The sequence below is a fragment of the Apus apus genome, chromosome 12 (genome assembly GCF_020740795.1).
Source record: "Apus apus isolate bApuApu2 chromosome 12, bApuApu2.pri.cur, whole genome shotgun sequence".
In the NCBI taxonomy this organism is placed as follows: Eukaryota; Metazoa; Chordata; class Aves; order Apodiformes; family Apodidae; genus Apus; species Apus apus.
In genome coordinates, this window is record NC_067293.1 from 12147223 (window position 1) to 12270468 (window position 123246).

At 41.6% G+C, this 123246-nt stretch overlaps 2 protein-coding genes across 3 annotated transcripts; one reads left to right on the plus strand and one right to left on the minus strand.

The window, feature by feature from the left end:
• Positions 1-12224: 12224 nt before the first annotated feature.
• On the minus strand, positions 12225-75447 carry DCX (doublecortin). 2 transcript variants are annotated; one of them, XM_051630485.1, is made up of 6 exons: positions 75062-75447; positions 66060-66400; positions 27977-28079; positions 23916-24038; positions 15080-15174; positions 12225-12397 (listed from the first exon to the last, which is right to left on the minus strand). In XM_051630485.1, exons 1-6 carry the CDS (start codon positions 75423-75425, stop codon positions 12341-12343), a joined length of 1083 nt encoding a protein of 360 aa, XP_051486445.1. In that variant the 5' UTR covers positions 75426-75447; the 3' UTR covers positions 12225-12340. The 2 variants fall into 2 exon arrangements, with proteins under 2 accessions (XP_051486445.1, XP_051486444.1); XM_051630484.1 differs by having other exon boundaries at positions 23901-24038.
• Positions 75448-110615: 35168 nt separating this feature from the next.
• Positions 110616-110894, plus strand: SERTM2 (serine rich and transmembrane domain containing 2). Its single transcript, XM_051630421.1, has one exon. The coding sequence runs from the start codon at positions 110616-110618 to the stop codon at positions 110892-110894; it is 279 nt and encodes a 92-aa protein (XP_051486381.1).
• Positions 110895-123246: the final 12352 nt, after the last annotated feature.

Consider the following 123246-nt stretch of genomic DNA (forward strand, 5'->3'; position numbering starts at 1 on the left):
GTTAAGAGACCAGCCAAAGGTTTTCCAGCCAGGCCAAACAACTGACATCTCATAGGGCCAACATGCTTGAACCAAAACCTTTGGGAAACACTGTTTTGCTGCTCTGATGAAACAACAAATTCAGAGATACCTGATACACATAGATCTGGGCTGACATAGCAGGAAGGTTGGACTTTGGAAACTTAATTTTGCTCTCATTTACACAACTGTAAATCTGCAGTAATTTCCTATGTGTTGGTGGGATTTATACAAAGATGGCAGTATCATTTCCACTGCTTTGCAGTGCTGGTTGTTGGTGCCACATTATCACTATCTAGGTTTCCTCTTATCACTCCAGAGTGTCCCTGGAGTAGCTGTGATAGATGCAACACAGTAGGTTAAGGGTTTTAAATCAAACATTTTGCACCATCTAAAACATAGCCCCTAGAAAAGACACCAATGTGCTTTGTTTGTTCTTGGGATGCATAAAGACACAAATAGAGTATTTTCTAAAGTACTTTTTCAGCTTTTCTGATAACATTTGCTTCTCTTTCACTTCATGCACATTCAGATAAAGGCTGTTCTTAGAGTGTTTTTCTTCTACTGCTTTTATTCTGGGAACTGCAATTTTTTTTAGTGTGGTTTTTCACTGCAAACAGAACCACACTGTATGTGCTGCTCCTGGCCTGTCCAAGCATGGCATGGTAATTACAAGTGGTTCCACTAATTGACCCATGGGGCAATGTGTTGGCTGTTTGTCAGTTGGCACAGCATCTCCTCTGGATCTAGAGGGCGAGGGCAAAGAGCACAGACCCTCTGGGTTGACCTGTGGTGACCACTGGGGAAAAAGGGATAAAGGGCTCCATCCGAGTATGAAACATTGGGAAGAATCTGAGCTCTTTCCCAGCAGCCTGGTCTTCAGCAGGGATGGCCAGATCTGACTCCTCACGCTCACTTTTAATTTTGCAAATGTGAAGCAGAAACAAAGACCAGAGTGGCTTGTACTGTATAATTAAATGAGGAGGTCTAAATCCCATTAACATTTTTCAGGGCTTACAAGGAGGAATGTTACTGTCTTCACTGTGGTTCTGACAGGGTAGCTGTAAAAGAAGAACTTGGGCCTTTTTCAGGCCTGTGTGGGAAGGCAGGACAAACACAGCATCTCTTCTCAAATCTCACTGAACTTCCCAAAGCTAATGTGAGACCATACAGGCCTTATCCAGGCCCTGGGTGCTAGGACAGGGTTCAGATGGGGGCCAGTTCTTGCAAGGTTTTGACTGAAGTGCTGCACATGGGGAAAGAGCTGCCCTTACCTGCACCATATCTCCTACAGTGGGACTACACCGAGCTCATCACTTTTGTAAAAAGTATGTCTTCCACAGGTTGGGCTGTTTGTCAGATGTGGATCTTAATTTGTTCAGGGCTTTCAGATTTCCTCCCCAGTCTTTTTTCTGCATTTGTACAAGTGGGACTGCTTTGGGAAGCCTGACAAATCAAAATGAGCCAGTACTGCTGTAATTCACAAGTCACAGTGAACACACACTTGCCAAATAAAAGCATCAGAAAGGTTCGTATCGGCCTAAATATTGAAACCAATTTTTATTTTTTGAAAATGACATTACACACATCTTGCAAATGTACATTTAGATGAGAAAACAATAAGTAACAAATATTGAGAGCAAAGCTATAAAGTGGACAGGTTCTCTGCTGCATGGCATTGCATTACAAGAATACTCAGACCTGGGATGGTTATTACAAGTAGTAAAAACAGTTCACAACACCTCACAAAAGTGGTTGGTTTTTTTTTTTTTCTAGAAAGTCAAATTTTCTAACCAAAGGAAATTCAGTTAAGGGAGAAGAGGCATGGAGGATAGATGCGTAGATCTAGGTACATTTTGTGGTTTTGTGGCTGGGCTTTGTGGGTTTTTTTAAGTCCATTTCTTACAAAATCCATCCCTGCGAGTGATGCCCTCTTGACCATTTTCTGTCCTCCATTGCCAACAGAACCACAGCTATTCAACAATAAGCCTGGTAGCACGGAGAAGGAGTTATCTACAGAACCCCTAACAACATAATTCCTATATACCATCCGCCACCCCCTTCTGCTGTGTGTCCAGGAAAATAAAAGCATGTGCAAACTCTGCAAATCAGGGGCCGCGGAACCAGAGCGACCAGGTGTGGAAGCCACGGCCAATACACCACATGCCACCTGCCTCAGCTGCAATGGATCAGCAAGATCTCATCTCTTACCTGTGATGCAAACTTCCAAATACATCAGTTGTTCCCCAGTTTAAGCAGAGGCAACAGGTGACAGATGTTCATCTGTTTTACCTTGAAAGTTAGAGTCTAACCAAAGTCCCGAGGCAAGGCGCTGTGAGAAATAAGTTCCCCGAGAGAACCTGTTGAGAACTGCTTTTCAAACCTCATTGTTTTTCATTTTATGCCCAAATCTGTACTTTACAACCATGAGAGAGACAAAGACAGAATAAGAGAGAGGGAGAGAGAGAGAATCTTTCCAGGAGGAAAGGAAGAGCTAATTAAGAGAGGTACAGGACCATGCATTTACTCTCAAAAGCTTGTTCACGAGCAAGCTAACATTTCTAACACTACAACCACTCATCTACATCTGTTTGCTAAGTAACTGAGTTCTACCTACAATTAGGGAGCAGAAGGGTTGGGGTTTTTTTTCTTTTCTTCCCCCTCCCTTTAAAATGTCAATAAAATGTTTTCTGTACAAGTTGAATGGCACAAAAGGTGGTTAAAATGCTAAATAACTCACCACAAATGGAGAATGCAAAATTAGTTCAAAACATGCATGGACTGTGTACAGGTAAGCAAGGAATCATTGGCATAAAGCTGCAATATATTACAAGATGATACAGTTGAGATCTTTTGGAATAACCTCTGCTTGTTCTGTCCCTTTAAAAGAACTTCACATAAAATTCAACATAAAGGGAATTCAAGGTATATATCCAAGCAGAAAGTTAACTCTGGGCAACATTATTTGTCTGAAGAGAAAAGCATTTCCCCTCCCCTTCCACACGCTCCCCCAAGGTACAAAAGTCAACATGATTAGCATTGCTGCAGGCTTGCCAAAAAGAAAGGGTAGACAGATCTGGTTTAGGAGAACAAAAGCACCATTTAAATTAATAGCTCTTTGTACAATGTTATTAATTAAATACCTTACTATTTAAACAACCCAAAATTTACCAATCCCAAGAAAATAACAACCAACCCCTTACCACCCACATGTCCTCCAAGGTTATGTACACAGAGTTTAAAGTATACCAGCTAAACTTTAAACCCAGCTGCCCTTCCTACCCCCACCCACCAAATGACAATAGAAAATACAACATGGCCTCTCAGTTATATTATATTGCAGCTTTGTTATTAATGATGAAATAATACAGACTCGATGAATGACACAATCCACAATCAGCTTCCAGCTCAGCTGCACATCTCCCTCCTCAACACAACTTCTCAGCAGACTCGCAGCAAGTGGCAGAGCCCAGGGCCATGAGCCACAGTAGTTCATGCTCTTCAAAGAGTGTCCTGAAGAACTTGGGCTGACATGGTGAGAGCCACTAACCCTGGGTTCTGGTTACCTTTGTGACTAAGAAGAGAGGCAAAGGCTGGTAACAGCAAAGTCAGCAAGCTGACACTCCTTGCCTGTGCTTCTAGACTAGACAGTGTCATAAAAGGAGTGTTATGGAGGGGAATGTGTTGTCATTTCAGAGAATAGAAGGAGATTTGGCTAGACAGGTTTCTTCTTTCTAAAAGACCCCAGGTGTCTTCTGAATTGATCATCGCAGCTGTGCTAGTACTACCACAGTGATAAAGCTGCTTGGATCACTTAAATAAGAAGCAAACTAACAACAATTTTACGTGTCAGAATTCAGCATTAATTATAACTCACAGGCTTTCTTGTTCTTACATTCAATTCTTCTGCTTCACCTTATCTATAAATACCAATTAGCAGTGCAATTAATTCCCTAGACATTCCTCTTTTTAAGGAGACTCATCATTAGACATCACAATCTGGAAAAAGCTATTCTGTTATAAAGAGGGGGGGGAAAATACAGGGAAGTCATTTAAACACCCATCTATATCTGCTGCTCAGTGGTTGGAAGCAGATGGAAAAAAGCAGCCATGCTGCAATTTAAAAATAAAAACAAAAAAAGCCCACCAAAAAAACAGAAACCCCAAAAACAAACAACAACAAAAAACCCCACTAACCCACTAAATGTTGCACAGGAATTCTCTGAAGGTAAACTTCTTCATTTGAAGAACTGGGCCTGGACCCCAGCTTGGAATCCTTTTGGTCCATTATTTGACTCTGCACATGGCTTTCTCAGAAGCTTGGGGGTTCAGACCCAGGGTTTGGTTCAGGTCCACCCTGATACTAACATGTTTCATTCTGACTGCTGGTGCCAGGTGAAGCACTTTGCTCTGCAACAACCCCACTGCTCAAATGTGACTCAAATTGATCTCCATTTCCTATATATAAACTATTGCAAATAGAGAGGGAAGAACAGCTTAGATAAAAATAAAAAGCAGCCTTGAGTTTGGATGAGTCACCTAAAATGAATGGAACATTCCTTTTTATGTTCAGAGACATCTGGTAATATTTTTCTGCAAAAACCAAGACAACCATACATCTCTATTCTGCTTGGTACTAGTTGGGACTAGAGTAGAAAAATACTGGAAGAAACAGAAATGCTATTTCTAGTTTCACAAACCTGCTGGGCTCAGGGCATGTCTATTGGTAGATTGAAATGAGAGTAAAGTGAGATAAAGCCAAAGCTCATTAAAACTAGATAATATAGAGGAGAGCTTGATGTGCTAAAGTTCCTTGTTTAGTCTTCATATTCTAAAAGTCTTAAGATATTTCAAAGAAAACTATTTCAGCTTTATCATTAACTATAATAAAACTATATAAAATAACTCTCATATATAACTTGCTATTACAAGTTCATGCATGAGATCACCTTATAGCTGGGGTCTTTGAGGTTTTCTCTGAAAAGTCTGCAGCTGCCACCCAGGAAACTGAATCTGCTCTTAAATAATCAATCACACAAGAATTATTGACAGTAATCAATCTTTGAAATAGGAGACCAACCTTGGATCAAATGGATGCAGCTCCCTTAATTACAGAGGAGCTTCTGCATGTTTAAAGCAGCAGAGAATTAGGTGTATTTATTTTCACTTGTGAAAGTGTCTGAGAATCTACAGAAACAAAGAAGGGCAATTTTTATTAAAAAAAAATAAATCTGAAACTAAACAGCAAAACTGTATTCAGATAAGTAAATGTTTTTGCCTTTTAGGATTAAATTCACAAGCACTGTAACAACTGAATTTTTTAAAATCTTCATTAAACACAGATCTCCTTGTTCAGAACAGACTTCCCATGGATTTACTGAATGCAGCAGCTCTCACAGATATGGCTGGGTATTTCATGGGCAAGATCATCATCAGCCCCTCTGCCTGCTCAGCAAATCAAGGTAACCTCCTCCACAAACCTGTGGTTTGGCTTTTCAACCTGATGCAAGTGGGTTACTGCTTTTTCCAGAGCTTGCTGAGCTCCATGGGAAGGGATGGGAGGTTCAGAGGTACCTTCATAATTGTCTTGCATGTCTTGCCCTTCCCCAGTGTCTCTGTCCTTCCCCAAGCCAGGGCATGCTGATGAATTTCTATTTCTGATCTGATTGGGAAGAACAAAAATAAAACCAAACCACAGGTTGGTGCTGTCATTCAGCAAAGGGCTGGATCCACCTTTCCGCCTTTAGGGATGACACAGGAGTAAATCAGAAGGGAAGGAACTTAATACCAAGTTCTCCTGCCTGTGGCCAAGTTTCTGCCATGAGGAGTGGGACACACACTGTTGTGGCAAATAGCCTGCATCCTGGCTTAGATACCTGCAGGGGCAATAGCTCTCTCAACACGCAGCCAGGAACCCCTGCTGCTTTTCTGTCCAGAACCAAGCTGTAGATCCTCAGCTAGCCCCTGCTTCCCCTTTTGTTTGTTCCGGGAATTTCTTGGCTTTTGTTATTCTCACACATCAATGGCACTGACATTTCCAGTGTTCTGCCTCATACTCTCTCTTCCATTTGATTTTCCGTGAAATTCAAGCTCATTTCATTACTCTGTAAGTATCTCCTAACAAATGCCCCCCACCATTCCTCTTAGAAACAAGTCTTTTTCCTTTGTTTCCCATGACACTGACCATCATGGCGTCTTTCTCTAATGATGCCAACTTTCTTTTTTTCACCTGACAGACTCTAATTACTGCAAAGATTTGTTAATTCCCTTCGGGCATCCTCCTTCTTCAGTTGTTTGAGAGATGAACTGTCAGACCTAGGAAAGCTTTAAACTGGCTGAGTGTCCCGAGTTGCAGTTCATTGAGATACAGAGGAAGAGCCAGACTAGGTTAGTTCAGCTAAGTCCATCAAACAATTAAACTGAAAGGCAACTCTTTCCCATGAAGCCATCTGGCCAAAAACACTTTCTAAACAAGAAAGCTTTCAACAACAGGCCCACTGTTTTCTTGGTAGAAGGCCACTGAAATAATTTGACTTATTCATCATTTACAAACACAAGGCCTGCATTTTAAATGGTGACATGAATTGCCCCTGACATGTAACAAAGGGAGGGGCAGCAGGGGTCTCTATTCAGACCAAAGGTAGCAACTCCAGATGAATGTGGCTGTACTCTCAGGTATTGCTGACTCCTCCATGGGGCTTGGGGGAACTGAAAATGATGTGTCTGTCTTACGCCATTAGTAAAATATTGAAGCCTTTATACAGCACAGTTTTGAGAAAGCCAGAGTTTCTGTAAAGTCCTGCTAAAGACATTGGACCATAGTTTACTAATTCTATAAGATTTTCATACTTTGCTAAGTAATGAATAAATCTTAAGAGCAAGCTCTTCTATAGCCCTTTGTATCAGCTTATCTCAAAGCACCTTACAGGTGGAGGTAGGTATTGTGATCAGCTCTTTATGCACTGGGACAACACGGCACAAGAACAGATCTGTCCAGTTATGCCAAAGACCAACAGCTCTGAGATCCCAATGGCTCAGAAATCCCACTGCCAAATTCACTAGGTTTGATTCTCATTTGCTCAGAAGCTCATCTGTCAGCTGAAAATTGGTGTCAGTGCTTTCAGCCTTCTTAAACAGTGTGTTCTGAGGGATGGATAGTGGTCTGTGACCCCAAAGCTCCCCAGCTTCACCTGCAGACGTACTCATACCCTACCCTGCAACTGGGATTCTGTCAGAGCAGCTGTGCAATGGCACTGCTGACAGAAAGCCTTTCCATCCACACACAGTCTCTGAGCATTTTCTCTCTCCCTGATAAAACATGGTTTGTCCTCTTGGCCCCAGACCTTCAGACAAGGTTGTGGATTGTCTTAGCTTGAGACAACACTTCCTGGACTAATTCTATACCTACTTTCTTGGGTATTTTTTCTTCGTTTCTTGAAAAATAATTCTGCCTCTATTTTAGTAAAAGACAACTCTCCAATTGCCTTGAATGGATGTGGGGTACCACTGAAATCAATGACAAAGTACACTCGTGTGCTTTCACTGCAATAAATATAGAAGTCTCATACTGTAAAGTCCATGCTGTGCCCCTGCAGAGAGGATGCAACTTCCAGGGATGGCTGTCGCTGGAACAGCATCTGTGTAGGGATTCAGCCTGGTGTTACACAGCAATTTCACAAGGTGAAGTAGCAAGACCAGCACTGACCTCAAAGGCACAAAAGCACAAACACAAGGCATCCTAGAAAATGTCATCAGTGTCCATATAGATAAGGAGAAACCAACACTTTTATGCCATTATTTCCCATTAAAAATGTCTGGGTGTAACATTGTTTTTCTGTTAGACAAAGTTTTTGGTCCTACTTTTTTCCCCCTCAAAAGTACTGTTTGAGCAAATAACAGCCAGACTGTGTGTGTGATTTTTTGCATGCATGTGGGTTTGCTAAATATGAGAGAGAGATGTGGAAGTTATTCTCTAAGCAGAATTATATTTCTGTTGCCTATGAAAATAACACATTTAGTGTTTTTGGCTCCTGAGAAGTAAATAATGTGCAGGGAACACAAGCAATGGTGGGCAAAAGCTATTTCCATCTCCTAGTGCAGAGTGGACCAAGATAAAACCCCATTACCAAACTCTTTCAAAATGACTTTAAGGTGTGGAGTCTTGGTTGGCTCTTTAGCTGGTGGAAGTGAACTAGCTTCAAATCTTAAAAAATGAGGCTTTAACCCAGAAACTTCAGGATCATAAATGCTTTACAAGTGACAGAACTCCTAAGGCAGAAGATTTTGCTGCAGTGCCCTGATCTTCTACAGTCAAGACCATCACTGGAATGTATGAATACTAAATACATCAGTCTATGCAGGGAGGGTTGCTCCAATTCCTTCCTAACGTTTGTGTGTCTGAAACAGATATTTTTACTGGATATGCGAATTTACTAAAACATACTGGCTACTGAATAAAGGCAGATTTCAAAGAAACAAAGCCCTGCTACTTTAAGAGTCTCTCCAATTTGTTTTTAAATACTGTATTGTTTTAAAACAATATAGTCTTGGTGATTCAATTAGTCTCTGAAAACACCATAGGCAGCCTCATGAGGGAAATTAGACAGGGTTTTTATAACAGAATTAATATAGCAAATCCTCATATCCTGTGGAGTTTTGTGTGTTTGTAAAGGTAGAAAAAAAAATATAAAAGGTAAACTCTGGAGTATATAGTGGAATTACTATCATCTGCTCCAGGATCTCATAGGGTCTGGAGTTATTATAGTATATTGAAAATAGTTACTAATCAATTCCAGTTCAGAAAAGCTTTCTGACCAAACCCAAGCTCATATCTCATGAAAAATCAACAGGACTAAAGCACATGCTAAAATTTAAGCACGTCTTTAAATTCTTTCCTGAATCAGGGCTGCCTCTCTATTTAAATGACTAAGGTACAATGCCTGTGCATTGTTTCTCTTTGCATTCAAATCTACGTTAGGGATCCTACAAAGCCAAAGATAACTAGTTTTGAATGTATGTCACATTCCACATGCATTTCTGTACACAAACTCATGCAATATTTGCATTAATACAGACTTAACTCTATGTTACAGCTGAAATGCTCACTGACTTCTCTTGCTGCCCAGGCATTTCTACCTAGAAAATTGCTTTTTAAAAATTGGGAGTTTGGCCTCATACCCTGTTTTCTTTGTGGCTTCTGCTGGTCTGAATGGCTATTTTTCCCACTGAACAATATATTTTTTTAGGCCTTTTCAAGGTTCCCCTAATTCCCTGAAGGAATTGTTGGGCTCAGCCCCACCCTGGGATGATCCTCGTGCAAACAAAACTCCACTTCTAAGGGAGCACTTGTAGGATCAGATTTTAGATGTGTCACTAGGTGCAGCTCAGGAAGAGGGCCTTGGTGATTCCTTGGCATGCTCCACCAGGAAAAGCATCTTCACATATCCAAACATTACTTGTGGCAAGAAGGAAAGGAACCACTTCTCCACAGCTGCCTCCACGACCATCCATCCAAAGGTTCCTTCACCCCTTGGGATCCTGCTTTATCTTATACAAACTGAACTCATGGATACTGGATGAAAGCACATGTCAGACTCCTTTCCTACCACCATCAGCACTAGCAGTTCAGTCTGCCAAAGGATATCAAAGATTGAGGTTTTTCCTGGTAGATCTGTGGTGAGTGCCCTGTACTAAACAGCAGGAGAACCTAGATGTGACATCATGGCTGGTCTTTTGGTTTAGTGGAGACTCAGGAAAGGTGGCAGGACATGCTAACCCTGACTGTGTCAGGAATGGCTGTCACTGAAGTGACCCCTTTGAAAGGAGCCCAAGTCCATAATCTCTAACAGGAAAGATCATGACTACTAATCAGGGTCCCTGGAAAGGCAGGGACTTGAGGAGGGACTCTGAGATTTCCACCAACAGAATAGAGGAGAGGGTAAAAGCATGTGAAATTATCTGTCCCACTTAAGCTTTCACTAAGACAGCAGCTCTGATGAATAATATTGTTAGCATAACCATGGCCTCTGACATCCTTATGCTTAAGAATCATACTTTGTCACAACCGGTGTCTACAGTAGCACCCACAGGATTAACAGCCAAAAATTAGCACCCATAACCAAATCTGCAATACTTCAGCACCTTCTATTAGAGGATCTGAAAGCACTTTGCAAACACTAACCAACATTTGGCCTCACAACCCCCAGTGAGGTAGAACAGTGCTGTCCCTGTAGGGACAGACAGAAAGATTGAGGCACAGGGTTACTAAGAGACCTGCTCCCATTCAGACACTAAACTTAGCAATGCCAAGGGCTAAATGAAGGTGGCCTGACTACTGCACCTCTGCTTTGTCCCCACTACTCTCCTTTCCCCCCACAAACCTTCAATGTGAGCCCTTAGCCTTTGAACTAAAGCCAGGACTCTATATACAATAGGCTAAACCATCACGTAGCAGTCATGTAGTCAGAGAGCTATTAAATGAAATGAAGCTATTTGTGGGAACAAATGGTTCCTTGTGCAAAACTCTGGGTGTAAATGATCATGCACTAAGACTACCAGGGGCAAATTTGGTGCAAGATAACTCTGACCACTTGATAATTCCCAATCCTGGCCTCTCTCAGATATCTTTCTTTAAAGTTGAATTATATGTATCATCATATGAACCCCTAAAGATGCAGCCTGCACAGATTGTTTCAAACCAGCAATGCAAGCAAACAAAACGTGGAGTGGCTTTGGGAACAACCCAACACTCGTGTAGCATCAAACATCACGTGATTACAATTCATTCTAATCACAAGGGGTTGCAAGGGAGTAGGTGCGTATGTTGAAACAAAGGCAAATGGAGCAACAAAGAAAGATTTGATTGTATGGATTTCATTTAGGTAAAGTTCTGTTGTAATCAGTTTCATTGAAAGCTTATTCCATGAGAAAGGGAGGCAATGCCAGCTAGCCTGTGACAAAGCTTCAGTGCAGTGAAAACCACCAGCCCTGCGTGAATAGATGAACTTTGCATTCTGTAGGAGTCATTACCCATTAATAATAGCAAAAGGTTTCTCTAAATACAGCAAGTTTGCTTTTGTCAGATAGAAGAGCTTCTTAAAATACGGGGTTTTGAATACCACAAAATTCCATTTGTTATATAAGTAGAGAATCTGGCCATAGTTAGGAATACTGAAGTGTAAAAAAAGAAATATGCAGTCTTAAACATTACAAAAACTATCAAAACATTCATTATTTTGAATTGACCTTCTTTTTCAACTACGTATGTCTATTTTAGCAGTGATGATAAGATTTCTAAACCAAGTTATTACCATTCTGCAGTTGTTGGTTGGCTTTTTTTGTACATTTTTCTGAATGTGTTTTTTAAACAAAAGAAAATTGCCAGCTTTTATAAAAAAGGAGCTTGAATCCTTACTCGCAAAACACAGATACAAGGTTTTCCTTTATAAAAAGTGTATTGAATTTTTGCTATAAAAAGTGACCTATAGGGTGTTGATCCTGAAAACAAATTTTCACAGTGTTTTCAGTGTTGGCTGTTCACAAGGCATTACTGTTACAAAGAGATAGAGAGATACCACAGGGTAGGTATAAAAAAAATGTTACCAGCAAGCAGTATCTTTGGATCATATGCAAAAGGTCTTTTCACTCCAGATAACTCAGCTGACTTTTGCTTAATCAATACAATTAAAAAAAAAAAAAAATCCCAATATTTTAATTACTATCGTACTAACCTTACTGAGCACCTTAGGCAATCATTCCTTGTCTCATCCAAGCTTCTGATGGCAGATTAAGCATCAAACTAGTCAGTCACACTCCTTCCTAACCTCCAACAATAAAACCAATACTAGTTAGTATGCAGGTGCTAAATTCAGGGCTGCAAATGAGAAGCAGTTGAGCTGGGAAGCACTGGAAGTTGGGACAGGTGGAAAATATAATTTGCTCTACCTGAGCTTACAGATTGGTCAGCAAGCAATCTGTTTGCACACTTTTGGGGGAGCTACTTTACTATTGCTAGGAATATAGTTGCAGAAGAAGAAATAATAGAAGAAAATGGGAAACATACAGTATTGGCATATTGGCCCCAAATTGCTCACAATGTCTGTTTGCATCCCTGTAACTTAGAAGAATGGTATCCCTCTATCTCTATAGACTGGTAGGTGTTGATTTGTGGCACAGAGGATTAATCACAGAAAAAAAATGACATATAACTGTGTGTCCTTTTTCTGATTTGAAAGCACCAGTCACCTATCTGCTTATTTTGGCAGAAGTACTCTACTGTATCTTGAACATAGCTTGCAATATGGACATTTAGTTTCATGTTGCTTTACATGGAATCTCCAAGGGAATCAGAGTCATCCAAAGACAGAGGCAGATACAAGTCCTGTAGGAAGAAAGAAGAAAATGTTAACTCACACAGTCAGTTTCCTCCTTTGGTCATGCATAAGGAAGCAGCCAAATGGTCCAGTTCCGTGCAGTTTATCAGCACAGGGTGGAAGGCTCATGCACTGGTTACTGGACAGGCTGACCAGTTTTCCAGGTAGTTCAAGGCTAAAATCAAGGCACGTTACTTGCACAGTGGAGGAAGAGAATCTTGGTACCAGAAGATGACTGTTTAGTGATAAATTGGAGAAGTATCTTTTAATCCCCCCTGGATCTATGTGTCCTGTACAGCACATGCATAAATGGGCAGGACTTTTCCTTAAACAGATTTCTCTGAGGCTAAATCCACAAAAAAAAAGTCTTATCTGCATGTGACAGTTACCCTTAGAACAAATCCCTAAGAAAATCACGTTCCATTATTTATTATTTATTTTAAGTAATTTCTGATTGATTAGAAGGGCTAAGAAAACAATCCCAAGTTTATTAATTGGATCAAATGCTGAATGTAATGATCTTCTAGGGTCTCATTCTGTGGTGGACATCTCATTCCAGTTCCTTAAAGTTCTGCATGGAACTAGGTACAGCAACAGGCTCAAGGGCTAAACCTGTCCTTGGACCTTTTTGAACTCTGACCCACAGACAGGTAGTAACTGTGAGCAGAATGAAGAAAAGTCAAAATACACAGAAAGGAAATTCACAACCGTCTTGATATAGGAAGAGGTAAAATAGGACTTTGTAGTGAACTCAACCCAAGCATGGATCATTTGAGCTTTAAGTGGGTGGGGGTGGGGGGAAGAAAATTATTTCATCATAAGGAGGAAATTGCTTCTGGGAGGAAGACAATGATGCATGAGTATTCTGGTAACCGAAAGTGCTGCATTTTTTGTTTGCTGATTAGCTGAAGTTAGTGGAGAAGCTTGTGGATAGACTGGCTTTGCCATCAGTGCTGGTCATCTATTACAAATGTTCTAGGGGCTTCACTGGAAAGGTCATAAATCAGCCAGCTGAAAACATACATGAAACATTAAAGAAGATGAATTTTACTTATCTTAACCAGGAAGCAAATCCTCATCTCCAACGTCCTAAATGAGATAGTGTTTGGAAAATGTTTTGACTCCCTTGATGGCTGAAGCAAAAGATGCAATTTACAGCATTTCTTTTGCTGAAATACACACAGGCAATTGTTGGATTCAGGCTGTTGGTCAGATCTTGTTCTCAATTATAAATTCATCATAAATCTGGGCCCACTGTATTAAAATTGGTACATTTCCTCAGACTTAAGACTGAGCAGCTGAGATAAGAGTAAAGTCCTAAGGAAAACTGAGATAGTGTTTGGATTCAGCTATGTGTTTAGAAGGAAAATCAAGTAAAGCTGAGTAACTACAGCCTCTCCATATGTTGGGAATATTTTAAAGATCTGATTTTTGAGAAGCCAGAAGTCCACCCCAGGCTCCCCCAGTACCATTCAACCCTATATCCAAAGGTCTGCAATCCAAAATCTTACATGTTAGAGGTGTAATCCAAAGCCCATTGGACATTTGGAGATTCTTCTCATTGACTTCTCTGTGCCTTGTTGCACTATCTCAACTGTAGTCCAGCTGCTGCTGCCACTCCTCACATTCAGAATAATGCATAATCCTCAAACAAAATGACTTCAACCTGTGCAGTCTAGACCACAGCGGATTACATGTGGCTGGAAGACTGCAAAACCTCACCACTATCCAAAATTTTTAATTACTCTTCCAGAATTTCAAGTCAATGCTTTCAAAATCATACTCGGGCTGAGTGCTACGTTCTGGTTGCTAAAGAGAAATCCCTCTGCCCTCCTCTCACACTTACATTTATGTCCAAGTTCCAATTTTTGCATCAAGTAAAGACTGTTGGAAGAAACACTGTGGCTCTTCCAAAAATAAGAAAGCCAGTGGAAATGAAAATTTGGACTCAGCACAGAATGGCAGTGAATACGAGGAATATAAAAAGCTGGGACAGCTGCTTTACCTTTTAAATAAAGCAATACATGAATTATCTATGAACTAGCACAGGTTTACTGATCTCTACTATGGTGCCGTGATACCTGGTAGACAACCTGTTTGTAGCAGGAAAAATAACTATTGTACCAGAACACAACTGCTACACTAGCTGTAAAAAATCACTTATTTCCTGTAAAACAGAGCGTGGCCTTAAATTATTTTTAAAAATCCTTGAGAAGCATAATTAAACTGATGTCTTAGAGCATTTTTATTTCTCCTGCTGTTTGATGAACCAGATTTGCCAACACTTTAGGCTTTTCAAGAGAGGAGGATTTTTATATATTATATATTATTTATTATTTATTTAACTTATATATTTATATCATTTATTTATATATTTAGATCATATCCATCAATAGCTTGTGAACTTTTTTCAAGTAGTAATACAAGCTCAGGGTTAAGTTATCTCTTCTGATCCATATGGATGATCTCCACAACACAATAACTCCAGTGAAAGAAACAGGCTAACTATTTGTTTTTCACCATCTTGCTAGAGCCCAAAGTGACAATCCTTTTTGGTAATGGGTCAAATTCTCAGCTGTTTCATTATAAGGAGCTGTGCTTTCAGAGAGTATGGCCATGACTTAAATATTGTACAGATCTGAGTAGACTAAAGAAGAAAGAGCTGTAGTAAGGTATAAGAAACATAATACCTTGTGCTTACGGAGGCTCCCTGGGCTGGTTGGTGTGGAGATCGGGGACTGCTTGGATTTGGGTGTAGACAGTTGACTGCTTGAGGTCCCATTTGCTGTCAGAAAACAAGACAGAAGCTAGCAGTCAGACAAGCAAGAGGAAGATCTTATTTCTCCCTTGGGGAGATGGAAGACAGAAATGCTGTAGTTTATTCATGTTGGGCAGGAGAAAAAAGCCAAGCCAACAGCATGGTTATTCACCCACCTTGAGGGTTCAGCTGTGCAGGATAATTGACTGTAAAATACAAAATACACTGAAGAAGCAATATTTCACATGACAAATATTCACCTAATATCCAAGAGATACATAATCAGAAAAACAGAAAACAATTTCTGTATTCTCAAACAGTTTAACACAATTGAAACCACATGGCACTTAAGGAGTGGAAACCAGAGGCCACAGATATCCTGGATCCTACACAAGAAATGTTGGATGTCAGACATACCCATTACAAATTAGACAAAGAGCTGCCTGGAATGCCCTAGATGTAGTTAGCTGTGGCTGGCATTAAATGACCAAAAGAGCCCTTGTGAAGCCCTGGTGTAAGCACAGGGTGGCATGTCCCTGTTCACTTCTTTGGGGAGAGGCCAGGGCTGGTTCTGCTGTTCCTCCACTGCCTGCACCAGAGCAGTGAACATGGTCCATCAGGGGGAGAAACAGGAAAATCACATCAAGCAACAATCCTCTTGCAAAGGTCAAAAGCTGAACTTTCGGGTTGCTTTCCTTGTTCATGTTGCTTTGAAGAAAACCTCGTTATTCTCCATTTAAAAAAAAAATAAATAAAAAAATATATATTAAAAAAAAAATTAATCTAAATACCTTTTAGAAGGTTGTTCATTGAGGCTTTCATGAAGATAGCCTTTAGTTAAAGTGAAGGGCCCTAGGTCTGTATCAGAGCAGGCTATGATGCATTTATTGAACTAAAAAGGAATAAAAGTAAATAGCACAATGCAGAAAAATTAAGGGAAACCAAATGGAATAAAGAAAATTTCTTCTTTCCTACCACAGATGTTCTCTGAAGTAAGCTAATGTCTCTGATAATTGCCAGGTGCCACAATATCTATTTCATAAAGTTATCTGCATAGTGAGCCTGGTCATTCATAGGTTGTGCATCGACTCCAGGGATACAGACACGCTTGTTACCAGAAGCTGTAAACACACAGCTCCATCAGCACAAGCAGCATTACTTGAGGGAAGGAAATTCAGATTCATGCTGGCTGCGTCCAAGTATATTATCTTTTCTGGCCTTTTATTTTTGTAATCCAAGCAGCAGCAAGCTTGAGGCCTTAGGAGCATTAAACAACATATCCCAATCAAGTCTACAGAAAGTGACATTTCCAAAACCTCCTCCAGATGTTAACATATTCAGCACAAGCCACAAAACTAAATCCCCAATATTTTGATTCTCATTTCCTTAAATGGGAAGAGTGTTGCCAGGCCTCCAGATAACTGCATTTTTCATTGTGTTGATGTTTCACACAGAGAAAGAAAAGCATAGCATGATCCAGGTTTGTTGTCCTGCTCTATAAGTGCCTAAAATCTTTTTATACCATTACTTTAACTGTAAAGGCATGCACACAGGAGGATGGATGATTTCAGCATATGGGACTGAAGACAGCCTCCTTCCTCCTCTCTATTATCTGCTAGTGAGAAAGCAGGGGGCAGTTAAGGTCCATAGCATCACTGGCCCAAATGCATACATGGTCATACCTGTGAATTCAAGTAAGTGTAAAGCAACACATACTCCAAGGCACAGAACAAAGGAGGAGCTACCAGCATGTTAAAGCAGGTCAGATCCAGGGTGATGGGGACCCTCTGTCTTCCCATTACAAATGCACCTCATTGAGGAAATAGATATTTCTTAAAAGGTGGTAGAAATAATGATTTATAGATAATTGGAGAACAGAGTGACCTTTCACCTCCCCATTGTATTTAAATCAGTCTTTATTGGCAGAGGGAAAAAGCCCTTCCTAGTTATGGAAACCCAGAAACTGTTCCACACCATTCCCTGCACTGCGACGTGCTGCTTTTCACTTTGCTCCCGTTCTACAAAGTGAGCTGCCCTCGAGGCTGGTGGGCAAAAAAGTAGAATTCACTAACTATAGGCCGCATAATGAAGACAATTCGGAATAAAAGAACTTGGAATTTTATTTTATTTTTTTTCTACCAAGTGACTTTGGTTTTTTTTATTAAAGAAAAAGTGGGGTACAATAGTACTAATGTGACCCATATTAGCTAGAATCCATCTCTAATTTCTAAAATGCCTCTTTCTTTCTTTATTTTCAAATGTCGCTGGTCCCGAGGCAGGAAATAATCCTTCCTAAGACAAATAATGCCATTTAACAACTTTACCAAGAAACCAAATTTCCACAAACAGAAGGGCTGGAAGAACAGCTAAGAGAGAGATGGAATTGCTGCAAGGAAGGACATAAATTCCCTAATACAATGAGACTTTTAAATGCTACAGCAGGGATGTTAATATTTTATGAGCACCAATGAAAAAACAGATGTGACACCCAAATCAGAAATCAAATGAGACAGAGGTATATCATTACAAATACAAAGAGTTTTGCAGCAGGAGCAACAATTAAGCAGCCCAGGTTAATTCTCCTTGTGTCTGATCATGAATAATAGAGTTCATAAACAAACTTGCATGTATTGCATTTGAACTCAAATGCAAGAAAATAACAAGAGGCAAAGAGCAGATCCCAGGTGGTGTATAATGCTGCTGCTCCTCTAAAACCTGCAGATGAGTTATGGTAGCTGAATGTCTCACATAAACTCGGCTGTTGGAAACCATTCTCTATAATCAGCTTTCAGTTTAATTAATTTGGGTCTTTTTCCACCATGTTATTGTTTGTGGTTTATGCCTTACTTGTGTTATTGTATTTGCTTTGCAACCTCAATTTACCTTAAAGCCCCTTTGTGCATATGACACATCCTTTAATTGCATGAACACATGCACAACTTGGTTTCACTGGATCCTTCCCTCCCTCAGTGCACAAGGCAATTTATATTTGGCAGATAAATCAGGCTTGCCCAGCAAATGAGAGGAAAGATGGAGAGTGTAGTATAATGTCATGCTTGAGATGGCTACAAGAGATCCAGATAAACTGAAATCTCTCCCTGCTTCTCCCAGAGATATTTTGCCAAATTCCTCCTTGAGTGTTGCTCAGGTTTGCTTAGATGACTGAGACTCTGGATCTGAATTTCTAGCAATGATAAGCACTGAGACCTGTAGATGAGGTGAATGAGGTCCATCTTTTAACTCATGTTTCTCTCAATGAACAGAACTGGAAAAAGCAGGGCCCAAGGATTACAGCAAGTGCTCAAACTGTGTGGAGATCTCTCTTTTTCTATTGATTTGTAAATTAAGGTGAATTGTCCTTGCTCCATTGGGGTTCTCAGGGTTCTGCAGATGAGTTCCTAGTCTGAGGAGCACATGCTCATACATGACAAGAATGAGAAAAAGAACCATGAAATACATGGATAGTTTTGTCTCCAGGCCAGGTTTTGAAGTGTCACCAAGGAAATAAAGAGGCAACAAACCAAACAAGAACAGCATAAAAAAAAGTAGAAATAGGAGCTCATTTAGTGTGCATGGGCCATCCTGCCCTCCAGGACAGGGGAGCCTGTAAGAAAAATGAAGACTCCATTGTTGTTTTTATTCTGGAGTGGAAGAATTCAGATTGCATAGGCACCCTTCACTTGGGCACCTCCTAGGTTCCAAGCACTCAGCTCTGCAGCGCTGGCACCCTTTTCTCATCACATCTCGTGAGAGTGATCTCTCTGCTGGATGTGAGCTGTGGATAGTCAGCTAGCAGAATGTAAGGAAGCCAAGTGGGATTACAAGCTGCTCTGTCGTGTGTGCAATCCAAAAGACATCTGCTGCCTTTTTAACACATTCATATATAATGACCCCAGGGAGCCAGATCTGCAGTCAGGACAGACTGACGCTCTGTATCTGTTTTGCTAATTGCTGCTGCCTTGTGAATATGCTTTTGTCCTTCTGTCCAAACCCTTCTATTAAAGGACTGAGAAATTAAAGTCCTGCAGCAGCGCCTCAGAGCCCTCTTTATGGGCTCCCCAAGCCAAATGAAGGCCAAGCTGGGGAAAGACACTGTCACATTTCAGCTGAGGTATCTGTACCTCTGTACTACAGAGGACTAAGGTCACACTGATTTTAAAAATCATAAACTTTCCTATCACAGCACATGTATTTATACAACTGAACCTTTGTTTGTTATGTGAGTTACTGTAAGATAAATTATATTTTTATAACAAAGAAGTTACATCAAATTACATCACTGTTTTATCCCCTGTATTTCTCCCCTGAGATTTAACTCTGTCTTTGGTTTGGTTTGATTTCTCATTGGAGTGTTCTGTTAAAGATATTTTGCCAAACGTCATGCTGACCCAATGCATTTAAAGCTCATGGACCAAAGCAGCACCACAAAGATTGATCTCTTTATGCCCAGTTTTCCAGCAGCCAGGGCCTTCTAGTCAAATTGAACCAAGAGGTGAAAACAGCCCATGATGGAATGATCAGCATAGTGTCTGGAGGAATAGCTGGATCAAACAGAAACACACTGGCATTGCTGAGAAGGTATATATATGGGTCTGGGGTTAATGAAAGAAGGAAGAAAGGATTCCCCTTGGGAATATAAGGACTGTGGTCTGTTACCATCTGCTTATAGAAAGACATTTCTTATTTCACTAATTTTGTTTTCATTCATTCATTTAAATGACTGTATGGTAAATAAAGAGATAAAAGTACCATGCCAAGAAAACTGTGTTCAACACATTTCTGTGGATTAGCTATGTCATTTTTTTAATATCCTTGCAGCTGAAGGGCTCTGGCTGCCTAGAGGAAATTGAGCTTTTCAGAGTGAGGCCACGACACATCTAGGCAGGAGGCAAATTACCTCCAGCAGAAGGTACCAGTTCAACCAGTGAACTCGAATGGCCGCAGCTGGAGCTGGCACTCTGTGTGGTTGCACTTCTGTGCACGGCCTTCTGTCCTGATGTTTTTTAACAAAATATTTTGTCTGTGTGTTCTTCATTGCTCCATGTTAAGCCTTGTTATTTTGGAATGGGAGCTGACCACTTACTTACATGGCTCACTACCAGGACTGCTGTAACAAAACAAGTCAAATAATACATTACAGTTCACATCTAGCTGGTGATAGGAGCAATTAAATGGCTTAGAAATTGCCTCTTGTTCAGTGCTAGATTTAAAGACTTGCTACATGTATTTTCCTCTGTATTCTGCTGTTGTTCTGGCTTAGAGGTGGCCACAGAGACCACAGCCAGGAACGAAGCTTTAGGTGCCATCAGGGGAAACTGGACTCTAGCCAGCTGTATGGTCTCCCTATGGCTCTCCCAGAAAGCTAGTTATACCTGGATCTACGTTTCTCATTGAGAAGCAGATCACTAAACCCATAGTCAAAACCAGAAGGAGTAAGGGGTATCAAAGAGATCAGCTGGCACAGAAGGCAGATCCCTACACAGAAAGTTTCCAGGCTGACAGATCCACTTAGGTGGGGATCTACACAGCCTATGGCAATGGCTAATGCAGCATCAGGCCACTCAGTTGTGTTCATTCACTTGCCTAACCTGACAGTGTAGTGCAGCAGGACTGAATGCATTGGAGAGTGTGTCAGTCTCTGATCCACTGGACCGTAGATGGTGGCCATGCTGGAGTGTGGCTTTTCTCTGTTGGAAGGGCTGGAGCACATGCTGCAGCCACTCTGCTGCTGAAGATGTCTCTTGTCTATGGCATTCTTTGAGAGAACAGCTTCGGTGCTAGCAATGTTATTCTCCAAATGCCCTCAGAATGCTCAAAAAACCCCAAATAAAGAGCCTCAAAGGTCTTTTCTGTACATGATTCCATGGGGAGATTGCAGAGCTCAGTATACAGATTGGTTATAGCTGTCTTGGACAATACATTGGGAAAGAGGGCATGAACAGCTTAAATGATGCACTCAAAGCCACAGAGTGAGTCAGTGGAAGAGACTGGAATAAACCACAAGCCCCCGAGTCCCCCAGCCTGTGTGGAGGACAGCTGCTGCTTGGGCAGAAAGCTTTTCCACTGCTTTGAATGAGGAGTGGTTTATTTATGCTGACACAGAAAGATCAGAAATGTTCCTACAGTGAATGGTAGGGAAAGCGGATGCAACATTTGAACACTCAACATTATATCCTCAGAACTAGCACTAACAAGCTCTACTGAAGCACTTTTTTTCTGTTCTTTCTGTGCTATAACAGTGACTTCCTACTTTTGTCCACTACCTGCTGGCAGCATCAAAGCTCTTGCCAAGCAGTGAGGCACAGCTCTGTGTGCACAATCTGCTTTGAGCCTGAGTCTGTGGGCACTGCATGCAGACCATGGTCCACATGGAAATCCACTGCATTCTCATTTTTGCTGCTGCTAAATAATGTACCATTTTCCCATCTGTTTTAACAGGGAATGGAATAATAAGGATGAGAAACAGAAGAAAATATTGTCCTTTTCTGTAACTGTGTGCTTGCAATGAGGAGGGTTCAGACTTCCTTCACTCAAAAGCATGAAGATTTACTTCAGAATATGCATTTACATCAAGGACCAGATATGTCACAATGACCTTAGAGACTATAGTGGGAAAAAAAGAAACAGAAATCTACCTGGAAAAGAACAAAAACTAATAGCATAGAATCAAGGATTCCAAATTCCAAGTTTTGATATGGCAACCGTAGCAGAGTAGAAGACAGCAAAGACAGAAAGTACATATAGGTAGGAGATCAAACACATAGCAAAAATATTTAATATACTTGAAATAAAACTGCTTTAAAATCCTTTCACAAATGAAATAGGTGAGAAAGCTGGAAAAAAAAAAGGGTCGGATCATCTTTTATTAATCAGGCTTCATTCAGCATTCCTTACCTTTTTAATGTGGTAACTTCAAAATCCAGCTAAGCCTGTGGAGTGTTTATATGTAAATGTTGACTCTGATCACTTACACAAGCCATGTGTAGACCCACTTTCTTTATTATGAATTCAAGGGACAAGAACACAAGATGATATTCTTTTTTTCTCTCTATCCTGAGAAAACAACTGTATTTTATTACTTTTCCAGTGCTGAGAGAGATCTGTTATTTTTTATTCTCATTAAGCAGGACAGGCTGCCATTTTTTCAGCACTGAAATCACAGGAAAGTACAAATGACCCTTGTCTAGATGGATTAAAGAAACCTGATTTGTCCTTCATTACTGGCCTTAAATCCAGAATCTGTCTATTGTTCAGCATTTCTGGTTATTTTAATCTCCTTCTCAAAGGCTCTGCTAACTGTGTTCATTAAACATCATCAGATGACTCACCATTTTCTTCCTGTGAGTCATTCAATCAGTTAAAATCAGGAACACAATAGTTGCCATTTCACATTAGACTGTATGTTCATGCAATGAAGTCTAGGTCTGACAGTAATTAGCACCTGATGCTCATGGAGAAGCTTTAAATGACGTTTCACAACTCATGCATGAGCTGATGCCCAGATCATTGAATGGGAGTTGTCTTTGTGCTTTTTTTATAAATCAACAGCATATTTTCCATCACGTCTTCAATGTACCTACACATCTTGACCATGCATTTGGGATTGTAAAAGGTTTATGGATGATAGCAAGCCTGAATTGAAGAACAGCCCACACTAGAATCTTGAAGGGAAACTCTATGAATGAACTCTGTATCTTAAAAATCAGAGTCATGGCATGTGCTAGCCAATATCACATTGTTTCTGAAAGTAGCTGCAGAACATCAAGAGACCTTAAGCAAATTAATGCCTTCCTGAGGAAAGTATTTTCAAATACTGTCATGAGAATTTATTATCCAGTAATGCAGTATCTATTGATAGTCAACTGTTGTGTGGTGTCACGTGCAGTATGCTACTGTGAAGGTGAAAAGCAATTTCTGTTTTCTATCACCTGTATTAATACTGTGGGTCACTTGATTTTAAGCAATGAAACTCTCATAAAATCTTGAAGTGCTTATTTGGTGATTTGGCCATTTGAGTGAAAGGTCATGTCTGGTTTTCTTTTAGAAAAAACCAGGCAGACAGATGACACGCCTGGAGATCCACCCTCTCTGTCATGACTCTAAAAACTATCAGTTACCAGAAGTGGAATATTCAGCCGAGTCTTTCATTTATAGGCTCTGAAGCTCTCTGATGTGCTACATCACTAATCCACTTGCTGCTGAAGAGGGAGGGAGGCATTTCCAATAGTGCCAGCTGCTGCACCACAACAGGATTCTCATTTTCCTTCTCTTCTATTAGAGAATGAATGTCTCAGTATCACATCAATAAAACCATCACCAGTTCTCCAATTGCAAGGTCACCGGTCTTTGTTAAATAATGATTAGAAGGGGACACTTCTGACCTGTACAATAATTAACGTTTGCGTTGCACAGGAGGTTATTCTAAATCAGTCTGTATCTGTAGGGAACACATGGGAGCACCAGGGCCTTGATTTCCTGCCTGGGAAATAGAAACTTCTTTTAAACTTTTATTGGTGCAGGAGGCTGTGAGACTGTGAGTGGTTTGACCTAAAGCCTCAACTGCACTTAACCGACCAGAGAATTCTTCTCCAATAATTATTAAATGCCCCCCTACACATCACCAGCTTCTTGTTTTTAAAAAATGAGTTTTCATATGCAACACCCAAGGCCAGTGTATCCAAAGACACAAAATAGATGGTTTTCTCTTAAGCACAATTAATATTCAGACACTAGAAAAAAAAAAAATCACTCACCATCTTGATGGTTACCTGAATCGGCTGGAGACTTGCTCCGGCGCATGGGGGCTGGGCTCTTTGCTGAGCTCTTCTGAGGGGTGGGAGAGGACTTACTGCCCGTGGCAGCTGCAGGGCTCCCTTTCATCACCCGGCACTCTGAGGAAAGAGACAGCAACCATGGTCATGTCCCTGCCTACACTTTCACTGCCTATGGAACACCCATGGGCAGCTTCTTGCTTTGTCTCCAAAGTGCTGGAGAAAACATCAGCGATAAGGGAAAAGCTGATATCTCTACATTTGATTCAGGGCAAAGACTTCTTAGGGGGAGAGCAAAAAGAACAGCTTTACTTCTCTGGAGAAGGTGCAGAGACTGTGTATGTTAAGGTCAGGCTGGCTCCCTAGCAGGGCCCATTTCCATACCTGTGTCCTACTAAAGGTTTTCTGCCCTTCCCCTTGCCTTCATTCTCACAACTAGGGAGCACAATGAAAATGGCCAACACTGACTGAGGGAAGAATCAGTTAATTTGCTGTAACCCTTGCATGAAGACCTAGTAGTAAGAATGATAAGTGCAATTCATCCAGGTGCAGAAAGGCAGCAAACAGCTCATGGCATGATGTAAAGGTCTCTAAGTGGCAGACAGGACATCTGCTCCAGGAGGCTTTCACCCAGCCTGAATCAACCTGTTCTGTGGTTTCAACAAGCTGCAACTTTTCAGATGCAGAAAGCAAAGAAGACAAAATGGTTTTACAAAACATGTCCTCTGTCCTGGCCACTCACTTCAGAAAGGTTTGTATAAACAAGTCTAGTTGATTTATGTACTTAAAAGACATGAGCAGATGAGAACCCCAACTGTGTTTTCTTAATAAACAAGCCAGGAAGAGTGGAAAATGTAAACAAGATATACAGTGTCCCGCAGAAGGGAACTGAAATGCTAACAAACCTCTGTTTGCTCCAGTATTTCAGGCATTCCAGATCTTTAAAATCAGGGTTTATTTACATTGAGAGCTAACAGAAAACTCACTTTCCACCCCTCAAGTTATGAACTTAACCCAGTTAAAAAGAAAGCAATAAAAAGGGGATTTCCTTTTTATCAAATGCTAACTGGTCTTAGCTCATTTCCTACAACAGATTGTCCTCACCGAGACATGAAAAGCAGGCCATTTTTACATATGTGAATTAGATGTTCCACATACAGTTTTATATGGAAAAGTTCAATTCAGCATGCATAGGCTGGACTGAGGACTCCATTGACTGGATTCCCTAATGGGGATCAACTAAGGCAGCACAGAGCAGCTAAATAATTGGTCAACCGAAAGCAAGTTGTCTGACCTAAATGTATGTGTTATTTATTTATATATTAGTATTTCTATGAAAATGTAATTGCCCTAAATTTTTCCCCAGGCTTTCCTCATTCTCAGACAGTCAAGAGTCAGTCTCTTCTTCCAGATGGTTTGGAAGAGAGTTGGGTCATGCAGTACAACAATATGAGAAAGGGATGACCTGTGCTCCAGGGGTACTGCACAGTAGTAAACACACTACAGTGAGTTTATTCTCTCTCCTGCTAAATGGATTTTGGAAACTGTAAATCAGGGATAGAAAAAGTTGTGTGATTTGTTTTTTCAAAGATACTTGATTTCTCATAGATGATGCCACAGAAAGGCTTGTATGGCTGCAGCACTGATAGAGCCTGAATTGTTTACACATTAAGACCAGTAATGACTGGGAGGGGGAGGTGTGGAAGGTAGACTATTCCTCCTTGATACTAAAGAATACGGTGTTTGATGAGGCACTGTGAAATAGCCACTAGGGAGAGTGGGCAAATGACTGCTCCTGGTGTTAACCAGCCAAGCCAAAACATGGGGGGAAATAATCTCCAGCCACTGTAGAAGCAGTGTTTTTCAAGGCTCTTTCATACAGCTGTTTAACAAAAACAGTGCAACCTTTCCATCTTAGAGCGTGATTTTTTGCACAGCCATGGGCACTGAAAGCTCTGAGAGACACACTGGAATACAGCCTCCCAGAGCAGACTGGGTCTCCTAGTGCCCCCGTGTGATATCTGTCAATCATATATCACATGGGTATCTCAGAAGCCAAGGGGGGTCTCAAAGGATGTCAGACATCTATGTTTAGTCACCTGAATTTCTCCCTAAAAAAATAAACCTAAAAAGTTAACATAATTTTAGTTGTGTCTTTTCAAGAGCTTTCAAACTTGTTTTCTTCCCAGGGGAGCAATTCCTTGAAAAGAAACTCAGCTTTGCATTTTCCAGCACAGAAAGGCTGACTAGGAAGATTTCCTCTAGCTCAGCCCTTGGCAAGTGACAGTACACTAGAGACAATCTCTGATCACATCCTGAAACAAGGCTCTAAAGGTGGAAACCCGACTATGCCAAAGTTATTGTCAACAGGCCTCTAAACATCACTGGGATGTGACATTTCCGTGAGCTGATGCTGAAACCAGTGGGTATGAGTGAGACAAACCAACATAATCTGGAAGGTGCTCAGCAGCAGGGATTACAGGGTGGAAGCTGTGGTGGGCAGTCAGGAGGAAAAAAAGATGACATAATTCTCTCTTGTGCTATTTCTCATTTTGTTTCCTGATGTCCTGCCAGAGTGAACATAATAACTGGCAATCCAAATGCATGTCATCCAAAGAGGCAAGAAAAAGTACCCCATGACAGAGGAGATTTTAATAAGTGACATTCATCTGCAAAATGCTCAGGACTCACAGTCTTCTTGCAGCATCTGACTCCTAACAAAGAAGGATGATGGGTGTATAATGGGAAAACACTGCTGGCTAAGAGCTCCTCGTCTGCCTCTTGAGAGGTGCAGGGCACCCCTAAGGTTCCCTGAAAATACCACTGGGAGCTGCAGTTTCTCAGTGCCTTCCCAACAACAGGCTTGGCTTATTTTTGTGAGACAAATCCAAGCTGGAAAATTCAGTAGTAACCAGGAGCATAGGCAGAGAGCTGGGCTTCCCATCAAGTTGTTCTGCTAGGATTGCATCCAAACTGTTTTACAGTGTGGAACTCCCCATGGAGCTGACTCAACTACCGAGTGTTAAAAAAAATATGAAGCTCAGGTTACAGATCACTTTCCCAGCCTGACACAGGCTTTATTCTCTGCCTGCAAAGTTTCAGCTGAACCTCAGAAACTTTATTTGAATTACCCAAGACCATCAAATGGGTTCATCTGGAGTACACAAGTCAGAAGTACCAGCATCAAATAAAACCAGGCTTGCAAAGCAGTAATAAAAATACAGTGTTTGAAGATTAGAAGCTGCTTGACTTCCTAGTAAACAGCAAAAGTCCTTTTTGGTCTTCAATGGTGAGTCAGTTTGTAGCATGTAAGACAGCACAGGGCTCCTGTTCCTTATACAGGATACCTAGAGCTTTAGGAAATGAGCCTGAGTGTTTGAGACCACATTTTCTTCTAGTTTAAATGGTCAAAGTTACATTAATTTACTCTTCCTGCACTCCCTGGCACCAGCAGACAGCCTGCACTGTTGGGGTCTGAAGTTGCCAGGTGGAGTAGGGGGTAACTCCTACAAACAAGCTCTGGGTATTCTGTGAAATCAAAGATTTCATGGCTTAATTGATCATACAGACTCACATCATCACAGATCTGTGCTTGCAGTTGTAACAAGGACAAATAAAGTGCTGCCCCCGTCCACTCCCTAAACAGGGAATTACTGCCCTGGTTTCTGAACCAACAGAATAAAGCACTGGAGCAGGTGATTTTTCTTCTAAATGTCCTTGTTCCCATTTTTTAATATTCACGTGTGTACCTGAGGGCAAGAGACCTTCTACTGTTTAGTTCTCAAGAAAAAATATACCTATCTGACTGCAAAATGGAAAGGATATCCACCACCAGATTGGGCAGTATGTGTCAAATGGTGTAGGAGTCCATTTATTCTGACTCAGGCTACCTCAGTCAGTATTTGCCCAATTACAGTATTTGCTGACCAGAATAGTATCACAAAAGGATGCTGAATTCCATTCACTAGGTCTTAAAAACAGAACAAAAGCAGCATTCTTATCTGATACAAGCAAATCAAATAAAAACAGACTGGAGAGCAGTGTGTGTTTGATGTTACCGCTTTCATCCAGCGAAAAGTCATCCTGTGCATAGCGGAATTTTTCTGGACCACAGGCGATAAACACATCATCATCCCCAAAGAAATCGTGGAGACAGGTCACCTACAGAGAGAGCAAAGTCATTCAGTTTATTTTTAATTGGCAACATTCTGATGTGGCTTAGTTTTAATTTAAACAGGAGGGAGCTGCCTTTCCACTGTTCCCCTGTCCCATGCTAATTCAGTCCTACTCCCTGCGAGCCTGGTGCACAACACTCAACTTCTCTGGGCAAGCCAAGCGTAAAGGTGTAATTAAAAAAAGAGAGAGAGAAAAATCCCAACTACCTTGCAAATATTGTGAGGTATGGCATGGAAGCATGCTATCAGGAGTAAAGTTTAAAATGCCATTGTACTGGGAGCTGATCCCTGTACTCAACTGGCAGACATCTGTACTACTCTAAAGATGATGGACTTGTTTTTTGAACAACATTTTAACAAAATCAATAGGTGTACAACCAATATTCATCACAAAAAAACAAGCAAAATACCTGATTAGGTAAAGGAACAAAGAAAAGTGAGGAAGCTCTAACAACTTTGAAAAGCATTTCCTATTGATAAATCTTATTCAAAGGGACACAAGGGCACATCAGGCTTGTGTCTTTGTCTTCCGTTCTCCTACTTCTCTGTAATTAGCTGGGAAATGAAGTATAGGATGAAATTACCATATGACACTGTCCTCCCTGCTGACTGAGCAATATAATCTCACTGACTGGTGGACAACTCAGCTCTCTAAGCAGCTAGAGGGTCCTATTTAATTTTTTTCCATACAATACTCATCTGCAAACACACCAGAGTGGAACAACATTTGCATCAGCCAGCCTGGTGCAGCCCTCCCACGACAGATCTGAGCACCTGGGTGAGCCCAGGGTAAATGTGGGTTTTTTAAAGTTATGTTTTTTCAGGAGATCATTCCCCAGCAACTGTTAAGATTAGCACTGACATTGAGAACAGAGGTGTCAGGCTGAGAGCTGATGCCCAGTGTTGCCATGTCTGAGCACTGGGGTCTTAACAGAGGGGAGATGCATTGCAAGGGACAGGAGAGAGCATGGGAGATCGCTGTGGGGAAACTTGTTTGTAGACAGAGCTGAATTTCCACATCTACTGATCCCTTTGAGCTGGATTGTGAAAAGTTAATTTCAAGCTCTAATAAATCAACTGTAAAGAAGGCTTTTGGCTATCTTAATAAGGCTCAGTATTTTACAGTGGTTAAGATAATGTATAATTAAAGCAGTGCCTAAGAGTGCACGCTCTGGTTAAGATGCCAAACTTCAGTGAAAACCTTGCTTTTCCATAGGCATGGCTTTCAAAATAGATGTAGAAAAAGGTAGAATTTTCTTTGCAAACCAGTGAATTCCAATTTTTCTTTGCTTAAAATTAGATGGAGAATAGTTAACACGTTACCTATAGAGAATTCTCCCACAGAAGTATGATATTTCAAACCAGCACTTGGTATTACAGTCCTCCCCCGGAGGATGCACTGATTCATTTGCAAATAATTGGGTTTGGCTCAATACACAAGTTGCCATTTGAATGCTAAGTACTATATTTATGCCACGAAAAGACTAATAGGTTGCTCAGCTCACCCTCCAGTGCAGAAACCACTGTATAGGTAAACACAGTGCAATGCTAGATCACAGCATAAGGGTTCAGAAATGTCCCAGCCTTTTAGATTAAATCAGAAAGAATCCACAGGTGTTTTCATTGTCTCCAGGTCATAAATAAAAGTGTATATTTTGTCCTTGAACTCCCCACAGCCACCACAAGCACAAAGGAAGTTCAGGCAACCAAGAAAGCCTCAAGTTTGGAATCAAGGGTCCAAATAAGATGGAAAACTACCAGCATGCACAAAGATAGAAACCTGGTTACATGTCCAGCAGAGACACTTGCAATTCACTTTGCCGCATTCTTGTCCCTTCAGGTAGTAGGTTATAATGTGTATTTTATAATTGTGAACATCTGGCTGGAGGAGTACTTGAGGCTGGTAAAGAAATTAGATCATCTACTTCTTGAGCTTCTAATTTTCAGGAAACAATAACTCTGTATTTGCTTTTTTTTCTTCCCTTTTTTTTCCTGCTGTAACTTCCACAATTAAGAACTCACCACAACATGTTAGAAAAGACAGAAAATCAACCCCACTCTCATTAAAGAGGGCAAAATGTATTATGTCGTTTTAGCTATGTTGTTTATGTTCACCATGTGTGTGGTATTTTCTATTTACCTTTTGTTTATTAAACTTAAATCCTTGATCATTCCAGAACATCCCCAAAAGATGCCCTGTTTGTATTGCCGTCTACATAAAGCAACTGGAAAGAAAGCCCATGATATGGTCATCCCTGAAGGACATGAAGCTGAAGAAGACACAAGCTGGGAAGCAGAATCATGGTGTGCTCTGCTGGGATAGCTGGTTCAAGACCTTATTAGCCAGTATGGAACATTTCAGAGTTGCTCTTGACAAGCAAATCTCTACCCTGCATTAATTGTTTTAGGGGTTTTCAGTCTGTCCAGAATAACCCAAGCAGCCTGGACTGTTTTGAAATTTTATGTTCTGCCTAAGCTTACTCTAATCTACTATTCTAATTATATCTGATAATTAGTCTGGAACACCAGGAAAACTCTGAAAGAAAGTTCACATCAACAAAAATTGACCGTGGCTGATAACCTGGAAATGACTGGTTTCCCATGCTGTATTTTGCTCTTAGCTGTAAGTTTATGAAAGCACAAGACAGAAAGCAATAGCAGCCTGCTTAGTGCAAGGACCTCTGCTGCTACATGAAAACAGTAATTTTGTTGGTGACTTATGCACCCTTAGCAATGACATCAGAAACTATTCAGTTAGTAAGTTTTTAGTCTTTTTTCATTTTTAAGCCTACAAACATTATTTATAACAAAAATTAAACTTGTGTATATAGTTACAGTAGACAGGATAAAGAGCATTGATTTTCAAGGTATATGTGCATGCACTTGCTTAAAGGAGGATAATATTTAATTTGAAAATCAGGATTAAGGACAATATTGACTTTAAAAGGATCATACAGCATGAAATGTTTTCTCTCCAATTTCTGTAGCTTAAGCAATTCCAAAGAAGGAAGTTAAATGCTCATACTCCAGTTGATGAGGCACAAATTTATTTCTTAGAACAAAATTATTTCTAAAAGATTTGATGGTAAAATTTTCTTTTGTGTCAAGGTTTGATTTTTTTTTTTAAGTTTCAGAATATATATTGCAAAAGAAATAGAAGTTGGTAAAGATTAGCAGATCTTAGGGAGTACAAAACTGTTTGCAATTCCTTAGGTTTTCATTAAGCTTGGTTTCTTTTCTCGTTAAATGAAATCCTTCTCTGCTTATATTAGAAAAACCTTCCCTGAGAGGACAATATAGCTAGGATTTCCAAGAGGGGATTTATGCAGTGACAGTCCATTAGTGCCTGCTGCAGCAAATTTAATAGCAGGAAGGGAAGATAGGTCCTTCTGAGAGATGCTGAGCCTTCTTGTTCATTTTAATACAGCAGTTGTAGAACTAAGCGTTTTTTAGGATTTTGACAAAATGGAGCTTGCCTCAGGCATCTCTCTGGATGTGAGCTCACAGCTTGCTGAAATACCTGTGATGTTACAGATGTTCTGAGTTGACCTGGAAAAGGAGCAGTCAATAGGCAGGATACATACCTGCACAGCTGTGAAAAACTGCCTATTTCTACCATCCTACAGGAGGCAGCAGCAGTATTTAAAAATTTTAATTCGTTAAGAAATGAATAATTGAAAATAATTAGAAATCAAAATCCTGAGGTCTTAAGCTTCAGTCTGAATCACCTACCAGTGCAGAACCTCCTGTTGCTTTAAAAGGGTGTTATGATTAATCAGCTTCTTTGGTTCCCTTTCATAATCTGCAGAATCTGTCTGCGTGGCCAATGGGTCACCCTCACTGTCACTCTCCACAAACATGAACATCCTCAGAGCAGTAACTCAGCTCCAGCCACATGGCTGCTGCTTTCACTGCTGGATCAAGCTCTTGCAGCTCTGGTGGCTGCCACTTTAGCAGGAGGCCTCTGGTAGCCTGGATTGGCCATCACTATTTGCCAAGAAGATGACAGAGCTCATCTCTGAAGAGGAATACATCACCAAGAGGGTTAACTGAACTGTCTTTTTCACCTTTCTCAGAAATGTCTTTATCAGAGGTGCCTATTTTTAGCTGATGGAGCCGGATGAGGCTGAATGATAAATTATCAGACACTGTAGCTAGTGATTATTCAGAACAGTGATTTATGTACACAGTCCTGTTCCAGGCTTTCCATCTCTTTCTTGTGTCATGGAAAGAGGAAAAACCTCTACTTTAGTGGCCAGCAGGCTGAACGTCTTCTGTCTCGGGGACTGTCATCTTTAACCAGCTGCTTGACTCTGCACAAGTCTGAGGATAAGTGCAAGGCTTCTTCCTCAGCTCCTCTCTGCCAGTCACAACGACTTTGTTAACTGTTCTCTCTGGAATGTCGCTCCCTCTTTAAGTACTTAGCAGAACAGAGAGCCATACGTGCTGATGTACATAGGTAGCTTCAAACTGTTCCCTAAGTTTCTGCAGATCTAATGGTTACACACAAAGAAACGTGCCTTTTATTTCTTTAAATCATGACACTTCATTAGCCTGTAGGCTTCCAGAGCTTAGAATGGGGGAAAAAAATGTCTTCAGAAACAGCTTGCTTTAAGGCCAAAAGGACCACAGAAGACAATCTGCATGCCACATACAGAAAAAGCCTATTAAGAACAGAACTGAATTAAGACACGCTCTTATTTTCTAAGTTGCTTTAATGTTCTAAAATTGAACACATCAGAGCATCTGTTAGCTAAAGACAATTAACGTATTTTAGATGCCGGCTCATATCCTTTCTCTTTCAGCACTAGATACTAGTTGGAGCTAAGGAAGTCAGACCAGCAGCTAGACAGGCACTGAGAGTTAACTGAGCTGAGAAAGTAACTAAAATCTGTTTAAATCTGTTTTAATTCAAACCAGAAATCTGATGGACTTATTTATACTCCAGAACTTGCACCCCAAGTCAAACTGGCAGTGGTATGTTTATTTCAGCTCTGAGAAGCCCAGGTCCTAAATCACAAAGGCAACTGTGCTTTACAATTAATCAGTTGGATGTTTGCAATCAATGAAGCACAGTACATAAACCAAACACATACGGACTTCTCCACAGGAAGACTCAGCAAGGTCATGTGCAAGAGTGAATGTCGAGAATTAATGAACAGAGCAGACTTTAAGTGAACTGCTTTCTCAGCTTGGACAAGCTCTTCACCACACATCCAGAAGGAAAAAGATTTCAGAAGACTTAAGGGGTTAAAGAGATATCATGGAAAAGAAAGATGTTGATATTGGAATGCACAACACTTACTGCATATATCTTTTTAACAGTATGAAGACTGCAAGCCCAAAGCAGAGACTGAACTGATTTACATTTTATTAGATTCTGGTTTCCTGTATTTAAAAATAAGAGATGTTTGGATTCAATTATTTCTTTTAAGTATGCACACACCCACTCAATGGATTCCACATTTGCATTCACAGAAAGAGAATTACTTCTCCACTTTTATGAAAAAATACTGCATAAAATGGATAAGTAATAGAAAGATGAGCAGAAATAGCACAGACATTTACATTAAAAGTGAATCAGGAGCATTCTTGCATGCCCAGCCCTTTGCCATGGAAGTATGTACAATTATACTTTCCAAAGCCCTTCTCTGAGCTACCCAGCAGTAAGGGAAGGGACCTCTGTCACCTGCTCTTCCATCTCTGCTCTCCCATGCCACCAAACATCCACGTGGAAACCTGGCAAGACCAGAGTCAAGCTATCCCCTTACTACTGTGTTTGCAATGAGCCATCAGAAAGGGCAGGAAAAACAATCTCCACCATTTAGCTTTTCAGCCCATAATTTGACTTCTCAAGAAAAACATGAGGTGAGATTTCCATTCCTTGAAACATTATTCAGAGATCCCAACTTTTTCTTGTATTCATGGAGAGACCCGCCTTGCATTTAAGCCTACACAGTTTGATTGAAACAATTAAATTCTGCTCTTCTGTAGAGATTTTTTTCTTTCTTTCTTACCTTCAGAAGAGAGCATTCTGGGCAAGTCAGTATGATCAAGTGTTTTATTTGGTGCAAGAGGGAATTTTTGCACCTTTTACAGATGAAAAATGCAGATACTCCTTATTAGGCTGCATAACTACAGTAGGCTGATTATGAGTGCTTCATGTCCACTTGGACTATTTTGTGATAAAGTGACTAAACCAGAGCAGGGACACCAGCTTCAGACCAATATACGTTATTTCTATAAGAAGCATTTGTGATGCTTATTTAAATAGAATAAGAAATATTCATGCACGTGTGTGCACAGCAGCTTGTGAGACTTCATGCATGAAGAAACACTGTTCTCAAAGGACTGCAGCACAAGGTGCCTGTTTATTTAATATTGGGAACGGATAATTTTGAAATAGAATACAATAAAGAGCAAGGGGGGAAAGGTCAATAGCCAAGCTACCCAGTAGGAATGTTAAAGCTGAATTACTATATCTGGTGAGTCAGTGTTGCTTCCTAAGGGTGTGAAATCCAATTAGCCTCTGGAAGAAAGGTTAGTTTGTTATCCACGTTCCTTATACATATTCAGGAACTATGAAACAGATATTCAGGCTGTTGATTCTTTTTACCTAGAAGAAAGGCTTGCTCTTGCACTCATGAGGGTATTGGGCTGAGGATAAATGTGCGGTGCAGTTTGGGGACACAAGGAGCACAGCCATCAACACCAATATATAAAAGACTATCCTTTCTCCAGTCAGAAAACTATAAACCAAAAAATTCTAGGTGGCAGATTAAGACTATGAAAGGAAACAATTCCAGCAGTAATTGCTCCCAAACAGAAGAATTCAGAGAAACGTCAAACTATTCTTCCTAATAGTTCTCCCATCATCACTCTTGAGAGGAAGCAGTAGTTTTGGACTACAAAAGAGCATCAGAGACTTGGGAAGTAGCATGACTACACAGCCAAGGTCAAGCAACACTACATATTTTGTACTGGTCCTCTTTTGTTTTGCTCAACATCTGCAAAACCAAAACCACTTTCTCATCAAAGGACATGTTGAAATGCTAAAGTTTTTAGTTCATACTATCAATGGCAAAGAGACACAAGCATGAAGTATTCAAACCTTCAAGTTATCCTTCCTAATATGCATCTCCAAACCTGACAATGAACAAACCATCCTGTCCTCTCCAACAATGTAACTTCATTTGCAGCCCATGGAGCCAAGTCAGCCTAATGCCTGAAGAAGAGGAGAAGATGCAACCAGTTCTCTAATTAACACTAGCTTTGCATTTCACTCCACTCACAGCATCAAAGCTGTTTATCAATTGCTGAAATATTCTGTAAAGGCTCCTAAAGACATTTTGGATAGTTAAATTTCAATGTTTGCAAGGATCTTTATTACATAGTTAATTCTGGAGATTAGTGGGAATTAAAAATTGTGTCCTTTAAAAATTAAATTGCTACATTAAATCTAAAGGGAAGCAAGAATTGCTATCAAGCTGTTCTTTCAGGGAGTTAGAATTTCTTCCTTAACTGTAATTCTGAACATTGTATTTTGGGAGTTTTCCTGCATTTACAGCAAATGCATATGCCCTCCCTATCGGAACAATTTTGTTTTCACCCTTATTTCTTTTAATCTCTGAAAAAAGCTATTATTTTTTTTTTCTACTTAACAAGTCTTTTCAATTCAGTTGACAGCTAAGAGAGCAATGGAAAATTCAGCATTATGTCCTGAGCTAAACCATATTAGGGTAGAAATTAACAATGCTAAGCAGGCTGTGAGATAAAAATACCTTGTACATAACATGCAGTGAGGCTGCTGAAATGAATATTCCCAAGCCTCTCCCATGGAATTGCCTCTTTTTTTTCTTTTTTTCTTTTTAGTTTTAATTATATTCCATCCTTCTCATGTCTGCAGGACCAATGACAAGTTCTAGCTTAGCATGCAGTGATGTTAATGGAATAATTGATGCAGGAATACTGAAATAGATGATGTGTAAAATGGCAGGCTGCATAATTGTCTGGAGTGAGTTCAAGTATTTCTGCAGTGAAAAATAGTCCTGTTTTATAATCCTATCACGTCTCCTTGCTGCTGTGTAGCAAGCAAATTTCGTTTGGAGATGATCCCACAATGCAGTTGATTTACTAGGGAGATTCCGAAAGGCAGAAGGCTAAAACCTTCTTGCCCCAACCAAATGGCACCTGGGAGAGGTATTAAAGGGCCCACACTAATTTTGGGAGTATCATTCAAATTACATCATTATAATAAATGTAATCGGGGTGAATCACCAGCATTAAACAACAGCAGAAGAGTATCTGATTAAAAAACAAAATCCATTTTAATATTTTACCTCTATTTCTGAAATATAAAGTGATAGAAGAAGGAGGAACATAAAGGAGTTTTTTTAAAATATGATGCAATAAATTCCTTCTTCTGTGAAAAATGCAAGAACCATTATATTTGGATGACATTTCTCATAAAAGGAGTTGTAGACTACTGAAGCAATTAGAAACTAATTGCTATGAGATTCCCCCAAGAGACAGATGATAAGAGGAACAGGAGACAGTCAGAGACAAGCAGAACTGTATCTATTCCTTTCCCAATCTCTAAGAAATAGTAAATTTCACTTCTACAGATGCAGAGGTGACTATATTAGCTCACAGATCAGCCAGTTGCAGATAGTTGTACACATTTACATTCCCTTTGTGCGCTGTCTCTGGGATAATTGGGTACTCCTTTTCTTATTTGAACCACAGAAATAACACATCTGGATTTTTTCCTTTCTCCAATCCTGCATGAATTTATGAGCCTTTCACCTATCCTTTGCTCCGCAGCTCTTCCCCAGCCTTCACTCCTCTACAATGACTCTGTCTGTTCCATGATAAATGGAACCTTTCTGCTGGTGTGAAACAGAGGAGCCTGGCATCTGCCCATGCAGAGCACCCTTCCTGCTGATCCTCACCTCTGCAGAAAAGAAAGTATTTCTTGTTTCTTGCAGATTTTGAGTCAGCTTCTGATCTCACTTAAGCACCCAACAACACTGGGTCAAAGCACCAATTCTGAGTCCTCATCATGACTCTGGAGATCAGTAACTTTGCACCTATAGTTAAAAGAAAAGGATGTTAAGTAACCCTTTGTTAGATTCAGCAAAGCTGGTATCTTCGTATGTGTTTTGGGTTGTCTTCTTTTTAAATTTTGTTGTGGATACCAAGAAAGAAGCAAGGCTTGCTGTCTGTTCATGGTGGAAAAGCTGCTCATACATAACCTCATTTGGAGACACTGCATAAAACCTGAACATACAGTTATGAAAAAAAATCTAAAGGTGCAAATCTGTATTGACACACAAGCCTCTTCGTACAAATCTACCAAAGTCAAATGAATTCTACAAAACATCAGTCAGACTTTACTCCCTGATTATACTGACAGCATTTCTAAAACTTTGCTTGATTTATTTCCCCTCAAATGTTTTATAGCTTCCCTTTGCTCCTTTTCCCTTTCATCTCAGATCATTTTTGACAGGTAATCCAGCACTATCAGTCTCTCCCGTGGAGATCAGCTCTGTCCCCACAGTGGGATGCTTTCCATTTGCTCCAGCACTCTCATAAACATCTAGTGCAAACAGTGCAGGCTGGGCTTTAAGAAATGTTGAATGTCTGCAATTCCACTTGTGTTCAAGAAGAACTACAGAAACAGAGCTTCCCTGAAGCAGGGGACAGCAGGAGTAAGTGGAAAGAGGTAACTGTAACAAGACGAGTGCTGTATTTTTATTGGTGCCTCTGAAGAAATACTGTCTAGTCCAGAATACATATTTCCATAGGGAATGTGGTGCTAGAGTTCACTAAAATGTCACTGTACTAAATCAACTACCCTTTTTCTTTCCCTTATTTTTTCCTCTGTACCAAGAGGCAGTAAAGCATCTGTAACCAAATAAGGCAACACATGTGCATCCTTTAAAAATAATTTAAAAAATCATATCCTGACAATTAGCTGGTACAGCCAATTCTTGGAACATCAAATCTACCAAGATACTGGCACACTAGAATGATTTAACAAGCATTTTGCTGTGCTGTCTTGAACTCCAACATGCTGATGTCAGTTTTAAAATTTGACTCTGTTTTTCCTTTGCAGTACAGGCTAAATATTTTGTTTCTTTCCTCAAGAGAATACACAATCCACACCATTGTATTGTTTTTGTTCCAAGGCAGTTTTCTCGGACAAAATAAAAAACTAGCTCTAGCTGCCTAGAAGAAAATTAGCCTTAGATAATGGTATATTTTTCTCTGCAACTGATTTCCACTTCTTTTTAATACTTGGACAAGTATTAAATCTGCTTAGCCAGGCTGACTTATATGTAAAAACTTTTACAGAGAAGTATGCTGACCATTTTCCTCAATTATCTGATCTGATCTGTAGATCCAGCCACTGCCTCTTTAGTGTGTTGCATTAAATCACAGTTTTTGTTGGTTGAGTTCTGACCATGGAAATCACTGCTTTGGTCCACACAAGGTGTTCTGTCCAGGGCTCTTCCCGAGCCCAGGACCACACTGCTCAGAAGCACGTTACTGGGCAGCTTTCCAGTGCAGAGATTTCTGGTAGCCACAGGCAAACCAGACTCTTCTGGTTACTACTAGTATAGTGAGATGCTATTTTGCATCCAGACTTCCTTCACTGGAAGCAAACACACACTGTATCAATAGGTAGTTATTTAAGGACTACCAGGTGGACGTATAACTAAGCTCTGTATCACAGTAAAACATTGACTTCTAATAAAAAGTGGATTTTTGCATTATTCTGGCTACTGGATGTAAAATATAGGCCAGCAGTCGGCAGATAAAGTTTCCAGTCTTCTCCTGAATAGATTTTTCATTCCTTCAGAGTGTAAATGGAAATCTGGGAAGTCCTATCTTATAACCTGACCCTTTGTTTTTGTAATCCTCCATAAGGTGCCTAGCTCACCTATATTGAATTAAAGCATCAATATTGTAAACAGTTCCACTGTGCTCCAGTGGCACACTCTGATTTTGCCTTACATGAACATTTCTGAGGAGACCCAAGGGGCCCTTCCCACCTCTAATACTGATGAGGGGTGTTTCATCCACTGGAATGACAGAGTTTGGTCTTTGAATCTGGTAAGTGCTACACCCTGTGAAACACATGGGCAGGTCTGAGCCCCAGATACACTATCAGTGCTTGATGGCTGCTCTGATAACTGTATATGGTGCTGAATTCAATGTGACGTGTTCTTTTAAATGAATAAGACAATGAGATACAAAAAGCAGCAGTATTGCATACTGGGGGTCTGGGGTACAGTAGCCAGCCATGTAAACAATAATACCATTCAATATAGAATTTCCTTGTACTAGATTTAATTTTGCATGTGCTGATGAGAACCTGGTACCTTTTTTAGCAGGTACCATCATACCAACACCCAAGAAAAGGCATCCTATTTAAATGATCTATGTATTCATTTTATTGTCATTTCCCACTCATGGTTATAGCCATTAATAAGATGACTATTACTCTTTTGTTTCCATATACAGACAAGCTTGCCATTTGGGGGTTAAGGAATGAAAGCAAGTGGAAGCATGGAAATAAAATTAGCAATGCCCAGAGCAACCCACTTTATCAAACTCACCAGTTTATAGGATTAGCATTGGATTCAGTGCAAATCTCTGCTATGGGTATTATAAGCAAGACTTATGCCAATTAGCAGTAACAGTGCAGATTATTTGGGAAGAGCATTGACAACAGTTTAAAGCTCCTCTACTTTTAAACTATGTTGCTAGGACATCCATCTCAAGCATTCACGTCCACTTAAGACTATTTTTACTCATCTCTCAAGTGCTATTTAATTTCTGAAGCGCTTTCATAGTGTTACTTCCTAAGACAGTGAAGTAGACTAAATAATTCCTTTTCCAAGCTAAGTCTTGCAGGAGCCACTCTCAACCTCTCTGGATTCAGGTCAGGTTGCTCTCAGCAGAACCCAACACATATTACATTCTTCATTCATCTACAGCAGATGTTATTCCAATCATACAGAGCTCAGTGGGAAAATTCCCCATGGACTTCAACATGCCTTGGATTGGGCCCTAAATCCCCATAGCAATCAAGAGACTCACAGGAAAGAATTACAGTGATCTATTGGTAGATGCCACTTGACCAGTGGAAGACTTTAACCTATCTCCACCAGAGGAACATTGCTGATAGCACACAGCTCCAGGCTTCTGCAATGTGCAGTTCTCCTGTGGGCAACAGGAGAGCCAAGTCCATATATACACTTCATTGATTAAAAATGGCAACTTCATAGAGGCAGGCTTTTCCCATATACTCTCATGCCTACAAGACAGGGACAAGGCTCAAGCCAGTGCTATTGTAGACTAAAATACCCCTTAAAAAATAATTTTTTATCCATTTTTGAGGGGGGAGACCATTTGCGCTGCTTCTCTACAACCAAGTTCTAATAAATTACTGAACTAATGAATTACTGTGACAATATTCTCCCATCTCTGCACAATGGCTTATGTGGAGCCATGAGGGATTTGTAAGCTGGTACCACTCTCTGCAGCACTTGCAGGGGCAAGGACAGTGAGTTTGGCCTAATTCCAAACACGCACGTGGTACAGATACACTAACAGCCACCCTCTGCTTTTGCTCTAAAACAGTTGATAATCACTTAACCAGTTTATCCTGAAGAAAAGCTGGTTAATATAACTAGTTATTTACAACTGTGACAATTACATTGAAGCAATTTGTGTGTGGACATAATTATGTTCCTAATGAAGATTAACTTAAATTAAATGCTTTTAATTACAAATTACACAGCCTTTGGCTATTGTGCAGGCAGTATTCTGACACTTATGCCTCACCAGAAATGAGATTTACACTTTGCTGTGTCAAAGCTGACTAATTATTTACTGGATATTTGGTGTCAGATGCTGCTGACATTGCAAAAGGTTTCAGTGCTGTAAGGATTAGAGATTCAACCTTTGTCAGTCACTTTCAAGAGCCATTTCTCAAGCTCCTCCCATAGCACTCCATCTGCCTTCATGACTGCAAGTTCTTCTACCTGTCTGCTCTGACTTTCTCTAAAAGCAGAGAGAATGTAGCTTTTTATTTCAGTAAGAGCCTGTAGAAGCCTGCATGTCTGGACAATTTGCCAAAGTCCCTTCTTCTTGATGTTCAATCAGGAAAAAACCAACCATGGGAGCTCAGCTTACATATTAGTTCCAAATTTGAAAAATTAATTCCAAAGGATCCTTAGAGGCAGCATCTTCATTATTCAGAAAATCTTGGCATGTAAACTCCACCTACAAGCATTCAAAAGGAATGAGGGATCAAAGCCAGATTATAAATTCATTAGTGATTAATCTGTCTGGAAAACTTCCCCTGATGCTTTGGATGGATACGATAGTAATATGATTAATAGTAATAGTTACCATAGGATTATGGCCAAAACCATACATGGCCACTAATAAACATGAGCACAAGAGCCTTGGAGTTTCATTTCCAAGGACATCTTGTTTAGTGGAGATGTATTCAGAGCCACGTGTCCTCTGAATCACTATGGCCACTGTGCTGGAGACCTTTACAAGCCTTAACATCACACTGGCCATAAGAGACCTTAGTGCTGGAGTTGCATTGCACTTCCAGAATTGTAGTGTCTTGCAGGATCCTAAGTTACTGCCTCTGTTATGTCCTGTGCAACTCTACGGCCTTTGGCAAACTGAAAATGACAGTCAAGGTAAAACTGGGCCCACAGCTTCTCCTTTCAGGGTCTGCCACATTCTTCCTACAGTGTGTCACAATGGTAATGAGCTCCAGAAAATATTTCATCTCTCCTCCCTTCTTTCTGTAACAGACTATCATAGAAAAGACTGTCACTGTTTGCACACATGCTACACACTTCAGTTCCAGCCTGGATATCTCTGTGGCTTGAAGCCAACATCAGCACTCTGTCCTTCCCTGGGAGACCATGACAGCTCCCTGCCCACCCTCTTTTTAAAAGGGGAAATCAAAGGGTGCCAAATTCCTCTTTAAAGCAGTCTCAACATAGATGTTTTGTGCAATAAGACACCGTGTGGAAGCACTCCAACATCTGCACTGAGCTAACATGCAATGGGGCTTCTCTGTAAGCCAAAGTCATAGCCTGACATATTTGTTTCCGTTGAGAATCACGCTTATCCCACTTAGTATTCATTCCAATACATATTTCATCATGTTAATACATATTTTATTGCACTTTTTGTACCAATTCCTCTAAGATTTTGCTTTTGCAACAGTGCCTAATAATAACCCATGGTTGCATATAGCCCTGTGTACATGTTTGTGATTTGTGTGATTCCCTCCCATCCCTAGGAGGGACTGATCTTTCCAGGCTCCTATTCTTGCTATGTAGTGCTTCCAGTTTAGTTCCTTCTTCCTCGATTTCTCATCCCACATGTTCTCCATCATGACGAAACTGACTCCATACCACATCTTCCCAGTTCCACTCAAGCCATTCCTACAAACTTAGACTGTTCAGGTTTTCTAGATACAACATAACAATGGACATTCCATTCATATAAACCAGGTCTTCCAACTCTTACTTTGAGTAAGTTTTAGTCATAGAAATGCCAATTATAATTTGGTAAAATATTAAGAAAAATACCTATTTGCATAAGAGATAAACCAAAGCTCACCATCAACCTTTTTCTGAGCTGCTATTTCTGACCTAAGAGACTGGCTGAGGGGCTGGCCACTGGTAGCAGCGTAACATGCTCTGAAAAATTAGGCAATGGAAACCACAAACATTTGTGAAGTACATTATTTCCAACATGTTATTTGACCCACTAAAGAAGTCTCCTAGATTGAGAGCTCTGCAAGGAGAATATATAGCACAATCTGATGGTTCAGCTGTCTCATTCTGCAGTCCAAGCTAATCCTATAAAGAGCTGTCTGAAAATACATAGAAGTGCATGTCTGCAGAGATGTGCAGGTGCATGTTTACACACTTATGTAGATGTACACAAAGTGAATTTTATACACTTATGTGTACACAAAGTTTATTTCACATCTTGAAAGAACATGCACTATAATATTATAAAATATCGCAGAGGAAACAAATGGCATCCCCATCAGATGTTCAAGGAGGAGAGGTTAAAGCAGCTATTTAAGTTGTTACACTGTTAAATTAGCTCCTGTGAGGAAGTGTTTCACTGTCTACAGAAATCACTAGTGGCTGTAATGGCTCATGTTAGGATTTAAAGCATTTGAAAAAAGCTCCATGAATGCACCAAAATAATTAAAGACAGTATAGTTGCAGAGTTACGGTTTTTTAAAATAAAATTCCATTATTTTTGCACTCAAATCTAACACATGAATTTTAGCCTGTTTCCCTAAGAGAAATCTAATATACAAATTTCGTATGTATTTATTTTTAGCAGTACAAAATGCATCCTTTTCCCAACACACTTCAGGGCAGATTTACACAAACTAATTAAAAAATCTGCACACATATGCACATATATATGTGTATGTTTCTATGTAAGGTGAAATGCTACCATCTTTTTGGTCACCCAACTGCTTTTTTTTCCCCTCTTGATATTCCCCAAGTAGAACACAAGAAAACAAAGACCAGATTCACAGGTTACAAAAGAATGGATTAGAGCACCGAGACCGGGTTCACCAGGAGCAGATGGCCACACAAGTCCCTTGGGACTCAATATCACAGACTCTAAACCTCTTGGGCAAAGCAAGGAACAAAGCCTGTCCTGCTGGGAGAAGCACACACTGAGAACAGGTTGAGATCCCTTCCATGACCCTTCTTCAGGCCAGAATCTTGTCTGGATGGGCTTCAGCCAGTTCACTCTTTGGCTAGCAAAGCACAGTTTCTAAACTGACTGAATTTACCTAAAATGAAGTATTTCACTCTCTCACTGAAAGCAATATAAAGCAGTTTGTTCCCACCATCCACTTGTGGATCCATTCTGATCTACACAGCACCAAGGAGAACAGACACAAAGTCCCAGAGATCTATCATGAAAATGCAAGGATGAAGACATGGGGCGGCAGCAACCTCTAACCACCCTTTGTGGGTGAGCCAGGGGTGCCTCAGTGAGTTGGGATGCACTAGATGACCTTTAAAGTTCCCTTCCAACCCAAACTTTTCTCTGAATCTATGAGTACCAGTCTGGGGCAGGTGAAGACATTCAACCATTCCAGCTGCCAGACTTTACCAGGAGGGTCAGGGTATTTCCTGTGCATCCAGGTGTTCCCAGTAACAGGTAATGCCATTTATCTAATCAGCAAAAAAAGCTTGAAAAGCATCTTCTAGTGCTTTTGTATAATAAATAGTAAGTTATGGTGTTTGCAAAGGATGCTGAAAAAGCACTTCATTTTAGCTTATCTCCTTTCTCTTGCTCTTTCACATTGTTAGGATACCTGTGACAGACTATTAATGTACAAAAGAGGCTCTCCTACCTAACCACACTTGGGGCAAGTAATGACCCCAAGCCTTAGGTTACCAGGCTGTTTGCTGCCCTCTTCTTTCATCTTGTATCACTCTCCATGCACGCCTCTTTCCCACAAGGAATTCTTTGTTCATTTTGGGGCTGTGAAAAAAATCACATTATTTCAGCTGTTCACACCTACAGACCCATTTCCACCTCACAGTTCTCTGGGGATAAGTGAAAATTGAGCTCTCCCCAGAGTCCTTACTTTGATAAATGAAGTTTGCCTAAATGCTTTGTCCAGGAAGGACAATTTTGAACAGGTAGGGAGTGCACACAGGGTAACAGTTAAGCACAATGCAGGTGGGAGTTCAGTTTAATTGACAAGAAGCAGCAGAAATAAACCTTTCAACCACTGTGGGGAACCAGGCTATGTTAGTGGGGGAAGTAAGAAAGGTATGGGAAAGGATTACCCAGCTGGGGAGGGGGGAAGGGGAATGCTGAAGTCACCTCTTAGCTGTCATTGCTACCGGGTGACCTCAACAAGCCAGGCAGACTGAGGGCATAAGGCAAGGACAGATCAAGGAGGGAAGGATACTCAGCCACTTTGAGGATCAGTGTGACTGTTTTCTATCCATAAAATTAGGACAATTACATATGCTTCTTTTGTAATGTATCTGAGCTGCACTGGGCATGTCCTCCCAGATGATAAGACATTATCTACTGCATCCAATACCAAGATCTGTTGGATGCTATTCTTTAAATGTACTTGATTTCCCTGGATTTTTATTTCATTCCCCTCTAATAACTTAGCCAAGTATGAGGTGCCTAAATTATTCTTACACTTGACTAATTGCTTATTTTGGAAGGTGCTCTTTTTTCCCCAAAACTAAAAGGTATGCTTAGCCAAAGTAATCTTATTCTGTTGAGATGTAAATCCATTTATGTAAAATACCACCTAGCTTTTGAGGACTGGAGAACTTAAGAGTGTCCTATACTCAACTGAATCACAAGTACTTCTCTATTTCATCCACATTTCCTCAACTTCCCACTCTAAACTCCTGCAGCAGAGAGTCTCTCTATCAGTGTCCTTAGATTAAAAAATGTAATATTTTATGCTGCCTGCTGGGACAATCTGAAAAAGGAACACAGAGTAACCATAGTAATCACAACAATTCTGAAACTTGAACTTAAATTTATCCATTTGGCACCTGTGAATTCTGAATCTGAGCCCAAGTTGACACACCCCTGTTTTGACGCAGATTTGCCACAGCACTTCTATTGTCATATGCCAGTTCAGTTACAAATGCTGTCTCTGCACTGTTGCCTTCCAGATGCACTAAACTTCCCTCCTGCAGACAAGAAAATGACTTGGCTCCTTTTCCACTGCTTTCTTTTTATTCCATTACATCAGACAAATAAACAAGACTAATTTTCATTAAGTTACTATACCATTTACACCCTTTTTTTTCTTCTGCGCACATACAGAAAAAAAGAGAAAAAGGGCATCCTTAAATATCCATATCCTTTCCTAGTCCTGGGGAGAAAGAAATTGATAGGAAGCAAGAAGACATTCTCCCTATGATGTAAATGAAATGTTGGTTGTCTTGTATGACTGAATTACATCACTGGTGTTCAAGGGGCAAATCCTGTACGAGCTTCATTTTCAGCCCACCAGTTTTCTATACACGCTGGGATAAGAGGGTGGAGAATCTGCCCAAATACACTAAACAAGGTGAAAAAGGCACCGGCCTCCTGTAAAGTTGTGGGGTTTTTTTTTCTAACTTCCAAGATCCAGTATCTTTCTTATGATTCATGCTGGGATAGTTTTTAGACACAGAAGACAAGCAATAAAGCACTCCTTACTTTCCTTACTTCTCAGTGAGCAAACCCCTGGCAAAGCAAGTGCCAAGTACATAAGATCAACTATAGCAAGCAAATGCAGGTGACCTGTTTGATAAGGCTGATGTATCAAGCTGGATACCTCTTATAACCAAGAAAATGAACTTTGAAACCTAACTGATGTCCCACCTGTATGAAAGAATAAAATAAACTTCTCTAGCTTAGCACACGCATGCTAGCCAGACTGGATTTAGACCACATGAGGATTTAGTCTTCCACCACAATTTTCTAAAGCCCCTTTTTCCCCCCACTGGATGTGTTTCTAAAGAGCAACTTATTAAACAAGAAGTCTCAGATGTATTTACATTTGCAAGAAGGAAGCAATATATTCCCAGGCACCCTTTCACTCACCTGTGAAATATGTTTTACTGTTAAGAGACTTGACTTCTCTGCCCTTTAGGGTATCCAAAAATGTACCCTCCCTTACCAGCCTCCCTCCACACCTGCAGTTCATCCACCCATCAGCCAACCATACTAACATGAACTGGAGAAGCATCTTGACAATGCCCTTTGTGAACCAAGGCTGTCTCCAGAGCTATGGTAGCACAGCAAGGCAGAAGAGCCCTATTTTCACTTCTGATTTGCTGTAGCTCTGAGGAACCCACACCACCAGAATCCATTTTAGACCATATTGTCTGCATCCCCAGGCTTTGTTTAGTCATTTACACCAACATAAAGTGAACACAGACTGCAAAGGAAGAGAGAAAATCAGGGTCTTTATGGCTAGCTGAGCCATAAATAAGTACCTCTGCTAACAGGATTAAATCTCTTGCTAGATTACTAGTGTGTCAAGTTTGCAGCTAATCAGATTGGGGCCAAGCCCTCAATTTGCAGTGCTTGATGCTACAGGTGACAGCTAGCTGTAGGGCAAGTATGCTGAGCCTCTTGATACATCCATATTCACATTAGGAAATTCAAGCCAGCACCCTCATCCTTTCTAGTAAACCATTTTCCTTTCAGCACATTAAGGGGATTTCTACCTCACCCCGCTCTGGTTCAGTTCACTTGTCGCTTGCTACCACACTGATGGCCTCTGCACAGGGACAAGCTAAGAGCAACACGGAGCAGATGCCTTCTTAGTAAAAGTCAGTAAATTACATCCATAGGAATGGAGGAAACCAGGAATCAGAACTCTTCTTTTGTCTTCTGCAGAGTAAACAGACAAACAGTCAGACTGATAGAAGTCCAGTTCTGCTTACCAGGTTCTCTGATGAGATTTGGACACTGTGATATTGCCTCACTGGTCCAGTCTGTCTGTTTACTACATTTCTGTAAACAGCCTGCAAACTACTGAGCCAAAGAAGAATCTTTAAAGCTACTTCTCTTATCCTTGCTGATGTAGCAGAATAAAAGGTACTGTACCTGGGCTGAGGGAAGCTTTGAACAGCAGGAGCTTGGATGGCTAACAGTCCAGCTCTGGCATGTGCAAATAGCACAAGCAGAATAAAACTGAGATAATTAGGAAAGCACCTCTGAGAAGAATTTCCTTCTAAGGTGTACAGGAAAAGTTCTTTCTTGGAGCTCTGTTCTTTCCTGTTAAACACAGCTCCTCTGCCCTAGCGGCTCAGCTTTTCCACTAAACTGAAGCAATTGCTTAAACAAAGGATTTGCTGGGAGCTGGGTTACATCACTGCTGCTGGCTCTGACTGACTGCTGAGGAGGAGGCTGTGGGATTCACACATCAACAGAGATGCTGAACGGTCAGTACCACAGACACTAAGCTCCCGTGCTGATGAGGGAAGTGTGCAGTGAGGCTGCAGTAGCTTAGAAATTATTCTGACCTGCTTGGGTCAGAAAAATACAGAGAGATTTTGCTTTTGCATATTTATTTTCTTTCAATACAGTAATGAAGAGGACAAACAGCAAACCTCCTGCTTGGAACTGTCTCAGATGTTGGGTGTTATTTGGCAGGGAGAAAGTAGAAACGATTGTTTCACAAGGTGGTAATCTGGTGCCTAAGTGGATGAAATGGCAGATTTGCCCTAAGAGGAAATTGGGTTAATTGCTGAGAAAGGTAGAACAATATTCCTATTAACAGTATCATGTTCGCAAGCCTCTGGAAACCCTTTCTAAATACATCTTTAAACTGTCAGCACTTAAACAAGGGTCAGAAGTAACACTGTTAGGAAGGACAAGGACAAGCAATAAGAACTACATTACTTTTATTTTACAAGCAGCTTTAGTAGATTATCAGCTATTGTAAATCAATAAATCAGCGCTGTTTTTAATACAGCTTTTGAAGTTTATATCAGTTCTTACTCTGCAAATAGCACCTCAGACCTTCCCATTTACATCATGTTAAAACTGTGGTTTGGGGATATTCTACTGGAAAGAAGGATCTATTTTTCTAACAGGTTTCTTGCAAACATAATCCAAAATGTAACAGCCAGGCAGCTCCCATGCCAGCCCTGTTAATGGATTTCTGCAAGTTCAAGGCCTGCATACATTGTGCTTTGGGAATACATTTGAGTGCTGTCAGAAATAACATCTCTACGACTGTGCCAGCTCAGGGAGAGTTACATGGGTGCTATCCACAAGTAATTCTTTTACAGTGCTCCACTGAGAGGTCAGCATCTTCCAACCATCCAGCTAAAAAGAAGAAAGAGGATAAACACCTAGTGTATCACGCTCGGTTGCTGCAAATCCACTTAAGTGGTAATTTATGGTAGCTGAGAATGCAGCCTCCTGTGTTTCATATTAAGCCTAGCCCTGTTAGCAACACAGCAATCACTAGCCTTCTCAGGAAAGGGTTGAAATATTGAGGCACCAGTCATAGCCAATATTACCTGACATCAGCACTACTGACATGCAAGGACCAGGGGAATCCAGCACCACTGGATCAGCAGGAGACAACAGAAGCAGATGAGAGAATGGTGAGGGCAAGGTGAAGACCTGCTCTGCACCAGCTGGCAGGCACAAGAAGAGACACACTCTGGGTCCCACAGGATGCTGACACAGGACACCAAAATCAGGAAATTTCAGAATTGCTTTAGTCAGACTGCAAAAGTGATATGCAATTATCAAAAACATTAGAAATACCCAGAAAAGGCTACATTTGCAGCATTCTGCAGATCCACATAGACTTGACTGTTGCCACAACTCCCTCTAGATTTCTCAGGGGTTCCTCAATGTCACAAACTGAACAGAGACATCCTTCCGTGGATCCAAGTGCATACAGGTCACTAACTCCATGCTAGAGTTATAAAATAAAAATTAGCTCTTGGGAATGTTGAGACCGTTACTGTTATGAGTGGGTTTATTCTAAATGACAGAAACATTTAAATAAGTGGGTAACAGCTTCCCCTCCAAAAGTTGCTACATCAGACATTGCTGACTCTTAAATTATATATATTATATAGTTTGTCAGAAAGTAGATTTTCCAGTCACTGCTCCACAGGAGCTAGCTGGGAGAGTGATAGCATTCCTAAGGATAAGCCACAAACACTTAAGTGAGCTACAGTCCAATTGATTAAAAACAAAACAAGTTTTTAGAGTTACAAAGAATTAAACTTTCCACAGCCAACGGCCCAGGGGGTGTGTGGAATCAAGGCTTAATTTGTGCAGTAGCAGATTCTACTCAGTGTGCTGGCATTTTGGATGCAAATGCTCACAGGGTTGCACTAGCAGAATGGATTCTGCAGAGAATAGATATAAAGGCCTGACTGTTGAAGAGCCTCATTCGTGCACTGGTGAGAAGCAAGTTCAAACCAAAGCATTTAGTAACAACGAGGCAAACAAAGAGCAGCCAAGAGGGACTGGAGCTTCAACAAGAGAGCAGGGTATAGAGTAACAAGCTTCTGCAGTGGGAAATAAACTAAAACAAAAGGCTGGTTTGGAAAAGCTTTGGCACTGGAAATAACAGGACACATGTACACAGATTTCTTCCAAATGGCCAGCTAACCACTGTTGCTTGTAAAGCTGGGCATACATTGTGTTCTGTGTTAGTGGTTAACCCGCAGCTGACTGAGATCCACTCTGCCTGTGCATGCATGAAGAAGCATCTACCAAACAGGCTGAAGGAACAATGCTTAGTAACAGCACATTTAGTTGTGGGATTTGCACCTACGGTTAAGCTCAGAACCAGAAGAAAAAGAGGTATGAACATGGTCCTTCTGAGTCTGAGAAAAGGAGCCTCTGTGTGAGCAATTACTTCTCAGCTTCCATGTGAAGCACACTGGTGCATCCTTTTCAGAGACACAATTCAGGAACAGTGCTGGTCCTTACCACCACCATCACACACCTCCTCCCCTTTCCATGCAACTTTGTCATAGAAGGCTCTGAATACATTGAACCATCAGCCTGAGGTGGTGGTCTGTGGAAGTCTTCCAGAGACTTCAGAGAGCTCTGCCGCTGGATAAGAACTAAGTATCCATGACTGGAAAATTAATACGAATCTATGTAGCAAAGGATGAGTCCAAGGCACTGCCCAGGCCCCCCTGTGCTACACTCCAGCCTTTTTAATGCTTGAGGTTACATAATAATGTAAAGTACAGGTTTATTCAGAACAACATTACCTGCACTGATTGACACTTCTCCCAGCTCAGCAGTGGAAGCCCAGCTGTCATGGCTTAACTCAGGATCCACAACTAAACTGGCAACAATACTGTTATCCATTGCCTCCCCATCCCACCCAGGTAGGGAAAGGAGAGTGACTTTCCAGATTGAAACCTAAACCAGGACGCCAGCACACAAGTGGTGACAACCTGGATCGCTCCTGGGGTCAGGAGGAGACCCTTTTCCTGCTACTCAACTGTATTGCCCAGGGAGCAGTTCCACCTGAAGCAAAACGAGCTGGCCAGGGGCAAAACAAAGGATATGGCAGGCTAATAGTCTTATTTGGTGTGGCAAATCCTCTGAAAGCACTGACATCTTAGGAACTAATCCCCTCACTTTTAATAGTGACATGCTTCAGTCTTCCATACAAACCACACTAGAGTTTCCCTATTACCACAAACCTATATACAGTGATTTTTCTCAAAATAGGATGCGTTTGTCAAACTGCCTAGTAGGAATGTCTTTGCCCCTGAACACAGTGAGGATTAAGGTGTGAAATTCCTATTAGGGCAAGGGGATTAGGCTGTTGCATTTACATAAGGATTTGACACAGAGGATCATCTCATCAGTGGGTGGAAGCAGGCCCTCTGTGAGGGACTAATAGCTAGTGTTTCAGAAGAGAGGGAAGCTCCTCCTTCTCAAATGCACTTACAACTTTTTGCACAATGCTGCTTCAAGAGGCCAGTTCCTTCTTGATCCCTTCACTGATTGCTCTAAACCCTAAAGCATGAGCCAGGGGATTGCCCTGATCATTTGTCTTGATACATTTACATCTGAAGTAGCAAATTGGAAATTTATAAGAAAAAATGTTAGATTTGGAATCAACAAAATCTATGTAAATACCACACAAAAATATCTGGGAAGCACCAGCTCATGAATGAAAGCTCTCATAAGTACCTAGATTAAGTGACAAAATGTTTTCAGATCAAAAAAGACTGTGGCTCAATCATGTGTTTTTAACAAAGAAAAAATACCTGGGTTGCTGTCTGCTCACTGGAAAGGTTCATGTAACACACAGGCACATGGGCATTAAAAACAGGTCCAAAACCCCAGAGTGTTTCCTGTAACACCTGCTATTACAGCTCACAAATGTGAAGCACTGAAATCCAGAGTCCTCATCGGTCAGACGATCAACCAACCTAGTCCATTCCCTCCACATGCTAGATTTAGCACTGTGTTGAACAGGTATGTTTCCACTTCACTTTGCATTCCTTGCTCTTCCTTGACTTTAGCCTTAGGAAGAGAGTGGCCTAAACTCTCAAAAGGTAGTTTTATTTCTTGATACCTCAGGCCAGAAAATACACAAATCAATAACACTTTCTGGTCTTGAGTTAACAGCAGATTCTTTTTAGTATAGTCATATAGCTGTTTATCCATGTCAGTGTACATTTCACTAGCAAACTGTAAATATTTAGTGTTAGGTTTTACCTGCTTGGTTACTGCACAGCACCTTGCATATTTAAAATACCCAAAAGCATAAAATCAACAACAGACCAGAATCTATATATTATTGTTTATACCTGGAATAAGAAAAGTCCTGCAAAGGCAGAGGTTACAGCTTCAGTAATTTAGGAATACAGCCACTGGCCATTATTAAATATAGTAGCATTAATAAAAAGACCCCAGCTTCAGGGATGGCCAATTTCTGTGCCTTTCCTCTGTTAGTGCTTAGCACTGCTCCTCAAGCTCTGCAAAGCAGCTTCATGCAAACAAACTTGCAGGGAGCTCTTCACATGCTTAAATGCTTTGATGGATCTGAGTCAGCATGCTCAGCACTTGGTACCACTGAGATCCACCTGGAGAAGTCCTGCTACCACAAGGTCCAGACAGCCTGACCCTAAGTAGAAAACAGCTAAAATACCAAATCACTTAGGATGACACAGTACGTAGGAGGAGACATGAGAAGCCAGAATTTCTTAAAACAGAGGTCTGTACCCAGGATCATTAAATCACAATGCTCTGGAAATTATTAGTTTGTTTGGTTTTTTTTTATCTTGCACAAGATCTGAGAAGGGACATATCCTTCTGAGGTAAAGTCATTACAGATGAGACCTCCACAGCACGTGATTATTACAAAGAATGAACAGGCAGGGAGTCACACAGAGTTAAGGAACAACAATTAATAAATCCAAAAAACATAGTCTCACGTAAGGCATTTCTGTAAGACCTGGTAAGAGTCTGCCTAAACCCAAAGTGGAAATCGGGCCTTTTAATTTTGTTCCTGCATTTCTGAAATAACAGCCCACTTCTGCCCTACTCTGCCACTTTCCTGACTTACAGAGAAAAAGGTAGATGTTAAAGAAGCCACAAATAGTATCTACTGGTGCTTCCTTTCCTATTGTGTTGACTTTGATTCAGCTCCATGCAATTAACAGGAAAAAGAGAAAGACAAATAAAATTATCCCAGCTGTTTGTGGCGGACAGACCTGGCCTCCCAGCTGAGAGCTCTTTGTGCTGCTGAGAGTGTCACCAAGCAACCAGCCCTTGCAGCTGCCAGACTATAAAAAAAGAAGTGAAAGCATGACTTATGGAAAGGAAGCACATGGGAAGGTTGGGACTGAATCAATCTCCGCTTTGTCTCCTGCCTAAATACGGCACCAGATACAAGAAGAGATCACCCTCAATGAATCTCACCCGCTGAGGGGGCAGAACCTGGATGCTTATTTTGTTTTAGAAGCCAGACCCTTGGAGTACTAAACCCAGGTATCCTATACATGATATCTGGATGCAATGAAAAGAAGGATTGAGTCTCTTACGATGCTATTGAAACTTAATACTCTTCATCAATCTTAGCTGGTGGTCCAAAAAGCAGTAGAAGGTGGGCCACAATACAGCTGCCAGAATTACTGCATTGTCCCAGTTGTAAGACAAACCCACATATAAGTCAAGTGGAGGTGAAAAAAGATTGTCTGATAATTGAAACAATATGGCACAGAAAGCAAAACAAACAGGCAAATCCCCATGCACACAAGCAGGGGTTGAATAAAATGTAAGGGGGAAAAATGGAGACATAAATGAACATTCAAGCTGTGCTCTATGTTTTACTGATTGGTATAGCAATGTTAGCTGTCAGAAGACAGTTAGAAATGGATAACACGTTCTTCCTACAGAATCTAGGCAGTCATTTGGAAAAAAGAGAAGGGTTTAGAAACCCTGACTGATATAATCCCTGACCTATGTCATCCCTCCAGCTCTCAGCAGTACAAATAAGCCTTATAAGTGGGTCATCTTCTGTTTTACCAAAAAAGAGCTAAAAAAAAAGGTGTGAAAGCTTCTCAAACTTGAACATCAAAGACAAACTGACAAATTCATTTCAGCCTCCCTATGTGTTTAAATGTGTCAAGGCACATGTGTCTGAAAAAACCAATTAATTGCCCCAACCTAGGTCATACACTGCAGCTGAATCTCAGATTCATGCCAGGAGCCCCGAGATCCACTAGTGCTGCCTGAACACATGAAGCACACTGCCTCCCATCTGTCACATAAAGTAATTCCTGTAGCAACTCCCTGCTGTTTTTGAGAGAAAGAAAATCTTTGGTGAGCCATGGTTAGAAGTTAAAAAAACCCCAACAACAAAAAAAACCCACAGCACAACAAAAAACCACACCCAAACCAAACAAAAATCACCAAAAACCCCACAAAAAAACAATCTGGTTTTCACCAGTATTAAATATTATAAGATCTGTAAGTTAGTGCTTGGTGTGTCCACTTGCGGCCCAGTTATTTTCCTCCTTGCTTACTGTCCACTTCACACTAAATTAAACACTTCACACATGCAACTGGAAACAACTGAAACAATGAATGTCAGGATTCAATGACACTTTTTCCAGCATCTCTTACAGAAGAAAAATTGTTCTGCTGTATCAGTGTAAAATGGAGCAGTTCTGGACTGTTTGGCACTAGATCACTACCTGCTGCTGAGAGCAGTGCAAAAGCTTTACAAAGAGGCTCATGATACGGATAAAAATTCAAGGAAAAGCAGACATTTCAAAAGCTGCTCTCCATTTTAAACTGCAAGAAATAGTGCTAAAAATAGCATTTGCCAACAACTCTTGTCAAGACTCCTATACAAAATTCAGCCAGCATTATGGCTTTCATTGTGACTGTGAAACATACACATCATTTTGCAACACTCTGTGACAAGGGTTGTCTAAAAGGAAGGAAATCCCCAGTACCACTTACTTTCAAAGCATTAAAATTCACTAGAAGCAAAAATATGCCTCATTTTTCAGCTAGTATTAAGAGATGTAAGTTCTTGTTTCTAATCCATTATGAAGGGCTTTCAAGTAGGCAAGAATAATGTTCTTAGCTCCTAATGTTGGCTATCTAACTTGCCTCTTTGATACGTTTAATTTACATGTAATCCTGCAGCCTGCCAGCAGTTGATAAGGTTCCTGATATGTGCACATTTGAGAAAGAGAAGTTTAGTCCTCTTACTGCCTTTCTGGAAAGCTCAGCCCCACGAAGGAAGGCTGCTCAGGTTTAAGGTTTCAAGTAGATTTTTGCTTTTCTGCAAATGCTTCTCAGCATTTGTCCCCAAATAACTTATCTGCTAGGTTTAAAATTATTTACAAAGTTGAAATGGCTGCACTGCATTTTTCTTTGTTTCCACCATTAAAATACTTAAACTCCTGTAAATACTAGGTGGTATGGAAAAAGGGTATGAGTGTAATTTTTCTCTCCAGTCCAATAATGCTATTTTGTGGATTAAAAAAGTGCAAAAGTTAAACATATCAAAGAAGTGGTTGGCAGAAGTTACAAATCCTGGCTACAAAACACACCTGACTGAAGAATGGACAAGTATATATCCATGAAGCGCAAGACTTCAACAAGCACTGTATTTTGTGCCCCTAATGCAAAGCACAGGATCAGTCCATGGATTTTTGGCAAACCCATTTCAAATGTTCCACAATGCAGTGGGAAGAAGTCACCTGCCTATAGAAAGGGCCCTGCAGAGCTATGGCTTCCCTTAATATCTTTGTATAACTAGCTACACCTTGGACCCGCAAAGGAAGTTAACTTGCTGGGTGCCAGGTCAACCCCATAGCACAGTCACAGGCAAACTCCCAGGTTCACACCTGCAGGCACAAAAGCATACCAAGGCTTAGCAATCATGAACATCCATGTGAGCCTGGGTTATTTAGCACTAAACACTCCACAGATTACACACTAACCATTTGTCACCTATTTATAACAATCTGCATCAACAAAATAGTTATCAGGTTTCTGCATGAGCCATCTCACTCCTTGCTGCTTGAAGTTGCAGAGAGCTGCAGAGCAGCAGCCACTGGAAAAAAATTTACTTCCATATTCTGAGATACTGGTGGAGATGGGAAATGGAAAGGTAAATGGAATACAAAAATATTCTTAAAAGCTATTCCTTTCTGTCTGAATTTGAATGCATACCATATGTTTTAGCATATTGTTTTGATTCTGTGCTAAGATATTCTTTCCTAGCCTGCCTCATCAAGATCTATCCTGTCTGCAGAACAGTTATTTTTAATTTAAAGGGTAAGCCTGAGTAATATCTACTACTGTTTGCAGCTCTGCACTTATGATTATCCATTACACTGCCTATTCGTAAGTCTCACTTTTCTCCCAACTTCATATTTACAATTCTTTCATTGTCTTCACCAAATACTTCCATATTCAGATCACTCAATAGAACAGCAAAAAACACTTGTGTGGTTTCTTGTCTGTGATATTTTCTCTTCTTATCACTATTCAGGTTCTGTAATAAGTTATTGAGTCTTTTCTGACAACTTTTTGAAGTTAACATGTTCACTGACTCTCCCCTATTTTTTGGTTTGTTATTCTATACTGAGATCATCAAGGTGAAAGGTTTTCTTGTGGAAATTATATTTATTCATAGCTCATTATACCATGTTGTGTATTTAATGACTTTCACTTTAGTTAATTTATGTAGTACAGATGCTCAGTTTCCTAATGTGCTTCACCACTAGAACTACAGAGGTGGACAGGTACACCCATTAGTCACCATTCCTGGCCTCTGTTCCTCTTTTAGCAACATTATGGGCATGAGGGAGTGAGGAGGGGTGCAAGAGGTTATGAGCACAGGGGTACAGCAATAGCTCGAAGCACTGCTTCTTTCACAGAACCATGTACATACCACAAGATGCTTTCCTAAACCAATTCTTTCCTGTTCAGAGAACCTGAATAAAAAGACAGACATCTGTAGCCATAAGCTGTTCTCCCAATAGCAGAGTTGCACAGCTAGGTGTGTGGTAGTGGCTTGAACTGGTCCCTCACAACCAGGGAGCGATGAGCACAGCATGGCAGCAGCAGAACCAGGGCTGTAGGCCTGACAGCCGCAGGGGACCCAGTACCAGATAAGCAGCCCAGAGCAGATGGTGAGGGCAGGGGAGCACGAGTTAGGAGCCTGGAGTCCTGCTCTCTCCTGCTGCCCTCCAGGCTCACTGGCTGCATAATTATTCCTGTGGAGCAAATAAATCTGGTTGTGTTCATTGTCCTGCAGATAACAGACCTGGAGGACTGGAAGGACTGACCTCTCACACCAATTCTATCTGAAACAAAATCCCCCAAAAAAATCCTTCTAATGAATGGTGCACGTTATCTTATCTTCCCCATGTCTGGTTTGTCTGTTTTGCTCATAATTAAGTCACATGTTTGGGGAAAACAGAAAAAAGAATCAGTAAAAATCAGGCTTTTTACTTACACCACTCTAGTAAAAAAACCTTGATCTGTCTTTCAAGGTAGAAAGTGAGAGTAAAGCATCATGAGCCAAAAAATTACAAGTTTCCTATTTATTTCAGATTATGTGGATAATTTAAAGCCTGCTGATGACAAGGAGAATTGCATTTATCTAAAAGAATAATTTTAAATAAGGAAATATTTCTGAAGTGCAGTTAAAGACTTCAGCCTTTAGTTTATTAGACAAGAAAACACTATCACAACTTGAGGATATCCCTTTCAGAGCACAATAGTCCCTGGGATTCTTTAACTAAAAGGAGAGTTTAGATTGCTTGGACAGCAAGTTGAGCTGCAGAGCTGTGTTCTGCAAAACATACTGAAACTGATTTCTACAGATAGGTACACACACAAATACTCATGCACACCATGCTTGCTGTTAACCAGGAAAGTAGAGAACTATGTCTATGAGTTCAGAAAGGACTGGCTGGCTGTTCACAGAGGAGAGGGTGTGTCTTATGGCTTGGGGCAGGGAATGCTCTGGTTATTAGCCTTGCTTGTTTTCCCTATTCAGTTTGAAATCAGAGCTAAGCAAATCTCCAGGAACAGGCCTGCAATTCCAGCTCTGCATGCTAATCAATTTGCTGCAGCCTGAGAAGCCCTGAGCACAAGCTGGAATAGCCTCAGCTTTCATGGCTTGTCTTTGCACTTCCCCACATATGCAGGACTACCTTAGCCAAGTCTGAAAATCTGGATGGATTCAATCCAGCTTTTTTTCTCCTCAACTCCTTTAGACATACTTTTATTGCACACATTTCTGCGCCAGTATCTTTTGTCATCTCTGGCAGATCTGAGGACAGATGGAAGCTGTTATCCTTTGCACATGAGCAAAGCTGTCACTCCTTCCCTTACTGACCCATACAGAGACCTTTGAATGGCACTGGCATCACATTCAAAGGACAAGATGAGGAGGCTTCTGACAATCTCTTATGCTTAGTTTGGGCCCTCTGCAACATGTATTAGTTTCCTTAGCACTCAAGCTCCATCAAGATGCACGTACTGTAGGCAAAAAAGGAATAATCACTGGTTCAGTTCCATGGGCAGCTTCAGGGACAGAAAAGGAGACAACACTATTGTGCTGGATGATCACTGTCACAGTTGTTTATGAGCACCTGTTACTAGGCCATGTGCCTTTACCCACATCTAGCACAGGCTCTTCCTAAAGAACGGTCTAAGTACGAGCTGTGTCATAATTTACCTGCTACTGAGTGAGAAAAGAATGTTGACCAAAGGCCTGTAAGAGCTGAGACAGGAAGTGAAGAAGTGGCTTCAGGCAGGTAAGAAGCAGAACTTGCAGCAAGATGTGGAATACAGCACCTGCTGCCATTGGATTCTCGAGGTGTCTCGTACTGGGCAAACTCAGGGGAGTATTCACACTATCTGTGAGCTACTAGAGGTAAGGAGAGGTGAGCAAACATGCTCTACATGATGCCACTCACAGCATAAGGAACCTGGTGCACCAGAATAACCAAGACATTTCCCCATTGCAAACAGGGAAACTGCATGTATTTGATTATTGTATGTGATCAAAAATTTGAAATAAGACATTCAATAGAGTCCATGCATTGAGGTAGGTGCTTGCTCAGAACACAGCGTGACCTGCTCTCTCTCAGAGCAGGAGGGACTCCCATTCACACCAGTGGCATTTCAACTTGAACACCAAGGAGGAACTAAAAATTTAGTTGTGTGACAATACAAACGAGGAGCAGACAAAACTACAAGGCTTTCTTGGCCTGTCTCAGCTCCTGATACTCAGCCTAATTTCCCTTGCTCATTTTCAGCCCATTTATTCCTAGATAAACCCTCTGGTGCTACCGTGAACAATAATCTTCTCTCCTGGGATTCAGAGTGAAAAGGGAACATGTCACTCTGTATGACAGAGAACTGCCAAAATAAAGATGCCAGTGAGGACTGAATTTTTAGCATAAGTCTCTGTTGGGGTGTGAATAGCACCAGGATTCAGTAACAGGGGCCACATACTTCTAGGTCACCAGGTCAGGTGTGACTGCATCTTTCAATAATTTTGACAGCTGGCCATCTGTGACATAAGTAGCAGGTGTTCATGTGGATCTTGGTCAGTACATATCTACTAGCAAGCCTCATGTATCTTGAAGATGAGCAATTTTCAGAAAGCAGCAGTACAACTCTGGAATGTGCTTCTGGACTTGGAGCCTTAAGAAGACAACAGATCCACTCCAGCTTTAGCCAGTACTTGCAGGACAACAAAATGCCAAGGAATACATAGTGCCAAAGCCCCAGTTGATGGCAGATGAGAGCACAACACCTCCTCCAGAACCTAAAGCAAAAGCAATGGCAAACCCTCAGCCAAAGTTTGCATGATGGTCTCCTCCACTGTCTCCCCATGCTCCCCACACATGCCTTGGGCAGTGAAGACCCCATGATGGCAGCCAGATCAGTCTCAATGCTCCCAGGAGAACAAATCTGACCATGACTTTAGCTGCTGAGGTCAGACTACTTCTGCTTTAATAAGTACAGGAATTAGGATTCACAGTGCTTGGGAGAGGCCCCTTTTCACCCAGATTCTGTGACCCCAAGACTTAAGTAAACAGGAATTAGCATAAGGTTTCTGAATAACATCTCACAGCCTTCTGAATATTTTATCATAAGTACTTAGATACACATTCATGGAAGCTTATTCATTCTAGCAAATGATAAAATCCTTAAGGGATACCTGAGGACTAATTGGTTTTGTCTGTGTCAGTGTCTAGTCATTACATGAATCAGACAGTGCTGAATTTCCAGCTTAGACGAAGAGCTCCCTAAAGATAGACTGCCAGACAACATAGCCTAGTTCTCTAAGTGCTTGGGTTCAGAAGTTCTTCAGCCCATATATTATTACTACCCTTCCTTGCATGACATGCTTGCTGGAGAGGAATAATCTCATGCAAACACCTCAGAGCAGTCTGCAAAAGCAATGAGAAGGAGTGAAGCTGGGGGTTAATCCTCACCCTGAGAGATGTGTCAGGGGAGGTGGCTGTAGACAAAGACCCTGCCCACACAATTCTCTGCTAGGGCTTAAGACCCTGACCTGTTCTCTTAATATCAAAATGGGAGATTACACAAGGCCTGACAGATCTCAGCAGTTAACAAGAAAAAGATGCAAACCAGAGTTTTATTGCTACAGCTTTATGCAGCAGGGAGGATGGGACTTGCTTCTCTCCAATGGGCACCTCTTAGCTGCTGCAGAGCCTTTGACAGGAGGCAGACTACAAAATACCCTCACACTCATTTCCTGCTCTTCCCTCCCATTTCCTCTGGGGCTAGATCTTTACACCAGTAAAGCTTTACACCAGTGTATGAAGTTACTTTGTTCTGTGGTTACTTCATTGAGTTTTTCAGTATCCAAAAGGGCAGTCAATTATGAAGTCACAGAAGGACAAGGACTTTGACATCCTATCCCTCAACATGTGTAATAACACAAAACAATTTGCTTGCTTTATAACCTTGAGCCTCATGCCTCAGGGTGCAAGTTAACTATCTCTAGGGCTCTGGAGGGAATATTTTCCCTCTGATCTTTCAGCAATGCAAGGCACATCATGGAGGTATTCACCTTCTTGAGCATCAGATTATAGCTGTTGAAGGCATATGTATATTTTGGTACAAACCTCGTCTATGTCCCATTGATACAATTTCATTAATACAATCAGTAGAGCTACTCTGTCTGGCCATAGTTTTGTCCACTGCTAGCATTGACACTTGAGCAATGAAATTTTTACTAGTTTGTTTCCAAATACCAGCTTAAAAATCACTGCAGAACCTCCAAAGTTTGGTTGGTTTCTCTAGTGCAACATCTAATGTGGCTTTTTACTAGTAGTGGAGTACTAGGAACTGCTTTATCAACTGCTTTGTTAACTTTGAGATCAAAGTCCCAAGCTTTAACATAAGCTTAGTCATCCTGCTTCTCACTTCCCTCTGTAGCTGCTGCCCTTCCTCAAGGCAAGTAATCTAAAGTGACACAGCAACTTCTTTGGACAGGAGTGGTGGGCTGGCCTCCCAGGTATCTGCATCAGCTTTGCAAACAGATGAACTTTGCTCATCACCTGCCACATGAAATCCTTATCAAACTATTAGAGGGGACCACTTTATTAAGACTAAAGATTCTTCTGGGAGCACAGTCTCAAATGCCCTGACATATGAATATGCAATTTCAACTGATGAGGCAGCTAATACTCTGCTGAAACACTTTCTGGGGTAAAAGCCAATGAATAGCACATGTGTGACTTTTTCCTGTACTTGAAGATTTCAAAGTCCAGAAGAGATCATTGCATGTTATCATGGCTAAAAGCACATACAGCTCCCTTCTTGCTGACCAGAAGATCTCTGCCTATCTGAAACTGAACCACACAAGCTCTCTCCCCTCTGAACAGCACCTTATTCTGCTTATTTGGTTATGCTAATTGATGGATGACAGAATGGGGTATTTAGTTAATTAAGACATGGGAATACATCAGCTGGAGAAAAAGAAGGAATTCCATACCACAGAAAATATCCTAGTGTTACAGTACAACCATTATAACATGCTTGATGAATGGTCACTCCAGAGCATCATCCACTCAGCCAATTATCCAAAAAAAAGGATTGATTTCTGTTACTATATCTCTTCATATACTTGCTGAACAACTGAGACTTTGGAATAGAGACAGTGCAGGAAAACAGAAGCTCACTGGGTACAGAAGACTTTAGCTTTTAGAGGTTACTTCTTAAAAGCAGGAAAAAAGCAGACAGACAGCACTTGCAAAGCTAGGTGCGGAAAGCAGAAGATGGGCATTGGCTGCAAGTGATGAAACAATCTTTTCCAGAAAAACACTAAGATACTGTACACCATGGTGAGAAGAAGCTCAAGGACAGACAGGACAGTAAATCTATACAACATTGGCAAAGTCCAATTCAGACTACTGCATTCAAACTATTTAAATTCAACTTCATCCACAGTCTCAAATTCTGTTTTCTAATTTGGTTTACTAACATAAGGCAGAAACTGTCATCATGTGTTTGACTTAGCCAGTGCTCCCAGTCTGATGTGGGACACTGGATATAGCTAAGAGTTTAAAAAGGATAAAGAATCAACCAAAACAGCTTTTTTCCAACATCATCCACAGATCAGACCAAATTTGATCCTGCATATCTATATATTAACTATATATATATTACACATTTCAACACCACAGTAGTGGAAGTAATGAAACTGTGGGTTTGAATACTACAGCTGGATTTGATCCACTGTAGTGTTTGTTTAATGCACTGAATTCTTTGACTTCTGCCATTGTGGCCATGAAAATTCAAATGTTAAAGCTTCATTGTGATTCTCTGACTCATTTTTGGCTAACAACTTGAAACCCATTTTGAGTTCTGGGGTGTCCATCAAGAGCTGATCCTCTAAGGAAAGAAGGAGCTTCAGTACAGACAGACAAGGCATTAGAAATGTGCAAGACCAAGTTAAATAAACCACTTAAACACAAGATGCTAATTTAGCAAATTCAAAAGGGCAGTATTTCTACAAACAGCCAAAGACATTAAAAGAAACAGAACTTCCTTCAACAAACCTAACCTCACTGTTGTTTTGAGTGTTACATGTATTCAAACACACCCCCTCCAGCTCTCAAATTAACTGCATTCTCACTCCAAATGCAGGTCTGCAGTGCATAGAAATGTAATTATTTACACACCACTCTATCATTGCTACTACTGTCTGTACTTCTAAGGTGTGTTGATTACTGATGAGCACCAGGGAAATGCCTATAAATAAAATAATCATCTCCCCTCATTAAGTTACAGCTCATGGACTGAAGAAGGATGATTTTCCTTTGTATGCTCCTTTCGTAAAATTTATCATTTCACAACAGAGGGAGTATCGTGCCTCTGATGACAGTCAAAGAGACAGACTGTCAGGATTCTTGTCAGTATTTCAGCTTTGAGCAGCTTGCATTTTTGCATTAATATTTTCTCCTGAAAATGAAGTACTGTTTTTCAGAATAAGGCATTCAAGAATCTCTTTCTAATGTCAGAATCAGACAAGCAAAAATCTCTAATGTCATGTCAAGAGGTCAGATTTTATGGAGCAGCATGTCATGGAAATCCTAACAGCAAACACTGCACCCACAGCTGAAGCTTCCAGCTCTAGTTTCAACACCAAGAACACACATAGGTGGACCATTTTGAGTAAACTTAGATTTAAAAAACAAATGTGGAAGGAAAACTTCCAGTAAAAACAAAGCCTTGGTGAACCAGGTTTGCTATCCAGGAGCCTTTAACTGTGATGCCAGAAACAAACATTCCATTATTTTCAAGTCACAAAATCTCATTCTTTTCTATAATTGCAATACTGCATGTACATTTCCATACAGTGAAACTCCCATTGGTGCCTCTAACACACAATGAAATATTGCATTGCATAAAATGGTGAGTTATAAAGCCAAAAATAACAAGTGATATCTTTACTTAGATTTTACTGCAACCACATTTCTGCAACAAAAACCAATGCTGAAGTTGTCAGGTTGCCTGAGTCAAAACAGTGCCTAATTAAGGTACCAGTCATTGTGCAGCTATCAGAGCTTGATATGAGAAAAACAAGGTTGCCTTTTATTTTTTTATTTTCCAGATCCCCACTTCAGAATTAACCCAATTTCACAGGCTGGTCCAGTCACCCAGACAGGAGTTCTGTTCAATTTGTGGGCTGATTTGGTCCTGCTCTTCAGTCAGAGGTGGAATCACCACATCCTCCTGTAACTGGCTTAAAGGTGGAGAAGGAAACATTTGGATGGAAGTTCATGGGGCACCCCTATTTCTGCACATAGTTCAAAGCAATATCTCATCTCCAAGACCCTGGCTGTTCTCAAAGAACTGAAGCATTGTACTGTTTCAGCTTAAGATCCACATTCAAAACTAAGAGGAACAGGACTCTGTGTCAGCATGAGTAGGCAATTGCTTTGGGGACAGATCCATCTATTAAACCCTTTTAAAGCTACTATGATTCAAAATGCATGGTCCTATGCCCATGCATTATTTGCTCAGTGAGGATGGATCATTTAACTCTCTCCTTCCCCTCTCCCCAGCCACTTCCAAGGCTTCCAGTACATCACCCTCCATAGAGCAGCTTATTTACAGCATCCCACTGTATCTATGTATTCTACTGTATCTGTCTAGCTGAAAATTCAACCACTCACATATAAACTATACATCTTATGAAGAAGTAGTGCTGTGTTGAGACAAGTGGGAAGAAAGGCTTTGACAAGCAGATGAGATTTTTGTGTATCTGAATCTAGAAAGCAGCCACTAACCGATGTGCAAGACAGAGGTTGAGACAAAGCAAGAATGTCAGGCAGGTTAGCATGACATGCTGCTCTCAGCTCCTAGACACTGCACCTGCACCATGCAATACACTTTATAAGCCTATATTTGGGGTCAGAAAGATGAACATTTTAATATGTGAAGTCTGCATGTTAGTTGGACACAGTGCCTAGGGCTGGCATGGTATTTCAAGAGCCAGTACTTGAACAATTTTCCTCAGAGATAGAAAAGAGTTAGTTTAAAGCAAAAGCACTGATCCCTAGAATAGCCAGTGTTCCATCCCTACTCAAGATCTGTGCTTCCTCACTTCAGAGTCTGGAGCAAGAAAAATAGTGACAAAAATTAGACCATCCCTCAGTTTCAGAAGACACAGAATTTCCCTTGAAGAATCTAGCTCTTCCCAGTTCCCAAAGTTATTCTCCACATTCCTTTAAGGATCTTCATAGAACAATATGAAATGGCTTGTTGCTGTATAGCTGCTAACAAGAGACAGATGTTTCTTTCTGTTCCAGGAAAATGTAGACATAAAGCACATTATGATGACCCACTAAATATTTGACTCAAATCCCTTTCTGCATGTTTTCTTTGTGCATTTAGTGAAGAAAATGCAACAGTTCCATGCTTTTCCTGCTAATCACTGAGCTAGACAGAAGAGCATGCTTGGATCAATTACTTTATCTTAGCAAGCAAGGAAAAATCAAGCAACACATTTTCACTTAATGAATCCAAAGCTTAAGAGTTCTTGCAATTACTTCAGAGCCAAATCAACTGGTGGCTGTGAGCCCAACTCCCCATGTTATTTATTTAGCTGGTCCGGAAGACACGCACTGCACGCTGGCGTGCAGGACAGAGCATCTGTTTTGCTCAGACTGTTGGCTACATTCTTGATATTAATATCAGTGAAAATTTAGTAACTTAACCACTGGCATGAGAAGTCTGACTTCTAAGATAACAGATGGCAGTGATCATCTCAGGTTAATTTTAGGCTTCAAAAATTTTTGAGTCAGCAAAGCCTCAAGATAATGAAAAAAAAAGACATAACTGTAAAGTCTCCTACCTGTTTTCCATCCAAGGTATACAGCTTTTTGACCACTCCTGTCTCCAGCTTTATAGCTTCAGTGATATCAGTGAGAACTTGCTCAAATGAATGGGCAGTCTTCTTGTTCAGGAGCACACGAACTGCCTTCCGGGGCTTCACCCCGCTGCGAATGATCGTTACCAGCTTGGGACGCACAAAATCTTTGTTCTCCTTTGCCTGGGCACTGTTGCTGCTGGCCAGGGACTGAGGTGCTTTCTGGTTGGCAGATGTCTTCACATTGACAGACCAGTTGGGATTGACATTCTTGGTGTATTCCACCTTCTTGAAGAAGTTATCAGATGAGCAGACATAACTCTCCCCTTTTGAAAGAAATGAACACCAGTCTAATTTTACAGTTATTACCATAAGACTGCTGAAAAAATAGGCACTATACATTTCCCCAATTAGTCATGTCAATCATTAATAATTGTTCTCATTAGCACTTCTGTAACAGCTTATTAAAGCATTGTCTTATTTTAATTTTATATTTATATAAAATATAACTAGTATTTCTCCAAAGTAAGCAAGTCAGCCACAGGTTGCATCAACAAAGACCTAATGCCACTCTGTCACATGAACCAGGGGTTAAAAAAGGTTGAGAATTATAAAGGTGTTTATGTACCTGAAGATGAAACTAAGCTGTCTAAAAGCTCCTCAACACAAAACTCATTTAATCATACAAATTATTCTGTAAATTTGCCAGCTTTCTCTCCATCTTCACAGACTTGCTACTACTTCAGTCTGTCATCCCTTGCCAAGAGGATATCAACATTCATCCACAAAGTACCTTTTGTGTCATGCCTGAAAAATAGTGAAAATCTGGTGCTGAGCAGTTTGTACCAAAAGCAGCTTTGATAAATCTAGCAGGCATAACAAATACTCTTTCCTATATTGTCAGTGGTTTATTAGAGGACAGAACTAATGGCAGCTGAGATAAAACACTACATCAAATACCAATGCTTGCTTTTTTTTGGCAGCTACTAACCAAAAATACATTCAATCCAAGTTTAGAAATGGTAGAAAAGAGTGACATTGTCTTGTTAATAATTCACAAAAAGGCCCTGCCCTATCCCATCCAAAATTAGTTTCAAGCTTCATCTGTAATTTACAGTATCCTATCTAAGGGTTTAAGAGCATGTGAAGTGTTGGAACATATTTTCCATTAATAAGTTCTATGTTTTAAAATAAGCAGAAGTGTGTTTGATAGAGTACTCTAACCCTTAGTTTCAGCTGAATCCTTTGAAATTCTTCAGTGGTCACCATAGCTGTCTAGTGCTTACAACAGCATATGCTGAGGGCAACGGTGGCACGAGGGCAACGGTCTCCTCCCAGGCTTTTTTTCCCACAAATGTGCTATTAGGTAGTTGTGCATATACATATATACACTGACCTTTCAATTTATACTCACAGTCACAAGTGGAAAATGTAATCTGCCCGTTCTCACTTCCTTTCATTTAACCCAAACCCTAGTAAATCTTTTATTGAATTCTAAAACTGGACAGAAATTTGCTTAGAGTGACACTTCAGAATAGCAGTTTAGAACAGCAGCTTTTCTCAGCATCATTTCTGCAGGTATGGCAGTATGGCACCAGGAAAGAGAAACGTCTTTCCTTCTTCTGACCTAAATATGTAACCTGAAGCTTTAACTTAATCAAAAAATCCCTTCAACTGATGTCTTCCCAAACTCAGTTTATGGCCATCAAATTATAGCAAAATTATCCAAGCTCCTCAGTGAGGCACATGCCTGTACCATTTGCCAGCCAGCAACACATGCTGTTTCACTTCCCACAGTTGAGTTTTACCCAAACCTTACTATGAGCTGGTAGCAGGATTAGGCATGCATGAACTGAAGACCTGTGAACTTTCCAGCTTTGGACATGCATACTGTGGCCAGAAGATCACAACAGAGAAATTGTATGGGCAACAGAGCTACTATGGAAAGAGGAGTGGTTGCTTGGTTTCTCTGCTACATCTATGGTAAGCCTACAAGGAGAAGTCAAGGTATACAAGTGTGTCAGTCAAAGAAATAGAACTGAGAGAAGCTGCATGGTTGCAGAAGATGTGCACAGCCTAACAGAAGGGAAAGGGAGAAAGTGGATAAGAGTTTGTCAAAAGCAAAAGAAATAACTTCAGAAGTATATTGCTCCCCAGGCCTAAGCATAAAAATCTGTGCACAAATACTTTCAGGCACACTTCTTTAGACAGCGTGCAGCTGTGTAGATGTGCAGAGAGCCCATTATAAGCCATGAGAAGGTATGATGAACAGCCCTGTCATTACTTGAAAAAATCCCCAAACAGCAGCCCTGAAGAGGCAGTGGGGGTCGGAATGAGAAACATCACCCTGACAAGATCCAATCTGCAGCTGGACACCCCACCATAGGCATGAAACCAGTGCTGACAAGGACAGCATTTTCTGTGCAGTTCCAGGTCAGTGTAAGGTGCCCGCTCTGCGCTGTGAAGCCAATACCCTGTGGGATAATGGGCACTTGTCACCCTGCCACTGTGCTCCAGAGGTGTCACAATTTCTATAGTGCCACCAAACCAGCCAAGGCATTTATTTATTCCTTCCATCCTGCCCTTAGCAATGGATGGACTGACTGTAGACCTCTGCCCTTAAGTCATGATCAGCATATTTGCCATTTGAAGCCACAGTTTGTATCACACAATTACTCTGGCTACAAGTACATTAGATGCTACTGTGCTACCAATTTGACAGGAGCACAAGGTGATTATGCAGCTCCTAAGGAAGGGATGATCCTAGCAAAGATAAGGTTTGCCTTAGAGAATGTTTCTTGGAGAAACACTAAGCTCAAGATGAGCACTAATCCTTCAACCCTCTTACAGCAGTTCCTTCTGACAATACTAAAAACAGGCCCTGCATTCAAAAAAAGTTCCCCTTTCTCAGCATGCACTAGCAAGTTTTCAAGTATAATGAACTGTGGGCAGAAGTCTTACAAGAGAAATCAGGAAAGCTGGATTGACGCCATTTTGAAAGTGTTCCTGCTAACAGTTATTCCAAAAACTGTCTCTGTGGGCTGCAGTCCATTATTTTGGTTGTTAGCTCTGCTGTCACAAAGTTGAGATTGTGCTACTGTACTCAGCTTTCATGTGTCATGGGATTTACTGTGACTTCAATTAAGCAGACTTAACACCTTGCACAGTTCATTACCTATCATGCTAAAGCAGGCCTTTTGTTTCAAATGAATTAAATTCTTGCTACTTCATGCATTAAGAACATTCCTTTGCCTCAAGACCTACTCCACCATGGCAAAATGAACTTTGGAAGAGCTTTCTTCAGCTCTTCCACAGGAAGCTATCCCATAAAAGAGAAGCACCTCTTGTTCTCTTGAGAAAGTGAAAGAAATGCTTGATTACCAAATTGCCTTCAAAACCACACAATGCCCATAAAAAATTTATTGGGACACACCAGTCCTAGTGTGACAGCCAGGACAAGCAAGCAAATAAATCAGAACCACATGGATAAGTTGTTATACTGGATGCATTTAGCCAAGCTGTCATAGAATCATAGAACTATTCAGGTTGGAAAAGACCCTTGGGATCACCCAGTCCAACCATCGTCCCTACTCTACAAAGTTCTCCCCTAAACCATCTCCACCAACACCACATCAAAGCGACCCTTAAACACATTCAGGGATGGTGACTCAACCACCTCCCTGGGCAGCCTATTCCAGTGTCTAACCACTTTCTGTGAAGAAACTTTTCCTAATGTCCAGTCTAAACCTACCCTGTTGAAGCTTGAAGCCATTCCTTCTTGTTCTGTTGCTAGTGACCTGTGAAAAGAGACCAGCACAAACCTCACTACAATGACCTTTCAGGTAGTTGTAGAGACTGATGAGGTCTTCCCTCAGCCTCCTCTTTCTCAAGCTAAATATTCCCAGCTCCTTCAAGCATTCTTCATAAGATTTATTCTCTAGGCCCTTCAACAGCTTTGTTGCCCTCCTCTGTACTTGCTCCAGCACCTCAATATCTCTCTTGAATTGAGGTGCCCAAAACTGGATGCAATACTCCAGGTGTGGCCTCACCAGTGCTGAGTACAGGGGGACAATCACCTGTCTACTTCTGCTGGTCACACTATTTCTAATACAGGCCAGGAATACTATCAAGACAACAGCCATAGAAAACAATGCCACAGGTTACCAAGACCACATTCTTGGACTCCATAAATTTCAGTTTTTCCATGCAAACTTGAACACACACACATTGGGTGGAGATTTCAATAGACTCCCTAGAAACACCTCAAGTCCCAGCACACACCAGTACAGCTCCAGGGTGGAGTCCCTCTTACAATTGCTTTAAACACTCCTGGATAAGATTTTGGAAAATATTTCCCAGAGCTTGACAGGATACAAAAAGCTTGGAAACACTTTCTGGAATATCTCACACAGCCCAAGAACATTTGCAGTGAAACCCCACTGGACAAGACAAAATCCTATTCAGCTTTTTTTCTAATGTTTAATCTGATGCAAGAACAAATTTCAGACAAGTAGCCCAGCACAGAACAAGGGCATAAACCCACCCTCAGATGGGCCCTCTGGCCATAACACAAGGGGAGCTGTGCCCTGCTCTAAAGCCTGAGCATACCAGGAGCTCAGAAGGGAAGAGCTCTACAGCTTCAACTAGGTGTTGTGTCTCTCAAGTTCTAGTGTTAATCTATGTCTGCATATCTGCCTTTACTGATCTCATCTAGTCCATGCAGGAAAATGATGGAGAGGACTATAAAAATCTTCTGTTCCAAAAGCAGCTCATTTGTGGGATAATGAGGACAGCAAGTTGCAACCTGAGTTTGGAATGTGTGGCCAAGAACAGCATTTCTTAACTCATCTTTGCTGCTGAAATCAATGCATAACATCAGTTTCCACCTTTAGCCAGCCCTCCATTCAAAGAAAAGAGCAATCAGAGCTGAGAGGCAGGCAGAATTTGCCACAGCAGGAATACAAGAACAGAGACTCAAAACAAACCAAGGAACAAGACCCTCTGTCCAGATGTCAAAGGCAACTAGATCTTAGGAGAAACTTGGATGACAATATGAGCTGCTCTATCAGCTTGAGCAAGGCTGGAAAAGATGGCATGTGACTTTTTTTGGTATCTTTCACATTCAAGTTCTCTCAGCACAAGGCATAGAAGTGACTGATGCAAGTGACTCACCAATAGTCCATAAAAGCAGCTTCATATATTGACTTTCTAAAGCCAGGGACACTATAACCAATTACTATATGAAAGGGAATGAGGATCACCTGGTACTTTTCCAAAAAATTCATTTATTGACTAGAACAGCCATGATAGTAGCACGTGGGCCCAATATCCACTCCTGACTCAGCCAAGATATTACACTAGTGAGAGATGCTGTCAGCAGTTTACCTGTTGTCAGGATCAACTGCAACAGTGCAGTAATAAGATGCTGTATTAAACCAATTTATATATTAAAGATGACTACAGCACTAAACAGCAGCATGTACATTATCTACAAATACATTAAAACTAAATGCTGAAAATAGAGAGTCAAGATTAAGACAATTACTACAGTGATGGAACATGGCCATTATGAGTGAAAGGAGGGAGAAAAAATTCAGACAGGTGGATTTTGAAAAAAGGTCATTGGAAGACATGGATGAACAGCTCCCTGGTACAGAAGGCAGAATGGAAAGAGTAGCCAGTGACTGATGAGGAAGAACTCAGCAGGCAGCAAAAAGCACCTGTGTGACAGAGTCCTGGTGCGCTTCCAAAATGTGAAGCATTTGAACTCAGTACAGGAAAGGACCCAGATGCACATCCCAACTGGCAGCCAGGGAGATGTGATCTAAGAATAAGACAGACTTCACTTGTTTCATCTTGGACAGACTGGGAAGTAAAATATTGATCCAGAACCTTAAAAGAATTCCCTGAATGCCAGGGAAGCAAAGACTAGTGATTCTGGATGTGGAGACTAAAGGGGTTATTTCCAAGTTCCATTTAATTCATAGCACACCAAGTGTTTTTGTTCACCTGAAATGTCTATCTCAAGGATGTTACAATTGTGCAAAATCACTCTTTAACCCTCCAGAAGTACATTCAGTCTGCACCATGTAAGCACATTTTGAAATCATGCAGAAGTAATCAAGTGCTTAGAACATGGGAAATACCAGTAATTCACCATCTTTTGCAGTTAAACTACTGAGATGAGTCTCTGATGGCTTCTTTTCTTAGGTTCCAATTTTTACTAGAAATTACCAGTAATAAATTAGTCACATAATAGCAACAGGAACTGGCTTAGTTACCCTCAGTCTCCAACCAGAAAGCTAAATTATAGGGCAAACATACTGTTTGTGTATATATGCTTCTTGTATGTCACAGTGCAATTATTCTGAAATTCTGTTTTTCCATGCATGTACCTAGTAGACAGTTATACAAACACCCAAGCTAAAAGCATAATTTACCATAAGGTTGGTTCCAACCGTGATACTAGAAATCAAAAGTAATGTCTTTCTGAGATTGCTTTTTTACAACAGATGTGTAAGTCATCCCTAGAAATACAGGATTATCATTAAACTCTCAATAGCAGCATGCAGATCTCCTTTTGCAGTTTCAGACACTGGATTCCTTTGTTTTCACTCTGCTTAGATCATATTTTCTTAGCTGATGCTCTGCTGAGGACACAGCCACTTAGTGCCACTTCTTCCCATCATGTTTCCAGATACCATTTTGGCAGAACAAAGCAAGAAGCCAAATGCCAGCATCTCCTTCCTCTACCTTAACAAGTAAAAAATATTTTAAAGAATGAGGTATCCTCTTTATCTGCAGCAAAACCTAGTGTAAAGCAGGTGTAACAACTAAAGGCTTCTTAACTTCCCTGACAAAAAGCAGGAAGAGTATAAAAGGTGAATAAAGAACTGCGTTTTCTCCTGTGTAGTTATTCCTGAAGATTTACATAAAACCAAAGATAAGCAGGACTGAGAGCTGCCATTAGATAAAGCCTGTGGCCATATTAAGAGAATGAAACATGGCAGAATCTCTAAAATTAAGGGAGGCCACACCTCCATTTGACAGCTGTAGCTGGGCTGAGAATAACTCCACTAGGGCTGCATCATCTCTCTGAAAGGTAGCAATTTATCCCCAGGAAAGCTCCTCTATGGAAACCAATATTTATTCTGTGTGTTTGTCCTTACAGAGTATTTTGGGGAAATGAGTATCCCACTTGACAGATAAGGAATTCTAGAGAGAAATCCTTTAGTCAAGGTCACACAATGACTCACTGCTGAGGCTACCCCTGCAGTTCAGTGGCTCACACACTCACATCCATTGTCTTTTATTAAAGGCAGAAGCCTTGTGGATTTTTTGTAGTCACTAGATCAGCCAGGTCATCTGCTTGGAGGAAAACAAGGAACAGGGAAGAGCAGCTTCCCCCTTGAAACAGAGCAATCAGGATATACCAGATTCAAACAAAGAATGGAATACCTGAATTGCTCAGGGAAGAGAAAAGCAGGGTGTCTGTGGGTGTCCTCTGTGCACCCCACTTAGGCTATGCCACCAGCAGAGCTTGCCAACAGCTCTGCCTTAGGCAAGGAGGCAGAACTGGCCATATAGCAGTTTCATCCTGGGGGTTCCCCTGGCAGTCCCTGAGAAAGGCAGCACCCATGGTAACAGCCCACTGCTGCAGAGACAGCTCCCCAGGCACAGACAAGGCTGCAGTTGAACTCTACAGGAACAAATTTGCCCCCACAGGCTACCCCCCCTGGACAGAAGGATTGATTTTTGACTCTTCCTTCATCCCACAGACCAAGTGGCACTCATCAGAACAGGTACACTAACACCCTCCTAGATACAGGGGTATGCTCAGACCTGCCCCGAGTATCCCCTGCACACAGACCTGCAAGGCAGGGGATGCCTTCCCACACACCCCTCAGATCTACCACAGGAACCCCCACCACACATTCCCTTTAAAAACACCCCCCAAATACACCCCCTTTCACACACACCCCCCTCCACCTAACAGTCAATACACTTCCCTCTTATGCAGATCCTGCCTGAACCATATCCAGACAGCACTAGAACTCCCAATGCCCTCTGCACATACATTGCTATGCAAGAACACTCCAGCACTCCCCCTTACACACACAGCCCAGCAACTCTCCTCACACACCCCAAGCACAAACCCCAATACACACCCTATCCATGAACCCCCCTTAGGGAGCCCAAACACCTCTGCAATTAACCCTCCTTATACCTTCCTCCACACACACGTAGAAAACCCCAGATTCCAACAAGTGCAACCCTCCAAAACACCCTTCTCCATACACACACCTTGTTAACTAACCACCCCCCTTAAACACACTGCATGAACTCCCACCACACCCCTCTACACTCTCCCAACACTGTAAATACCCCTAGGCCCCCCACACACACACACACACTGTGCACCCCAACACCCTGCTCCATGCACACTCAAGTCCCCGCAGAGCCCTGACCACACCCCTATCATACACGGTGTACAAACCCCTAAAACACCCCCATGCACAGAGCATAAAATCCCTCCCACCCGCACTACACGCTCACTGCAGGAGTCCTTGAGCACCCCCCGCTTTTCCATTCATACCCATCCAGCCCAGTGGAAAACCCACATCACTCCCCAGCCACCCCCTGCACCCATCTGGGACCACCCCCCAGCCCGGACAGACGTGGAGACGCCCTCAGACAGCCCCCCGAGCGATGGACACCGCCATGTCTAGCCAAGGATAAGACCCACCCCTCTGGCTCCACATCTGCACCCCAGCGAGTGTGCTGGGGGACACCCCCAGGGCTGTCAGCCCCCGCACTGCCACCTTCTCCCGCTGCCCTCTGGAGGGGAGGGCGAAGGGGCAGGGGCAGCGCCGAGGTGCAGGAGCATCCCCGCGCCCTGAAGAAATGTGACCTTAAGAGCAAACCCAAGCGGTCCAGCCCCCTTCCTACCCCGCCTCCTCACTGCACCAGACAGCGATGCTAATTACCTTCCTCCAGCTCATCCATGCTCCCGATCTTCCGCGAGCCATCGATGGTGTAAATGTAACGGACTCCCTGAGGCAGATTAATGTTGTCAGACAGGGATCGGGTCAGGTCAGCCAGGAGAGCATCAAAACTTCGGAAGCGGTCAGAGGAGACAGCATATACAATCCCCTTGAAGTAGCGGTCCCCGTTGCGATAGAAACGCACCTTCTTGGCTTTCTTCTCATTACTTAGTGCCTGTAAGGTCCTGGTTCTGTAGAAGCTACAGTGAGCACTGTGAGTGGGGCTGGGCAACCCGTTCATACGTGAGCCTCGCATGTTTCTGGACGCCTTGTCTCTTTCGTCAAAGTGTCCAAAATCAAGTTCCATAGTTTGGTGAAACCTAAAGATGTGAAGCTGAGCAGGAAGGAGACAGGGAGAGAAGGAACGTGAAGGGCTAGATGAGAGCCAAGCAGAGCCACAATGCACAGAGGAAAACTACACAAATGCAAAAGCTGTGCCTGGAGCAGGACAGATGTATTTGGGAAGCACTCCCTCCCCTGACCCAGATTTGTATTGATTGCGGGCACAGAGGGTAGGAGGGGTTCCAGCATTTCAAAAGGGATTCAACTGCTAGGGGTAGGGAACATTTCCAGAGAGTTATCTGCACCTGGGAGTTTTCAAAGTTCAGTAAATTGGGACTTGGGGCCAAAGGGATACACAGCAATCACAACTCAGCCCCAAAAAACTCATCCAAACACCAGCTGGCAATGAATTAAACCTCTGAGCACTGTGAGGTTTCCTTTGGCAACAGAAAACAAGGAGATCCCAGTAAGTCAGCCCTCCAATCCATCAAATCACAGAAGGAACCACAGCATCTGAATGTTTAACATTAGAATAAACTGGCATTTATGAAAGAATGGTCACAGGGGAATAAGCAGTTTCTTTGTGACAGCCTGCTCAATAAGGGTTAGCAATGAGATCCAGCCCACCCTTCCCCCTATCTGCAGCCCCCTCCTAAGCCATCAATCAATTCCCAAGACCAGCCTACATCTCTAGGAAGAAATGACTGGAAAGAAAAATCTGTCATTGAATTGAGGCTTCGATAGGCTTTTTTCAGCCTGAGTCTCCCTCTGAAGTGCATTTCTGCTACCGTTTAACAAGGAGGAGAAAATAAAGGGACTATTTTCATGCGCACACACCCCCCCTCTTTCCAGATTGAAGTGATTTAATTGCTGGAAGTGCCCCTGCCCAGGGGACACACCACCCAGGCTCGCTCACCTTTCATTGTTCTAAGCACAGGGGGTTCCCAGCACCAGCAACTAGCGCAGAAAAACAGAGGCTTGAGCTGACACCCAGCAAGCAGGAATTTCTGCACACTCTCTAGTTTATGCTAAAGAACAATATTCCTCCCCCACCAAACCCCAACACAAAAGGAGAAGAAACTCCCCCACCCTGCAATAGAAAGACCCTTCCACTCCTCCAGCATAACCAGGAACACACAACTCACATATGTTCCTTACATGCTTACAAAGGGCAGAAAGGAGATTTACACCAGGATTTGGCAGCCGGGTACAAACCTCAGAAAAGCTGTTGCTATCACTTCCCCACCCCTTACATTTGCCAGAACTAAGCTCCATCCCTGGATTTTACAATGTCAATGTGACCTGTGCAAGAAAAATCATTGTCCCCAGTCTGCAATAAAGCAGATGACAATGCAGCAATCTGCACAGAAACCCTGAGTTAGAAACATTTTCCCCACAATGCCAGTTGTGATAGATTCAGTCCGGTGTCATGCAGCAAACAATGAAACATCCAAGCAACTTCGGGAATGAATCAGAGGATGCAGGGGGTTTTGATTTCAAAATGAACTGCAGATGCTGCAAGATACTAAGAGAAAGATTCCTCCTTTCTGTTTAACATCTGTTACTTTTCTGCATGCAAGTCACTAAAAAAAAATCTCTACTTACCGGTTTTCAGCGTGCAGGGTGGAGATGCTGAGAGAAAGAAAACCAGGCTCACTCTGCCTTTGTTGTCTGAGCTCCAAGCAAGAAATTCCTGCCAGGGTGGATGAGACGCCTCCTAGGTCCTAGTGCCTTGTTCGATCCCTTCGCAGTAACTTTGCCTCAGTGGTTTTTACTCTCATTATCAGTCATCTGCTTGCAGCCGTCTGTGTATTTGAGGAAAAAGGGAGTGTCATGCCAGCTCTGTAGATGTTATCATATGGATAAACAAGTATAAAGGGGCAGGTTTTAGGGTGATGTTTTGAAGAATGCAAATTTCCCCTTGGGTCTAGCTTCACCAAGAAAGCCTCTGCCCCCCACTGAAAATAAACAAACCAGCATAATTGCACTGATGCACCAATATTACAGGATTACCAGTATGGGGTAATAGGTACAGCCCTACAGTGCCTTACAATGCTGGCACAAGACTCCTGTGTGTTAGGAAAGCAACTAAGAAAAAAATTTGACTAGTGGAACTGGGCACAGTCCTGCTCCTTTACTGGATTTACACAGCAGTCATGGTTTACACTGACAAGCAGAAAGGGTGAATTCACTTGGTGGTTCTGCATGTGGTGCCCCTGAATAATTTTTCTCTGTTAACCTTGGACACAAGCCAAAGCCAGAGCTCTGAATCCCAGTCCATTCAAATCCCCAAGGGCTTCAGGATGGAGTCATTCAACACAAGCTTAACCCAACAGACTCAACCTGGCTCATATCCCAAACTAAGAGAAGCTTATTTTCCATTTCCACTGCAGTAGGACTCAGCTGTTTCAAAATTGTACTGGGATGATCCACTTTGACAGCAAAATCTTTCACCTGCTTTCTGGCTGGAGATTTCTATCCTGCAGCTAGAGGATCAGCATCACTAACCCCACTCATGCTGGTCCCATCTCTATTTTAGAAAAACATGGTATTGGGAAATGGAAGGGTCTTCCTATCTGTAATTTTTTCCTAGCAATGCTGTCTGTTTTGAATGAAAACATCAGATTGTCATTTTGACACATCACAGCATTATCACATTTACACAGAAAGTTATTTATTCCAGCTTTGTCTGGCACATACATAACAGTCCAGGTAACACTGACACAAACACTAAAGCTCATCTTGGTTTGCCTTGAACTTTCACACAACATTTGTAAGAAGTTTTATTCCCTGAAACCATTCTTTTATTCAAAGGCTCCTGTGCACCCTCTGCCAAAGTTGTTGGCTGCTCCCTTATGTGAGTGGTGGGATGACTACAGAGGAGACCACAGATCTGCTCTCCTGACTCAGGAATTAGCACTTGAGGGAAGAGCAGGCTCTGTGCTCTCCAGGGAATATTTCAGTAGATGTCTGGACACAGATGCATGAGTTAAGGTGGGAATTTAAGCTGTCTCCTTCACATTTAGATCCCATTCCAAATCACATAATAACTGGCCATTCATCACCATGAGCTTCATCTGTCCAGAATTAGCCATTCTTCCCTGTACCACAGTACTACTGTAAATATAAATTTAGTACTAGTTTTAGCACTTAAAGATACAAATCATTATGCATGTGCTAGGTACAGTACCACTACCACAAGGGTAAAGGAAACCAAATTCAGTCTTCAGTCATGCACAGAGCTTTGCTGGAGCAGTGGAAGACTTGAACAGTGTCTAAGGATCTAGATACTATCCCAGGGTAACCTGGCAGAATGATGCAAACCCATGCAGTCTGTGGAATCGTAAAACAACTTATATTCACCTCCCAAGTTTGACTTGTATAGAGACTTCTGAGAACAGCAAATGGTCTCAAACAGTATTAACAGATGGCTTGTTTCTTCTTTCCACATTTGAGACCATACCCCCTGGTGAGAAGACAAAGCATGTCTATATAGACATGGCTGCTAAGGACACTGCCAGAAGCTTTTTGGAGCATGGACAATTAATTTTAAAAGCAGAATTACTCCAGTAAGAGACATGGTATTTAGTCCTGACTGAAGGATAAGGTTTCTATAGCCCAGGTGAATCATCTTCCCTCCAGGAAGCTAGAGTTTAGACTTTTGCCTGTGTAACTAAATCTGTAAAGACATGTTTGTTGACATTGCTGAGCAACTGTGATACTTTGGAAAGGGACAGACTGCAGGTAAAAGGGATTTTGTGATTGCTTTGTGCCAGCTTCTTCACACACACCGAGACAATCCAGTTTCTAGTATCATTAGGAGTTGCAGTCTTAAGTACTCAATGTCCAGTTACTTTGCTATACATCATCTCAACTTCTATTAAAAAATGCATCTAATAGCACAGCATGTTCTCCTATCAGGATGTAAACTAGGGTGATAAGTAGCTGAGGTCTGGCTGCACCACTGATGAGAAACCTGGAAAATCTTAAAGGAAGTGATCACCACTTCAGGAGGAAGTTTTGGACCAACATTTTCAAGTCAGTCTATTTAGACACACTAACTACATTTATTATGTTAACCTCTGTTCTTCTGGACTGCTTTGAAAAACATCATCCCTGATCATTGCTTTCAAAGCTTTGCTTGATGTGAACTCATACACTAAAACTCTCTGAAATGACAAACTACTATTTCAGGGCTCTGCCAAATGTGTCAAGGCACTCAAAACATCAAGCCCATAAAGCAAATAGCTTAATCTTGACCCTGTACAGCAACAGGCTTTAAACATGAATCTTCAAAAACCTAACAGTTCATTGAAGAATTAGCCTGTATTAGACTATAGAGTTAAGTCTCTCCTACATAATACTATGAACTAATAAGCAATGGATACTTGGCAGACTTTCACCACATAACATTTGTTTCCTTTGGAGATTTATTTTTACAGGGACCACACACATTGGGAAGTCTTTTAAACACCAATCCTAGTGAGCCAAACTCAGCTCAGCTGCTGGGGAGAGAAGGGTGGAGGAATACCTCCACAGCACAGTTGGCTGCTCCAAGCCTTGTAACCATCTGCAAAGGCTGTTCAGACCCTGAAGTCAGAGGGCTGGACCCATCTACAGCCTCACTGGAAACTCCAGGGAGTAGCAGCAACAATATTCTCATCTGGGGAAGGAGGAGAGGGTGGAAGCAGAAGCTGGGCTCCAAGGCCATCTCCAAAAGCCTGCTAGTGTGGGGCTTCTCACCTGTGCTCCACAGCACCAGTATCTCTTGGGTGAGACCTGTCACTCCTCCAGAGGTTGTGCTGAGTCAGTGCATTTGTGCTGCAGACCCACACCCTTGGCAGATCCCCTCAATTTGACCAGATGACATTGGCTACAGATAAGCTCCAGATGCAATCTGGGAGAAAGAGGCCTTTACATCCTCCAAGGGACCAACAAGAAGGCTGCAAGTGAAAAGGCCATCTTCTGTGCTAATAAGCCCTTTGTGGAAACAATGAAGGTCATAATGAGTTATTTCATGAACTCACTCAAGACATTTCCAACACATCCAGATATGAGAAAGCATTAAAATGCACAACAGTCATCCAAAAGAAAAAGACCTTCTGCACTAGATTTCTTCTGGCTCACCCCCTCCCTACTACAAGCAAATCAGCTCAATAAAGAGATCTTTCCCAGCCAAACCCACATTCCCCAATAGCAGAAATAGAGGCACCCCCAGCCCAGTACACACCCCATGATAACTTGGGTAAATTCTGCCAGCCCCAATGGGCTCCACCAGCAAAATTCTGGTGACAGTTCAGTGGCAGCATTTTACCTTAACAGCAATTTGCAAAGCTTGCAGAAAGACATGGAAACATCTGCCACATATATTGCCTGCACCCTGGGGAACATGCAGAGCCTCAGAGGTTGTCAGAACATTTTTGCTGACCAAAGTATGACACATAGTCTGCAAGTCCCAGCCAAGGTCACGACAAACGGAACCACAAGAAATCCAGATGCCTCCTTTCTCTGAGGTTGTCCATGAGCTGCATCATAGCAGTTAAGAGTTATGACCAAGAACTTAGTAACTTCTCCTTAATTTCATTTTATACAGTAATTCTAGCTGAATACATGATTGCCAACCTTTCTTAAAATGCCAGCAGAATGTAACAGTGGTTTGAAGGCCTTTTCTGATGGAATATTAAATGATGGAGAGGAAAATCCCATCAAAGCTGTCATGGGGGATCACATCACATCCAAGCACTCTCAACCTCATCATGACTATACTTGATTTCCAAGCTCTCATAGCATTTTCTAACATACAGGGCCACTCCACCCCCTCTCCTTCCCTTTCTATCCCTGCTGAAGAGCTTGTAGCCATCAATTGTGGCACTCCAGTTATGTGATGCATCCCACCATGTTTCTGTGACAGCCACTATGTCATAGTTTTCCTGGTATATCGTGGCTTCAAGCTCCCCATTTGTTGCTCATACTGTGTGCATTGGTATAGATGCACTTCAGACGAACTAATGATTCCAACACCTTTTTTCCACTGTGGGCCCCATTTCCTACCAGACCCTTCTCAGGTGCTTCCATGATTTCTAAATATCTATCCTTTCTCTCAAATGAAACAACAGAGTGAGAATCCTCCCTAGACCACCATCCTTCAAGCCCTGGCATGTTTCTCTTGGGCTTGTCCCTAACAGGCCCAGTTATCTCCCCTTCCCCTTTCATATCTAGTTTAAAGCCCTGTCAATGAGCCCTGCTAACTCCTGTCCCCAAAGCCTTTTGCCCCAGTGGGACAGGTGCATCCCACCTGCCACCAGCAGGCCAGGTGTCTCATATAGCAGCCTGTGATCAAAAAAACCCAAAGCCCTGCCTATGGCACCAGTCACACAGCCATGCATTGATCTGCAGACTCCTTCTGTTTATCTCTTCATCCTTCCTTGCAACAGGGATGGAGGCAAACACTACTTGCGCTCTAGACCCCCTAAGCAGCTGTCCCAGAGTCCTGAGGTCTCTCTTCATTGCCCTTGGACTCCTCATAACAATTTCATCATCACCAGCCTGAAAAACCAGCAGTGGATAGTAGTCAGAGGGCTGCACCAGAGCAGAGCGTTTCCTTTTAACATCTGAGCCCCAGGCAGGCAGCAGACTTGCCTGTGCTGCCTTTCTACCTCCTCCCTCAGTTCAACCACCTGCCTGAGCAGATCGTGTCCTTGCTCACCCCGCACACACGCGGTGTCACTGGCTCCCTCCGGTACCAGCGCCAGGCTCAGGCACTCGCTGCAGCCCCAGACCTGCAGGGCCGCGTGTCTGCACGAAACCTCAGTCCGACCTCCCACATTCTTTCTCACTGCGGCTTTCGGTCGTGTTGCGACCATGATCGTCTGTCTAGCTAGAAGAAAGCAGCCGCTGTTTGCTGCTCCTCGCGCGCCCTCACGCACACCCACTGTCTTGTGCCGACCCGCTCCAGCCCGGCTGGGGCCGCTCTCTGCGCTGCCGCTGCCAGAGGCCGCTTTTACATGTTGCCGCGGTTCTCAGACACGACCCCGCCACCTCAGCCTTCCGGCTCCTCGCAGCATTCCCGCTCAGTCTCGGGTCTCCCCGCTCTGCCCCTTCTGCACCGTCTCCGGGAAGCCCGGCCCCGTCTCAAAACTCTCTCAGTAACAAAAAGGAGCAGCTCTCGCCGCTGCCGCCTGCGCTCCGGCCTCTGGCAGCAGAGCATGGGCGCTGGAAACTCCCAGGGTAGCTGTACGGCTCTGGGGAGACCTGTCTCTTGGCAGGAGATGAGTAATCAGTATTTAGTGTGGGTTCTGGCTGAGCTCAGCTGTTGTGGAGAAGCTTTGAGCTGTCAGCTACATGGCAGGAATACTTGTCAGTCAGCTTGCTCACCTCTTTCCACCAGCAGTAACAGCTGAGAGAGAGGCAGCTCAAAGGTTTCTCTGCTCTCCAGGAAAGACAGCAGAGTGAGGAAGGAGTGTATCTGTGCTGTTTTGTTGTTTTCAGGGGATGGTTCTTAGAAACAGTAATAAATGGTGATTTTTCATGGCTGCAGGTACTTAGATATTTTGCTAGTAATCTTCAGGCACACATTTAGCTGTAATGAACTATCGATAATCCTGGCTTTGCATCTGCATTGGAATTTAAAGGTAGATACAGCAACTAAACTAACTAGGCTAAAAGAAAAACTTATCTGCTCAAAGACTCATGCAAATTAGAATACACAAGCACACTGAAAGGCCATTGTTTATACATCACTTGACTGATATTTCTAGATTGCATAGCTGCAGTCTCTCAGTCTAGAAAGATGGACTTATCAGTCAGGCAGGATGGAAACACAGTAAAACACTATACCACACGAGGTCAGCACCAAAATCTTCAATCCCCTTTCTCCAGCAAGGACAGGCTACATTGCAAACTCTAATCCTAAACTAAAGCAAATCAAATCCAGTTCTTCTCCCAGAATTACTACTAGGCTTTGAAAAGCTGAGTCTTGCATGCAGCAGCCAGCAATACCCCATTTGTTTCTGGTATAAGGTACCCTTGAGCACTCCAAGCATGGGAAAGAAGCAGGTTCCTAACATGCATCAACATGTAAAGCTCCATTCCTAGCAGCTATTGATGTATCCAGGGACTTTATATACCTCCTGAGAACCTACACAGAGCTAAATGGCTGTTTTGTCTTTAAAGCAAAGGTTACATTATGGAAACACTAAGACTCTGCCTTCTAAGTATATGTATTTCAAGTACTGAAACTCTGATCTGAACTTCTGCAGCTCTTCCCCTCTTCCCTCCATGCATACCAGAGTTGTGCTGACCAGTGAGAGATAGCTTCAGGCAGAAGTTTTCCTCCATGTCTGCAGTGTGACCATCAAGAGACAAGCACGAGACATCCTCCTGCTCTATTCATGTCCCTAAACAGACTAACTGGCAGAAAGCATCTCATCCAGCAAAAAGACAACTATGAGTGCTTTGGTGCTGACCTTCTTAGGAATAAAAGTAGTTCCCTTTTCTTCTTTTGAAGACCCACAGCTTGCTGAAAACTAGGTTGTTTAGCATCATAGGGGAGTTCTAGATGATTATTTGGGAGCTATTGGGCTTGAAGCTGACACCAGAAACTCCACAGTGCTGATTCTGATGCTATTTTTATCTTCAGATTATCCAGATTCTGTTAATTAGGAAAACCTCCCAATATAAGATAAAGAGTTATTACACACTGCTCAGATTATTTGTTCTCATTAGATTAAATTTCCAGCCTGGAAAACTTTATGATTCACAGTGTAGTGAACAGGAGAATAAGAACTATACCAGATCATCACTAGTATCCCAAAGTTCAGATCAAGAACCAGACTAGAAGAAACTCCTGGTGTAATCTGAATGTGCTGTCAACTACACTTGTGATTCAATGAGCTCTTCTAAGGGCTACCCAATACTAATTATTTAAACACTCAAATTGAGCAAGGATAGTAGGAGATTAGGCACCAGATAAAGCAGGTTTCCATTTTAGACCAATTCCTAAGCATTTACTGATCATTGCAGAGCTAAACCTAAAAAGCAACTACTTGCCAGCCACAAGGAAATACTGATATTTCCTGTGACCTCTAACTCCAGAGAAGTAAGTCTTAGAGCCACTTACTGTTGAGTGTGTAAGTGGGACCTGCTCTCACTTCATTGGGAATTTGAGGATGGTCTTTGCATGGGATGCATCAAGGTAAGTGACTCAAGTCAGAAAAATCAACTACTGAAATACTGTGGTCATGCAAAGAAAAAAAAATCAGTTTCAATCCTGTCTAGCTGCAAAGAAAAATAAGGATATCAGTAGCAGACTGACTTCACCAAGGGCACTGTGGGCTATCACCACAGTCCTGTCCTCCATTTGCATCAGCTAAACTACAAAGGCAAGGGCCCTCCCGCAGCAATAGGATTCACACCTCAGGGCTGTGTGTACTTTGTTAAGTCCCAGCAGAATGTCACCATCCCCTTTATACCATGTGATAATGGTATTTTATACAATTGCTACAGCCACTACTTTTGTCTATCCCATGCTTTATACCAACCATCAGAGAAAAGCAGATCAGTTGACTGCAGCCCCACTACAGGGCACAGCCATAAATACTAACAGGTTATTGCTTTGTTCTTTGTACCCATGAAATGCTTTGCTGCTCCAAGTTAAAGTTTTATTCTGCTTCTAAATAGAAATCCAAACTGCTTGTTGAATTAGGTGACATCCACTCACTAAGCAACCCAACAAGTATTTTCAGTTTGATCCTTGGTTATTAAGCCTGAAAGCACAGGGGATACTCCACTCAAATACCTCTTACTCAAGAGTAATTCAAGGCCCACACCACAACATTAATAGCTTTTGCATGTCTCCTGGGCATGGTCACAACTTGTTTCGTTGTGGTCACCCTGCAACAATCCAGCCCTCAGCACTGCTGACTGGCCCAAATCTCCACTTTGTGGGTTCTCTGTAGACATAATCCTGAAAGAATTATGAAAGACAGTGCTTGTCTCACTTTCAGCCTACACCAGCCCAGTCATTTGCAGGCTAGTCATACCAGTGGTCCTTTCATTCTCTTCTTTATGGTACTCTTCCCTCACCAGAGGTCTCTTCCAGCCCCTACCACCCTGGATTCCCTTTGGGATAGCCTTTTTAGGCCTCTTCCCTCACCTTTTCAATAAAATCTTCAGAGAGAGGTCTAGTTGTGTGGTACTAATCACTGTCCTTATCACACACATGCCACTCTCATAGATGTAGTGACAACCTGTGAGGTTGGCAGATGTCACAGAAAATACTTGAGGCACAGACGAAGCACAAGTTCAGTGCTCTAAGGTACCTTCACTGTGCCTTGCAAAGCGGCACAGACCTGCAGGGTGCCCGTGCCAGCCATCACACTGAAAGGAGCTCCCTGCAGCCTCGTGCCTGCTGCGTGCCACTTCCCTGGGCCATAGGTCTGTCAGACAACAGCGACGCCACCCTGTGGTAAATCTGAGCACCACGAGCGCAAACTCATCCCTGCACAAGTGCTGATCAATTCGGAGTGACTGCTGCTCATGACCATACTGTTGGGTTCCTAGAGAGAAGAGAAAGGACACATGGTGACAACAAGCAGTCACCATGTGTAGTAGCAGCACTGCTGTAGCTGTGGGCTATGAAATTCTAAGAAGAGCTTGCAGAAATAACAGCTAATCCAGCTTTAATATGAACAGCTATGGCAAGAAATGAGTCACCTATCTTTCCACCCCACTGGTCTGACAGCAAGAAGCTAGGGAAGATCTGGTCTTGGTAATCTGCAAGGACACCAAGAACTCTGAAGCATGTCCACTGCCTCCCCCAACACAAGTAGTAGCACAGGTCTCACCCTTACCCAGTTACAAAACTGACAACTGTGCAATGCCTATTCATCATCATCATCATCATGTGCACAGACTGTTCAGCATCACATTATATCCTGCAAGAATTAAAGTGACCATTTGTGAGCACAAATTCAGGTAAAGCTGAACAAGTAATTTAGAATTGAATAATATATTTAATTCAAATAACTAATAGCCTTGTGTTTCAGCTTCCTCTTATCAATCCAACTTCTATAACCTGGCTATTCTGACTACAAGTTTCAGCATAGATGTATTGGAGCCAGTTGGCTCCAAATCAGACCCACCACTGGCCAAGGCTGAGCCCATCAGCAACAGCGGTAGCCCCTCAATAATAAAATATTTAAGGACAAAAAACCTGCTGTGCAACACCAGCCAAGAGAAAGGAGTGAGAATATGAGAGGAACAGCTCTGCAGACAGCAAGGTCAATGAAGGAGGAGCAGGAGGTGCTCCAGGCACCAGAGCAGAGATTCCCCTGCAGTCAGTGGTGAAGACCCTGGTGAGTCAGGTTGTCCTGCTGCAGCACATGGAGGACCAGATATCAGCTTGCAGCTCATGGAGAACCCTGCACCAGGTGGATGCACCTAAAGGAGGCTGTGATCCTGGGGAGAGCCTGTGCTGGAACAGGCTCTTGGCAGGACCTGTAACCCCAAGAAAAAAAGCCAAATATTGCATTGAAAAATATGCTGTAATGTGACTTATTTCATTCAAGTCAGACCAAAGGAATGCTTTGCAGAAGCTAATTATTGTTTTGTTTCATGTGGTCCATTGGGTGATGGTAATAAGAACCATTTCAAATTAGAACAGACACTGGGAACAGACTCCCTACACAAAACACAGCTTTCTTTCCTTTAATGCAAGGTCAGCTAAGCCAGTGCAGACTTGAAGGACTTGAAGGTTGAAGGACTTATGAAACGTTGAGAAAAATAGTTACTAACATCCTCACTTATGGCCTGCTTGGCCCCCTTTTGTAGGTGTAATCCTCTTTGGTACCCCCAGGAGGAAGAAGTTAAAGGCAGTGCCAGCAGATGGCAATCCAGTAAGAGTTTGTTTCTAACAGCTGCTTGAGCCATGCAGGCCAGCAGTGTGGACAGCAAAAAGCATCTGCTTTCCTGCCTTGGGAACATAGCAAGAGGATCTCAAGTTCTGAGTTACTGCAATCAAATCTTTGAAGGAACTCAGAGACTAACAAGTGTATCTGGCTGTTTTAGATTCTAGCCAACCAGTGGGAAGTAGAGACACCATCATAGCATTCCCTGAACCACCCATTTTGATAGCATTTTGCTCATTCCATACAATTCTTAGTAGCTTCTCAATGCTATCACACAGGACATCAACACCACCTGCACGTGGTCACTGTCTGCTCTGACTTAGCAGTGTCAATCTCTCCTTTCACTTCCACACCCTTACTGAATATTAGATGTAAGGGGTTTCCTTCAAGCAGCACTGTCTGAAGAACAGCTTTGAATTCACACACATTAGCATTTCATGCAGCATCAATCCACACTGCAGCTACAACCCATTTTCCACAAGTCCCCATTCCTAGGACTTCATTTGGGCTAGCTCTAGAACACCTACTTTATGCTGTAAACTGCTGTTCAAGTGCATTTCTCTCTTCCTTCAACAACTTATGGCATAACATAGTTAGAGTTTACATGCAGAAAGCATAAGCTTTAAGCATTAAGCAACTTTAAGCTTTAAGCATTCAGTCTCTTCCTGGATTTCAAAAGCTGTTAGGTAGCAGGTCTGATGTTCCCTGCAGAATTAATGTACTCCCTCTTTCAAAGGAGCAATGCTTGCCCACAACTACAGGGTGCCCAGGGGCATATCAGAACCCCAAAGACTGAAGCTAGAGTACAAATTCAGACAAGCCACAACTCTAAAATCCACATGCTTTTCATCCATATTTGTCATGAGTTCAGCTCTGTACTGAGAAAGAGCCCAGCTCAAAGTGCCTGCTTGCTGACCATGCCTCACCAGCCTGGCCTACACAGAGCACACAAGCAGTATCCGTTCAAGAATAGTCCAGTCTATTCCTGAGCTTCTGCATTTACAGAGGGAAGAGTTTAGATCTGAAACTATAAAGATGGAGCAGTCTTACAAGCACTTGAACAAAACCTAAATAAGGCACATGCTTCTCCAACAATGAGTTTTCTTAAGAGATTAAAAAACATTCCTACATAAGGTGACAGCTACCAGGACAAAAACCTATGGAAGGGACTACTTGAAGTGACCCTTTTGGAGTCATTAAAGGTGATACAAGTGAGCTGTCCAGTGAGGGAGGGGATTACAGCAGTATCTAGCTAATTAGTAGGGTAAGAGACAAGATGTCCCATTCATTGAACTACTGATTAAGTTGGAACTTTTAATTAGGATCTAAAGTTGCTGTGTTGGAAGACTGCTTTCCATCCCTTCACTCAAAACAGAGATTAGCAGCAGTTTTATGTTAATTTCTGTTAGCTGAACAGCAAGTAATATTAGGAGATACATTTAGATTTCAGAGAGGACTGCTTATTGTATTCATCTTAGCTCCTACAAATATATTTCTAATCCACCACAGGATATAGTAGGTTATGGATGTCAGATGTACCACTGTGAACATTGGATGTTACAGAGCAGGGGTTGTGTTAGGACACATGGATTTTGGAGCAGGGGTGAGCCCATGCCAGGGATGGACACTAGCTCCCTAGCTCTGTCATGGGGAAGGTGGTCTCTTTCTGCTACAGTGACAGGAGCTGGACAAGTCTCAGGACAAGCACACATGATGTCTCATAAGCAGCTGCCACAAGCAGCAGACCTTTTCTCAATCTCTTGGGCTTCCCTTATTTTCTAGTTTCTCATATTAACTTGAAGTTACTGTTCCTTTACAGGGAAGGCATATCCATGAGAATAATCATGACATGCAAGACCTAAAGCTCTGGTTCCAAGGAAGCAAGATTTCTAGAGCACTGAAACAACTAACCATATGAGTAAAGTAATACCATGCCAAATAATCAAAGGTAATTACTCACAAGTTGAGAGAGGCTGCATCACACAGGCTGGCAAAAGAGCTTTTAGCTCCTTTGTGCTTTGCACACCAGCTGGAAAACACAGCCATGGGGTGAATAAAACTAAGGGTGAGCAGTCCTGAAGTGACAGTCATCATCAGACTAACACCACCAAGGAGAAGAGGTGCCACTACACCTTTGTTAGAACAGTCCACTCTGTGCCTCAGTCAGAAATCCCTGTAGTAGATTCAGAGTGATGTTAAAGAAAGATGTCTAAACTAGCCAGGAATACACCCTTCAGAAATTAAGCAGGCAACAGCCCATTCTAATATAACTATTCCCTGAGGTAAATAGCTTTGGATTTGTTTCTGGAATAACTAACTCATTACCTCAGCCTGTGGCAGAGGCAGCAAGTGCCAACCATCTGGAGTGCTAGATGGCCCATTGCCAGCACAGCTCCAATGCTGGGGAAGGGGTGGAAAACAGGGGGGAGACAGAGCAATAAGCAAATGTACAGCAGAGACAGAAAGGAGAGCAAGAGAAGGAATATGTAAGAAAAAACCTAAGGAAGAGAGAACTACTCTTAAAGAGTCTATAATTGATGTCTAAGAGCAAGCATCTGTTGGAAAGAAGATAATTTCCAGTCTGTTTGCTAGCATGAAGATAGGGGAAAGGGTAAATTAGCCAGAAAGCAAGACTAGAAAAAATAAATCCCTTCAGAAAAATGCTTAATTCACTACACAGAATCAGAAAATCCTGTAACAGTGAAGATACCATAACCTGAACACCAAAACCATATTGGGGAATCACAACACAGTTCTCTGCCATACTGAACTTGCTTTGCCTTATTCTGACATTACAACACAAAAAAAACATTCAGGTGAAAAGCATCTTTTGCAGAGCCCAAAGCATTTTTTCCTTTTGAAGCTTTAATCTGAAAGCATCTGATAGAGTATGGCTAGCTTGTTAGCATAAAAACAGCTAACATCTAACAACACACAGACACTTTCTATGAACACAGGTACAAAAACACCCACAAAACCAAAAAAAAACTTCCCCAACCCTAAATGCAACCCTATTTGCCACATACAAAAAGAGACCTTAAAGTACCAAATTCTAGTAATACTAAAAGAACAGCAAACAACTACCAGAACTTACCCAACAGCCTACCATCTAATAAGGACTGATGCACCTTTTAAATAGAGGCTTGCTGGCAAGGATTGGTCCAAAGCAAAGACCAGGTGTGGCCATTCAGAGTATTTAAAAGGAAATGGGGTAGGGTGGTTTCCTTGTTCTTTTTCTAGTACTTTCTAATACTGGCATGGTAATGCTACACTAGAGAAGTTACAAGAGTATATGAGCATTGTAGCAGCCTACTAGACATGAAGTCTGTTTCTTTCTTCTATTATCAGCTCTTAAAGTTGGCTCTTTGGGCTGCAAGGGGTTACCTTCAAAACCTGAGTATTGAAGTTAGGGCAGCTGTCTTTGCCTCCTGTTGAGGATCTCCATCAGCCTGTGGTACTCTCCTCATGAAAAGTCAAGGCCTCTAGTGAGTACTTCCCCCACTTTTTCTTCCTTGTTCCCCCAGGCTCCTTAAAGAAAACTGTTGTACTGTTTAGGAAGTTGCATGTGAGAGTCATGCCTGCAGAGAGCTAATGGGATATTGCTGTGTGGCAGAGCTGGGATTCCTTTCTCTGGAAGCAGGGGAGAACAAAGCTTTCCTTGTAAAGGACAGGCAAGCTAGTTTTTAGGTGAAATAGGACAGTTTTGTCTTTCCCCAAAAAATGAAAATGTGCTAGTTTGGTCTGATTCTAGGGTGGATGATCAGGAGGCCAGTAGCTAACACTGATTTAGCCAGACACAAACTCAGAAGCTAGGCCAGATCAGGGTTCATCTGAGGTCTCATCAGAGACAAAGCAAGGCAACTGCTTCTGAAGCTGCTGTAAAACCTGAGTAGTAACACTTGGGCAATAACCTGCCCACAGGTTGTCAGCCCCAAATGGCTGGTAGTTGCTCTGTAGTGTAAAGTTTTTGGAGCTGCTCATGCCTTTTTATGGCAGCTACCAGCTTTTGGGATCTCAGGTTTTAGTTGTACTTCCTGCTGAAGAGTCGTCAGTGAATCTGAACTGTGTCAGCTACAAAAATGTATTTTTACTCTTTCATAAGTGTATAGATAGTCATTGTGTAGTATTGTCTAAAGAATTTGCTAAATATTCTGGAGCTCTGAGATCCTTGGCAGTATTCAGCAACACTGACTTGTAGAGGTTATTGAGAAACTTTCAAATAGCATCCACTACACAAAGTGGCTGTCATGGGATACTCCTGCTTCTTACTGCCTATGGATACCTATTGCTCTTTACATGAGTAGTGACACCAAATAAAGCAACATAATGAGATATGTAGTAAAGATGTGGTTGATATTTTTGGCTTCTAGCATATCAATCCATTTTTTCTGTGACAGAAATCTCAAAGGTAATGAAATTATTATTGCTGTGCGTTTAAATATTGACCAGATCCTAAACTATATGAGAGCTGAACAAACCCTTTATCATTGCAGGAATTTCACACATATAAATGTAAATAGAATGTTGTTCTACCTTCTTCACCCCAGAAACTGCCACACACAAAAAGGTGGCCAGGAAAAAGGGCCTTGGCATTCAAATGTTTTGCTCACAAGCTTGATTGTGTGGTTGAGGAAGCTGGGGAGTTTCTACAGCAAAGAGAAACCTTCAGTGAAAATTCACAGCTGTTTCTATTATTAATTCAAATGTACTCTGAGTTCAGAGGCAAGTAAAGCTGAGGATTAGGAGTGTTTCAAAAGAACAAGAGCAGGCTGATGACTTTGCTTTGTAGTTGTTACCCCAGGTTTGCCCTCTCCACCAACTCTGGCTCTTCATCACCTGGGCACAGCATGACTCCAGGTGATAAATTAGAGGATGAGTCCAATCTCAAAGAAAAATTGAGGTAATAGAAACAAATTAAGCCCTCAGAGGAATAATGATCCCACCTGGAGATAAAATTTCAGGACTGGCCAGGACTAAACATGAGTATAGCCATTTCTCCCCTCCTGTTGACCTAATAAGTTCTTAGTTGTTGCTGCAGCATGTCCCTTTGATGGCAGCTACCAGCTCCTGGGTTTTAGTTGCACTTTCTGCTGAAGAGTCTGCACTGTGTCAGTTACAAGCAGGTGCTATCCCAGCCTAGTTCCCTGCTCTGCTGAAGTTCTCCCCCACCCTCTCACTGTCAGACTTGGATAGTTCCACTACTGCTTCCATCTCATGAGTTTGTTTGTTTTCCATTAGTCATTAAACATATTAATTACAGAGATGATTGCTTTTATCTGCTGCAGTCCCAAAGAGATTGGGAGAATCATGGCTGGATAATGCAGTTTGATATTGCCAGTGAAAAGGCTGTGCTTTCCAGGCCAAACCTAGATGATCTTCTAATTAAAAAAGACTTTATCCAGTTCTTTCAGGAAAAATCTACTAAAGAAAAAGGAAACATAGCTGAGTGATGGAAAAAAAAATAAATTAGGAAGCCAAGAGGAGTCCCTAGTATAACATCTGAGCCCCCTTCCTTTCTCCCTGCTGCCCCTGAGAATAGGAGGTGCTGCCTACAGTAAGTGTCCAAGGACTTCTTGTACCTTTATATCTTCTTCCATAAATTAATATGTCTCCTTTATGGCAGGGTCTTCAGGACCTCTCTAATGAAAAGCACCTCTTCTTTTTCCCTAAGGTCATCAGTGCTGGGAAGAAGGCCATGCTTTGCTGGTTTCAGACATCTAATTAGAAAAGGGGTTCTGTGAGTAAGTAGGTGGCTAGGGAGCTGATCTTGTGTGAACAGAGAAAATTTCATTTGTGTAAAGAGAAATGTGGGGCTTAGGCTGAATTATCCAACAAATTATAACAACAGATCACTTGCCTTTGCAGTGATTTAATTATCAAAGATTTTCCAAATGAAGAGAGGAGGGACAGATCATTTCCTGAGAGAATTGTCAACTTGCCAGTTGCATCCCTTACCTGGAGAAGTCAAGCCAAAGTCATTAAGGGAAGGTGACATGTTGTGATCATTTGTGATGGTTTGTGTTGCTGAGCACCAGCTTTTCTGTGATGTGCCATATGTACTGCCAAGGAGAAATAAATGTGTAAATAAAGTACACAAGTGAAAACTGAACACTGAAGGCCACTTTTGTGCCCAGAACAAAGACAGTGCGTCAGAGCTACATCAGACATGAAGATGGGAGAGCAAAGAATTAAGCCAGTTTGACAAGTGGTTAACTGCATCAGAGAAAACTAAATGCTAGGAAAGAAATCTAGGACAGTGCTCAGAACTGCAACCAGAAATGAACCTCATTTTCAATGTGCCACCCAGTATATGAACCATTTCTAAGAAAAAATGTTATGCCATTAGTGGATATTTGCAAGATTAGCTAGAAGACATCCAAACTTCCAGTTTAAAGCACCATGGCAAGATGAAGGGTGCTGAAGACTATTTCTTGTAGGCAAGCTGGCCTGCTCAAGCCTAGCAGCAATACAGAGTCCAAAAGCAGTGGGATCAAAAAATACATTCAAACCTTTTCACCATAGCTGCATGAAAATTGGCAGCATCTTATGGATTTCTGGGAGAAACAGCAGTGCTAAGTAGATAAAAGATGAAAATGATGGATAGCTCAACATTACCTTTTCTGTCTTGGCATATGCCCTGGCTTCCTGCATCCCATTATAGGGAAATGGATCATGAACCATCAACCAGACCTTTGATACCCAGTGACCAGCTCTATGGTGCTTTTAGGGACAGTCACATTATCTTTCACCCACGCCCAGAGATTTTCAGCATCCTATTTTTCTATGCTGCACAGAAACCTAGTAAGACACAGTTACAATTCCCAGGCATCAGCAGCTCAGCTCTTACTCTCCGAATTTCTTACCACTGCTATTACTTGCTCATGGAACTAACTCCAGGCCTGGTATGCAGATCTTAAATCAGGAGCTGAGCTCAGTTCAGATTCGTGTACCAGTCAGATCAGGCAGCACCCACCTCCCACATCATTAGCTTTATGGGACAGTAATCAGCATACCAGTTAAATTTAATCAGTTTATATTTAAACCAGTTTATATCCATTTTACCCCAATGAGTTAAGGATCATAGCATCATTTTAGACAAGCCTTTCTTCTGAAGAGGCTTTAGCTTGGCACCACTCTGTTTTGCTAAAGTATTGTGAGTGCAAGTCACGAGTGGAGTAAACCATAAAACTGATAAGTTAAGCCCTGTGACTTTGGACACAAACAAAGACATTTAAATGGATTTCTGGTTTTTTTCTGCCAAGGATTGTCAGTTGGGATACTAACTTTACTGCTTCATCCTCTCTGGCACACTGGTTCACGCCAGGATTGCAGCAGAAGGCAAGGAAGCTTCAGCAGCACATCAGGAGATGAAAATTATGCTCAGGTCATCAGGAATATTGAGAGGTATTTCAGTGTATTGAGACCTGAACAAGATCAGGCTGAGGCAACTGAAATGCTGCTCTTGCTGCTTGGATGAGTGGCACTGGAATTCTTCTGTACACGTGTTCTCTCTTGAGTTGCTTCTCTGTAGTTCTTTCCAGCAGTCTAGCATGGTTCCTGTGCAAGGAATTTACCCTCATTCTCAGATGAATTATCTGAAGTACCTCAGACACTTTAACATTTCTTGTCAGACTCATAAAACAAGCCTTAGTTCAGCTGGCAATGAATCTGATGTGCTGTGACAGTCACAAGCAGGGCAACAACGAGAGTCATTAAATGTCAGTAGATCTGAGAAAGACCTCCATGTCCCACCACCAGAAAGAACAGGATGTGTCTCCAAAGTGACAGTCCTGATTTCTGCATACAGAAAGTGTGAATGTAGAGACTGAGGTGCCAAGTTTTATTAAGGCAGGTTTTCTTTGAAAAGAGTTATTCGTTTGTGGACCTTTTCTCACCATTAAGTCTGAGATTGTGCTTTTCTGTGACAAAAATCAGGAAAGAACTCTAATGTCTTAATTTCTTTTTAAAAAAGTCTTCCTGCCTACAGGAGATATTTGATGGGAGAAGACAGGTCCTGTATCTCACCTCATGTGTTGCAAACTGAGTGTACATTTTACACAACATTAAGGTAGGCTGTGGAATTATAGCCACTGAAAATGAAATTTCTCAAAATATGAAAGAGCAAGAGAAATTTTATGGCTAGAAAAAGTAACAGCACAGATCTTCCTGCTACTTTAAAGGAGATCAGCTGGTTCAGGAAGATTTAGTGATTTAAATTCCCTTCAGATAACTTATATTAGCAGAGTTGATGGCACTGCAGAGTGTTCAGATGTTCTTCAGTGGCTGGACTTTACTCACTGCCAATGGAATTTAAGCTACGTGACTGAAATGGACAGGAAAAACTGATCAGAGGAACCTTCCAAGGCAAAATCACTGCAGTATAGAAAATACACTTCACCTTTGCTATTTCCTCTTGACTGGTGGCAAATGCATGATTCAAAAGTAGACTGGGTGAAGTACTTGTAAATGTGCTGCAGGGAAGAGCCTTCACTATGGCAGGGAGAAGAGATACTTCATTTCCTAACGACTCTGCTTTTGGTGAGAAGGGAAGATGTTCACCCAAGTCACTGCTGGGTGGACACAACCAGTTGCAGAGAGAAGGTGTCTCAGTTTAATTGTGGGACTTGTAAGACTGCATCTTACTCATCTGGGTTTTTTCCATCAGTTTTTTTGCACCTGGTTTTCCTTACAGCTAGCCAAATTCTTGGAATAGCCTCTGCTCACCAGAACATACAGTGGGTGATGACAGCTGAGACTGAACTGACTTGTGTGAAGAAACTTCAAGGAGCTGCAGCCTACCACAAATAGAGGCCCCTTGGGATGTCCTTGGGGTTTTGCCTGGAGTACAAACATGAATACCTGGATGGCACCCCAGGCCAGGAAGAGTGAATCAAGACAGTAAATTTCTGAACTGCCCTCAATTCTGTACAGCAATTTAAAACCTAACAGAAAGGCAAGCTAAATATTTTTTATTTATTTTCAGCAGAGAAGTACATTCATTTTCCTAAGAGTGACCAGTTCTTTCCCATCTAGTACATCCTGGAGCTTTCCAACAGTCCCTATGAAACAGAGGAGAGCCCATGCTATGCCTTGGCAATAGAAGTCACCAGAATCAAACACTTGAAGACAATTATGTTCTACAAAGGAGCTAAGAGCTGCTGAGGTTTTGCTGTGGCAGTGAGTGATAAAGATTAGCTAACCCTGCTAATGAGATACGCAGGCACTTAGTCTCAGAATTCAGGAGCAGTTGGCTGACACCCAACCAACCAAAAAAGCAGATGCTAAAACCTTGTTTAATATTCTGCTGACAGTGCTGGGGAGGTTACATGTGAATAAATGGGAAACAGCTGCCCACTGCTGCTCTTCCACTGCAGCCCTATCCGATATGACCCACTCACAGATACATGAACATCATAATGAAATGGCTTTGCTCCTGCAAGCTTTGTGTGAGCCTGAGGTAGGCTGAGGGCAGGGGAGGAAGGCTTGGGAAGGACAAGGATGGACAGTCTTCAGCCAGAGTTATAAGGAAGAGGAAAGAAGTTGAAATGGGTGGGTGAGGGACTGTACTTGCAGCAATGAACACTGCTAAAACAGTGAGGAGTAGCTCAGACTTGAGGAACTAACCAAATTCCAGACCTTGTAAAAGGTCTCTGCATTCTTCTAAGGGCACTTATCTTGACTGCTGGCAGGTTTTGAACAAAGCTTCTCCAGCATCACAAACATGGGCTGCTGTATTTTAAGCTACCAAGCCAGGTCCTGTGAAATGTAACAGGCCAATCTCTGCTCTGTGCTGAGCAACAAGAACTTGTCAATGGGTTACACCAGCCCTTAAAGCCCCTAAAGTTTGCTTCAGGACTGCACTCAGCACACAGGCTGGGTATGGAGCCAGCTGCAATATCATTGGTGAAGTTGCCAACACCACACTCACAACTCCTCTGAGGAGTCCAGCTCTGGGAAGTGAGCACACCAATGGTGGAAAAGTGCCCAGGGAAAACATGGCTCCACCAAAGAGTGACTGTAGCACAGCCCAGTACAGCATTGTCATCACAGGCTTCCATCATCAATACAGAGGCTTTGCATCTGGACAATATGTGAATGAGCTCTTCAGTTATCTGTATGATTAACTCAGCTGTTTGCATTCAACTAGGCAGAGCACTCAAGGCAGTCTGGAGGGGTCCACATACATAAAGTTCTACAGAGTGGTGTACAGTGTTACAGCTGGTGATTTTGAGGCTGCTCCCATGATTTTGGTTCTGCTCCAAGGTCATGGAACGTGAGAGTTCCTAATTTTAAAGGTGTGGCTCTTAGAGGTCTAATCTCTTACACTGTCAACCATTTAAATGCATACATTTATTCCCAAGATCTTTGCAGGACTGATCTTCTGAGAGTCCCAGAATGTCACACATACACTGTACGTGCCCCTGTTACAGTTTAAGAAAGAAACCAGCAGCTCATTGCATTATTCCAACATTTGCTACTTTTTTTCTTCATTATTTTGAGCTTGTCATTAAAAGTAGAGCTGAAGCAGGAAGAAATAATGCTAATAAACTGTATGTGGAAGCAGATAATGTGGCTTCTTCTCCCTATTGCACAGGACTAAAATCCTATGAAATGGAAGCAGGGATTTTGTTGGCATTGGCAGGTAAGATAACAAATTACTACATCCTCCAGAAGTGGAAATAGAGGATTTGAAAGTTTTACAGGGAGCAGCACTAGCACTGAACAGACGTAACACTTCCTAAAGTCATTGCTAGCGAAGGGTCAAATGCCTTTCATCTCCAGCGGGACTCGTGTGTGCAGAGTAGACCCAGCCTAGAATGTTTAAATGTCCTTTAATATGGGTACATGGAACTGCTGTTTAAATAACAACAGGGACCTGCCAGAGAGAAGGCTAGTCTTCAGCAACAGCATGGCATCTACAAGGTGTCTCTTTTCATAATCTTCCCTTGAAGAAAGGCACATCTCATTTGGCCACTACTGCCCACCAAAGAGGCTTCCTATTGCTTCACAGGATAAGAAAGCTTTTTCTCTTCCAAAGAGCACCACCTGATTTCAGTACAGAGCTATGTAGGAAAATGGTGTTTGGAGCTGATGCCTAGGCACCAAAGAAATCTGGGGGTTGAGAAGCTGGCAAAGTCAATCTGGGCAATGCATAAAACCTCCTGCTTTCAGTGAGAACTAAGCAAGGCTTTCTAGAGCAAGGCAGGGTATGGTGTGCATCTGAGGGCTGAGAAAAAAGAACCAGGGGACCAAGCAGTGGACTTGTGTGTGTCATGCAGGAGAACCATGTGGAGAATTTTTCTCGGTAGAGCTCTTTGTCAGTAGTGAAAACATGTCTTCATCTATGCAAAGTGAAGCTATAAAGCAACTTTTGTTTGCAACATGCTAAAAATAACAAGAGAGATCAGTGTTCTGGTGAAAAGGGAGGGATGATCAATAAGCTCTTTGTCCAGTCTCTTCACAGAACAGTGACTTCCCAGACAACTTGATACTGCAGACAGAAAAGAAATATATTTTGTGGCATATGGGCTGGGAGGGAGACAAAAAATTGCTATTAATAGTCAGGCACATTAGTTAAGAACAGTCACACAGTGACATTTATTCTTTGCTTCACCAAAAATGAACAATAATTAAATGGAACCGGCTAGTCTGCTTGTTCTGTTACTGACCCAGAGGCTGGGGAAGAGGGAACTCATGACTGCTATTAGACAAAGGCATAAAATGGAAACACCCCTGGCTTTACCTTATACAGAAACTGCCATCACCACTCAGAATGTGAGTCTGTCTAGGCTGACATCCTATCTCCACTGTTAGTGGAAAGCAGCAGATGCTAGAAGTTGTTTTAAAAAGAAGGCTCCAGTGAAACATAGTGGGAATTCAAACAAACACAGACACTATGCAGTTGGTCCTCATTTATCTTCACACTGTCTGCTCTCCTCCTCTTCAGCACTCTAAAAGTGCCAATTGGGAATTAAAGTGTAGAACTAGGGCTGAGTACCCACCTCTTCTCAGAATTCCCAGATAATGCTGGTTCCTGTTATTGTACTCAAGATGAGTGACAATAGTGCAGCATCTTTTCATCCAATGAATCACAAAGGATTACAAAATTTATTTATGTGACATAAATACTGCTCCCTCACTGCAGTAGAATAAAGTGGGATACTGTTGCACAGGGTCAGGACAAGGCATGGGGTCTGTGTCACAGCAGACAGAACTGTGGAGCTCTTTGGCAGTAAATGGCAGATGTTAAGGCACTAATGCTGTGGGGTAGAAGCAAGAGCACTGCTTAGGGAGTCATGGCAAGAGAGCAATCCCTGCTATTGGGAAGGGTCACTGGAATGGCTGTTTTATGATGCAAAGGAAGAACATGCAGATATTTTTCCCACTCTGATGTCCCTGACTGTTTCATTGATGAGCATCATTGGGTTCCCATGCCCACAGGTGAAGTACAAAGGAAGGCTTATTCCCAGACACATTTATGATGTTGACATTTGTCCCAGCAGGCACCATGTCCCTCTGCACCAGAATCCCTATGCAGACAGAGGCCATCAAGAACATCTTAGCTGTAAGATGAATTTTCCTATGTTGTACAATAACCAGACAGCCACCCAAAACCAATGGGGCTGAGCAGCACTGATTTAACACACTCTTTCAGACCCATGAGCAAGGCCATCTTAAGGAAGGTGTCAGAAGCTCTGAAGCAGTTGGATGCAGGATAATCTGAACCCTTGGAAGATTTAATCAAATACCTAGTCAGATACAGCAGCATAGGTTTTGTATCACTTGAATATTTTTTTAGCTGAAACTATTATAACTCTTTTAGTACAACTGGCAGCACCTCAAGATTCCTGTGCTGTGCTCTCCTGTGTAGAACAGATACATCCAAAGGGAGAGGTTCTTCAGAACTGCAGGGAAAACTGTTGGCAGAGCAGAGATGGAAGCATCTGCATCTATGACTGTTTTTTACTCTCCTGCTGTAAAGATTTCAACCATGCTTCAAATAGGTTTAGAAAGAGTTCATCCAACCCTGGATGGAAATGCTGATGTATGAAATGTTGAAGTGTGTGGGTGGGCAGAGTTGTCTCAGTTGCATATTTTGTAAATAAGAACTGAGAAAAGGGATTTTCTTCTTTAAGACTGGAACTAAAACAAACAAACCAAAGAAATAAAAAGCTATGTAATGGGGTCATCACTAAATTGTTTTCTTTCAGTATAAGTTGTCATTATTATTTAATGAGAGCAATTGAAGGACTGGTCCCTCCTCAATATAGGCATGAGCCCATCTGTTAACTGTGAATCATGCAAATAATGTGACATTGGAGGCTTCTGAGAAGGGTTTAACTGTTTTGCAGCTAGAATTCCCCATACTCTACTCACTGTGCATTCAGCTTTATGGTCTGGCTGGGAGGATTTGGTTAGAATTCAGGGAATATCTGTTCATATTTTAAATATTCTGTAAGTTATACCTCATGGGTCTCTGCCAATAGTGAGTTAGTGAATACCTGAGTTTAGGAGCTCTGGGCTCAGACTAAAATACTGTCCTGCATAACTGTGAACTCCAGCTTTAGGATGTTTCTGCTCAGTATTTGAACTCTGAAGAAAAAGCCTTTTACTGATCAGCACTGTAACCACAGCGCTGCCTGGCAAGCTGAGGTGGTACTTTTGACTGTAACAGAAGAAGCAAAGGCACATGTTTTAACACATGTGATTGTATCTGAGACCTTGCTCACATCATCTCTGCTGTGAAAAGCACCTTTCAGGGAATCACATCTAAGCCTTAACCCCAGAAGCTGTTCCTGCTGGCAGAAATCTGTATGAAGCCCACAGGAGTCAGAGGGCTCTTTGTACACAGACAGGCCCAGGTCTGGGTGGGCTCAGATGGCCTTTGTGGTGACAGCGTGTCCACTGCCTCCAAGGTGACACCCACTTGCTCACGGACCAATATTACGTAACACAGAAGGCAATGCTGTCCACAGCCGGAGCACGGGGCTAGGCAGTGGGGAAATGAGGTAGCAAGAAAAAATTAACAAGAAGATTTTCAGGCTCCATCAAGAAAGTCCAGAGTTTCAGGAAAAAATGAGAAGCAAAAAACCAATAAAACAAAACAAAAAAACAAGATATAAACCAAAACAAACAACAAAAAAAACCAACAAACAAAAAAGCATAAACATGCACATTTCACATGTATACACACTTCAGATCTTGGTTTTGATACGGAGGTCTATGTCAAGTCTCCCCTGTGGCACCAGCCCTGCCATGCAGCCAGGGAGAAGAAAATGCTTTGACTGACCCAATTCCCAGCAAATGCTACAATGTCCACAGGGATTATTTGTCCATCATGCAGAGAAACTACCTGGTCTCCTGGAAGCCAGCTTGCTATCTTGTTGCTAAAATAAGGCCCACTTGTTAGTGTTTATCGTGCATTGCCATCACTCATGTTAAAATCATCTGGTAAGCAGAGCAGATAGGCTGGAAGACAAGTTTGATTATGGATGTTAAAAACAAATGCCCATTTTAAATGACTAAAACAGAGTGGCTTACTGTCATGCGAGCACCTCTCAGGTTGTATCTTAGCAACTGGACAGCCAAAATCAGATGATCAGCACATCTGAAAGCTTCTCTAGACTCACCTGAAATTCTTGGGTCTAGAAATTGTGCTGAACTCCCTAAAAATAGGGAATGCTGCAAGAACTGTCCTACTTCAGAGAAAATTATAATATTCCAGACCATGGACTGGAAAACACAGTATCTGTAACAAAGTTCTATCCCTGACTCATTGTTCAACTACTTTTTGCCAAGGCCCTAAGGACCTGTGTGAGACCTTGATGGAGGTTGGCTGACATGGGCTTGAAGTTTGGATCCAGTTGGAACCTGCTTTTAGATACTCCTTGCTCCAAGGGTTGTGTCCATATGATCCTGCTAACTGCCAGCTGGCCCCATGAAAATGAAACTTAGGGCTGTTTCAGACAGAAGTCAGGACAATGTGGCCCCTTCACAACAGTAAATCAAATTACAAATGTTCCTAAAAATTAGCAGCAACATCAGACTAGGCTGAGTTTCTTCATTTATATGTGGGAGAATAAGTTTCTATAAATAAACTGAAGGATTGAAGCATTTTTTATTAAGGAAGTTCAAAACAAAGCCAAATTGTCACAACGGCCCAAAGCCTGTCAAAGCAACAAGACTCTTTTTAGTCCAAACACATGAGCATTTTCAGACACACTGTACTGGACAAAACATGATTGTGTGGGAATGCACAGAGGAAAAGGCACTCGGCCCTGCTGGAGCAGTGGACGTATGACCACATGCATCTGTGTAGCACTAAGTATTGACAGATTGTTTATGGGGGGAGAGTTACTACTAATTTTTTCTCTTTTTATTAAAAAGAAATAAGACAGAGAGAAATCAGTACATTCTTTTGGGGCTTTTAGTGGCCTAAGCAAGAAACAAGCTCTGAGCAACTCTCTTTGCTTTCAAGGTTGCCATCCTGTGGACTGTGGCATCTCCCTTACAGCTGCTGGCAGCTAGACCTATTTCACATAAATCTGAATGAGCAATCAATATTTGAAAGTCCAAATATTCATTAGAGACTCCTGATTCAAAACCTACTGAAACATGATTCTTTATGTGTTTCACAAGCCTCTTTGTGGTATAGATCATTTGCCACTCGGTTCTGTTGCTATAAAGACAAAACATATTCAAACAAAACCATATTTACAACAGACTCCATGCTGTCAAGACAAACAGCACTAGGTGCTGTCACTTGCTTCAGCATCTCTTCCATATTGGTTTACACTCTTGTTCATAGCATCTGTATGGTTGTAGGTGGAGACTAGGAACCGTTCTGATCTTTGGAAGGACAATTCCCAAAGCAACTGACTTAGGCAGTTTCAGTTATCTAACTCTCCTTATGGCAACAAGGGGCCTTCTAGTGCCTCTGGGGATGGCTGGGGTGGGGACAGGGAAGGCAGGGAAGATAAAGGACAGGTGTTTTTCCAGGTAACATGACTAATATGAGTGGGATACCTCGGAAGTTGGACCTTGTGGCCTCTGAGGCTAAAGAAGGGCTGAGTACCTCTTTCAGTAGGTGTCCCATGAGTAGCTACACTGTGGAGATACAAAGCCTGTAACAGCTACAAAAGCTGCTAAAAATTGGATGCTTGGCAGTCCTCTTCAACACCGTCTGACTGCATGTCACTGAGGGACTGTGTAACTGTGAAATGTCTTGAAATACAGAAGTGTTAAGTACAATTATTATTGCCGTAAGTAATGAATACTACTAGAAGCTCATGCTGCTGAGTTGATTTCTAAGCCATCTGGTGCAGGTTTCTAGCAGTGATCTCAGGGGAGAAGTGGGTGAACTCCCCCTAAGCCCTTTGAAAGCTAGTGAAATGCCAGGCAAGCTGAGCTGCCTGGGCTCAGCACAACAGCTCAGCCAGCCAAACTCTCCTCCAGGCAGGGATTAACCACACAGGTGAAGGAGAGAAATAGTTTTAACAGGAGAAAAGAGAAGGACAGTAATGGAGACAAGGTGAGTTGGTATTAACTGTAACCTTGAAAAAACAGGTGGAAAATATGTCCAAACACGGAATACACCTCAGACGTAACAGCTCTAAGTTACAAGTCTGCTCTATTTTAACACATTTTCTGCCCTCAATACTGAAAACTCAGCCACTGTTTCTGTTTTCTCTGTCATCTTTGACATGTGCACAGGCACCTACCAAGTTGTGGCTCTCTCCTGAATTCAATATACAGCATCTACCTTAGCAAAACAGACCTCTTCTTGGACCTGGCCCTCCCACACACAAACAGCCCCAAATGATGGAAGGTCTTTACAGCTGAGAACTTGCAGAAACCATTCTGGGATGTGTCTGCTATGAAAGGGACATGGGGGAGTGGAATGCACAACTCTTCTCCATTCACTGCAGATGCACTGAAAGCAATTTTTAAGGACCCAAAGTATACATTTACTGTGTTCACAGGATTCATGAATTTGGATAACAGAAGAATCCTTACAGGAACATACAGTTTGTATTTACTAACAATGATTCAGAGATCTTATTTTCTCTCTGTTAAATCCAAATTTAAGTCTAAGATTGTTGTGGGACCATGGTGAGAAAGATGTGTAAAATTAACTGATACAAAGCTTGAGACACAGGTCAAATAATGCAAAGGAAAGGATCTAACAAAACAAACTCCCTGTTCTTTTGCTGAAAAAATTACTTTCACTGAGTCTATATAACTGTGTATTTCCAAGGGAATTTGTACACCTTCATTTCATGTAGCAGAAATTTGTCATTGATTGGCCCAAAAATTTACATAGAGAGAAAGCTTTCCATACTTTTCAACATTCAGGAATTCAGCAATCAGTCAGTCAAGCATTCATCAGCCTCAGCTGGTATAAATTGTGGCATTATTTAAAATTCATCTGTCTTTATCATACCCCGCTACACAGGAAACAAGAAATCTAAGTTTACCCATCCAGCAAACAGCAGCTTGGTCCTACAAAAGGGAGAGATAATTTACTGCAAAATAAACAAAGGGAAAAAAAAGCTGAGCAGAGAAGCTAGATTTCATGTACAGGGAGAAAGATCCTTTCATTTCAGCACTGCTCATTAGCATTATATAGAAAGCAGGGTCATAGGATTTCAACATATCTGTCTTCTGGCCTCATAACTCAACCAGTAACGTAATTCCTGGTTACATAGCACACTCAGTTGTTTATTCTTAAATAAGAAGATATATAGGGGTTAGAGGTGCTGTCAAGTAGTTTGTTGGTAAAGCAGTAATTGTACAGGTTCCAGGGAAAAATTCATGTAGCCATCCCTCTGGTTTATTGTTGTACTTTAATTCCTATGCACGTATCAGGTAATTGTGGCATAGACTCCAACACTGGGTGCTGCACATGATATTACAACAAATGAAATGTGAAATAAAATCAGCTGTCACAGCTGCCTTTATAAAAGTCTTGGTTTTCAGAGGGTTCATCTCACAACAGAAGTGTGCAATAATTTTTCCAGGGACCATGTTGTATTTATATAAATAGTGCTGTTCTGCAATAATACACTCTGCTTGTGAGCTCCAGAGATTGAAGCCCTTAGAGAGATTAATTTATAATTCAAGCTTCCACCCCAGGAAGATGAAAGAGTTGTGCAGCTCTGTGTTTCATTACCCTTTAGCCCCTCTGCTCAGGCTGTGATCATGGGGGACCAGAGAGAGAGTGCTATTCTGAGGAGATAGTTTTGAGATTAAACGTCTCTATTTTGTCACAAAGGGAGCTGCAGAGAGAGAATGAACTTGTCTTTATAAACCCCTGTGTGGGACCCACTTTCCAGATGGGAACCTTGCTCCCACTGCCCCAAGCACAGGCCATGAAAGACAACCCTGTAGGCACTGGGAACAACCACAAGCCAAATGGCCAGTGTGGGCTTGTGTGTCAGGCTCACCCCAAGAGGTGCTTCCAGCCAACCCAACTGTTGGGTCAGAGGGGACATGGACATGTGAAACACAGCAGCACACAGCTGTCTACAGCTCAGTGCTGAGAGCTGCAAACTGCAGCTAGTCCATCTCTGTGCTGGTCACCTCCAGCTGTGCTCCACTGCTAATGAATCCTTGGGGCTTACTGCAACATATCCCAAACTGACACCTGTCCTTAACAGACTGAGCCACCCTGCATAAAGCAAAGGAAATCTTGATCCTCATCACCCTTCTGAGACACACACACAACTAAAATTACAGAGATTTGTTGATGCAGTTTACCCTAATTTGTGTTGTAACTGGAACATGATCACAAAACATCCTTATTTTGTCAGCCCGGGAGAGCTAAGAAATGCAAGTCCAAAGGCAGTAATCAGATGGCTCAGGATGATTTGTGTTCTCACACCAACCTCGGCTCCTTCTGCCTCATTTCTGTGGTGTCTTGTAGGTAAATCTGAGCTTTACACATTCACAAACATGAAAATAATTTTTGCGTGCAACACTGCAAAGGTGGGGTTATGCTTATTAATACAGAGTTTCAACTACTTAGGAGAGAGAGGACCTGTAAACTAAAACAGCTACATAGTCCTTCCCAAACCACCACCTTTATTAGGTGGGACAAAAATACAGCAAAAGATCCAATGCCAAAGAGCAATGCTTAGGGACTATCCTGAAGGTCTCTGTGAAAAGTGACACTTGTCCATGGCTTCAGACAGGAACTCAGCTGGGAACCCTCACCAGGTAACCCTTCCTAAAAACAAAACAAGGCCCAAAACAAAGAACCTTTACACCTTCCAGAAAATTAGTGAGATAAACTGAGAACCTATCCTCCTGGCTCATGTCTTACTCCACAATTAGCAGGCAGCTCAGTCTTGTTTACCACTTCCAAGCACGAAAGGGTTAAGACGAACCTTGCACAAACTTTGCTGCAAGCTGAGCTCACAGCCTCCCTCCCTTCTCTCTTTGCCTGCTGCCGAGAGACGCAGCAGCGCCCGAGCGCTACGGATCCTCTCAGCTCTAATTGTTGCCTACTGCTGCTGAGAGAGGGGACTGGCTGGATCATGCTGTTTCCATCCAAGCAGTGAAGCTCATGAAGAGAAGGCTCCTTGTCTCCTTCTCCTATTGCCTACAAAGGAAGGGTACCAGGAGTGGTGCTGTTCAGTTTGACCATCAGTTGACACCTCAAGATCAGGAGTAAGAGCCATGTGAATTCAAGAGCAAAGGAGAAGAAAGTGTCTCTTTCTGAAAAGACAATATCCTGACTCCAGCATTAAGACAGCAAATATTTTCTGCACAAATCCCACTACCTGGGAGGAGATGTTCCTAGATAAATCACCAGCAAACTCATGGTCTGAACCAGCTGCTCTAGTGCCCAGCCCTAACACCCCTGCCTGCTCTGAAAGGTAACTATGCTTTATTCTGTTCTCTTCCTATGCACCACCACAGCTGAGACACTGACGTACTACCTTGCACTTCAGCATGAAAATAAAAAATATAGTCTGCCACTGAAAGAAGAGTCACCCCCTCTTTCCTCTCTCTAAGATCCTCCCCAGAGAAAGCGCAAACCAGGGATGGAATTGATACTTCAATGCTTTGTTTGCATTTCTTCAATGCTGTTTTTTCCTCTAAAGGTCACCTAGACAGAACACACCTGGTACTGTCTGTGTTCAAACCCTTCTGCTCTCACCAGCCAGTTCAGTGCAGTTTAAACAAACAGCCTTGGAGAAGCCACACAAGTAATTGTTCTCTTTTGTCTCACTTACCTCTTTGTCGTAGTTTTGGTATTGGGTGGAAAAGCAAAGGAGAACTCAGAAAAGTACTTTCAGAGATGTCTGGCAGGCAAGTGGGACTTTTAACCAAATATGAGAGTAAAAGGAACCAAGTAGGCAAGATAAGACATTTACTGCAGTTGCAATATCAATTTGTACTGTCTGTCTGCACTGTTCTCGGGAAAATCTTCCTTGCTCTGTGCTCCTCTGTGCCCTACAAAGGTGCAGAGTAGGGCCATGCAGGCTTCATAAAAACTTTCTGAAGCTCCCCAAATCAGGGATTAACCCCAGACTCTGATAACTGCAGTGGGAGGATGAAGGCTCATGAATTTCTCATCTCAGTGACACGCTGAGAAGAAACCTTTCTGTTGTTTTGTACAAGGCTTCTATTTTTATTACTGTTTTTTAAATGAAATTAACTATGTTGGGTTTGTTTTTTTAAAAACCTTGCCTAAAACTGATTAGGAAAAAAAAAAAGTGTCTGCTTGGAATAATCTGTACCCACTGAGCATCAGTGAACACTAATGGTGCTTGGCACCTCTCAGAAATGGGAATAATGTCCAGCCTGAGAAAAACGACCAAGCCTTGATCAACAACTTAGATGACAGGGAATGTGGTCTCTAGTTGTGCTGCCCTGCTCCTATCTCTGTCCATGGACTTGAGGGCTTCTCAGGGTAACCACTGAGGCTTTGCCTCCTGTAATCTGAGTCATATAAAGTTGTAATGCTGGTCTGCTTTATATACAGGGTTTTTTTCAGAATCTCTGTGCACTGATTATTTTCATATTACTATGGTCTCTACAATCTTAAAGGTTCTGTTCCTTAAAGGGGAGTGTGCAAAGCTAAATCTACAAATATCCAAAAAGATGTGCTCAATAAGAAAACTGGTAGGTTGAAAAGCAAAAATCTCTTGGGTTGCCTGGAGCTACTGAATTATTTTTGGAAGAGATGTTGCAAATTTTACAGCTTTCAACAGTCTGAATAGTTGATTGTTCCTGACTATTCTAAAGTTGAGACTTAAAAAAAAAAAAAAAAAAAGCTGTACCAACTCTCCATTGCTAATACACTTTACTATTAATCTGCTCATTTTATCAATAAATGCCCAGATGAGGTTTGTTAATTCAACATCTTGGTTTGTAGCTAATTATTGAACTTCAGAGTAATGTCCTTAGCATTCTGCAGTCTAATTTTATGAAGTATGTAATGCCATTAGGCTCTCTGCTCCTTAAGGAGAGTAGCTCTGGCTTTTGCTCTAAGTAAGATAGCAGATATGATGGGCAAAGACATTGCCCTGTACTTAAATTCAGAGAAGTGCAAGATTCCTGACTGATTGCATTTCATTATCAACAGAGAAAGTATATTGTAAGAACAGAGGTTTAATATGGGTAGTAACCTTCACACACTCTATTTCCCACCTTCTGAATAACATAAGAATATTCTTCATGGGGGAGGAATTTCCATGTATAAGTTTGAAGTGTGAAATTCACAGTTATTGCCCTAGAATTCACAGCAAAAGTGTCTGGCTGCGCAACACAGCCTTCACTGTCATGTCCCATGCTTCTGCATCAGCACCAAACCTGTGGCCAGAATAGCTGGCTCTTAAGGGGTAAGGTCAGCCCCTGGAAAGATACTGAGCAGCCCTTTTCTGCCATGCTTGCCCACACTCTCCTACACAAAGCAAAGCATAGCACAGAATCCACTACCCATGCAAGGACTGCAGAAGTCAAATCCCCAGGCAATTTTTTCAATCAGCAATTTGGCTCAGCTTAGCCAGCCTATTACTGAGCAGAATCTGGCCGAATATTCCCTGAACTGGATCACTGTTACCTCAAATGCATTGATACTGACAAAGGTGTTGCAGTGGCTGAAAGGTAAAATGTAGGCAACCCCCAACATCCCTTCCCCAAAACCTCAGCACATCAGATGTTTGCCCATCATGTGAGCCAAAATAGATCTGTCTTGCTTGCTTTCTGTTTCCAGGCAGAAGAAATGAAAATGTTAAAATGTTAAGAATCCCCCCTATTCTCGTAAATCCTGCTCCCAGGAGGTGACAGAAGTGTCATATCCTGCAGCAGAGCTGCCACAGTGGCACAAGCGGGGGCTCTGCATGCCTGCCAGGTGCACCCTGCCTCAGAATAAGAGGGTTCTGATAAACAGTAAATGAGAGACACATGGTGGAAGACACTGGATGGGCTCATATCTTACTTTCCTCTGTAATCTAAACTGTAATCTAATCCCATAAATTGTGGGGCTTTCTCTTATTTATAAATTGAGAGTGGTATCAGAGGAGACCTTAATAATTAGATTTGCATGGTCTTTCTCTAAAGGTAAATACTTGGTGCTTCTCCTTATCTCAAGGTGTCTGACAGGAGAATTGCAAGGATTTTGTTATCTATTTGTTCTAAAGATACCACATATAGGCTAGGCAGTTTTGGTACCTGGTTTCATTTCTCTCTCTCATTCTTTTTCCTTTTAGAAAGCCAACTTTTTGACTGTTCCTCAGGAGAAACTCAAAACTCCATACTCTTTAAACAAGAATCAATAGCCCTGGATTAGAAGAGATCCCCCAGCAGTCTGGCAAAGCAGAAAACAACCTTCCCCAGCTCATACAAGGATAAACCACCTGCTGTAGGAGAAGCTGGCAGAAAACTGGCTCAGATTGTTTGTAAAACAACACTTGCAAAGACCAAAGCTGTGCAAACCTTTGCAGCTCAGTTTGAGAGAAGGACCAAAGCTTTTTGCCTACCAAAGGAGGTGACCACCAAACGAAGGACCAAAGCAATTTCATAAGAGCCAGATGGCAGTGTAAAACACAAGTCTAATGCTTGTTGTCATTGTAAGAGCAACTTACAAAATTATTTGCAAAGGAGGCCTACTTCACGCAGTCTGCTTACCTGTGTGAACCCACAGTCTTGAGACCAAGAAGATGGAGGAGCATTTCTCGCTGAAGCCATTGTGTCATCTGTCCTAAGTTTCCTCTCTTGATCTCCTTTATGAGTCTGGTGAGGGAAGACAGGAAACCTGAAAGTAAATAGGGAAAATGGACCAAAGCTGACAGAGAGCAATGACTGAGATTTATTTCAAATTCCGTGGAAACCTGACTGGCCGCATCCACTTTCCAACCCTGGCTACAGAAGTAGACACAAGAGCAGATAAATATTCCGGCCTCTATGTGTACGTGGGATTATTCCTAACGCTTTTGGCTATCCTTCTCATATTGCTTTTCTCCATGCTCTTCCGCCTGAAGCATATTATTTCCCCAATCACTACATCTCCAGAGAACACTGAGAACGTCCAGCAGTTCACAGATGTAGAAATGCACAGCACGATTCCTACCACTTAGAGACCCCAAAGCAAAGAGGGCTCTGTGCTTGTGATATACATTTTGTTTGGAAAAATGGTGGTGGAAAGAATCTCTCTCTGCCTATGGAGTCCTACAACTTACTGCACAACCACAACAGCAGCACAGAGCATCTGGAGACTGTCACACAAGACAGACTGACTAGCTGGGACCACTGGCTCTTGACTCTACAAGCAACATGTGTGCAACACCCTCAATAAAATTTATATGACAGAAACCTACTGTTGCCAGGAAAGACTCATATCCCTCTAAAGGCCCTTGCAGGAAATGGTAAAAGCCACAACAATGACAGCCAAAAACCCAAAAGGACACATACCAGAATGTGTCCTGGAGTCTGTATTTGCTGACCTATCTCTCTGCCCTGAAATTCCTTGCTTATGAAAACAGTTGAATCAACAAAGTCAAGTGGTGTAAGAAAAAAGAGCCCATGGGGCACACTGAGAGATTACCAGTGGTTTGGAAATTCTCAGGCGTTTCTCCCATTCAAGGATGAAAACCTTGAACTGTTTTTCTTCCACTTGAATGGCAAACCTACACATGGAGTTTTAGAAGTATACAAATGTTTCATCACCTGCTGGAAGTATTGGTTTCTGACATCAAAAAACATACAGTGAATGGTTCCATTCCAGATATCAGAAAGAGACAGAACTATTACAGGAGGAATGAAAATAAAGATAAAATTTAACAAAGGTTTAAAACAAAAAGAAAGCATCAGCAGGAAATGAGCAGCAGGAGAGAAAAAATGTTTAAAAACACTCTACCTCTCTTCCTTTGTTCCCTATTACATTAACTGAGCTGGATACAAATGTGTTCATGTGTTTCAGCCTTCCCAGTATCACTCAGTAACTAAAACACAGTGTAAAGTTTGTGAGTCAAATGGACATTTTTCTCCTAACAGACTCAAAATCATAATAACATTTTCTCTCATATCCATGTTGGATTTTCTTTCTCAAAAGACAGACCAGATTTTCCAAAGCTTTTTCATTTGTTTTCCTCTAAAGATGAAGAAATGCCAGAGTCTGGCACTGCAATAATGAATAGTGCAAAGTTTTGGACATAGAATAGTGGGGAACATGCAGATGCAAAGTAAACTGAACACTAAAAGACAGGACTGGATTCAAATATCCTGGCAGATCATTTGGAACAGTGTGGAAAAAATATGTTCACTTAAATTAAACAACAATCTGACCCAATCCTCTTACCAATGAATGACGTACAGATAGACTTTGCTTCTGTGGATGGAAAGATAGAATAAAAAATATCACTTCTGGGAAAGCCACTGCCTCTTATAGAGAAACCTCGAGTGACATTGTTTCAGCAACATCTCTAAAGGGCACACATTTTACCCAGCTTCTCTTCTTTCTTACAGCCTAATTCTAGCTTAGAGATAAAATCCCCATATGCTTTCCACATTTATATACTCTTATTTGCCAATTCTCCTCTCTCCATGGGCTTGGAAAGTGTAAACTCCCCACACAAAAACAGCGCTAAAATTAGAGAAGCCACTGACTCCATGGAGTTACGATAGTAACAAGAAACTGTTTCTCAAATGCTTTGTGTACAACAGGTTCTTTATTTACCTTTAAAGATCTGCATATGGACAAGGAAAATGGCTTTTACAGCTGATTGTGTGTGTGTGGAGAGCAGAATGACAAGTGTCAGGACCTGAGTATGGTGTAACTTCCCAAACCATACATATTCTACAGGATTTATGCTTGGGTGATCTCATCCATGATTTCCATCCACAACCATGAATCTTCTGCATTAACAAATCCTTAAGTATGGAGCAGAAAGGGTTAATATGTAGAATATGTTCATTCCCTATGTAAAAATATATAAACATAAACCTGTGTTTTCATATCCACACAGGGAAGAACATAATTTTGCAAACAGCAGAACTCAGGAGAGGATTAACTTTGAGCTCCTGGAAGGACACTATCTGAATTTACTTGAAAAAGAAATAAAATATGTTTCAAACCCAAATACTTTAACTGTTAGCATTAATGAAAACTTACTTGTATGCCCTGTCTTCACTAGGAAAATAAATATGCCCTTACCCTACAGTCACTTATGTGGTAACTACTTATGAAGTAACATCCTAGTGCAGACAGACAGAGACAGCTTTAAAGCAAGTTAGCAGACCAAGCAAGATGCAGACAAACTCCCCTGCTACTTACCCTCTGCTGACAGTAAATGCTACGAGTCAACTTTCTGGCTACAAATTAGATAGCAAGTTAGGCAAGATTGTGATTGGGTTTTTTTAAGCTGCTTGTTTGTTTTTTAAAGAAGATAGATCTTTGTGTTGTGTCTGTACATCAGCTTAATTCTGGTATGAGCAGCAAGTTTGTTCAAAGATGTGTTTATTCATAAGCCCTGCAAAAAATATGCAGTCTTATAAAGACATACATGACTAAAAATTCAGATGCAGATATATCTGAAAAGAGGAAAAATCCCAAATGGCATTTTCTTGGTACTTGAGCTGTCAAATTATTTGTTGCCATTTTGATAGAAAAATAAAAACTAGAGATGGTGAAGTCAGGTTGATAGCTGCACTGGGCTTAAAAATGACTACACAGAATGTTAAATTAAAAGCATCCTAATACATAATTCTATAAACAAATGCTAAATGTTATACATTCCATCTACCAAAAGTCTAACCCCATAAAGCCCTCTGAGATCTTTATTATCCTCAGATTTTTACAGAAGGCTGTGAAGTTCCAGCACGAATAAGAGCAGCCTTCCATTCTGATGTTCATTCTGCAGACACATATATCAAAACAAAGCCTGAAATATCACAATAAGTTGGTTCCTTACATATCTGCTCTCTAGAATATGAAAATTTCCTCTTCAGTTGTTTCATAAGAGAGAAGCCTTAAATTATCATCTAGGACAGTTGATGTTATTTGTGAAAAATAATCCTAAACTGAATTTGAATTCTAGTGAATTGGATTTTTCAGAGGTACTGTAGGATTTCTTCAGCTAAAGACAAAAATTTGTCCAGCAGTAAACAATGCTAAGTTGTGAAATCAGATCTGGATACAAGAGAGGAAGGTCTGTCCAATTCATATGTAATTAATAAATAACCCACTCCCTAGACTCCCACCTGAAATTCATGTCTATGCAAACTTGTCAACTGGGAAACAAATGATGAATAATTCAGAAGACCTCCTCCTCCCTTCCTTCTTCTCTAGATTTATTAATCCATTTTCAAAGTATAATTTGATCAGACTAATAGCCACAGACTTTCTAAACTGATTCTCTCTGCATTAATTCTGTCTTCATGGTCATAGTCCTACTCTTACAGTCCCATTTAATAGCAATCAATTAAGATACAACAACAGGCAGCTGTAAATCAAATGAGAGCTCAGCAACATTCTTTGATACTTGAAATTTGTTCCCTGCAAGCAAAACATTTCTTGTTTAATCAGGGATCTTGTGCTGAAACTAGTTCCTCTTCGAGTCCTGAAACACCTGCACTACAATAGCTACTGGCTGATGTTTATTCATGTAGTTTTATGAAAATAAAACTAAACTAAAAAACCCAAACCATACTTACCAGGAATACGGAAGGATCAAGTAGCACCTTTCTTGGATACTTCTATGTATCCCACACATGTAATTAAACATTTATGCAGAGAAGGTCTTAAAAGGCAGGGGACATTCAGAAGCAAACTGGCCTCGGGCTACCCATAGAACTATGTGGGCAAGCAGGTGCTGAACTGGGCCCCTTGTTACAGAACAACACAAATCCATGAGCTGGATTTGAAGGTATCACAGGCTTTGGCATCCTTCAGCCCCTTTCCACTATTCTTCCCATGTGTGGGAAGTGACAATAGCCAAACCAAATGAAAGTCAATGCTGCACAGCCAGTCAAAGACTTTGGAATGCAGGTAAACTATGAGACTTTTTTTAAAAAGTATAATCAGCTTTGAAAACATCTCTTTCAACAAGCAGTCCCTTCATTGAGGTCAGTTACAGCAGAGCTGGAGCTCAGTTTGTCTCTGTTCATGTTCCATGTGCTTCCCCTTCAATTTACCTTTGCATATCACTGTGGAAATCACTTAAGAAAGAATACAGGAAACTGATAACAAGAAATTATCTAAATAAAATCTTTACATTCATAACTTTACATTCTCTTTGTATGTAATTTATAGGTAAACTGAGGAGAAGCAAATCAGCTTTCCCTGGACTGTTACCACATAGTTTGACTTCAGCATTATTGAGGAAGGAACACCTGTGAGTTGCTAGGTTTTGTCTGTTTTCTGGAGATTTTCTATGTGGGTGCCTAAATTCTCTCAGTTGCTTCTTTCAAGGGAAGACAAACATGACTAACAAATGTCTCCTTGGCCAGAAAGCAGTGAGAGCTGTTGTGTCTCAGGTGATTAGATCCAGCTATACCAGGTTTTCATTTTTCAATGTATCATCTTTCAGCAGTAATCACCATTTTTTGTTTGTTTATTTGTTTTAATTAGACCAATCTGTAAATCAATGCAACATGCAGTCCTCCTCTTGGGAAGGCTGTTTGCTCTTTCTTGTGAGTCTGAAAGATCTTTCATTCAGTTATAAGGTATGTGAGACCATTCCATTGAATGAAGAGTTTGGACTGGGGAAGGCATGTTTTAGGCAATTTCAGTGTTAAACACTGCCTCCTTGTTTAATACTGCAGGTTTAAAATTTGTCATAGAACACTGGGCAAAATAAACTAGCAATCCATGTATGGGTGGTTATCTCATCCTCGAGTGACCGCAGCCTATTCTTTGTCGTTCTCACCTACAACCACCCTCTATTGTGCTGAAGGAGCCTTGCAGCAGTTCTCTCTGCTGACTTTTCACCATTCAGCAGTCTTCTGAACAACCCTCAGTAGAGCTTTGAAGCTTAATGAACTATCTCAAGTTTGCAGAAATCAAATCAAATCAATGTTGGAACTTGTTCTGAAGCATAAGACTGGGAATGAGGAAGCCAGAGGTTTCTCCCTTTTCAACCACAGGCAGCCCATTTCATGGTAAAACATGCCTGGTGACAGAAACTGCAACCACAAAGCTAACTGCATACCTGAGTAGTCTGGGTACACACGTTGATTTGGAGTGTCTCAGAAATTCTTATAGAAGAATGTATAGTAGAACTTGTTTTCAGCCATTTCCTACCCAAGTCTCTCTAGTCCAACAATATTGCTTGAGTGTATGTCAGTGATTCTATCAATTCTCAATTGACAGTGATGCTTTTAGGCACAGATCAGGCATTATATTTAGTATGAGCCTAGATGAAGGATGAGAGGACATTGTACAACTTCACGTTCCCTCTTTGTCCCCCAGGGTAGTCCTTCATATTTTTCTCAGGTTTTTTTCTGTGGTAAGTGGCTGGCACAGGGTCTCTCTGGCTCTCTTTATGTATTGAGAAATTTATTATAATTAGAGTTCCTTAAGATTTTTAGCATTTCTAGAGGGAATTAGTTCTTTACAGAATATGGATTTTCTCCATTGTGGGATTCATACCATAATTAGACAAAATGATGGGCTAAGTCCCAGTGGAAAAAATGCTCTGTAATTGGTGTTCTTTTTTGTTACATAAACCCATGGAGATCATGCTGATTCCTCCTACTGCAGCCACTTCTGAAGCACAGTGTTCAATTTAAAACTGATGCATCATTATTATTTAGTACCCTCGAGTATCCTCAAAACTTTATCCATCTAAGAAGTCTTATGTGAACATTCTTCCTCTGAGAAAAATAAAATGCCCCAAAGCAAATGTAACATCAGTAGCATTTGCATTTCCTAGCCAGGCATGCTTTGCCTCATATCCCTTATTCAAGCATCCTTGTACTCAAGTCAGAAAATAAACACTTAGCTTGGCACAAATCATATCTATATGCCAATGTAAGACACATAGAAGAACTTCTTCCAGCCTACACAGTACACAAGCCAAGAAAACAGCCAATTACAATCATAGAATAGAGATACCAACCACCAAAGACAGATCTTATTGAGTAGAAGCAATATGTGGCCAGACTTGTTGGAAAATAAATAAAAATATTTAAATGGGTTTATTGCATCTAACAAATAATTAATGAGTATGATTGTTATTAAGAATTAACCAGATATTTCCAATTAGTTTTTAGATTAAAAATTCCAGTCTCGCAAATTTTTGCTATTACCTTGCTGATTTGGGAAATACAGGATGTTCACAAGCCAAGTGGTTAAATTCACCTCAACCATAGATGTATTTTTATAGAGGAACAAAACAATACTCTGTGTGTATGTAGTTGTTCCAGCTAATTAGCCCCTTGGGGTAGGTTGTTCATAAACAGAAGACAGTAAGGGACCTGAAATATATCCCAGCAGTACCTTGTGTAATACCAGTCTCTGAATCAATGAAGATTCCACCTGAATACTCACCAAGTCACTGCAAAAAATAAAACCCAAAAAAGTAGAATTCCAGCTTCAGAGAGAGCAAAGGTAACGATTTTGCCTATCATAACAGAAATCTAAGGCTCTGGAGGAAAATGGGATGCTGTCTGCTTCAGAAGACATTTCCTTTTGATCTTAGACATGAATAATTTCTTCCATTTCATCCAGGAAAATTAACTTATTTTACTAGTTATGCCAGAAGTGTCATCAAATCAACTGTGGGTGCTGCCAGGCAATTATATCCCTTTGATAGGAGACAGAAGAGGAGCATTATTTGCTTCATGGCAAAGGCACTGGGTCAAGTTCAACACTGTTTGATAGCAACCTGGTGCTGTTCTATACAACTGTTGCCCAGCAGCCTGCAAATGTCTTCAGTCCAATATCTGATGGGCTACTGCCCAGATCTCCACTGACAGCTCAGAGCCATTACAAAAAGGATTAGAAACAGACCATGCTGTCAAGCATGAAGAATCTTCCTAGCCTTCATGGTTCCACATCCCAATCAAGGCAAATGGAAGCTGACCTGTCTGTATATCTGCCAAGTATGTTTCACTTCACCTTTGGATTGACTCAAGACTTCAGTCTACCCTCAGCCTAAAATAAACTTTAAAATCAGACAAACCAAAATCAAGGCCCTTAATTTGTACTGATATAACCATGAATCCCCATTTTTACATGGCACAGTGACAAAAACAGCTTTGTAGTGTGCTGAGAACAGGAAACATTGGTACACAAAGCCTTACTTAGTATCTGAGTATCTCTTAGTTTCATCAGGGAAAGGGAAAGGCAGCATCACAGCAGATGGAAGTATGGGTGGCCATGCATAAGTATGCTACAGGGTGGAGGAAACAGGACTATCATGAGTTCAGCAAAGTCTTCTCTAGGGACAAGATAATTTAAAACAGTCTTGTTTCGACCTTAGTGCATGCAGCAGTAATGACTCCCCCAAATGTAACACTGAGCTCTGTTCTAGATCTAAATCAGTTAATTTGCACATGGGATGAATCTGGTCCAATACTTCTGAGTGAGTTCTAGCAAGATTATTTAGTTTAAATAGCTGAATGTTATCCTGGAATTATGATACAAGAAATCCTAGGAGAAGATTCACCATTATATGTTGATACCTAAATAAGAGTATATATTTGTGAAGTGCATATGTACACACACTCAAACAGTTCTCCAGTTGTAAAAATGACTATTTCTCTCTTACAAGTCTCTCATACATTCATAGAACATAAAAAAAACCCACCACTTTTTCACTTTTTTTTGGTGAAATTCACTGTGTAACATTAGCCTTCTGGTTTGCCTTTGTATAAAATATTCCTAGCATTTTTTGGTGGTAAGAAGGAGGCCATAAACAGGAAATGCATGCAAATAAATATGTCTGTGGTATTGATTCTTCTCAGTGTGATTCACTGCTATATAAACATGCAAAAAAAAAGGGGGGGCCCAGAGAGAGCTGTAAAGAATCTCTACATTGAGCTCCATGGTTCTGGCAAGTACCTAGTGGCTACTGTGATCTCCAACATCTAATGGAAACTAGACTGCCTGTTAATAAGCTATCACCTTATTAGTACAAACAAAAAGGTGACATAAATTAATCACAACTCTGTCATTGCTATTAGCATCCCAGCTGCTGTTGCAAAGGCTTGGGAATGATGCAGAGGGTATAATTCCTCTGAACAAGACTTGCTGGAAACAGGCAGGCTCAGTGCATGGAACGTTTGATCTTTCAGGCCTTGTGCAGATGTGTCGGTTATCTGTGTTGTTCAGCTGAGAAGTGAATCTCATATGCTTTCACTTTTTTTCTTCGGTTTTGAGGGACAACTTGAGAAGAAAAAACAGGCATTGTAAATGTAAAGATGCTAATGCTATGCTGAAACGACCCAGCAAAAAGAAGCCTGCAAGCTTGATGCTTTTTGATCCCCTCGATGCAGTGTATGCAGGCAGCCCTCTACTGGTATGAACACCAACTGATCACGTTTGCCCAACACTCCTGCACTTCTCAAGCAGAATTAGAGCAGTTTTTCACTAGCTGTAGGGTATATTCAGCTAGTCTACATACTTCCAAAAGCCATTTACTTAATCATGGACTGACTTAGGTGTCCCTGAAGACTTCTGAAGAGCAATTCATTAAATACTGGTCCTGAGAGCCATCTCTTGGAAAAAAAAAGTCAGTGGACAGAGGTGAAATTTATACTGTGTTCATAGGTCATCTCCTTACCTATTTCATGTTGTGTGGCAAAGAGAGTATTTGTATGTGCTTGTATAGTTGGGACTGGCTGGGAAAAGGGAGGAACTCTGCTCACTTGGAGCTTCTTCCTAAAGATCTAATACTGTTGGTTTATTTGAGCATAATATTCTAATTTCCTTTAAAAATGCACATCAAAAAGAATAACTGAAACATGAAGACAATCTCAATGCTTGTAAAAATGCACACAAGGCACCTCAGAATTTGATTACATGTGCACCAGCACAAGCTGCCTCCAGAGAACAAAGCTCAATTGATTTCAGCGAGCCTGATTTGCCTGGATGAAAATTAATTTTTAATAGATTTGGTTGTCAGAGGGATTATGCAGGAATATGAAATGGCAGGGATTTAACACAGTGGATAGCGTGGAGGTGTTTGCTGGTGGCTAGGAAGTAGAAAGAGTAGCATGTTTTCCACAGACAGCAAGGGTGGTGCCAGGCTGTCACAGGCAGAGGTTCCCTGGGAGCTGAAGGGGCCAGTTGCCAGAAGACATCATCATTTCGAGCCTTCACAACTAGAATAACATTCCTTGCAACACACCTCAGACTCCCTCCTATGGCTGCATACTGGCCTGTTTTGCAACCATTCTTCGAATTATTTCCCTTACAACCTCCCAAATATCCCCAACATTTACTAGAAATTACCAGCTTTGAGAAATTTCATTTTATATTAAACCTATTTTCTGGTTCTTTCATACAGGCATTTTACCTTTGACAGAAATCTCACAGAGCCATCAAACATCAGTAAAGATCCAGTTGAACAGCTGATACAAATCAGTTGAGCCACACTCCTGGTAACAAGGACTGAAGCACAATATGTGCTGGAACTCAATGTGTATGGAGATGACCTCCTGCTTCATTGGCAGGGCAAAGACCAGCAGCATTTTGCTTCTTAAACTAGTAAGCTCTGACCTTCCAGAATTCAAGTCTCAAAGAATATGAGATTCTTTAAATACAAAGCAAAAGAGGAGTAATAAAAAGATACAGTTATACAATGAATATTATTTGTGTCTTAGTCTTCAGGGCCTTAAGATTCAGTCAGTTGTTTTCTCAGTCTCCTCTTCAGAAGCTTAAGGCAATGAAAATCACAACTGGGTCATTTCAGAATCTGGGGCTTCAAGGCACACCATCAAAGATTGAAAAATTCAGAAAGACCCATAAGAGTTGTCAGATCACAGACTCACATAACACTCATTCTAGCTAAGCCACAGCCTCCCTTTTCACTTCAAATGCAAAATATTTAGTCAGTGGACATAGTTCCTTTGTCCTCCTTCAGTACCTGTCTTCTGCTAGACAGCATTGTGGAGAAGGAGATCTAACATTCCTCCTTGCTGTCTCCAGGCAGTCTGAGCCTTTGTGTACCTGCAGGCCATCTGACCACCCCCACTGCTAAATATCAAGCTCACAAAGAGACAATTCAAAGGATGTAGAAATGTTACAATGAAATATTTCTAAGTATACTATTTCAATTTGCCTGACAAATGTTCCTCTCTTATTTTCCCAGACCAAGAATCTGTGAATCATGGTAATATGAAGGAATAATTCCCCAGAATACTCTCAATCTATTTTCCACAGTTCCCTACAGATGCATCATCCCTTATAGGTACAGCACTACATCTAAATCAGAGAGAAAAGGCAAGATCTTTTCAGTTCAAATTTATACAAAGCCAACTAGAGAAGGAAGTAAGACTATCTTTACTTATTTTGCACATCCATAAACATATAAAAAGTACTAAAACACAATGTAAATTTAGTGTAGAGAAGTCTAATTGCTCTCTTTTGCCCCATGTCATCCACTGCACCACTATATCACAAGCCAAATGAAGAATCAATCTGTGCACAAAACAGAAGGTAAAGGAAAGACAGGGTTGCATCTCTAACTAGCCAGTCATTTGCTTTCTATTTTCCTTAAAAAAATTATACTTTGTAGGCTTACAAGTTTACCTGCCATTCTGTTGATGCATATTTTTTTAATGATTGCTTCAGTATTTGATACATTGTCTGCAGCTCAGGCTTTTTAGGGGTCATCAGAGTTTAATTGGGACAGCTGTGAGTCGGTCTTTAGACTTCAAGAGCAAACAGAGGGCAGTATGTCATTTTCAGAAACCAAGATGTGAACTGACTAGTTTATTTTCAGGGATTTTCTTACTACTGAATAATATAATTATGGAGCTTTCAGGGCAAAGTGTGACAAGATGAGATGAATACAAAGTGACAGTGCTCAGAACTGAGCCACCCAGAAAAGGCGAAGGAGAAGGCAGGAGGCATACATCATTTCTCACTTAACAAAACACAGCTTGCACTCAGGCCATCTTCAGTTTCTTGCTCAGATGTTGTCATGGAAAGAAAATATCAGAATATAAATTATGCCACATAAAGCACAGATGGGAGCAAGCTCCAACCATCTAATTCTGCAAATGATCTGTAGATCTCATGGACCAGAGCACAAGGGCTCATGGGCAAAATTCTACTATGCCCTACACAACTTCTAGTTGAAACTGAAGAATGAATGTATGGACTTTACATGATGATAAGTTTATTTTTCAATTTTGGCAGAGAAGGAGCATGCATGAGTTATAGTGCTTTAGTTACAAATGAGCAGTAATTTCCTGAACTACTGTAATTAACCTAATATAAAATTATGATATAAACAGGAAAACACTTCAGTATATTTAAATTCTATCCTCATTAAAAAAAACCCACAAAACCCAAACACAAAACCAACCAAACAAAAAACCCCTATAATGTAAGTATCTTGTCCTTACCTTTACTCAGATTTATATAAACGGTTACTCTCATCTCTAACACACCTGAAACATTTAGCATCCTTCCTTTCATCCCAAAGCCCATGAGTTGTCAGGGCCTTGACTGCACTAATAGGTCTTCATTGCCCTGACCAGACTCAGCTGGGGCTTCCACCCACACCCTCTAATGGGGACTTAATTTAAGCTGAAGCTCTAAGTAAAAGCATAGAGTTGTTGGGGTTGGACAGAATCTTAAAGATCAGCTAGTTCCAATCTCCCCTGCTATGGATGGGGACACCTCCCACTAGACCAGGCTGCCCAAGGCCCCGTGCAGCTTGGTATTTAACACTTCCAGTGATAGGCCATCCATAACTTCTCTGGGCAACCTGTTCCAGTGTATTGTGACCCTCAATATAATAATTTCTTCTCAATACCTCATCTAAATCCACCCTCTTCAAGTTTAAAATTGTTACTCCTTGTCCCACCACTATGCTCCCTAATAAAGAGTTTCTCTGCATCTTTCCTATAGGCCCTCTTTCCATGCTGGAAGGCTACCATATGGTTTCCCTGGAGCATTTTCTCCTCTAGGCTAAACAAGCCCAACTCTCTTAGCCTGTCCTCAAAGGGATGTGCTCCAGCCTCCTGATCATCTTTGTGGCCCTCCTCTGGACCTGCTTAAGCAGGTAAGTTGTAGGCATCCTTGCTGCTAGTTATACTTTTGAGTTGCTGTTTGAGTTTCCTGGATTGACCTTGAAAATGGCTTGTTACCTTGTCTGTATTGTAGTCACTGGACTGCTGGACATGTTACCGCCACTGCTCTGCTTGCTTTTCTCTGGTGTGGTTAGACTTTGTAGACTCTGTTGGTGAGGTCTTTGCCTGGCTTATGTTGTGGTCACCCTCAACTTCTCGATTCTTTGTCCTGAGGGAAAGCAGTAA

Bases quoted from the DNA above. Each gene is read 5' to 3' on its own strand.
- DCX (XM_051630484.1), bottom strand. From the start codon at position 75,425: ATGGAACTTGATTTTGGACACTTTGACGAAAGAGACAAGGCGTCCAGA. The intron at 66,401-75,061 runs GTAATTAGCATC...TTCTTTCAAAAG, and splicing joins CATGGATGAGCTGGAGGAAG to GGGAGAGTTATGTCTGCTCA. The intron at 24,039-27,976 runs GTAACATCAAAC...CTCTTTCCTCAG, and splicing joins CTTTTCGCTGGATGAAAGCG to AGTGCCGGGTGATGAAAGGG.
- SERTM2 (XM_051630421.1), top strand. From the start codon at position 110,616: ATGACTGAGATTTATTTCAAATTCCGTGGAAACCTGACTGGCCGCATC.